Source organism: Manis pentadactyla, chromosome 1, assembly GCF_030020395.1.
Source record: "Manis pentadactyla isolate mManPen7 chromosome 1, mManPen7.hap1, whole genome shotgun sequence".
Lineage (NCBI taxonomy): Eukaryota > Metazoa > Chordata > Mammalia > Pholidota > Manidae > Manis > Manis pentadactyla.
The window spans coordinates 181,446,353-181,562,676 of NC_080019.1; the positions used below are offsets into that span (position 1 = coordinate 181,446,353).

At 37.9% G+C, this 116,324-nt stretch overlaps 3 protein-coding genes across 4 annotated transcripts in view; all 3 read right to left on the minus strand.

Moving 5' to 3' along the window:
* Positions 1-2,682, minus strand: part of DYNLT2B (dynein light chain Tctex-type 2B) — an 11,891-nt gene extending 9,209 nt beyond the window's left edge. The window contains exons 1-3 of one of the 2 annotated variants that reach the window (XM_036926290.2): positions 2,403-2,682; positions 1,626-1,759; positions 762-831 (exon numbers count right to left, since the gene is read on the minus strand). In XM_036926290.2, the coding sequence (XP_036782185.1) occupies positions 762-831; positions 1,626-1,759; positions 2,403-2,515 (317 nt within the window). In that variant the 5' untranslated portion in view covers positions 2,516-2,682. The remainder of the gene's footprint in view (positions 1-761; positions 832-1,625; positions 1,760-2,402) is intronic. The other variant, XM_036926291.2, reaches the window with a different exon arrangement.
* Positions 2,683-6,249: 3,567 nt separating this feature from the next.
* On the minus strand, positions 6,250-19,338 carry TM4SF19 (transmembrane 4 L six family member 19). The gene is made up of 5 exons (XM_036926331.2): positions 15,367-19,338; positions 9,843-10,050; positions 9,367-9,444; positions 7,450-7,619; positions 6,250-7,167 (listed from the first exon to the last, which is right to left on the minus strand). The coding sequence occupies exons 2-5, from the start codon at positions 10,020-10,022 to the stop codon at positions 6,987-6,989; spliced, it is 609 nt and encodes a 202-aa protein (XP_036782226.2). The 5' UTR covers positions 10,023-10,050; positions 15,367-19,338; the 3' UTR covers positions 6,250-6,986.
* Positions 19,339-20,611: 1,273 nt separating this feature from the next.
* On the minus strand, positions 20,612-99,109 carry UBXN7 (UBX domain protein 7). Its single transcript, XM_036926317.2, has 11 exons — positions 98,956-99,109; positions 84,425-84,572; positions 81,584-81,651; positions 70,868-70,933; positions 69,545-69,657; positions 43,569-43,715; positions 42,252-42,342; positions 41,491-41,618; positions 31,049-31,439; positions 30,844-30,923; positions 20,612-29,529 (listed from the first exon to the last, which is right to left on the minus strand). Exons 1-11 carry the CDS (start codon positions 99,026-99,028, stop codon positions 29,368-29,370), a joined length of 1,467 nt encoding a protein of 488 aa, XP_036782212.2. The 5' UTR covers positions 99,029-99,109; the 3' UTR covers positions 20,612-29,367.
* Positions 99,110-116,324: the final 17,215 nt, after the last annotated feature.

Sequence of the window (116,324 nt, forward strand, 5' to 3'; positions counted from 1 at the left end):
CATATATTTTAGTACTTTCTTACAAAATACTGGTTTCTTACTAAGCACTGTTTATAAAAGGAAGCAGGAGATTAACACTTGGGCATGGGAAAAAACAGGAAATACAGATTGTAAACTCAACAATACATGAGTGAGTTTGAGGTCATGAGAATGAATGAGTTCATCATTGACAAAGCACTAAGAAGAGCAGGACAAGAACTAAGCCTTGAAGAAAACTCACAAGTGGGGATGTAGGGGAGAAAGAGGAACCAGTAAAGAGAACAGAATGATCAGTTAGCAAAACAGGACAGAAACAAGTTAGGTAAGTAACATTAAGGTAAAATAAAAAAAGAGTGAATTTAAGAAAAGAAGCTCAGGCCAAGAACAAGAGTGAAGGACTATTAGATATGCTAATAAGGAGGTCTCAGACAATCTTAAAGAAATTAATTTATGAGAATAAGACCAAAAACTGGGCAGCAAGGAATGTGGGAGTAAACATACATACATGATCCCACTCTCTCTTTGGGAGCATATATACATAAACCCTAAAAGACTTATTAGCCCACAGATACTTTGAAAAGTGAGTTACCTCATAGAGACACTCAGACTGTCAACCTTACTGATGAGAATCAAGATCTTTTTGGTTCACAGCTGCATTTGTTATACTGTCCTTTCTTCTTGTTTAAGCAAAGACACAATCTTAATGAATTGTCAAGAGGACAAATGAATACCAATAAGAAACATGTAAGAATAAAAACAAGAAGGAAAAACCAACCACTCACAGTACTCCTTCACCTCTTTGCTCTCCAATCACTACTTGCACCACCATTTTATATCGGTCAAAGCCCATTTCTAGGAAGAAAAAATAAGAAAGTTATCTATAAGCTAACATGTAGTAAAATTGCTTACTAAAGGCAAATTTGCCTAGATATTGAAACAAGCACTTACTGAGTATGATGATCAGCTTGGGGTCAGAGACACCTGAAGACAAATCCTAGCAATTAAGCTTATTAAGTGTGTAAGCTCAGACAAGTTATTTAACTTTGCAGTGTTAGTTCCCTCTTGTCTGTTATATGGGAGTATCATTACCTACCTCCTGCGGGGTTGGGGGTTGGTGAGGTTAGATGAGGAAAGACGTAGTAATATATAAAGTCTCTCAGCAGATCTTAGCTCCCTTTCTCCCCTCCTCTAAGTCAGGTGTTGAAATAGGCCCTCAAGAAAGATAAATAAGACACTCTTCTTGACCTAAAAGTATTCATAGTAGTTGGGAAGGCTAACATGAAAAGTAAAATGAAAATGCAATATACTAATAATTCAAAAAGTGGGTGTATAAGTAGAGCGCAGAGCTGGCAGCTCTTCCCTTTTGGCAGTGAGGAAGGGATTACCAGAGAAGACTTCTTGGAGGATGTGATATATATGAGCCTAGTGGTTACATACAATGTTTTATTTCACATCTTTACACTTCTCCACCATCTGCAAAAACTTAAATGAGTGAGAATTACCAAATAATTGAAAAGACTAGACATTGACAAAAAATTTGTCTTTAATGGAATCCACAGCTTATGGCTCTTGTTTAAGGATGGGGAAGGAGGCAAATGGGTAAAAGTGAATGAAGGGAACATGTTTCTAGTTATCACCACGGTTACCTTTTAATTTATCTTTAATGTTTTCTGATAAACGTTTTGTGAGCTGGGGTATTTCTTCTGGAGAGTATTCAGCATTTGCCAGCTCCTCCTTGAGCACAGCATGGATGCAGTCTTTGACCACAGAGGGTCTGAACCTAAATGAAGCAGTTTGAAACATCTAATTGGTAAATCCAAAACCCCAGCTTACCTTCACACATCAACCTCCCTCTGCTTTTGGTCATTAAAACCACTTAATTCTTCTTTTTCATATTTTTATTATAAAAGCAATATAAACAATTAAAAAAACAAGTCATACTCCAAATTTATATCTCCAGATAAGAGGTGACTGGATGTCTCCCCTGAACTTTATATCACATATTCAACATATATATTCCGTCTGGATGTCTAGTAAGCAACTCAAGTTTCATTCAGCACTGACATTCTGCTCGCCTCATCTCCCCAAAACGAAGTCCTCCGGTAGCTGTCCCCATTTCAGTCAATGGCAACTGCATCCTCCCATTTGCTCAAGCCAGAGGACGCCCGTCACGTCATCTTAGTTCTGCCTTCCAGATAATCCGCCTCCAGGCCCGGCCCTCTCTCCCAGCTCTTCCCTCGAACTTTAGCATGGCCCCGCCCCTTCCCCGGGCCCTCCCAGCCTCACCTCTCCCCCCGCCGGTGCCCCATCCCACCCCCTCCACCCCGGGCGCTCCTTCCCGACGCCCCAGCTTCTAGGTGAGTTCTGCCTGCCAGATCCAGCATCTCCCGAGTCGGCCCGGCACAAACCCGTCCGCTACTCGCCTTTGCTGAAAAATGGGCCGCAGAATGTAAGTATTCTCGGTCTCCCCTGAATTCTTCTCGGTCTCAGCCAACCCGTCGGCCGCAGAGAAGGACGCACGGGTCGACGAGGCCATGGCTAGGGCTTCTCTGCCCGACGTACCTTGCGATGAAGGCCTGGACGGTGACTGCCCAGAGCTGGGAACGGTCGCCAGGGCAACAGGGCCGCCCTGAATCCTGACGTCAGGCGGCCGCGCGCTCCGCAGAGCGCTCGCCCTCCTCTGCGGGTTCTCCCGGGCTTCCCGCGCGTGCGCACCCGCGGTTGGGCGGGACCTGGCTTTGCGGGGAGATAATATAGTTTTCTGTGGTGTACAGAGCACCCCCACGCGCGTCCACACTTAATTAACCGCGCTACAATCTTAAGAAATTAACCGGGACCTGGGCCTATAAAGGTCTAAGGACGCATAGCTATTGAGCGGCAGGGCCCTGACGCTAAGGGGTCTTCCACCTGTGGCCTACACCTAATCCAGCTTTCATTATGTTTTATACGACTTGTAAACAGGTTTTATTTTTTTTAATTGAAAAAAATCACCCACACCACTGCTTTAGTGCAAAAGTCAGAAAGGAACAGACTTTGGGGGCATTCCGTGCTTATAAACACCAGTCTCTGGTCCTGTTTTAGAAGGCTACAGTATCCTGGCCTCTGCCAGCTTCAAGAACTAAGAAAAGAGATTTCCACATCAGCCCAGGCTTCCTTTGGTAACCTTCAATCTATTGGTTGGATTAACAAGTTCCCAAACTTGCTTCTGTAAGATGCAAAGTAGGTAGTTCTCTAAAAGCATACCTTTGCAAATTCCACTTGCTAGTGGAATTTTCCAGGTTTTGGTTTACAAAGTGTTTCCTTGATATTAGACCTAGACTGGTCTCCTTGACTTCAGTAACTACCCTCAATGTCACCTTCCCAGTCCACCCTTCACACTGTCCCCAGAATGGCTTGCCTTTTGTCACTGATCTGTTTGAAATCTTTTGATGGCGCTTTATGGCTGTGCCCCTACCAGTCATACTTCTTTGCTTGCAAATAAGAGCCTTCATGTTCTGGCTGGGTTGCTGAACCTTCCTCCTGGTATTGGCCAGCAGATTTGGCTCTGTGCAAGGGCTGCAGGGCCAGGTGTGCACCCAGTACTGCTCAAAGCTGCCTCACTGGTGCCCTCTTGAACTGCCCCTTGGCTAAGCAGCACCAGCCAGTCCCATCTTTGGAGGGGGTAGGGGTCATGCATCCACAGCATACTGTTCCCTGATGGCACAGAAGTTCAGTGTCTCCTAGGGACAGACTGTGTGTTTTCTCTCTGTTGTTTCACCACCCTTGAGAAATCATACCCCTAGGGTGCAGACTTTCCCTAAACTTTTCTGATTTCTTCACCTATGTTCCTCTCACCCTATCTACTGCAGTCCAATTAAAAAAAAAAACAGGAACATTCAGCATATGATTAAATTCAATAAACATTTTATTGGGTCATCTGTGCTAGGGACTGGAGAAGTAAAAACAAGTAAAAGCCGGGCCTTGTGCTAAAAAGCGAACAGATTTGGCTGGGGAGCAGTGGGCTAAACTACTTATCACTAAATAGAGTGCCACTTGCTATTTAAAAAAGTCTGAAGGACAGCCCATTCCAAAGATGGGCCTCCTGTTCTCTGAGTGGGATTAGAAACAAGGCAGCATCCTCTTCATTCCAGAAAGATAGTCAATAAGGCACACAGGAAGAAAGGGACAACTTTTTTCTTAATAATGTTTATTTAATACTATCCTGATGAACAGATTAACATCCGTCCCTCTGCCCAAACCCTGAATGAAAGCTAAGCCAAGAGCCAGGTGTAGCTTTGGTTTGGGGAGCAAAAAACCAGGGTGAAAGCCTGCCTATTCTGGGTGTGAGTGTCCTGGGAGGCAGGGAGAAGGAAGGGGTGCAGGTGCCCTCTGGAATCCCACAGAGGCAGCCAGAAGCCAAGTGTGGAGGACGATGAGGCTCATGGTAGAATGAACTCAGAACTCCTTGCCCCTTCCTTCTCTCCCCTCCTGTCTTCTCTTCTCTCCTTCTCTTTCCCCATTGCCTCTTCAAGGTCCTTCTCCTTTTCCCCCACTTCTATGGCCCTAAATTGAATTGTGAAGAGAGAAGGTAAGTGTCACCTAGTTTATCTGTGGAATAAGGTACATTACACCTTCACCTGATGGGACGGACTGCACTTCATACTTGGAGAAGGGGCTGTGTTTGATTCCCAAACTTCTGTTTTTGACCTTGAGTACCTTGAGATCTACAAATGTCAGCAGGCAGCTGTAGGAGGTGCCACCCTAAATGCGCAGAATTTGAAGAGACGATTGGCCTAGCTGAGGCAGAGGTTGGAGATGTTGTCCTCTGAAGGCCTGTCAAGTTCTACAGTAATTTCAGTCTAAAGAACCTGAAGGATGGAGGAGTTGCAGGCAAGAAAGCCAGCTCTCCATTGTGAATTGTCTTGGTGCCAAAGACTCACCTGTCTCACCTGCAGAGCCATCAAGGTAGGGCTTATCCAGGATGGGGACTGTGAGGGAGTGTGCATGCAGGCATATGAGTGTGTGCCTGACATGTCCAACAGTAGACAAAATGTATCTTTTAATTCACCATTAATTATGTGGAGGTATCAGTGCTCTTGCTGGAGAAGCTTCTAGAGATGAGGTACATCCTAGCCATGACCCTAGTATTAGATCAGCAACGGGGAAGTGTGAGACAGACACGGCTGATGCTTCTCAGGTGCTGTATGTGGGTGTATGATGTGGTGTCTGCACCTCACGTCTCTCTGTCTGCTTCAGAGGCTGTGCCTCTTTCTGTCCCTGGCAGTTCTGTCTGTCCACCTGCTCTACCCTGGGCAGGCCTGTTGGGCTACAGCTCCCCAGAGGAAAGGGTGAGGTGGGGTTTGAAGAGGTCTGACTCCCATGAGCTCTGCTCGTTTGGCTGCTGGCAGACAGAACCACGCGCCGAGTGCTGCTCATTAGCCTGGGAACCAAGGCATCGCTGTGCTCTGGAGGCTCCAGAGCATCAGCAGCTCCTCCCTGGCCTGAGACAGTGCTGGGAAAGGGCTGGGGCCCAGGGACAGTGCAAGGGATTCAGTAATCTTGGACCCCCAAATTCCCTTCCTGCCTTTGTCCAATCTGTGGCCCCAGAGTTCTCCAACTTGTTTCCTGGACCTGCGCACGACCCCATCTCTCGCCTGTACCCATCTTCCCGGTGCTTCCCAGGCTGCTTCTGCCTGCTTCGTCCTCCTTCCTGCTCATCAGACTCTCCCACCAGGATCTCCTTTATCCCACTCCTGATTCTTCTCCCCGCCCAGCACTGCCCCTGGCCGAAGATGCAATGGCAACAGACAGGGAGGTGCTCTGCTTCCATGCTCCACGTTCGAAGCAGCTGGGGCATCACTATTCTCCGGGCACACCACCCCAGGTCTCCCTCCATGCCTTTGGGTGTGTTGTTTCCTCTCCTGGGAAAGCCCTTCCTTTCCTCTTTGCTGGGCTATTACAAGAATCAGCTCAGATACAACCGCAGCCTTCCTTGGTCTCTCAAGACCCTCTCCTTGGAGGTTCATTGTTCCTCTGAGCTCTCCTTGCACCCAGATTCGGTCTCTAACATGGCTCTTACTGTATGATTCTGAAATTAGTGGTAGATGTGTTTGTTTCCCTGATCTGACCATGAGCTCTTCAGGGACAGGGCAGGTCCAAGATCATCTTTGGCTCTTTGGCATGCACAGCGGTGCCAGGTACACAGTAGGTACCCAGCATATAACACTTATTGAGCTGCACTAAAAACTGGTGGATTCACCCACTCAGGATGCCGTAACAAAACAATAATAGATAGGACAGCAACAAATTTATTTTCTGGAGGCTGAAAGTCCAAGACAAGATGCCAATAAGATTGCTTTCTACTGAGGCCTCTCTCAAACGTGGCCGGCCACCTTCTGCCATGTCCTCACATGCACTTGTCCTTTGTGCTCGTGTAGAGAGAGAAATCTGTTGTCTCATCCTCTTCTTATAAGAGTCCTACCCATGTGACCTCATTTAACCTTGATTAGCTTCTTAAAGACTCTATCTCCAAATAAAGTCACATTGGGAGTCAGGGCTTTATCCTATGAGTTCTGGAGGCATGTGATTAGTCTGTAACAATTGATGAACTTTGATTTAGGAGACAGGGGCTCATGAACTAATTTTAACCTAGCTGAGCGCCTTTGGGCAGCAAGCCCTTATCCTGCAGGAGCCTCAGCTTCTCCATCTGTAACATGTGGCCAAGTTCATGGGGTGTTGAGAAGCTGAAATGAGACCATGGCTGGAGGGCATTTTATGGACTGTAAGTTCCTACATGATAATAATGCCTTAATTATTCCTTTATCTTACAAGTATATCATCTTGCAGTTCACAATGTGATTTTAAATGTATATCATTCAACATATGTGCAAGAAATCATTATTGTTATTATTGCTGAAGGAATACCTAAAGGGGAAGTTGGTTTATAATCCATACCCACTGCACTGCTTGCAGAAAGGATTTGAAGCAGCTGCTGATGCAAACTCCTGTGCATGAAAGGGCATTATCTCTCACTTCTCACAGAGGCTGCAGAAAAGGCCCAGGAAGCTGTTGATGAAAGAGATGACCACCAGGAGAATCTGGAGGAGGCTGATGCACAGAAGGCCAGTGAAGAAGGACACGTGCCAAACAACAGCTTTAGAAGGCTCCAGGCAGACAGAGTTCCAGAGTGAAGGATCATGCAAATAATTCCTATCCCAAAAGATAAAGAGACCAGGAGTTGAGGAATAAGTAAGAAAAACCAAATAAGCAACCTCAGTAGAAAGCTGGGGCCTTCCCCAGCTCGGCTCATAGGCCCGACTCCTGAGGGTGATCACTGTTGCTGCATTTGCAATTTTTTTTTTTCTGAGCATCTAAGGAGTGAGATTCTAGAATGCATGACCAAAAGGAGTTTGTAGTCCACCCATGCTTCTTTCTGTCTCTCCCTCTTTTGCTCTCTGAAAAGATTGCACATCCAAGTCTCCATCCATTTACCTGTTAGGCAGGTCTTTGAATGGGTACCCGTGTTTCCAAGCTTGAGTCTGATTGAAGGATGCAACATCGAACATGCAAAAAGGACCATCTTTCAGGGCTACTCCAGAAGTGATAAAGCAAATCAAGGCTCCAAGCAAAGCCAGGCCACTTGACAACAGAGCAGTAAGCATCTGCAGAGGGAGAGAGGAAACAACCTGAGATGGGGTCATGATGGGGTGACTTGTGAGGCAATCTGGACGAGTCTAACTTCCCTGGTGCTCAGCCTTTGCCCATCGCATCACATGGGAATAATCCTACCCGTGGCACCTCTTTTAAAGCACAGCCTGCTGGGTGGCTGATGTGGGGTCATTGGCTAAAACCAGGAAGAGGTGGGAGAGAGAGAACTGAGTAGGGGAAACACTGGCACTTTACCCAGATCTCCCCGACTTGGCAGGCCCTTCGGAGTGTCTCAGCAGGTGGGCATCAAAACTGTTAGGCTCAGACTGCAGTCACCCAGCTCTGGGTTAAAGAGTCAGACTGGTTATTGCATGCCCAAATCTAAGTCTTTTAAGGGAAAGTTGTACTTTCAAAAGTTCCAAGCTCCCATCCTTGCTTCTCTTTCTCAAATCAAGCTTGGAAGGATGGAAGGGAGGAAGGATGGAAGAAGGTAGGGACGGAGGGAGGGAGACGGAGACAGAGATTACAGTCAGCTCTGAAATGTAATGCTTTTCTAGTTTGCGCACCACTCACTTCCCTCCCAAAAGGTAATGAGTGTGTTTCCTTGGCGGGATTCTAGCTTGCCTCCCAATTGGCTTCTTTCTCAGGATACTAGATTTCCCCCTACGTCACAGAAGAATACATATTTTTAAAATTTAAATATAACGTGCATAAAGTTTTTATACAGAATCATAGAGTCATTTTCCCAGTGATGTCAAGCCTGTTTGGAGCTTGGAAGGGGCCAGAGAAAGGTGACTAGGAAGTCTTGACTCTAACCTGAAAGATTCAAGATGAGTAAGTCTGACGGAACAGTGGTTCCCAAATGGTTCTCAAAATGAGGTTCCAGTCCCGGAGCATCAAATCACCTGGAAACTTGTTAGCAATGCCAATTTTCCTGCTCTATCCCAGACTGACTGAATCAGAAACTCTGAGGGTGGGAGCCCAGCAATCTGCATTTTTAACAAACCCTTCAGGGAATCTGACACACACTCAGGTCTGAGAAGCACTTGCCTAGGGGAAAACCAGACTGTGACTAAGAACAGACAGTGAATGAAATGTGTGGGCGTCCAGATTTAATTTTTTAACATAATTCTGAATCAGTGGGGTTCTCAATACAGGGGCTGCAGATATCAAAACAGGCTGCTGAGTTACTGTAAGGAGGCCACAATTCATGTGTCTGAGGCTGAATAAGCAGTATATCTGATACATATAGGTACTCAGATTTTTTTCAAATATATATAGATGCTGCTATAATTAAATATAAATTTATTCTGGGCCTCAGTTTCATTATCTGTAAAATGGGGCAGTTGCACTAGAATCTAGTCATTAGATGATCTCTGGAAAAATCTTCCAGCTGTAAGGAAATTACGCAAAACAGCCAGGAAATTTTCCGTCAATGACACCTGATTACAACGTAGATAACTCATGTTCATATTGTTCAATAGGGTAAAAAAATAAAAACAATTCTTCACATTTGTATAGACATTTCTGGTTCAATAAGGACTTATTCCCTTGACTGATCCTGTTAACTCCCATTTTACAGATGAGGACCTGAGGCTTAGAAAGGTTAAGCAACTTGCCCAAGAGTTTAGGGTCATTAAGGGATATGATCAGAACCTGACTTCAAACCTGAGGACTGAAATTGCCTCTTTACCACTTTGCCTCTAAAGTAATAGAATGTGGGTACATTGTAGGATTAGAAGAGTGGAATCTCTTGCTTACGCTTCGGCAGGGCCCACTCTTACTGAAGCAGCCATATCTCCAGCCCATCAAGGAGATGAGGAGACCTGCAGTGAGTACCTGGGAGAGGAGAGAAGAATGTTAAGAAGACGAATGGGCCAGTTACATTTCTAGCTTCCACCTGTGGCTGCTGAAATAGAGTGGTTGGCACCTCACACAGAGTTGATTATCCTGTCTTTCTCAGAGGGTTTGGTTTTGACTGCCAGGATCCAATTGTACATGACTAGCTGATCTCTGTGGACGGCAATGTTCACACCCTAGTCCCAAACCAAATTCCAGCAACCCTTGGCAAGTCTTCTTAGAGTCTCCTATCCCTTCAAATTGCTATAGACCCAAGACCAACTTATTAGATCAAACTTTTTTGCAAGGAATCAAAACCCTCCTCTCCCCACACATCCCTGCTCCATCTCTGGGGGGTATTTTGGGAGTTCATATCCAGGGAACCCCCAGACACTTACCATGAGGCCTCCTCCCCAGAGCCCAGAGCCCAGCATGGCATGCCTGCCAATGAGGCCCCTCAATAGGTAGGTCACATCCCAGTTAGGAAAGAGGAGCATCATGTTGGTCCCAGCAGCACACAGGGCTGTAGTCCCCAGGCTTAGCCCCAGAATGCGGGAGCAGGTACGCGAGCATGCCATCACACAGGGAGGGACAGTGGGCAGCGTCCTGGAACCAATGGAAGGAGGGTCATGGCAGGACCTGCTGGGACAATGGGGTGGGGAACCCCCATAGCATCACACAGGTGATACTGCCTCCCAGGGTCAGATCAAGAAGAGCCAAGGAATTTGCTTAGAAACTCTACCTCTTGTAAATATTCCACAATGGATAGGATCTAATTGCTCCATTTTCTGCCATTCCCCATTCACATACACACACATACTTCCCAACCCATCATATTTTGCTTGTACCTCTATTACAGCCAGTGATTATTTCTATCTGGTACAGAAAAACACAATTTTTAAAGGCATTATCCTTTCCCTTTAAAATATATATTTTAAAGATGTCCATTGTTACCACTCCCATTCAACATTGTACAGGAGTCCAATCCAGTGCAAAAAGAAAACAAAAGAGGCAAAAGCCATACATGCAGGAAAGAAAGAGGTAAGAATTGTCATTCTTCACAGGTAACGTGATTATTTTTGTAGAAAATACTAAGGAATCTATGAAAAAGTTACTAGAACTAATAGATAAGTTTTAAAAGGTAATTAAAAATTTAATATACAAAAATTCTATTGTATTTCTATATACAGGCAGTGGTAAATTATAAAAGTTAAAAACAATACATTTGCAATATAATAAAAACAGAAAACACTTTTGATAAATTTAGCAAAGTGTATGCAAGATATGTACACTCATAATTATAAAACATTACTGAGAAAAACTGAAGAAGACCTAAATAAATGTTGAGATATGCCACATTGTTCATGGATCGAAAGACTCAATATCATTAACACATCATTGTCTTAAATTGGTGCATGGATTCAATGCAATCTCAGTCAAAACCTTACCAGGGTTTTGTGGTAGAAATTGACCAGCTGAGTCTAAATTTAAATGGAAATGCAAATAACCTAGATTAGCCAAAACAATTTTGAAAAAGAACAACAAAGTTGGAGGATTTACACCGTGTGATTTCAAGACATTATAGTTACAGTAATACAGAAAGTGGAAGTAATGACATATAAAGTCATATAGACCACTGGAACAGACTAGAGAGTTCTGAAATAGACACATATATATGATCAGATGATTTTTGAAAAAGGTGTTCAGTGAGAAAAGGATAATCTCTTTAACAAATGGTGCTGAAACAATCCATATGCAAAATGAAAAATACATACTTTGACTATTACTGAAAACCATATTCAATTAATTTGAAATGGACCATAGGTCTAAACTTAATTAAAATGTCTAAAAGAAAGCAAAGAAAATCATTGGGATCTTGGGTTAGAAAAATATTTATTAACTGAAATACAAAAAGTACAACCCATAAAAATGGTAAATTAAGCTATTTCAAAATTGAAAATTTGCTCTTCAAAAGACACTATTAAGGAAAGAGGCAAACAACAGAGTGGGAGAAAGTATTCACAGTATATATTTTGTGAATGTGAATACACAAACATCTGACAAAGACTTGGATCTAGAATATATAAAGAACTCTTAAATTAACTCTATAATAAGAAGACAACTTGATGAAAAAATGGAAAAAAGATTTGAACAGACACCTCATTTCATCTAGCAAAAGAAGGTTTGTGGATGATATCTAAGAACATGAAACACCACTGATATAAGGAAGTGCAAATTAAAACCAAAATAAGAGCCTACTATACACCCACTGGAATTGTTACAATGAAAAAATTGGACTATACCAAATGTCGGTGAGGATGTGGAGCAACTGAAACTCTCATAGATAGCTGGTGAGAATGCAAACAGCACAACTTTGAAATCAGTTTTGCAGGTTCTTGTAAAATTACACATTCATTTATTAAATAATCAAGTAATTCCACTTCTAGATATTTATTGAAGAGAAATGAAAACACATGGTCACAGAAAGACTAGTACTTGAATCCACAACAGCTTTGTTCATAATAACTGAAAATTAGAAATATGGAACCAACCTAAGAGTCCACTAAGAGATGAATGGATAAATAAGTTGTCGTAAATACATGTAATGGAATATTATTCAGCCATAAAAAGGAATGTACATACATACATAATATGTGCTAAAACATGGATGAAACTTGAAAACATACTATATGAAATAAACCAGACACTAAAAGAACAAATATTGTGATTCTACTTATATGAAATATCCAGGCTGGGAAAATTCATAGAGAAAGAAAGTAGATTAGAGGTTCAGAGGCAGGGGATGGGGAAATGGGGAATTACTATTAATGGTTACAGAGTTTCTATTTGGGGTGCTGAAAAAGTTTTAGAAATAGATTGTGACAATGGTTATGCACATTGTAAATTTAATTAATGCCTCTGTATTATACACATTAGAAGTTAAAAATAATAAATTTTGTTATACATATTTTACCAAAATAAGAAAATCAATTAAAAAATGAGAAAATGTTCATCAAAAGGTGAATAAATTGTGGTATATCCATACCATTGAGTACTCCTACTACTAAGTAATACAAAAGGATAAACAACTGAGACATGCAGCAACATGGATGAATCTCAAAAGCACTATGCTATGTGAAATAAGCCAGAAACAAAAACAACTCATTGTATGATTTTGTTCATATGAAATTCTAGAAAAACCAAAACTAGTGACAGAAAGCTGATCAGTGGTTACCAGGGGCTCGGAATGTGAGGGGATTAATATAAGGAGCATTAGGAAACTTCCTGAGGTGATGGGAATGTTCTATATCTAGATTCTAGTGGTGAATACACAACTGTATGTATTGACAAAATGCATTAAACTGTACTCTTAAAACTGGTGATTTTTACTGTATCTTAATTGCATATAAATGAAATCATTAAAAAATTAAATATCATGTCTAGATAAGTTATAAAATGCCTCCTCCACTCCTTTACTTAGTCATTTCTCTTTTTTGCATTTTAACTGATATGTGAACTTATTATTTTTAAAAATATGAATTAGAACAGGATTAGTGAAATTTGGATAGATCATGTCAATATAAATCTGAAAAAAAATATATCAGTGCCCTGACATCCTCAAGAAGTTGTTTCTTGCCACTTTGCAATTCAGTTACATATCTGTCTCACCTTAAGGCTCTTGACACCCCTGCTATACATTGCTTTCCACACAATCAGAAAATATGTATGAATCAGAGCCACCCCCATTACATCTAAGCATACACATACATACATAATGAAATATTTCAGAGTTTAAAGAATTAAACAATGTGCAAAATAGATTTGTACTTGTAAGTTGTATGGAATAATTAAACAACACCCATGTAAATACAACCAGTTTACAAAATCCTCCTAACATTACTGAAACCCTAGATATGCCCTCTCTAATCCTACCACCTTCCTGGATTCCTTCTGAGAAATGACTATCCAAAAGTTTTATCTCATCATACCTTTTTAAAAAGCTTTATAACTTATAAACTCAATTAAAAAAAAAACTTGATTAACTTCGCATTTTACATGTCCAGACTGGAGCTTATGGTAGAGACTGCTGCCAGACACACCACTGAGTAGGCCATTTGATTGGGGGTACTTTCCTGCCCCCCTCTCTCATTCCCCAGTCCCTGAAGACCTTGGTGACCTTCGCTTCCCCCAGTCTCAGAGCCCATGTTCATCTCCTGCTCCTTCCAAAGATCCTGCTGCAATTGCTAATATTTTAGTGCGACGAGCTGCCTTCACTGTGCGTACTCTGCACACAGGGTATTGGCTCTCTAAGCAGTGTATCTCACAGTGAATAAAATTTGTGCCTTGGTGAAAGGAAGTTCAAGTCTTGGGGGGGGTGTACATGTTGGGGAGTTGGGGGGTAGGATATGAAGGAACAGCAGCCCTTCCCCCCGGGGTACAAGTGGCCTGGGGTAAGGGTGGGGATGGGGGATTAGGAGGGATGGTGTGTTCCCACCCCTCCTCTCCGCTCCCCAGGCTGACCCACCACAGGAGGCCTCTTTTTCTGAAGTAGGGTCCCTAGCAGGGCAGCTTCCTCCTCAGGTCCTCAGGGCAGGGAGCCTACCCTGCTGTTGGGAGGCAGGACATCTCTAGGAAAACAGCCCTCCCCCTACCTCCCCAGCTGGTTGGTAGTACTGACCTACCGTTGTGATGTCCTGATGCCAAGTGTGTGTCTGGGCAGCCTCCCTCCCAAGACCAACCAACCACAAACACGTGCGCCTCTGTCTTGGAGCAAATTAACCAATTCAGGGTGTGAGCAACTAAATGACTTTCATCTGCACCCCTCCCAATGACTGACATTTTGTAAGGACTGGTGTGTGGTTGGACTTTGAAGCACATGCTCTAGACCACAGGTTAGTTTTTGTTCAGAAATGCTTTCAGCCACTTTTGAATCATTCCACCCATGAGTAAGGCCTGTCTAGACACAGATCACCAAAATAATAATCTTTTCTATGGAAATTTTTCCTCTCAGGAAAGTTTAGAAGGGAAACTAAAAAATATGGACAGAGGGAAAACAGAAGTTGAGCATGGCTGTTGGATGAGTGGAATCAGAGAATCCTGGCTGTCCCACTCATCTACTAAAGGCACTTGCTGTGCTGCTCCATCTGGGAGAGCTGGGGCTTAACATGAATTTCACTTCCTCTCCCTGACTTTGTTCCCTAGAAATCACAGCATTCTGACCAATGTTTCCACAAATGTGAGCCGGGATATTAGCAAATATCTAATTTGCTAATTGACATCTGAAAAGACAAGCAGGGTCATAAGGCAAAACCATAAAACCAAGCTTCAGGGGAAGCCGTGTTCTCACCGGAGATCCTGGGTAGGTAAACATATCATTGGCTAGAAGTCTGGACAATAATCAGTGATCTGCTAAGTCATATGGAAGAGATTGTGTCTACTTCACACCTCACCTAGTCAGGCTTTTCTTTCATTCCTTCTTCAAATATTTATTAAGTGATCACTTTCTGCCAGTCACTACGCTAGGGGCTGGGGATGCAATTGGTGAATCAGAGACAGTCTCTTCTCTTGAGGGATTTAAAGTTTAGTGGACAGGACAGGCAATAAGCAAGTGCCCTGTGGAGGTGTCCGACATGAGGTGTCATGGAAGCACACAGAGGGGTCACTTGATTGTGCTGTGTGGGAGAAGGCAAAATGACCCTGGTGCTGTCCATGCTAAGAATTGACAAGAAGGCATTAGGCAAGTTGGGAAGACTGGAAGTTGACAGACTGAAGCAATGATTAGTTAAATGAATCTTCTGAAGTCAACACAGCTGCTCAGTGGCAGAGCCAGGGCTCAGTTTGAATTGGAACTTTGTGCTCTTAATTGTTAGACTAAACTCTTCCCTGGCCATCACCTCACTGGGCCCCTTCGCCTCTGCTTACCTGAATCCAGTGTAAGAGTCAGGATGGGAGAGAAAGGAGCTGGGGAAGGGCTCGTCTTCAGTGGGCCTGTGCTCCTGCAGCCTCAGCTGAGACTCCAGCAGGGCTGGACCTGAGGCTCCCCGCTCAGGACTCTCAGAGAGCCCAGGGAGGGTCTGTATATACGTAGAGGTCACCCAGGCAAGGCTGCGCGTGCCCCCACCCACTGCCCACGAGCCTCCATTGAAGGAGCTTTCCTCTTCCTGGAGAGCCCTCTCTTGATGACCCAACCTCTGCTCATTTTCATGTGACCCTAAGGAAGGAACTAGGAGGCAAGGCCTCGTGAGCTAAAATGTCTTCATGAGTCAGAGGACTGCCCATGAGAAATACCTTCTCCCCTCTTCTTTCCTGAGCAGCCACACTTTTTCCCTTTTTCTAAGCTGCCCATATCTGTTTCACTCACTGCAGAATTTGGGCCTTTTAGCTTTTGGCTGTTCTTTTTATGTAATTTGTATAAATGGATCATATAGTGTAAATGGAATTTCATGTAATTAGATCATATAGTGTGCACATTTTTATGTCTTGCTTTCTTCACTCAATATTATACTTGCAAGATTCATCCACCATGTAATGCGTTTTTTAAGGCTGTTATGCCCTTGTTTGACTATATTACAACTTATTCTACTATTGATAGACATTCAGATTATTTTCAATTTTTTGCCCATTATAAATGCTGCTGCTATGAACATCCTTACACAATGTCTTTTGGGGGACCTATGCACTGATTTTTCTAGGGAATATAAGGAGTGGGACTGCTGCTTATTGTCACATAGTCACTCAAAGTGGTCCTATCAATTTATACTCCCACCAACAGTATGTGGGTCTCAGTTGCTTCACATTATCACCAACATTTTTATTTTAGGCATTCCAGTCGGTGTTGAGTAGGATCTCATTGTCGTGATTTGTATTTTCTTGGTGAGTAAACACCTTTTCATACACTTATTGGCCATTTGGAAATCCTTTCTGGAGAAGTGCCTGCTCAAGTCGTTTGCTCAGTTTTTACTGGTTCTGTCTTTTTCTTACTGGTGTGTAGGTTTCTTTATAATTTCAGGTATGAGACTTTTGTCAGATACATGTTTTGAATGAAAATCTGTGGTTTGCCTTTTTACTCTGTTAATGACATCTTTTGCAAAATGAAGACAAATTCTTGATTTTAATTAAATCCCATTTATCAGTTTTTTCCTTTATGGTCACTGCTTTTTGTGTCCTATTTAAAATATCTTTGCCCACTTCCAACTGCATTTTGATTTACTCCTATATTTATATGCCTCTTCCCCCACAACTGTGAGATCCTTGAGGGCAGAGGCTGTGTCTTATTCTGCTCTGTATACCCAAAACCTAGCACAGAGTCTGGAACATGATAGGAGTCCAGGAATCATTTGATTAATGAATTAATTCAGGCACTGGATGAAGTTAACACACATAGTAGCAATCTCTGCACATTTTACTTCTAATGATGAAAACAACACTGAGAAAACCCTTGATGCATATATATGAGAAGGGATAATTATAACTGGCTATTACAATCTTTTAAACTGTATATGAGCTGCTTTCAATGGATGAAATTTCTATGTATGCAGATGTGTACGTGCCTGAAGCAAAAGCTGGGAAACAGCTATTGGGAAGTTCATTAAGTAGGTTCCAGTTTTCATTGTCATTGTAAAAGGGAATCATTTAGAGCCTAAATGAATTTTTGTGTCTTCCCAGAGAATTGGATTTTGATAGATGATTCTAGGCTAAGGATTCACAAAGCTTTATAATAAGAAAAAACATTGATTCACCTTATAAAACACACTTGCCAACTATCTCATTAGATCCTTTTACAACAGACGTAATGCAAGTAAAATAAATGTTAGGCTAGCTTTGTTCAGCAGAGATTATTGCCCAGAGGACAAACAGTAAGGTGGGGGTATGATCCCTTGTCATCTGACTCCACACTGTACATACTCTCACACACTGATGCTGCAAATTTTTTTTCCTACCCAGATTTCACATAACTTAAGATATTTCTTCTTGGAGGTAGTACTGTGGTGCTTTGGCTGCTTAGAGACCTAGGTCTCAATTTCTGCTGTGAAAACCTATTAGCTGCTACGTGAGCTTAGGTAGTTCACAGAGCCTCAGTAATGATCTGGGTCTCAGTTCTTCATTTATAAAATAATGCCTATCTCACAAGCATATTTTGAGAATTAAATAAGATGCAAGATGCCTGCAGTGGGTTAGTCCTCTCCTTCTGGTTTTGGATCTCAGCTTAGTAAAACGGAGTTTATATGTGGTGTGTTAAAACATCTTGTAATTAGGCAATTAGAATGACCTGATGGCTGACTGCCAGATTATCACTCAGATTTTTAGGTTATCTCCGTTCCCAACCCATTGGTTTATGTAACACCAGACACTGTCATATGGATATCATTAAAATGGTGCTTGTGTAGCAGAGAAAAGTGCTGGAATTTGCTTTAATGCCTTGAAGTGCCAAACTTAGTTGGAGCTGGTGATGGCAGCTGTCAGTCATTGTTCCTTAAGGTAGATGTGTGACAATTCAGTGATTAATCTTACGAACACTTCTTTTAGGAACTATACGTTTGTAATAAAGTTTTACTAAGTAAGGCCAGCTTTAGGTCAAGTTCATCACTTGCCTGTGGTAAGTAAGCTGTTTATGGTAAGAGGCCTGGTCACTGCCATGAAAGGACTGAAGCATTACCTTTTTACATATGTGTTAGAAATCTTAGAATTTCTCTCTATTGGAGGCACAGCTACTAGCTTATCACTACGTTGGTGATTATTTTTATGGAGAAGCAAAGGGAAGTCTAGGGAGGGCACAAATTAAGAATGGGGCCTGGGTGGAAAAATAATTTGTCTAATGCCATACAAGGCTTCCTGAGGCTGAAAGGCTTGGGAGAACAGGATAGACACATGTTCCATTCTCGGGGATATTGTGGGGTCAGGATGTGAGATTTGAGCAAGGGATAGAGGAAGTTGAGAAAATGGAATTCACTTGAGGAAGGGAAAGGGAAAAGATGATGACAATCACGCAAGTCTTCCCTCAAAAGAGACAGACTAATCAGCTTCCTTGTGGGAGGTTCTAACCTCAACCAGTAGCTGACTAAATAAGAGAGAACATTCCCTTAATTGGAGGGTGATAAAAAAAGGAAGACAGGAGATGTTGAAAGAGTTGCTATTTATACCAGTCCACTGGGAACTTTTTTTTTCTTCATTAGTATAAAAACATTAGACTTCAACCCACTCCAATTAGCCTTCCATCTTCAACATCACACTGAAACTTTCCATCTCCCAAATACTTCTTGTATCTATTGAACCCTTTGCTGTCCTTTTAACCTGGTCCCTAGGTAGAAATAGATGTAGCTAGCCACTAGATCCTTCTTGAACATTCTCCTCTTGGTTCCCGTGACACCTCACTCTTGTGTTTCTCCTCCCTCCCTGCCTGCACCTCCTTGACTGGCCTCAGTATGTTGGTGAGTTCTGGGCCTCTCTTAACTTGCTCTCTAGGTGATCTCAATTCTTCCCATGGGACCAAACTCCATCTATAATGCTGATGATTTCTCCAATCTCCTAGTCCAGTCCATGTCTCCTCTAAGCTCCAGACTCCTATGTCCAGCTTCCTATACTATACCTGCCCTTAAGTATCACAAAACATCCCAAATTATTTCTTCCCCACCAAGCTTGCTTGTTCCACCAGTCTTCCCACCTCAGTAATGACACGGTTACCTACCCACTTCCAGAAACTTTAGTCATTCTTTATTTCTCTTTCCTTTGTTCCCCCACATCTAATCCAATAGTCTTTGAATTTCTACCTTAAAAATGTATCTCTATCTCTGGCAACTTGCTGCACTGATGGACAGTGACTGCATTGGGGTATGGGTGGGGACTTGATAATGTGGGTGAATGTAGTAACCACATTGTTTTTCCATGTGAAACCTTCATAAGTCTATTATCAATCATACCTTAATAAAAAATATTAAAAAATGTATCTCTAATCTATCACTACTTCCCAGTTCCATTGCCAGTATTCTGGTCAGGCAAACCACCATTTAATACCTCAATCATTGCAATAGTCTCTACTCTTGCTCTTTTAATACAGTCTATGTAATAATGACTTCTCATACACTTGGAACACTATTTGAGCTCCTTATCAGGGCTTCATGAGGCTTTCCATGATCTGACTTACTCATTTTATGCCACTCCTTTTGTTCACTACATGCCAGACACACTGGATTTGTGTCAATTCTCAAATACATCAAAAACTTTCCTGCACCAGTCTCTGCATTTGTTGTTCTGCTTGGAAGTTTCTTCCTAGTCTTAGTGTGGGCCTTCTTTTGATCCTTCAGATCTCGGCCTAAATGTTAACTCCTCATCATCTTATGTAAAGCAGAATTCTCTACCTGTTCCTTTTCTAGCTTTTTCCCACAGTATTTGAATCAAATCTGTGTTTCTTCATGGTTATTGTCTGTATTCCCAATGAAATAGAAAGTTTCTTGAGGGCAGGGGCTGTGTCTGTTTTGCTCATCACTGTATCTCTACTATTTGGAACACGGGCTAATTACAGCTAAGGATAGGTTGCCTGTGGCTGGAGGAATGGGAAAGTAACCCTATTGTCCCAGATTAAGTAGGATGCCCACTCTTTGGCGAGTCCACAGGCCAGCGAGACAAGATCTTTAAAGATGGCAGGTCCCATCAGTATATGTTGCTAAAGCATGGGGGATGAAATAGTTCCACAAGAGAAAGAGAAGCACAAACTGGTCTCTGGGGTTACTGTGACCTAGGCAGTGGTCCCAATTTCTACTATCCAATATAATAATATCTCCTGGCTTTTCTCCCATTAATTGAGTAATGTTTTCCTCCTTCACTTGTTTAAGCTGAGTCATTAGTCATTATTGCTGGTCTGAAAGACTAGATGCTTGAATTGCCCAAATATGTCAAATACAGAATCCTACTTTCCTAACAACGGTAGCTAACCAAATGATTTCATGACAATTCAGTATTTATAGAGTGCTTACCTTAAATGTTCAACATACTACTAGAAGCAGAGAAGCTAAGAGACATTACTCTTAACAATGGGACTATGAACTAACTTTTGTCAATAAATACAAGCACCCTAAACGTGAGGTATGAGAGCAAACTTCTGAAACCTGAACTGTATTAATAAAAGTAGTATCCAGAGAGTCTCACCTCACAAAAACAGTAACAAAAGAACTATACTGAAAAGTTTTTGCTTTTATTTCCAAGATCAAATATTACAACAGGACATTTACATGTATTTATAAAAAAATGCAGCAGTTGAATTTATAGATCAGAGGTTTCCTTGAGTTTGGTCCCTCTCTCAGCACAGTGAGCTGATGTCTTCAAAAGACTTATCGTCCCACTCCCCTTCCCTCCCCTCCCCCACCCCAATTACCCCTCCCCCCCTACCCAATTCAAGTTGCAGTATCAATATAAAGCAACTGGGTACAACACAGCAAGAATATTCACAATTTGGTACAGCCAAAACCAGAGGATCACCAACTGAAAGACCCTCATTTTAGAAATTATTTACCTATAGACTATGTGTATCTATAGATATATCACACCCAGTTATCTAAGATTTCCCCGGTTTTAGAGCAAGTGGAAGTTCCATTGAGTCTTAGCTAGCAGTTACAGCTCTGCTTTGTCTAATGGCATGTTTTTCTCCTCTTACAAGCTTAGATTTTCTACGGCCTCCATGTGTCTTCAAATTTATGGCTTTCCCTAGCACCTTTATCATCACTTACTAGATATACAGGAGGGTCTCTAGTGTGTCTTGAACAAAAAAATTTAGTGGATGATCCAGTTGCCTCTTGCTCACTGGTCCCAAAGCCTTCGTCCTATTTTTGAGAAGAGCTGCAGAAACAAGTATCTCCTAGCACCATGGGATTAAAAGCCCAGAAAACTGAGAACTACATGTGCATTCTAGGGAGCACTTGCCAGAAACACTAAACAGGGGCACTGTCTCTGTCCATTATCTTCCTGGATTCAATAACAGTTACACTACAGATTCAAATTAGAGCCTGTCCTGCACTAAGAATGCAAATTTCACTAAGACCACCACTTTGTCCAGAATATGTTGAGTACAAAAACACCCCCAGGGAATCTCTAAATACTGTTAGGAACTGCTTGAGAAACACTTTAAAGCAATACCCCAAGTTGACTTCACTCAAGTCCCCAACCCACCCCCATCCCTATCCCCAAACAAATTTCATTCCTTCATTAACCTCTCTGAATAGATGGGAAGTGAGGTTTGGAAAATGACACGAAAAATGTTTAAAAAATACAATTATTGAAGACATGCCAGAATCGGACATCTCAGATGATTCAAAATGCATAGTTCATACTGAACTCATACAAAGCATGCACAGAGCCTACAGACACTCCTGAGAATTTCCATGGAACAATCAATATCTACTTGAAAAGGACTTTGTTTCTTAAAGGGTTAAACAAACAAAAAAGACAACAGATGTTTAGAAGGTAACAATCAAAAGGAAAACCATTCTAGAAAGATTTTTAAAGAACTGAATAAAATTGTGTCTAACAGATTCATTCCAAAGCTTGGATGGAAGCCCCTCAAAGTCTAAGTATCATGTTAGCATCAACTGGTACTCATTTCTCTATATCTAAGACTAGAGGATTATCTCATAGCTTAACTGTCTGTTTCCCAACAAGTGTTTTAAATAGCCTTTGCAAACTGAAAGGACACTCCTAGTTAAGTAACATGGCCCAAGTCCCCAAATGGGTAAGATAAATAGCCCCTACTACAAACTTGCTACTCATTAACTGAAAAGTGAAGGTTACATGCTACTTTAATTCTAATTAGCAGGTAAAGGGGGATTTTCTGGTAGCAACTGTACCTCCATGTGATGCTTAACTTACAGGGCAATAAATTATCTAAAAGTTATATGATTAGTGTAAAAAACCTATTTATATTTTGAATCACACCATTTATTGATATTTTCCACTATTAAGAACACAGAAGCTTTGAGAAAAGCGTACTATAAAATCACTTTGTTGAAAACAGCAAGATACCCAACTGAGAGTGAAATTCCAATGTCATAAGCTTGAAATAGATCCTGGTGACATGTACTCTAAAGCAAGTGACCTAAAAGCATTCTAAAAGCAGAATGGTAGGGAATGGTTCCAGAACAAGAATCTCTCCCTTATTAGTGAAGATGCCCATATTGAACTTCTGAAAAGAGCAAATAAAAAAGATTTTAAGGAAGTGAGAATTCAATCCCAGTTCAGAACTTCCCTAAGAATTTGAAATGTTTCCCATTGTATTTATTTACCATGTGTAGTAAGTGAAAGATTGATGGTAGCCCAGTTAGGTTAGTAACTTCTTTTGATGGAAATAAAAGTTTTCCTATGTTTAGTACAATTTAACTTTAGTATTCTTCCTATTTGAAAACTCAAGCGACCTTGCAAGAGATATAAAATCTTAGGGCCTTTGATCTCTACAGCAGAAACACCATTAAGCTCAATAAAACCTGCTGCTTGTTGCCACAGAATTAAGTACAACAAGGCAACTTACCACACTTATAAAATTAATCTGTGATTGTTCTTAGGCAAAATACTACTATTGGTACTTTTATCTCTAACCCTACAAGTAAAGTAAATCTGGTTATCTTTTGAAAATACTTTACAGAAATGTTAAATTAAGTTTCATTATAGTAGTTCACATTGGATTGCCCAACCCTACTTTGAGATCATATAGCAAAGAAAGGCCAGTACCAAAAATTATGATATATATGAGAATGACTGAGAATCTAAGCAGTCCAATAGCATTTTATAAGCCAAAGGGGGGTGGGGAGGAGGACTCTCATGGAGCTAGCTGTTTTCATTGAAATAAGAGAATTCTTAAGCAAGAGAAAATGAGCTCTAAGAACAATGTTTGCCTCAAATTCTTCCCTCACATATTAATTTATAAAAAAATGAAAAATGTTAACATATTACAACTTAGAAATGGAATTTCTTAAACATAGCCAATTTCATTAAACATGACATTTTCAGAGAATGGATGTCAAAAATCAAGAATAGAGAATGGAAAAGTTAGTTTTAGCAACCTAAGTGTCCATCAGTAGATGAACGGATAAAAAAGATGTGGTACATATACACAATGGAATATTATTCAGCCATAAGAAGAAAACAAATCCTAACATTTGCAACAACATGGATGGAGCTAGAGGGTATTATGCTCAGTGAAATAAGCCAGGTGGAGAAAGACAAGTATCAAATGATTTCACTCATATGTGGAGTATAAGAACAAGAAAAAAAAACTCAAGGAACAAAACAGCAGTAGACTCACAGAACCCAAGAATGGACTAACAGTTACCAAAGGGAAAGGGACTGCAGAGGATGGGTGGGAAGAGAGGGACAAGGGGGGAAAAGAGGCATTACAATTAGCAGACATAATGTAGGGGGTGGGGGGCACGGGGAGGGCTGTACAACACAGAGAAGACAAGTAGTGATTCTACAGCATCTTACTACACTGATGGACAGTGACTGTAATGGGCTATGTGGTGGGGACTTGATGATGGGGGGAGTCTAGTAACCATAATGTCACTCATGTAACTGTAGATTAATGATACAAAAAAAAGAAAAGAAAAAGAAAAGTTAGTTTTAGAAGATTTCTAATTAAGGGGTCTCATCACCACATCTAATAACTTAACCATGAGTTCACTTCATGGGAGAACTATCAAAGTCATCATATCTCTATTAAAAAAAAACCTCTTGATTCTAAGTTGTCTGTCCAGTAGGATTGAGCCAAAGATCAAAATAACCATTACTGAAATAATCAAATTTCTACATAACTGGAGAAATCAACATTTGATTTGGTATTCTCTACTGGTTATTTTCAGTACTACAGTGCATTCTTCTTACTACTGTTCTAAAATGTGTATATTGCAATAGTAAGTTTAATGGCAAGACAACAAACTGAAATGCTGTGTGAGTCAAATCAATGAAGCTGAATATTCAGAGTACATAGCTCTCTTTAGACAGCCTTTTCATCAAAGTTTATAGTTATTAGAAAACTGCCATTCTTCTTACTCTCATTTGGTTTTGCATGAACATTACTTATTCATCAACCTCCAACCCATGACTTACTATTGAGTAGTGAAATGAAAGAGGGCCAAAGAAAGGGAGAGGGTAGAGGAGGGGACATGGTTAATACAAATGGAGATACACTCTATAGGATAATAAATACTTCTAAAAGTCAGCCTAATTTAATCTTGAAAAGTTGTTTCTGCCAAAACCAATTGTGAATTCTACAACTTAAGTCAATTTCCTAACAACTGCTCAGACAGTAATGTGCTTTGTTTAAGCACACAGGTAAAATAAAATTTAACTCTGGTGTTAGTGAAATATTGGCTATTAGTTACATTTTAGTCATGCTCAACACTAGGAACACAGCACTAAGTTTTTTAAATTAATGAATTGTATTTAAAAGATCATTACTAGATCTGCAACTATTATACTCCCCTTTTTTGGAGATTTCAGTCATCACAGGTTAGATCAAGTTACAGGGCAAATGAAACCTCTACACAGAAAGAGCCAAGAAACTGATTAACAAGTATACTTTAAATTAGCCCAGAGATAATATGTAGTGAAGGGGAGAGACCAGAAGCATTAAGTTTTGAAGAAAGGACTTCAGCGATAATCTAATTCAGTGTCTGCAATCTGTGGGTTCCTAGAGTTTTTATAGGGGCTCCAATTCCATATGCACACTTAGATTTTTCCTATCTATGGAATTAATGACATTAACATTTAAACCCCAAATTCCACACTCCTGTCAAATTTTGAAATTATGAGTCCTTTCACTTGAAAAGACTGAGAATGACTGATCTAGTCCAATTCTTTGTTAATTAGCAGCAGAGCTGTTATACAAGTCCACATATACCTACATATAGTGCCCTTCTGCATATCATATATAATGTGCTATACATTTTCTTTGTACCTGGGTAGAAAAATTTAAGTTTTTCTTCTACTTTTCAGTTGCTGGTGACTCCCTCTGGTAGTTTCCTAAGTGTCCACGAGAGATCCCTACTGGCTAAAATCTTTAGTCCTGGGATCAATATTCCTTCCCTGGTTGGGCACTAGGGATGCCTTACTGATAAATGACATGCTCCAAGTTTAGTAGTTACAAAAGGCGGAACTAAAGAGTACAGGTGAGTCAAAAGAAAATTTGAGCTACAGAGTTTGACACTTTTCAGTTTTATTCTTTTGTGAAGACTTTCCTAATTAAAGCCTACACTATTCTTTCCCTTTTCTAAAACTCTCTTGTAATTATAGTTCAGGCCCAGAAAGGCAAGCATTTACATGTTCTCCAATTATATCATGTGTAGTATATCTCTCCAACTGGATAAAAAAGGCAGAGGACTAGATATCAGACTTCAAGATATTTCCTATTTTGATTAAAGGATTCAACAAATAATTGTTGACTTACAGAGTCAATGAAGTAGAATTTTATAGAAGATTTAAAAACATACAGAGGGTTCAATAATCTGGTATGCATGGGACACTGAAAAGATAACCTTTATCTTTTCTGAAAAATGGTTTTTTAAAAATTATTTTTTATCCTTCCATTTATGCTTGATAATGTCACATAGTTATTTTCCTTTCACATTTTTCATCACTGCATCATTTTTAAAAAGCAATAATCAGCCCCTCAAAAAAATGGCATAAATAAGAATTTTCAGGCATAGTGCAAATCCTACAAGCTTTAAGGAAACAAAACCAAATGATAATTCACAGAGCCAAACAGGAAGATAACCTTCTGAGTAAACTGATTCCCTTTTTGTAGGAGACTACAGGATAGCATGGGAGTAAAAAAATACATGGACCCTGAATGCCAATTTTGATTTGCCACTTAACTAGCTTTGACATCCTGAATAAGTTATCTGAACTTAAACCTCTTTCTTACCTATAAAATGGGGAAAAGAGGCATTTTGTAGAGTTCTTAAGAAAATTAAAGGAGAAAATGCACATAAAAGTACCTAGTACATGCTAGTTACTCAAAATTAGTTCCCCATTCTTCTCATTTGGCTGTTCTTCCTTTCCTCTGGCTCATTCCTAAATCAAGTTCAAAAGAGGTTCCTATCACTTTTTCCTCCAACTGTTTTTCATTTCATCTCCCTATATTTGTCTCTTGTCACTTACTCTCAAGGTCTATGTTCTTTTCCTCCCTACCTTTTAAAATCTCTTTCAAGCTGTTTCCAATACCCTCACGGAATGACTATTTTTAACTAATCTTACTAATCTCACTTAATCTATTCAATAAAACCTCTCCTCCAAAGACAAAAGGAATGTGCAGAGGAAATGAGACAAACTAGAGGAAGCATATTCCCTAAATGGATTAAGTTCATAAGCAAAGTAATACTCCTTAAATACTCTTCCCATGTACAATCCATAATCTCTTCCCCATAGGTTTATCAAGCCCACGATAATCACACTCCTGCCCCAAAACAAAATAAAATCCTTTGCACATCTTGTACTCTAATCACCTTAGCTGTATCTAAGTTGGATCAGTATTTCATGCCCTTTCTCTTTGATATAATTACTTAAATCACTTTATATGTACTTGGTCATCTCACAGTAATCCAAGTTGAAAAAGTCACTTTGGTTTCTCATAAATGGATATGCAAGGGCTGAGCTTGTCAAGAACTACATCCTATCATTACCATGTTGCCTCAGGTTCTGTAGATATGTTTTGTAGAGAAGCTAACAGGTAGAAGAACCAAACAGCCCTAAAGGGAAAATTCTTTAACTTCACATTTTTGACAGATTTGGGCTTTAGCTGTGGCTTTGCTGAGAGTGGAGACAGGTGCCTTCACACCACCAAAGCTGGCATACCCTTAGTTCCTACCCTGTGCCTCCCTGAATTTTTAGATTTCTGACCTTACCTACTACCAACAATATTTTTACTTATACTGCACCTTTGATAGTATATAGCTCTATTCCTCAGATAGCAAGTAGATTTTCCAAGTTTAGAGATACAACTGAGGAATTAGCATTAAAACCACCTTTCCTCAATAAATCAGAAGCTGCTAGTTGCCTTGAGAGCCTATGAAGAAAATGCCAAAGTGGTATTCTCAGTCACCAATCTAAAGAGAGAACTTTGACTCAAGGTATAAATGAAATTGTAATTATATAAATATATTTATAAATATTTATACAATTATATACTTATACATAAGCACTTACACAGACTTAGAAAAAAATGTAAGAACATTAATTCAAAGGGACTCACTGAAGAATAAACAGAGTTTCCATGATGTCCTTGAGGAGATACATAACTCATTCCATAGGGAGGGCACCTCAAAATCCAACCATCAGAAACCATATTCTCTCACTGTGTACAAGCAACACATGACCATGTTTTTAAAAGTCCCCCAGTCGCCAAGAGAGGGATCTTAAAGTAGATGGGAACCTAAAGGTCTGTGAGCAATAGCAATTTATGTTCCTCAGGTAGAAGAATCATCTAAATCCCAAATTCTATGGTACAGCTTTATAACAAGTTAAAGTTCTGATTTTGCCACCAGAATCACTACTAAACCCCTGCAGAGATCTCTACTTAAAGCTCAAAATAAGAACTGAGCATATAGTGAAACTGGTAAGTCAAACAGTATTATATAGATTCAAGGTGGCCTTTTCTAAATAATACTGAAAAAAGCTGTCACCAACTACGATTTGAATGTTGCTTTTGTTGGCAGAAAAAACCCACATCACCTGAAGATTACTGGTAATCTTCCCCACCTGCCTTATTAAATGTTGTCTTATGAATTGAATTTAAAGGTCTTCCCTTGGAGAGGCTTTCAGTTTTGATGCCTTTTGCAAGAAAACAGTATGAGGAATTAAGCTCATTCAGTCACCAGAGCCTTTTAGAGACTGTTCCAACAAGGGGTAAAAAATGAATCAGTATTTCTCACCAAAGGAATATGGTTAGCAATTCTCAGCTGCACCTTCTTCTTTCTCCCCTGGGACATATGTAAGTATGCCTTAAAGCACATAGGACAATCAATAACCATAGTGGTTACAACTACAAGCCATTGTACTGCATTATTATTGAACAGCTGCCTTCCTATAGATCATTTGTGGACCCAACAATGGAAAGGCCAAAGGAACTAATATGCTGTACTGGCCGGAACAGCAAGCACCTTTCTATCCCGATCACCACAATATGCTGACTAACTGTCCGTTTCAGGACTAGCAGGATCACTACAGGTTACAGAGGACAAATGGACTAATGAAGAAAGCTGCCTCAGGCTAGGATACTGAAAGCCACCCCATGTTACGCTCCCTACATTTAACACTCATTCTACCAATAATGCATTTCATGGAAATAATTCTAGCTGAGAAGATGGGAATCCTTTGGAAAAAAATTTAAATATGATGAGTAATTTTAAGGTATGCTTTTTCCATGTAAACAAAAGCTTGGATATTTTTGTACGTGATCTTTCTTACATGAATGACAATACAAAATGTTTTAGAGAACTTCTCCCTACTAAAAATGGGACCTACAAAAAAGGGAGGTTGTTCTTATTCTGATTCTAGCCATTCCTTTACCAAAGGAGTCTGAGGAGTTAACAGCATTTGATCCTGAAAAAATGCCATGCAAGAGACCACTTATTGGAACATACATTTCTTGCTGCCAGTACAGGAGGTCTTGTCCTTATACTTCCATTTGGTCACCAGATTAGGTAAGAAAAGAAAGAATAGTAGAAAAAAGAAGGAAACAGGAGAGGAGAGAAAAATAGGGGGAAAGATGGTATGGGGGGGGGAATAAGACTGATTATAGGACAGAGCAAGAAATAAAAGAGAAGGCAGGTGACTTGCTTGCCCAACTTTGGCTCTATGGTCCTATGAGCCAAAATGCATACTCAATGACATGGTATCTCACAGGAAAAGGGTAAAAAGGGGTAAGCTGAGAGAGGTCAGACCATGATGTTAATTTCTTTCCTGTACGAAGACAGTCTCTTGAGGACAAAGGCCTGCCTCTTGTAATGTAATGTCATAGTCCAGATGAGAGAGTTTCCTTCGAGGGAAGTTGGTGAGAAGTTCAAAACGTTCATTTGGATATCCTTTGGACTGAACATGCTTCACCAAAGCCTATGAAAAATAAGTGAAAGACAAAGCTGTTAGATGGAAATAAAAAGAAAGTGCATATTGAAGAATTAAGCATCTAACAATCACTTTTATCACTATCAGATGAGATATAAAGTTATTTTTTCACATAACTGAAGCCTACTCTTAAGGAAAGGCCAATATAACTAACTCTTTGGATAATAAACCTGTATCCAATAATTTAGGGCCATTAAATGATACTGAAATATACAGGGTTATTGTTATCTCCCCAGGAAACAAATCCAGTTTCTATTTATAAAATAATTATCCTTGTTTTAAAACATTTTATCAGTTTGTCTTCCTTCTATCAGGGAAGATAGGTCCTTCATTCTACTTACAGTGAATCCTGACACCTGTGCATGAATCCCTTCTTGCCTCCTAGGAAACAATGCCACTACACAATGTTCCCTCTTTTCTAGGTATCTTCAACAACTCCCTCTCTACAGATGCTTCCTTCCCATCAGACTTAAGACACTCCATCTCTCCTTCAATCATTCTAACTTCACCGATTCCTGTCCACTCCCCTCTCTAGCTTCACAATCAAGTTTCTCAAAAGAGTGATCTATACTTGTTCTAGCCGTTGTCTCATTTCCCATTTCCTTCTAAATTCTAGAACCAGAAACAGTCTGGGTAGCAGTATCAGCAGCCAGACTCTACTTGCATTACTGTCAGTCTTCAATAATCAGATTAACAATCTCTAGCTCCCGCAAATGGCCTGGTATGGACACCCGACCCAGAGGGAATTCATTCATAGGCTCAGCTAAGCTAATAAGACATATCCTCTCTTCCAGGAGCTGAAAAACACAAAAGAAAAGGCCCTCAGCTTCACTACAATGTACCATGCCATGTATAAACTGAAAGGTAAATAAAAGCCACCAGTATAAAGAGAAAAGAATGGTATAAGGCAGAGAATCACAAGAAGAGATCAAGCAGTCCCCATGAGAGAAACATGCAGAAAAAAATACCCTTGGTTTTTAACAACTTTGTAGCTCTAGCTACTAGGAACCCCAGGAGCCACACTATAATCTTCAAATAACCTTATTCCCCTTTTCCAGATAATTTCATTGGGTTTCTATTCCATACAGTCATGGACTAGAAGAGCCTTGACTAGGTATGTGACTTTTCTAAGATAACTTGGGAAGGAAGTAAATTAATTAAAATTAAGATTCACCACAGCTAAGTTTCCAGTTAGAGGTCAGACTAAATACCTAACACCTACTTCAAACAATCATTAAGCCAATTCCACGTATTATTTAGTTTTTCTGCTTCAAGCAAATGCTTCCAATTAGATATACTTACCAGCAGCTTAGCTTGCTCTGGAAGAGTGATCTGTTCCCTTTTCCCATCTGGATACCGCAACATCAGCTGTGCTTTTGGTCCTAAAGGAAAAGTTAAAAAAAAAAAAAGAAAAAGATTTAAGAGCTTAAAACAGAAATTTAAACAAATAAATAAATCCCTTCAGTAATACATAAAAGTTTTAAATAAAGTCTAGAATATAACTCACCATTTACATCTATGCCCTCCACTATTCCATCTGATTTTTCAGGTGACATCTCCAATATTTCTGAATCCACGGCTGGCAATCCTTGGTGATTTGTGGCTGTTCCAGGCTCAGTTCTGGCTGGAGGCTCACTCAGTGCCCTTCTATTCTCCTCTTTCCTATGCCCCAAATCTTTGTGGGGAGACTTTCTGGACTTGGCAAGATCCATCTCCTCTTCTTCATCAGAGCCACACACAGATATGAACTCTTCACTGCCAGAAAAAAGTTCAGATTCAGATTCTTCATCTGAGCGGCTATCCTGTTTTGTCTGTGTTGAATCAAAATGTGTCTCTTGCAAGGAGGCTCTGATGGCAGCTTCTAGCTGGCTGTCTTCGCTTGCATCTATAAGGCTCTCCTGTGAGATGCAGTCATAAAACATGGGTGGAAAGAAAAAGAAAACAGTTAAACCAAAAAATATAGTCAAGTCAAACGGGACATAAGAAATTTAACAGCTTGCCATTATTATTTTCTGCTGAAAATAACTCTTCTATTAAATTTTACATTATTTGAGGGCAACAACTTTGTCTTACACAGCCAAGGTGGGATGGATATTTTAAAAACAAAAATAAAAACTGTCCTTCACCTGGCATAATGATGTTGCAAGCACAGGGTTTTTTTTGCATCAAAATGAATAAAATCAAGAAAACAGCTTATTCCCTGCCCAGAAAAAGACAAGAATTAAGGTTTTAAATATAAAGCCAAAACATTAGTCTTTAAAATGACTAAACACAGAGAAGGATATCTACCTTGCTCACCACTGTATTTTTCAACTAGCACTGGTTTGGCACATAAAGATAGCAATAAATAACCGAGTAGTTATTATTTTGAAAAACGAAACAAAAAACAGTACTATCTGACCCAATTTAATAGATCACTTACATTCAAAACAAAACAGAATACGACAAATAGGGAAAAACAACAACTACACTTCCCCAAGCGAAATTACAATGAAGATTTTCATTGTGATCATAAGAAATGCAAATTTAAATAGCTTTCCCTTTGGTTAAGTTCTAATGTCAAATTTCACTAGACTGAGTCACAAAATATGGGTTATCTGAGTGGAACTTACTGAGATCCTGACTCAAACAAATTATATTTAAAAAATTCATAAGGTAACCAAAAATTAAACAGTGGTTATCTAATGATATTGAAGAATTATTATTAAATTTTTAAAGATGTATTATGATTGTGTTTTAAAAAAGCAAAAAGTCTTCACCTTTTAAAGATGCATGCCAAAGTATTAACAAATGAAATAATGAATTCTGAGATTTCCTTCAAAATAATGCAAACGGGATTAGGGTACAAAGAAAACAAGACTGGTTGCATGTTGATAATCACTGAAATTAGTTAATGAGTACATAGAAGCTCAATAAATTCCTTTGATATTTGAATATGCTTAAAATTTTCCACAATAAGAAGGTAAAAAAATGTATGCTAACAAAAAACTAAAGGAACCCCATTTTGGTTTTCACAATCTGCCAATCATATCGCAAAAAGTAAGTATCAACTTAAGGCTCATTTACCACCAAAAACCACCAAGTATATGTGCCTATGTGACCAGCAACGGCTTTAGGTGGATTGTAGGTTTACACCAATGGCACTGTATAGCATGTAGCTTGGTTTTAAAGATGCGCCATAGCAGACATTGCTGGCTTCCTATCTAATATCCATTCTCCTCTAATTCCTTAATTACAGAATTATAATCATGTCTACAAAAGAAAACAGATTCTGCTAAAAAATTCCATTTACCAGTTTCCCTTGCAATTAGAAAAAATTTGAGATATGGAGCTAAAGCAGCACTTACAGAGACATTACAGAACTAAATGCATATCTTACAAAAGAAAGGTCTCAAATTAATGCCTGTTTCCATCTTAAACACCCACAAGAAAAGTAAAATAAAATTAAACCCAAAGTAAAGAATTTACTCCAAAACTACAATACCTGAATTCAGCAAAGTTACGCAGAAATCTGTTGCATTCCTATACACTAATGATGACAAGCAGAAAGAGAGATCAGGAAAACAATTACATTCATAATTGTGTCAAGAAGAATACAATGCCTAGGAATAAATCTAACCAAGGAAGTGAAAGACCTATACCCTGAAAACTACAAGACACTCTTAAGAGAAATTAAAGAGGACGCTAATAAATGGAAATTCATCCCATGCTCTTGGGTAGGAAGAATTAATATTGTCAAAATGGCCATACTGCCTAAAGCAATCTACAGATTCAATGCAATACATATCAAAGTACCAACAGCATTATTCAATGAATTGGAACAAACAGTTCTAAAATTCATATGGAACCACAAAAGAACCCGAATAGCCAAAGCAATCCTGAGAAGGAATAAAGCAGGAGAAATCTCACTTTCCAACTTCAAGCTCTACTACAAAGCCACAGTAATCAAGACAATTTGGTACTGGCACAAGAACAGACCCACAGACCAGTGGAACAGACTGGAGAGTGCAGATATTAACCCAAGCATATATGGCACATATGGTCAATTAACATATGATAAAGGAGCCATGGATATACAATGGGGAAATGACAGCCTCTTCAACAGCTGGTGTTGTCAAAACTGGACAGCCACATGTAAGAGAATGAAACTGATTACTAAATCCATACACAAAAGTAAACTCGAAATAGATCAAAGACCTGAATGTAAGTCATGAAACCTTAAAACTCTTAGAAGAAAACATAAGGCAAAACTCTCTTGAATATAAACATGAACAACTTCTTCATGAACATAGCAAAAATGAACAAGTGGGGCTATATCAAACTAAAAAGCTTCTGTACAGCAAAGGATATCATCAGAACAAAAAGGCATCCTACAGTATGGGAGAATATATTCATAAATGACATATCCAATAAGGGGTTGACATCCAAAATATACAAAGAGCTCATGCACCTCAAGAAACAAAAAGCAAATAATCCAATTAAAAAATGGGCAGAGGATCTGAACAGATACTTCCCCAAAAAAGAAATTCAGATGGCCAAAAGGCACATGAAAAGATGCTCCATATCGCTAATCATCAGAGAAATGTAAATTAAAGCCACAATGAGATATCACCTCACACCAGTTAGGATGGCCAAAATCCAAAAGACAAACAACAACAAATGTTGGCAAGGATGTGGAGAAAGGGGAACCCTCCTACACTGCTGGTGGGAATGTAAATTAGTTCAACCATTGTGGAAAGCAATATGGAGATTCCTCAAAAAACTAAAAATAGAAATACCATTTGACCCAGGAATTCCTTTCCTAGGAATTTACCCTAAGAATGCAGCAACCCAGTTTGAAAAAGACATATGCACCCCTATGTTTATCGCAGCACTATTTAAAATAGCAAAGATATGGAAGTAATCTAAGTGTCCATCATAGATGAATGGATAAAGAAGATGTACATAAACACAATGCAATATTATTCAGCCATAAGAAGAAAACAAATCCTACCATTTGCAACAACATGGATGGAGCTAGAGGGTATTGTGCTTAGTGAAATAAGCCAGGCAGAGAACAACAAGTATCAGATGACTTCACTCATCTGTAGAGTATAAGAACAAAGCAAAAACTGAAGGAACAAAACAGCAGCAGACTCACAGAACCCAAGAATGGACTAACAGTTACCAAAGGGAAAGAAACTGGGGAGGATGGGTGGGAAGGGAGGGATAAGGGGAAAAGGTGGCATTACGATTAGTACACACAAAGTGGGGAGGGGAGCATGGGGAAGGCAATATAGCACAGAGAAGACAAGTAGTGATTCTATAGCATCTTACTACACTGATAGACAGTGACTGCAATGGGGTATGTGATGGGGACTTGATAATGGGGGGAATCTAGTAACCACAGTGTTGCTCATGTAATTGTATATTAATGATTCCAAAAAAAAAACCCACCACCCATAGTACACAGAAAGAAGAGGAGAAAGGACAGACATCAATCAATGATCTAGAAAACAGAAGAAAACTCAATGAAACCAAAAGCTGATTTTTAAAAACTCAGTAAAACTAGTGAACTTCTAGAGATTGTCAGGGGAAAAAAAGCCACCAATTAATTACCAATAACAAGATGGAGAGATGGAACCTGACCACAGACACTACAGTCATTAAAGGAATAAGAAATACAGTGAATAACTTACATGTCAATTCAGTCAACAAGAGAAAGAAATACTTCCTAATTCATTGTGAAACCAGCATTAACCTGGTATCAAAACCAGACAAAACCATTACAAGATACTATAAGGAAAACAAAACATAAGATAGAAAACTAAAAACCAATTATTCCCCATGAACACAGACACAAAAATTCTTGACAAAAGTTTAGCAAACCAAACCCAATGACATATAAAAATGTAATGTATCATAAGCAAGTAGGTTTTAGCCTAGGAATGAAAGATTGGTTTAACATTTAAAAAACCAATCAATGGAATTTACTAAAAAAGAAAACCATGGTTCTTTGAGAAAATAAACAAAATAGATAACCCCCTGGCCAGACTTACCAAGAAAACGAGTGTACACACATAAACAAAATCAGAAATGAAGAAGGAATAATCACAATGGGTATTACAGAAATACAAAGATTAGAGAATACTATGAAAAATTATGGCAATAAATTGGATAACTTAGGAAAAATGGACAACTTCCTAGAAAATTACAATCTTCTAAGACTGACCCAAGAAGAAACAGAAAATCTGAATAGACCAATTACTGGCAATGAAATCGAACTGATAATTAAAAAACTCCCCCAAAACAAAACTCCCCCAAAACAAAACTCCAAGTCCAGACACCATCACAGCCTAATTCTACCAAACATTTAAAGAAGAGCTAATACTCATCCTTGTTAGAGCATTCCAAAAAGTAGAAAAGGAGGGAATACTTCCAAACTCATTCTGTGAGGCCAGCATCACTCTAATACCAAAACCAGACAGACATCACAAAAATAGAAAATTACAAACCAATATCCCTGATGGACACAGATGCAAAAATCCTCAAAAAAATATTAGCAAACTAAATCCAAAAACACATCAAAAAGATCATCCATCCAAAGATGCAAGGATGGTACAATATTCATAAATCAATCAATATCACACACCACATTAACAAAAAGGATAAAAAAACACATGATCATCTCAATAGATGCTGAAAAAGCATTTGACAAAATTCAACATCCATTCATAAAACTCTCAACAAAATGGGTATAGAGGGTACCTCAACATAATAAAGGCTATATATGACAAACCTACAGCCAATATCATACTTAATAGTGAAAAGTTGAAAACTTTTCCTCTATGATAGGAAAGAAGACAAGGATGCCCACTCTCAGTCTTTGTATTCAACATAGTACTTACCAGAGGTCCTAGCCGTGGTAATCAAACACAGAGACATAAAAGGCATTCAAATTGGTAAGAAAGAAGTTAGACTCTCACTCTTTGCAGATAACATGCTTTTATACATATAAAACCTTAAGGAATCCACCAAAAACTACTAGAATAATTGAATTCATCAAATTGGCAAGATATAAAATTAATACATAGAAATTTGTTGCATTCCTATATACCACTAACAATGAACTAGCAGAAAGAGAAATCAGGAAAACAACTCCATTTACAATTGCATAAAAAATTAAATACCTAGGAATAAACCTCACCAAGGAGGTGAAAGAACTATATTCTGAAAACTACAAGACACTCAAGAGAAATTAAAGAAGACAACAAAAAATGGAAATCTATCCCATGCTCATGATAGGAAGAATTATCAAAATGGCCATGCTGCCCAAAGCAATTTATAGATTCAGTACAATCCCTATCAAAATACCTACAGCATTCTTCAATGAACTAGAATAAATAGTTCTAAAATTCACATGCAACCACAAAAGACCCCGAATAGCCAAAGCAATCCTGAGAAAGAACAAAGCTGGGGGGATTATGCTCCCTGACTTCAAGTTATAGTACAAAACTACAGTAATGAATACAACTTGGTACTGGCCCAAGAATAGACCCAGAGATCTGGAATAGAGAGCCCAGATTTAAACCCATGCATATATGGTCAACTAATACAGGAAAGAGGAGCCATGAATATAGAATGGGGAAGACAGCCTCTTCAACAACTGGTATTGACAAAATTGGACAGCTACATGTAAGAGAATGAAACTGAATTATTGTCTTACCTCCATATACAAAAGTAAACTTGAAATGGATCAAGACCTGAAAGTTATCAAACCATAAAACTCTTAGAAGAAAACAGGCAAAAATCTCTTGAATATAAATATAAGCAACTTTTTCCTGGATATATCTCCTCAGGCAAGGGAAACAAAATCAGAGATGAACAAGTGGGACTACATCAAAAACCTGTACAGCAAAGGACACCATCAGCAGAACAAAAAGGCATCCTACAGTATGGGAAAATATATTCATAAATGACTCATCTGATCAGGGTTTACTATCCAAAATATATAAAGAACTCATATGCCTCAAAACCAAAAAACAAACAACCCAATCAAAAAATGGGCAGAGGACCTGAATGGACACTTCTCCAAAGAAGAAATACAAATGGCCAACAAGCACATGAAAAGATGCTCCATATCACTCATCATCAGGGAAATGCAAATTAAAACCACAATGAGATATCACCTCACACTAGTTAGAATGGCCACTATCCAAAAGACAAGAAACAACATATGCTGGCAAGGATACATAGAAATAGAAACCTTCCTACACTGTTGGCTGGACTGCAAATTGGTGCAATTGCTGTAGAAAGCAAGGTTCCTCAAAAAACTAAAAATATAAATACCATTTGACCCAGTAATTCCACTCCTAGAAATTCACCCAATGAAAACAAAATTCCTGTTTCAAAAAGATAAATACACCTTTATGTTTACTGCCACACTGTCTGCAATAGCCAAGCTATGGAAGCAACCTAAATGTCCATCGATAGATGAATGGATAAAGAAGATGTGGTACATATACATAATGGAATATTACTCAGCCATAAAAAGAAAAGAAACCCTGCCATTTGCAAGAACATGGATGGATCTAGAGGGTATTATACTCAGTGAAATAAACCAGGTGGTAAAAGACAAATACCAGATGATCTCAGTTATTTGTGGAAAATAAAAACAAAGCAAAGCAGAAGGAACAAAACAGCATTAGGCTCATAGACACTGAGAAGTGACTAGTGGTTACCAAGGGGGAGGACAGTAGGTGGGGGCAGGGGGGATGGAGGGGGACTGTTCAACTACTGTGATGTACATTTGATAATACAAAATAATTATTAAAAAAAGAAAAAAGTAAACCATATAATCACTTCAACAAATATAAAATAATCATGATAAAATCCCCTCATGATAAAAAACTCAGCAAACTAGAAACAGAACTTCAACCTGATAAATTATAAGAAACATACAGCTAACATCAAACTTAACGGTGAAAGACTACTTTCACCTCAACACCAGTAACAAGTTAAGGATGTCCAATTTCCCTTCTATTTAACTTTGTACTAGAGGTCCTTGCTAAGAAAAAGAAATAAAAGACACAGAGACTGGAAAGGAAGAAGTGAAATAAGTCTTTATTTTCTGATAACATGACCATCTATAAAGAAAATTCTAAGAAACCTACAAATAATCCTCTAGAACAAGTAAGTGAATTTAGCAAGGCTGCAGCCTAAAAGATCAATTTATAAAAACTACAAAACACTGCTGAGAGAAATTCAAGACTTAAATAAATAGAAAGATACATGCCATACTCATAGGTCTGAAGACTCAATATTGTTAAGATGTCATTCTCTCCAAAATGATCCATAGAGCCAATGCAACTCCAATGAAAGCCCCAGCAATTTTTTTTGTAGATAGTGACAAGCTGATTCTAACACATATGGAAATACTAAACACCCAAAATAACCAAAGCAACTGTAGAGAATAAAAAACCTAGAGGACTTACACTAAGTGTTTCAAGACTTACAAAGCTACAGTAATCATTAAGACAGTGAAATACTGGTGTAAAGAAAGACATCAATCACTGGAAAGAACAGAGTCTGCAAATCCACTCATACGTGATCAATTTCCCACAAAGGTGTAAAAAGGCAATTCAATCAGGAAAGGATAATCTTTACAACTGGTGCAAACAGTAGCTAGAAACAAGTATAAAGCCAGCCATATGCAAACAAAAAACCCCAACTTGACCCTACCCTAACAGCATATACAAAAATTAATTTCAAGTGGATCACTGACTTAAGAGTTAAAATTATAAAAAACATGGGATAAAACCTTGGGGTAGGCTAGGATTTCTTAGATAAGACAAAAAGCACAAAGTATAAAAGAAGATGATAAATTGGATTTCATCAAAGTTTTGAAATATGCTCTTCAGAAGAAATGCATAAGCAAGCAACAAACTGGGAGAAAATTTCTGCAAACCACATATACAACAAAGGACTTATATCTAGAATATAAAAAGAACCTTTACAATCCAATAAAAAATGAGCCAGAGATCTGAAAAGACTTTCACCAAGAGATAACAAAAAAAAACACATGAAAAGATGCCCTTAACAAAACTTGCAAAATTGCAAATTTAAGTAGGTTGTTTGCTGCACATTACTTAACTTCAATACAGCTGTAAAATTTTTAAGATGAAAATAAACTTAAGCCTAATTTATCACACACACACAAAAGCAAACAGATGTACCCCATGACATGCAATGGCTTGGGTTGACTGCAGATAATAACAGTGTGTACCGTAAGCTCATTTTAAATAACACTATGAAGGACACATTGCTCATTTCCTATTTCACACCCAATCTTCATTGCTTCCTTATCAATAGAACCTTAATTAATAGAACATCAAATCTCGTAAAAACTTCTGCAAGAAAATGTGCCTAGGTAAAGTAAGCAGAACTCTTATCTGGAGCTATTTACCTTTGTAACAGAAGCACACCCCCTTCTTCTTTGTCCTTGCTTGGATATGATACCTGGGAGCGCAGCACCTATACTGAGACTGTGAGGACATAAGCCAATACTCAGGATGGAAGGGGGGAAAAGAGGAAGAACCTGGTCTCCTTGACAATATCCTACACTGTTTGCCTCTGATCTTCTTGTTGAGAAAAGAAGATATCCTGTTTACGCCATTACTTGCTGGTGTTTCTTTTACACACATTTGATCAAAATTTATAACATTCAAAGAACTTAGTATCAGAAGTGGGGATCTGAGGTACATTACCCAAATCATCCCTATGCATTTGTCCCGTTTTATAGTCTCACTCTTTTCCACCAAGTGCCTTAACTTTTACTGTAAGAGATCTGGCAAGATTGTAAACACACTATATGTTATAATTCATCAACTCAAACTCAGGTTCTAGTTTTTGACAGTATCAGCCTTATGTCTACAAGAGATAAGGAACTATCTTCCAGCAATTACAGAAATTCTCTGGCTTTTTTCATGCATTAAAAAAGAATTCTACGCAATTAAAACTTCTTTGAGTAATGGAAAAAAAACAAAACAAAGCAAAAAAACAATTGTGTCTATTGATAAAGATAAAACAATGTTTTAGTTCTGCACTGTGTCCACCTAAATAAAACTCTGAGTAATGGGAAAAAAAAAAGAATTCTGTACCACAGCTTGGCAAGTACCCATAGCCTTTAGTGTCCATGGGCACTTTATTCTAGGTGATAACTTAAGGAATAGTTTTATCACTGCATGATATGAGTTGCCAATGCCACATCTTCTAACTAAAACTAATTCTATTCTCATTGCCATCAAAACCAAACAGGTCCTACAACCAGTGTTGACATTCCTGTATCTTTGAAAGTCTCTCACATGCAACTAATCTTGATACCAATTATCAAATAGGTCTGCCTAGTAATAGCATATTACAGAAATTAAGTATAGAAATAATCTCTGGGTGGGCCAGAGAGCCAGGCCCCAAAAACATATAACCAGCAATAATGCCCAACTATGCCATGAAAGATGTCTATCAAAATCAACATTTCCATTGCTGCTTAAACCTGGATCCAAGTCCTAGCAATGCTGACTCTGAGAAGTGGATTCCTCTGTCACCAGGTTTGTCAGATCAGTCCTCCTCTTCACTGATATATATTCATATTGTTTACTACTAAACACAGGTCTTAGAGGTCACATGCCTGTAACCTAGCTTCAAGGAAGATTGGAAAAATGAAGCTTACGATTTTACTGAGAAGATAGAACCATAGAACCATATTGAGAAGACAGCCACCTCTTTTCATTGAGAAGATACAAACAATATCAAATTATCAAAACATGAGGGTATCCAAGATGTATGGCCACAAATTATAACTGTCCACTACTTGCAGTGTTATCTTTACCATCTTAACCTCAAATATTTTACAAAAGACACTTATATACAATCACACTTAACTGCCTATCACCACTTCTTAGTCATACTTACTGAACGGGCACATTTTTTCGGGGGACTGCTAGAAAGTCCATCCAGTTGCCCATGTTCACCCAGAAATCCTGTCACTTGGTCCAAGAAAGAAGATACGTCTAACTGGTGCCACTCTACTAGCTTCTGACCTGAAGATTAAAAACCAGCATATATAACAAAATCAACACCCTTTCTGAACATTCTTGTTTCTTTTCATATATGAATAATTAAAATTTACTAGAAACACATATCCCCGCCCCTCGTTACATAGTGTCTTTTAACCTAAATGATACATTAATTATAACCAACCTAAGAGATTCCCAGCTGTCATGATAAGGCAACTATTTTATCTGCTAATATCACTTAATGCCATTTAGGAAGAAGAGATTCAGGTAAAGCAATACCTATGTAAAACTCAATTAATAATAAAACCAGCTCTACCCTCTGCTTCTCTGGTAAGACTACAACCAGTACCTGAACAATCTTAATATATTAATAATAGACAACCTAAAGGGGTTCCTTACAAAATGAAAAGAATGGTAAACAATTATTCTTTGAAAGAACAGAACTGCACAAATAAACTGCCATTTCTCAAAGTTTTCAGAAACAGACTCCCTAAACACACACTTCAATAGATGTTTAATCTATGGGGCATGAACAAGAAACCTTCATCTAAATTATAAACAATTCTGAAACTAGATTCAGTCAAATGTTAGACAGCAATCATTTGGGTAACTGAAAGAAATGATAGGTTAAAGGCTGTAAGCTGGTATAAATCTTACCTGTCCGTGGATCCAAGATGGAAACATAGGGGAAATCCCCTAGCTTATAAAACTGTATGTATCTCTGACCTTCCTCACTGTCATGGTACACCTATAAACCATTGATACATTAAGAAAAAACAAAAACAAAAACAAGAGAGTCAGCCTGTGAAAAAGTACCAATGATATCTTTGTTACATCAATAGCAATCAATTCTCCAAATATACCTTTTGTGTATATTAGGATATCACTCACATGTTAAAGAGAAATTGAAAGTCATCTGATGTGAACTCCCTCAACTTCCTAGCCTCAGTCCCTTCTGGAAACTTATATATGTCATTCCTGACTCTCAACGATACACATGTTAATAAATCACAATCTATTAGACTATTAAGCTTGAGTGCTTAGCACAGTGCTAAGCAAAGAAATGTTCAATCAATAGTTGCTGAATAAAATAGTTGCTGAAAAAATTTTTCAGAAAAAAATCAAAATCAACTTAGGGACCTGTAAAACATGAACAGGCAAATTAATAACATTAATAGTTTATCTTATACAGTGAGAAAAGAATTAAGTTCATTCAGAAGTTTTCATTTTCTATAATTTTTCATTAAATAAAAAATTGGAGCAAGTTCATCTGAATGAGCTCAATAATTTATATAAAAAGAAACTACAGCCAGCAAGACTAAGTGACAAGTCTAAGGTCATATAGTCAAAGAGTATCAAACTCAAGCTAAAATTCAAGTAGTCAAACATTTTTCCTTACTCTAGGAACTTCCACATCTGTACTGTAAATTACAGTAGCCACTAGAACATGTGCTTCTGAAGCACTTGAATTATGGCTAGTCCAAACTGAGCTGTAATACAAGTGTAAAATATACAACAGATCTTTGAAGACTTAGCACCAAAACATGTCATTAATATTTTAATATTAGTTTTATATTAGATATGCTGGTTTTTAAAATATACTAAAATTAATTCCACATACTTCTTTTGACCTTTTTAAATGTGGCTACTAGAAAATTTTAAATTACATATGTGGCTCACATTATATTTCTATTGAACAGTACAGCCATATATTATATTAAGACATTTAAACTCTTTTATATGGTTTACATGGCTTGGTTCTTTTTTCCTCCTTCCCTTGGGAGTTCTTTATTGCTGCCCTTACCATCACTTGTCCTCACTATTTCAGCCACTATGGGTGATTTAATTTTTTTATATGTCATAATTTAACTCAGTCATTAATGTTTTCCAGTTTATACCTTAATTCCTCCTTCCCAACAACCCACACTACAAAAGAAAATACTACAAAAATTTTGACTAACATCTCCTTCGCACCTGCCAGAAAATGAAATGTTCCCGTATTATATTCTTCACAGCTTCATTGCTCCATACATCACGGTTGAGGCACTGGCATGCAAAGTCTTGTACATTTTGAATGTTTATCATCAGCCACTTATTCTGCATCTGGCCACACTCTTTCGCCTATGAGAGTAAAGTTACACAATATTTGTTAGAAACATGCTTTACTTGGCAACTGGTATGCTTCAGAATTCAGACTGTCCTCTTCTCCTAATTACTAAGTTTTTTCCCTCAAGTATGACATCTAGAATTTTCAGTATCTATGTTATTTTATTAATTTGCATGTATGTATGTATTTATACTGTCCATTTTCAAGTATTTTTCAAATTTAAATAAACTTTTTTATTTACTGTTATTTTTTCTAATGGTTGGATTTTTATTTTATAGTTGGCCCTTGAACAATGCAGGGGGTTAGGGGTGTTGACCCCCACATAGTTGAGAAACTGCTTATAACTTCTGACCCCCTAAAAACTTAGGCACTAATAGCCTACTGCTGACTGGAAGCCATACCAATAACATATATAGTCAATTAACACATAGTTTGTATGTTCTATGTATTATATACTATAGTCTTAAAATAAGGTAAGCTAGAGAAAAGAAAACGGTTTTTCAAATTGTTGCAAATCTCCAAAAAATTTCCAATGTAGTTATTGAAAAAAATCCATGTATAAGTGAACCTGCACAGCTCAAACCCATGTTGTTTAAAGGTCAACTGTACATTTAAACATCTTTACCTGAAAAAGATTCCACAAACTTAAGGTAAGTCACATAATTCTTTTGCATTGTCTCTTCCAATCCCTATCCACAAACATACCTCCCCTTTTTAACAGAGGTAACACGTGTGTATGTATTAATTTATGTTGTTCATTTTTTTCAGTACTGTTTTCTATACACAGTTCCAAATGTCATATTCATGATTTTTTATAGAATCACTCTAAACATTTCAGTAAAAGCTGCTGAAGGTTTCTTTTCCTAGGGTTGTTTTCCTAGAAGTAGATTTCAAAAAATGATATTACAAGATCAAAGAATGTTTCTGAATGATCTCCAAGAGACTCCCTGATTTGTGGCACAATAGCAGTCATGAGTGTGTAACTCTTCACCTCACTAACATAAAAACCTAAGAAGTGCTGTTAAATTGGAAAAGAATGGTAGAAGAGCAAATGAGCAAATGCTACCTCAAACCTTTGCATAGGAGCAATGATACAAAAGTCATAGTTTTGAATAATTTTGGACTGGAGTAATATCCTTTTCCAAATCAGCTTGATATGGGAAAACCTTAAGAATCAATTAACTCAGCTTACTAACAACTGAAGAACATACATCACTTTGCAGGTATTAGAAACTGTAAGACTAAGAATATCTTGATTTAAGATTTACACAGTCTTACAAACACTGTAATCCTATTTTTTGGTAGGAACTCCCAGAGAAAATGATTTTCTATATTCACTACTGATTCCACAGATGAGAACCTAAGTTCTAAATGGAAATCGCCATGTGTTAAGCCAGGAAGTTGTATTTAAGTAGTCAAAGGCTTATTTTAATGTATACAAATAAAATAACTTCTTGCTCCTAGGAAGTATACCATGGATACAGATTTAATAAACAGGTGATCAATGAGTAATTATACTGCCTTAATTGAAGAAAAAGTGTTTGAGAATAAAGAAAAAAATTAACACATTCTAGAGAGGAAGATTAGAGAGTACATATCCCTATAAAAGTGTAAATATACATAAACTGGCCTCAACTACAACACTGACAAGAAAAAAATTTGTAACACTTAAAATAATAAAAGTCCAGAATTTTAAAATGATGGAATCATTTGCTTTTAACTTTAAAAATTCATTTATTCATTCATGTTTTCATTACTTCTGATTCCTTCATTCAACAAATACTGAGTATTTATCACATTTCAGGTACTGTTAGAGGTCGTTACAGTTATAGCAGTTACGAAAACACAAAAATCTCTACCTTCGTGAAGCTTACAGTGGGGAGAAACCTTATACCAGTGTAAGAAAGTGAAGATGCTGTTTAAAAATTGCTGCTAGAAAAAGGGCCCAAAGAAGATGTGAATTTCATGCACACCAACGTTTGGAAGGAATTTAAGAGAGTCTTACACAATCTAAGTATACTAATTACATAAGTCAAGTACTAGAGATAAGAGTGGGCCATGGGGCAAATGATGAACCTCCCCTGTTGTAATCTATTAGGCTGTTCTGAATTGACATTCAAAAGCCATTATAAGTAGACCCAAGGGCAAGTGTGGCTACACCAAATAGAGAGGTATGTGATTAGGATTTATCTGTGACAAAGGGGAAACAGAGGGAGGCTAACATCTCTCAGTCCCAATCAGTTTAGGGAAATATGAAAAAGACAGAGTAAAAAATAATTTGTTTCAGTAACATGTCTACATAAAGTCAAGATGGAAATATATTAAAATATGCATAATACTTTTAAATGGAAATTATGATTTTATTTTCCCTATTAGCTTTCTAATTTTTCTCTAATTTTTGCCTAATTTGAATAAAACTATATAAGCTATATATAAACTTTATTCAGAAAAAAATGTTAAATGATGGAGTTATTACATATTTTGTTCTTTATTACATATTTTGTTCTTTATTACGTATTTTTTTCTTTACATTTTTAGCTAAAATATTTCCACTTGCATTAGTAGCAAGTACTTTTGAAATTAAAAAGCACTCTTGGATAATTAGGACTAGGTGTGTACATAACTGAATGGCAACTTCAATAAGTAAATATGTATTTCTTAAGAAAATAAGGAATATTATGGAAATTGTCCTGATTGTTTGTGTACTGTATAATCCAGACTACGCCATTCAGTAATTTAACAAAGATTTAAAAGGGCCGATTATGTGCCAGAAGCTCTTCTAGGCACTGTGGATACACCCTAGTAAAAACAAAGTAACTACGTTCATGGAACTTACATGCTAGTGAGGAAAGAAGAAAGTATAAGAAATGTTCCCTTGTCTGTAGTCAGATCACTGATCCCAAGTGCCTTGCTCACTCTGCTCTGGCTACACTGGTTTTCTTGGCTATCCCAGAACGAAACTTCTTTCCACCCTCAGTACCTTACACTTACTGTTTTATCTGCTCTTACACTGGAACTTCCGATGGGTCATATTCCCTCACTTAATCCAGGTTTCCACTCAAATCTCATCCTTTCAGAATCTTCCCTGATATCCTATCTAAAATGGTCCTCTCTCCTCACAATTTACAAACATACGTGAAACCTATGAAATTAACCTTGCTTTCAATTTACCTATAAGAATTAAGCACCTTGGATTCAAGGTGGCAGCATGAGAGGTGAGACAGAGAATTCCTCCCAAAACCACAGATATATGAAAATGTAGTTAACTGATACAACTAACCCTAAAACAACAAGAAAGAAGGTTGAACCAGACTGCATACAGACCTCTCGAACAGGGCAGGCCTCACGAAACAGGGTAATGTACGAAAGCCATAATCAGGCGGGACCCAAGCCCTCCCCCACCCCAGCTCACTGGCATGAGGAAGAGAAATGGAGCAGAGGAGGGGGTGGAAGCCTAGAACTGCTAAGCACCCAGCCCTGGAGGTCTGCTTTGGGAGCAGAAACCTACACTGTGTGGTGATCCAACCTACAGGTGGAGTGATAAGAGAGACAGATTCTGGTCATTTGTTGAGGAAGGGATCCACATCCGGCCACTCTGGGCCAAAGGAAAGGCAGGCGGTCTGAGAGGCATCCTAGCAGCGAGAGGGCTGCTGAAGGAGCAGAGTCTGCACGGAGCTTGCTGTGCAGGGGATGGGAGAGCTGGACAAGGTTGTCTGGGTGTGCTCTGTCCAGCTGGTTGGGAACACTGAGGAGCTTCAGGCGCCCCATCCCCCTCGTGGCCTACTCAGCTCGGAGGCCCCCCACTGTGACACGCAGCCTGCTGCGCCTTCCTCCTGGCCTGCCAACACCAGTTCACAAACCTGCAGTCACTGTACTGGCATCAAGCCAGCCAGAGGGAGGCCCCGCCAACAACAGCAAGAGAGGCAAAGCACAGAGGCTTTCATCTGTGTGCTCCGCCCACTGGCTCTTGACACCAGAGACAGGCACCCCAGACGGGAATCAGGAAACAGATCGTTCCTCCCCACAGGCACTAGCTCTGCTCCCCTACGACCCCCACCCTCACTCTAGGGGCTGGGCAGCTCCAGAGACTGGAGCTTCTGGGCACTAGTGGGCACCACACAGAAATATGAAACGTCAAAAGAACATTGTTTAGACCAAAATCTTACAAACCCCAGAAAACGGGTCAAATGAAACTAAGCTCACCAATCTGCCTGAAAGAGAGTTCAAAATAAAAATCATAAACATGCTGATGGAAGTACAGAAAAATATTCAAGAACTCAGGAACGAATTTAAGTCAGAGATTCAATCATTAAGAAATTCCATATCTGAAATGAAACATACAATGGAGGGATTTAAAAGCAGACTAGATGCAGTAGAAGAGACGTAAATGGGATAGAAATTACAGAAGAGGAATACAAAGAAGCTGAGGTACAAAGAGAAAAAAAATCTCTAAGAATGAAAGAATATTGAGAGAACTGTGTGATGAATCCAAATGGAACAATATTCGTGCTATAGGGGTACAAGAAGAAGAAGAGAGAGAAAAAGGGATAGAAAGTGTCACTGAGGAGGTAATTGCTGAAAACTTCCCCAATCTGGGGAAGGAGATAGTCTCTCAAGTCATGGAGGTGCACAGATCTCCCAACACAAGGGACCCAAGGAAGACAACACCAAGACATATAATAATTAAAATGGCAAAGATCAAGGATAAAGACAGACTTTTAAAAGAACCTAGAGAGAGAAAAAAGATCACATATAAAGGAAAACCCATCAGGCTATCATCAGACTTTTCAACAGAAACCTTAAAGGCCGAAAGGTAGTGGCAAGATATATTTAATGCAATGAAGCAGAAGGGCCTTGAACCAAAAATACTATAGCCGGCAAGGTTATCATTTAAATTTGAAGGAGGGATTAAACAATTTTCAGATAAGAAAAAGTTGGGAGAATTTACCTCCCATAAACTACCTCTACAGGGCATTTTGGAGGGACTCCTATAGATGGAAGTATTCCTAAGGCTAAATAGATGGGATCCAAGGGACAGACAAAGAGAACACAATATGATTCATAACACAGAAAGAATGGATGAGGAAGAAAAAGGAGGAGAAAAAAAAAGAGAACCTTTAGGTTGTGTTTGTAATAGCACACAAAGTGAGTTAAATTAGACTGTTAGAGAGTAAGGGAATTACCCTTGAACCTTTGGTAACCATGAATCTAAACCTTGCAATGGCAATAACTACATACCTATTGATAATCACCATAAATGCAAATGGTCTGAATGCACCAATCAAAAGACATAGTCACTGAAGGATTGAAAAACAAGACCCATCTATATGCTGCCTACAAGACACTCACTTCAAACCCAAAGACATACACAGACTGAAAGTAAAGGGATGGAAAAACATATTTCATGCAACTAAAAGGGAGAAAAAAGCAGGAGTTGCAGTTCTTGTATCAGACAAAATAGACTTCAAAACAAAGAAAGTAACAGAGACAAAGAAGGACATTACATAATGATAAAGGGGTCAGTCCAACAAGAGGATATAACTGTTATAAATATGTATGCACCCAACACAGGAATCACCTACATATGTGAAACAAATACTAAGAGAATTAAAAGGGGAAATAGAATGCAAGGCATTCATTTTAAGAGACTTCAACACACCACTCACTCCAAAGGATAGATCCACCAGACAGAAAATAAGTACAGAGACAGAGGCACGGAACAACGTATTAGAACAGATAGAACTAACAGACATCTACAGAACACTCCATTCAAAAGCAACAGGATACACATTCTTCTCAAGTGCACATGGAACATTTTCAAGAATAGATCATATACTAGGCCACAAAAAGAACCTCAGTAAATTAAAAAACACTGAAATTGTACCATCCAGCCTCACAGATCACAAAGGTATGAAACTAAAAATGAATTACAAAAAGACACGAAAAAGCCCACAAACACATGGAGTCTTAATAACATGCTCCTAAATAATCAGTGGATCAATAACCAAATAAAAACAGAAATCAAGCAATATATGGAGACAAATGACAACAATGATTCAACAACACAAAAATCTGTGGGGCACAGTGAAGGCCATGCTAAGAAGGAAATATATTGCAATACAGGCCTACCTCAGTAAAGAAGAACAATCCTAAACGAACAGTCTAAATTCACAATTAATGAAACTAGAAAAGAAAGAGCAAATGAGGCTAAAAGTCAGTAGAAGGAGGGACAAAATAAAGATTAAAGAAGAAATAAATAAAATTGAGAAGACTAAACGAATAGAAAGAATTAATGAAAGCAGAAGCTGGTTATTTGAGAAAATCAACAAAATAGATAAACCCCTAGCCAGACTTATCAAGAAAAAAAGAGAGTCTACACACATAAACAGAATCAGAAATGAGAAATGAGACAAAAAAACACTACGGACAACACAGAAATACAAATAATTATGAGAGAATACTATGAAGAATTATATGGTAACAAACTGGATAACCTAGAAGAAATGAATAATTTCTAGAAAAATACAATCTTCCAAGGCTGACAAAGAAAGAAACAGAAAATCTAAATAGACCAATTACCAGCAAAGAAATTGAATTGGTAATCAAAAAACTACCTAAGAACAAAACGCCTGGACCAGATGGTTTGCTGAATATTCTTTTTGGTGTCATTAATCTACACTTACATGAGGAACACTACGTTTACTAGGCTGCCCCCTTCACCAAGTCCCCACCACAAGCCCCATTACAGTCACTGTCCATCAGCGTAAGATGCTGTAGAGTCACTACTTGTCTTCTCTTTGTTGCACAGCCCTCCCACCACATTATACATGCAAAACATAAAGTCCCCTTTTTTCCTCCACCCTTCTCTCTCCCTTCCCAACCAACCTCCTAGTCCCTTTCCCTTTGGTAACTGTTAGTCCATTCTTGGGTTCTGTGATTCTGCTGCTGTTTTGTTCCTTCAGTTTTTCTTTTGTTCTTATACTCCACAGATGAGTGAAATCATTTGGTACTTGTCTTTCTCCACCTAGCTTATTTCACTGAGCATAATACCCTCTAGCTCCATCCATGTTGTTGCAAATGGTAGAATTTGTTTTCTTCTTATGGCTGAAAAATATTCCATTGTGTATATGTACCATATCTTCTTTATCAATTCATCTACTGATGGACACTTAGGTTGCTTCCATTTCTTGGCTACTGTAAATAGCGCTTCAATAAACATAGGGGTGCATCTGTCTTTTTCAAACTGGACTGCTGTATTCGTAGGGTAAATTCCTAGAAGTGGAATTCCTGGGTCAAATGGTGTTTCTATTTTGAGCTTTTACAGGAACCTCCATATTGCTTTCCACAATGGTTGAACTAGTTTACATTCCCACCAGTAGTGTAGGAAGGTTACCCTTTCTCCACAAACTCGCCAAAATTTGTTGTTGTTTGTCTTTTGGATGGTGGCCATCCTTACTGGTGTGAAGTGATATCTCATTGTGGTTTTAATTTGCATTTCTCTGATGACTAGCGATGTGCAGCATCTTTTCATGTGTCTGCTGGTCATCTGAATTTCCTCTTTGGAGAACTGTCTGTTCAGATCCTCTGCCCATTTTTTAATTGGATTATTTGCTTTCTATTTGTTGAGGTGTGTGAGCTCTTTACATATTTTGGATGTCAACCCTTTATCGGATCTGTCATTAATGAATATATTCTCCCATACTGTAGGATACCTTTTTCTTCTATTGATGGTGTCATTTCCTGTACATAAGCTTTTCAGTTTGATATAGTTCCACTTGTTCATTTTTACTTTTGTTTCCCTTGCCCGGGGAGATATGTTCATGAAGAAGTCGCTCATTTGTATGTCCAAGAGATTTCTGCCAATGTTTTTTTCTAAGAGTTTTATGGTTTCATGACTTACATTCAGGTCTTTGATCCATTTCGAATTTACTTTTGTGTATGGGGTTAGACAATGATCCAGTTTCATTCTCTTACATGTAGCTGTCCAGTTTTGGCAACATCAGCTGTTGAAGAGGCTGTCATTTCCCCACTGTATATCCATGGCTCCTTTATCATATTAATTGACCATATATGCTTGAGTTTATATCTGGACTCTCTATTCTGTTCCACTGGTCTATGGATCTGTTCTTGTGCCAGTACCAAATTGTCTTGATTACTGTGGCTTTGTACTAGAACTTGACGACACGGAGCATAATTCCGCCTGCTTTCTTCTTCCTTCTCAGGATGGCTTTGGTTATTTGCGGTCTTTTGTTTTTCCATATGAATTTCAGAATTGTTTGCTCTAATTCATTGAAAAATGTTGTAGGTATTTTGATAGGGATTGCATTGAATCTGTAGATTGCTTTAGGCAGGATGGCCATTTTGACAATATTAATTCTTCGTATCCATGAGCACGTGATGAGTTTCCATTTGTTAGTGTCCTCTTTAATTTCTCTTAAGAGTGTATTGTAGTTTTCAGGGTATAGGTTTCTCACTTCCTTGATTAGGTTTATTCCAAGGTATTTTATTCTTTTTGATGCAATTGGGAATGGAATTTTTCCCTGAATTCTCTTTCTGTCAGTTCATTGTTAGTGTATAGGAAAGCCATAGGTTTCTGTGTATTAATTTTGTATCCTGCAACTTTGCTGAATTCAGATATTAGATCTAGTAGTTTTGGAGTGGATTCCTTAGGGTATTTTTACATACAATATCATGTCATCTGCAAATAGTGACAGTTTGACTTCTTCTTTACTAATCTGGATTCCTTGTATTTCTTTGTTTTGTCTAATTCCCATGGCTAGGACCTCCAGTACTATGTTGAATAACAGTGGGGAGAGTGGGCATCCCTGTCTTGTTCCCGTTCTTAGAGGGAAAGCTTTCAGCCTCTTGCTGTTCAGTATGATGTTGGCTGTGGGTTTATCATATATGGCCTTTATTATGTTGAGGTCTTGCTTTTATGCTCATTTTGTTGAGAGTTTTCATCATGAATGGTTGTTGAATTTTGTTGAATGCTTTTTCAGTGTCTATGGAGATCATCATGTGGTTTTTGTCCTTCTTTTTGTTGATGTGGTGGATGATGTTGATGGATTTTCTAATGTTGTACCATCCTTGCATCCCTGAGATGAATCCCACTTGGTCATGGTGTGTGATCCTCTTGATGTATTTTTTAATTTGGTTTGCTAATATTTTCTTGAGTATTTTTGCATCTATGTTCATCAGGGATATTGGTCTGTAATTTTCTTTTTTGGTGGGGTCTTTGACTGGTTTTGGTATTAGGGTGATGCTGGCTTCATAGAATGAGTTTGGGAGTATTCTCTCCTCTTCTATCTTTTAGAAAACTTAAAGGAGAATGGGTATTATGTCTTCTCTGTATGTCTGATACAATTCCGCAATAAATTCACCTGGCCTGGGGGTTTTGCTCTTGGGTAGTTTTTAAATTACCACTTCAATTTCATTGCTGGTAATTGGTCTGTTTAGATTTTCTGTTTCTTCCTTGGTCAGTCTTAGAAGGTTGTATTTTTGTAGGAAGTTGTCCATTTCTTCTACGTTTTCCAGCTTGTTAGCATATAGGTTTTCATAGTATTCTCTAATAATTCATTGTATTTCTGTGGGGTCTGTTGTGATTTCTCCTTTCTCGTTTCTGATTCTGTTGATGTGTGTTGATTCTCTTTTTCTCTTAATAAGTCTGGCTAGAGGCTTATCTCTTTTGTTTATTTTTTGTTAAAGAAGCAGCTCTTGGTTGCACTGATTTTTTTCTATTGCTTTATTCTTCTCAATTTTATTTATTTATTCTCTGATCTTTATTATGTCCCTCCTTCTACTGACTTTAAGCCTCTTTTGTTCTTCTTTTTCCAATTTCGGTAATTGTGACATTAGACTATTCATTTGGGATTGTTCTTTCTTCTTTAAATATGCCTGGATTGCTATATACTTTCCTCTTAAAACTGCTTTGGCTGCGTCCCACGGAAGTTGGAGCTTTGTGTTGTTGTTGTCATTTGTTTCCATATATTGCTTGATCTCTATTTTAATTTGGTCGTTGATCCATTGATTATTTAGGAGCATGTTGTTAAGCCTCCATGTATTCATGAGCCTTTTTGATTTCTTTGTACAATTTATTTCTACTTCTATACCTTTGTGGTCTGAGAAGTTGGTTGGAAGAATTTCAATCTTTTTGAATTTACTGAGGCTCTTTCTGTGGCCTAGTATGTGGTGTATTCTGGAGAATGTTCCATGTGCACTTGAGAAGAATGTGTATCCTGCTGCTTTTGGGTGTAGAGTTCTACAGATGTCTATTAGGTCCATCTGTCATAGTGTGTTGTTCAGTGCCTCTGTGTCCTTACTTATTTTCTGTCTGGTGGATCTGTCCTTTGGAGTGAGTGGTGTGTTGAAGTCTCCCAGAATGAATGCATTGCATTCTATTTCCTCCTTTAATTCTGTTAGTATTTGTTTTACATATGTTGGTGCTCCTGTATTGCGTGCATATATATTTATAATGGTTATATCCTCTTGTTGGACTGAGCCCTTTATCATTACGTAATGTCCTTTATCTCTTGTTACTTTCTTTGTTTTGAAGTCTATTTTGTCTGATACTAGTACTGCAACACCTGCTTTTTTCTCCCTGTTGTTTGCATGAAATATCTTTTTCCATCTCTTGACTTTTAGTCTGTGCATGTCCTTGGGTTTGAGGTGTGTCTCTTGTAAGCAGCATATATATGGGTCTTGCTTTTTTATCCATTCTATTACTCTGTGTCTTTTGATTGGTGCATTCAGTCCATTTACATTTAGGGTGATTATTGAAAGATATGTACTTATTGCCATTGCAGTCTTTAGATTCATGGTTACCAAAGGTTCAAAGTTAGCTTCTTTACTATCTTAATGTCTAACTTAACTTGCTTATTGAGCTATTATAAACACAGTCTCATGATTCTTTACTTCTCTCCCTTCTTATTCGTCCTCCTCCATTCTTTATATGTTAGGTTTTTTATTTGGTGCTCTTTTGTGTTTCCTTTGACTGCTTTTGTGGGTAGTTGATTTCATTTTTTGCCTTTAGTATTTGGTTGGTCTGCTTTCTTTGCTGTGATTTTATTTTCTCTGGTGACATCTATTTATTCTTAGGAGTGTTTCATCTAGATCAGTCCCTCTAAAATACCTTGTAGAGGTGGTTTGTGGGAGGCAAATTCCCTCAACTTTTGCTTGTCTGGGAATTGTTTAATCCCTCCTTCATATTTAAATGATAATTGTGCTGGATACAGTATCCTTGGTTCAAGGCCCTTCTGTGTTGTTGCACTGAATATATCATGCCATTCTCTTCTGGCCTGTAAGGTTTCTGTTGAGAAGTCTGATTATAGCCTGATGGGTTTTCCTTTGTAGGTGACCTTTTTTCTCTCTCTGGTTGCCTTTAATACTCTGTCCTTGTCCTTGATCTTTGCCATTTCAATTATTATGTGTCTTGGTGTTGTATTCCTTGGGTCTCTTCTGTTGGGAGTTCTGTGGGCTTCCATGGTCTGAGCGACTATTTCCTCCCCCAGTTTGGGGAAGTTTTCAGCAATTATTTCTTCAATTACACTTTCTGTCCCTTTTTCTCTTCTTCTTCTTCTCGTACCCCTATAATGCGGATATTGTTCTGTGTGGATTGGTCACACGGTTCTCTTAATATTCTTTCATTCCTGGAGATCCTTTTATCTCTCTCTGCCTCAGCTTCTCTGTGTTTCTGTTCTCTGGTTTCTATTCCATTAATGGCCTCTTGCACCTCATCAATTCTGCTTTTAAGTCCTTCCAGAGATTGTTTTATTTCTGTATTCTCCCTCCCAACTTTATCCGTTAGCTCTTGCATTTTTCTCTGCAGCTCCATCAGCATGGTTGTGACCTTTATTTTGAATTCTTTTTCAGGAAGATTGGTTAAATCTAACTCCCCAGGTTGCCTTTCAGGGGATGTCTAGGTTATTTTTGTCTGTATCAAATTCTTCTGCCTTTCCATGGCGATAGAGGTAGTTGCAGGCAGTTGGCACATGTGTCAGCTGGGAGAACAAAGTCCCTTCCTGCTTGCCTGTCACCTTCCCTTCCTGTTAGACCGGCGACCCCTAGGCAGCTTGTGCTGGGCAGTTGTGTGCTGACAGGGCTTCTGAGTCTGGCCTGTGCTGCTGTGGAGGATGTTCTCCGTGGCTGCTGTGGGCGTCGCCAGTCTCACGCTGCTACTCCACTATGGTGGGGCCATGCCGGAGGGGGAATGGGTGGGAGGCTGTTTATCGTCGTGAGGGGACTCAGAGCTGCACTGCCTCCCAGGGGGTTAGGGCGCCTGGAGTTCCCTGGGATTCCCAGCTGCTGGGCTGACTGTGCCGGGATGCTTCTGTCCAGCTGTGAGGCTCCTGTCTCTTTAAGACTTTCAGAGCACTCACTTTTCTTTTTTTCCAGGGGTGCCAGCTGCGGGGCTGCTCACAGGATTTACTGTTCTGTTTCCCTAATATCCAGCACACCACACACTGTGTGTCTCTGCTTTCGGTGTGGATGACTAGGGCTGGGTATTTAGTAGTCCTAGGCTCCCACTCCCACCGCACTCCGACTCCTCTCCTTCCGCCAGGGAGCTGGGGTTGGGGGCATGCTCGGGTCCCGCCGGGCTGTGGCTCATATCTTACCCCCTTCATGAGGTGCTGGGTTCTCGCAGGTGTAGATGTAGCCTGGCTGTTGTACTGTTATCTCCTGGTCTCTCTTTTAGGAATAGCTGTATTTGTTGTATTTTCAAAAAGATATATGGGGAGGCGGAGCCAACATGGCGGCGTGAGTAGGACAGTGGGAATCTCCTCCCAAAAACATATATACTTTTGAAAATACAACAAACACAACTAGCCCTAAAAGAGAGACCAGAAGAAGCAGGACAATGGCCAGACTGCAGCTACACCAGCGAGAACCCAGCGACTGGTGAAAGGGGTAAGATACAAGCCCCGGCCCGGCGGGACCCGAGCGCCCCTCCCCCCAGCTCCCAGCGGGAGAACAATAGGCAGAGCGGGAGGGAGACGGAGCCCAGGACTGCCGAACACCCAGCCCCAGCCATCCGGGCCAGAGCGCAGACACAGTACATGCCCAGGGGGCCCTGGATACTGGGGGAACAGGGAGTAAGACCTCTGAGCGGGTGCTGAAGCTGATGCCCCTGTGACAAAGAAAAGCGGGGGCTTTTTGAAAGTCTTAAAGGGACAGGGACTTAACAGCTTGACGGAAACAACCCAGGTCACAGTACAGCAGCTGGAAATTACAGGGAAAACCGGGTGCACTAACCCCCTGGGCAACAGCTCTGAGACCCCTCACGGAGGCAAACAGTCAAGCAGGCCCCCCATCCATTACCCCACCGGGCGCTGCGAAAGCAGAGAAGCAGCCTGAGACAAATTCCGCCCACAGAAAGGGAAATTTCTCCCTTCCGGCCAGGCAAGACACAAAGACCCACTCTACACGCAATTACCCAACACAAGCCACTAGGGGTCGCAGTTGCCCCAGTAAAGAAAGGCCAGTAGCAAGTGAAAATTTTGGCCCTCCCAGCTGACAGTCAATAGCACCTGTCAACATGAAAAGGCAAAAAAATATGATCCAGACAAGACTAACCCAGACAGCTTCAGCATCTGCTACATCTTCCCCTGAGAAGGAATCTGGGGAGATAGATTTAGCCAGTCTACCTGAAAAAGAATTCAAAACAAAAGTCATAACCATGCTGATGGACTTGCAGAGAAATATGCAAGAACTAAGGAAGGAGAATTCAGAAATAAAACAAGCTCTGGAAGGACTTCAAAACAGAATGGACGAGATGCAAGAGACCATTAATGGACTAGAAAACAGAGAACAGGAACGCAGAGAAGCTGATGCAGAGAGAGATAAAAGGATCTCCAGGAATGAAAGAATTTTAAGAGAGCTGAGTGATCAATCTAAAAGGAATAATATAAGAATCATAGGCATTCCAGAAGAAGTAGAGAGAGAAAAGGGGATAGAAAATGTCTTTGAAGAAATAATTGCTGAAAATTTCCCCAAACTAGGGGAAGAAATGGCCTCTCAGACGACAGAGGTACACAGAACTCCCATGACAAGGGATCCAAGGAGGGCAACACCAAGACACATAATAATTAAAATGGCAAAGATCAAAGACAAGGACAAAGTATTACAAGCAGCCAGAGAGAAAAAAAAGGTTACCTACAAAGGAAAACCCATCAGGCTATCATCAGACTTCTCAACAGAAACCCTACAGGCCAGAAGAGAATGGCATGATATACTTAATGCAATGAAACAGAAGGGCCTTGAACCAAGGATACTGTATCCAGCACGACTATCATTCAAATGTGACGGTGGGATTAAACAATTCCCAGACAAGCAAAAGTTGAGGGAATTTGCCTCCCACAAACCACCTCTACAGGGCATCCTACAGGGACTGCTCTAGATGGGAGCACTCCTAAAAAGAGCACACAACAAAACACCCAACATATGAAGAAGGGAGGAGGAGGAATAAGAAGGGAGAGAAATAAAGAATCATCAGATTGTGTTTATAATAGCTCAACAAGCGAGTTAAGTTAGACAGTAAGACAGTAAAGAAGCTAACCCTAAACCTTTGGTAACCACAAACTTAAAGCCTGCAATGGCAATAAATTCATACCTTTCAATAATCACCCTAAATGTAAATGGACTGAATGCACCAATCAAAAGACACAGAGTAATAGAATGGATAAAAAAGCAAGATCCATCCATATGCTGCTTACAAGAGACTCACCTCAAACCCAAAGACGCGCACAGACTTAAAGTCAAGGGATGGAAAAAGATATTTCAAGCAAACAACAGAGAGAAGAAAGCAGGTGTTGCAATTCTGGTATCAGACAAAACAGACTTCAAAATAAAGAAAGTAACAAAAGACAAAGAAGGACATTACATAATGATAAAGGGCTCAGTCCATCAAGAGGATATAACCATTATAAATATATATGCACCCAATACAGGAGCACCACATACCTGAAACAAATATTAACAGAACTAAAGGAGGAAATAGAATGCAATGCATTCATTCTAGGAGACTTCAACACACCACTCACTCCAAAGGACAGATCCACCAGACAGAAAATAAGTAAGGACACAGAGGCACTGAACAACACACTAGAACAGATGGACCTAATAGACATCTACAGAACTCTACATCCAAAAGCAACAGGATACACGTTCTTCTCAAGTGCACATGGAACATTCTCCAGAATAGACCACATACTAGGACACAAAAAGAGCCTCAGTAAATTCCAAAAGATTGAAATCCTACCAACCAACTTTTCAGACCACAAAGGCATTAAACTAGAAATAAACTGTTCAAAGAAAGCAAAAAGGCTCACAAACACATGGAGGCTAAACAACACGCTCCTAAATAATCAATGGATCAATGACCAAATCAAAATGGAGATCCAGCAATATATGGAAACAAATGACAACAACAACACTAAGACTCAACTTCTGTGGGACGCAGCAAAAGCAGTCTTAAGAGGAAAGTATATAGCACTCCAAGCATATTTAAAAAAGGAAGAGCAATCCCAAATGAACGGTCTAATGTCACAACTATCAAAATTGGAAAAAGAAGAACAAATGAGGCCTAAGGTCAGCAGAAGGAGGGACATAATAAAGATCAGAGAAGAAATAAATAAAATTGAGAAGAATAAAACAATAGCAAAAATCAATGAAACCAAGAGCTGGTTCTTCGAGAAAATAAACAAAATAGATAAGCCTCTAGCCAGACTTATTAAGAGGAAAAGAGAGTCAACACAAATCAACAGTATCAGAAATGAGAAAGGAAAAATCACAACAGATCCCGCAGAAATACAAAGAATTATTAGAGACTACTATGAAAACCTATATGCTAACAAGCTGGGAAACCTAGGAGAAATGGACAACTTCCTAGAAAAATACAACCTTCCAAGACTGACCCAAAAAGAAACAGAAAATCTAAACAGACCAATTACGAGCAACGAAATTGAAGCGGTAATCAAAAAACTACCAAAGAACAAAACCCCCGGGCCAGATGGATTTACCTCGGAATTTTATCAGACATACAGGGAAGACATAATACCCATTCTCCTTAAAGTTTTCCAAGAAACAGAAGAGGAGGGGATACTCCCAAACTCATTCTATGAAGCTAACATCACCCTAATACCAAAACCAGGCAAAGACCCCACCAAAAAAGAAAACTACAGACCAATATCCCTGATGAACGTAGACGCAAAAATTTAGCAAACCGAATTCAAAAATACATCAAAACCATCGTACACCATGACCAAGTGGGATTCATCCCAGGGATGCAAGGATGGCACAACATTCGAAAGTCCATCAATATCATCCACCACATCAACAAAAAGAAAGACAAAAAACCACATGATCATCTCCATAGATGCTGAAAAAGCATTTGACAAAGTTCAACATCCATTCATGATAAAAACTCTCAGCAAAATGGGAATAGAGGGCAAGTACCTCAACATAATAAAGGCCATCTATGAAAAACCCACAGCCAACATTATATTGAATAGCGAGAAGCTGAAAGCATTTCCGCTGAGATCGGGAACTAGACAGGGATGCCCACTCTCCCCACTGTTATTTAACATTGTACTAGAGGTCCTAGCCACGGCAATCAGACAAAACAAAAAAATACAAGGAATCCAGATTGGCAAAGAAGAAGTCAAACTGTCACTATTTGCAGATGACATGATACTGTACATAAAAAACCCTAAAGACTCCACCCCAGAACTATTAGAACTGATATCGGAATACAGCAAAGTTGCAGGATACAAAATCAACACACAGAAATCTGTGGCTTTCCTATATACCAACAATGAACCAACAGAAAGAGAAATCAGGAAAACAACTCCATTCACAATTGCATCAAAAAAAATAAAATACCTAGGAATAAACCTAACCAAAGAAGTGAAACACTTATATTCTGAAAACTACAAGTCACTCTTAAAAGAAATTAAAGGGGACACTAACAGATGGAAACGCATCCCATGCTCATGGCTAGGAAGAATTAATATCGTCAAAATGGCCATCCTGCCCAAAGCAATATACAGATTTGATGCAATCCCTATGAAACTACCAGCAACATTCTTCAATGAACTGGAACAAATAATTCAAAAATTCATATGGAACCACCAAAGACCCCGAATAGCCAAAGCAATCCTGAGAAAGAAGAATAAAGTAGGGGGGATCTCACTCCCCAACTTCAAGCTCTATTATAAAGCCACAGTAATCAAGACAATTTGGTACTGGCACAAGAACAGAGCCACAGACCAATGGAACAGACTAGACAATCCAGACATTAACTCAGACATATATGGTCAATTAATATTTGATAAAGGAGCCATGGACATACAATGGTGAAATGACAGTCTCTTCAACAGATGGTGCTGGCAAAACTGGACAGCTACATGTAGGAGAATGAAACTGGACCATCGTCTAACCCCATATACAAAAGTAAACTCAAAATGGATCAAAGACCTGAATGTAAGTCATGAAACCATTAAACTCTTGGAAGAAAACATAGGCACAAACCTCTTAGACATAAACATGAGTGACCTCTTCTTGAACATATCTCCCCGGGCAAGGAAAACAACAGCAAAAATGAACAAGTGGGACTATATTAAGCTGAAAAGCTTCTGTACAGCAAAAGACACCATCAATAGAACAAAAAGGAACCCTACAGTATGGGAGAATATCTTTGAAAATGACACATCCGATAAAGGCTTGACGTCCAGAATATATAAAGAGCTCACACGCCTCAACAAACAAAAAACAAATAACCCAATTAAAAAATGGGCAAAGGAACTGAACAGACGGTTCTCCAAAAAAGAAATACAGATGGCCAACAGACACATGAAAAGATGCTCCACATTGCTAATTATCAGAGAAATGCAAATTAAAACTACAATGAGGTATCACCTCACACCAGTAAGGATGGCTGCCATCCAAAAGACAAACAACAACAAATGTTGGCGAGGCTGTGGAGAAAGGGGAACCCTCCTACACTGCTGGTGGGAATGTAAACTTGTTCAACCATTGTGGAAAGCAGTATGGAGGTACATCAAAATGCTCAAAACAGACTTACCATTTGACCCAGGAATTGCACTCCTAGGAATTTACCCTAAGAATGCAGCAATCAAGTATGAGAAAGATCAGTGCACCCCTATGTTTATCGCAGCACTATTTACAATAGCCAAGAATTGGAAGCAACCTAAATGTCCATCGATAGATGAATGGATAAAGAAGATGTGGTACATATACACAATGGAATACTACTCAGCCATAAGAAAAGGGCAAATCCAACCATTTGCAGCAACATGGATGGAGCTGGAGGGTATTTTGCTCAGTGAAACAAGCCAAGCAGAGAAAGAGAAATACCAAATGATTTCACTCATCTGTGGAATATAAGAACAAAGGAAAAACTGAAGGAACAAAACAGCAGCAGAATCACAGAACTCAAGAATGGACTAACAGGTACCAAAGGGAAAGGGACTGGGGAGGATGGGTGGGTAGGGAGGGATAAGGGGGGGAGAAGTAGGGGGGGTATTAAGATTAGCATCCATAGCGGGGTGGGAGAAAGGGGAGGGCTGTACAACACAGAGAAGACAAGTAGTGATTCTACAACAGGTTGCTACGCTGATGGACAGTGACTGTAAAGGAGTATATAGGGGGGACCTGGTATAGGGGAGAGCCTAGTAAACAAAGTATTCGTCATGTAAGTGTAGATTAATGATTAAAAAAAAAAAATGCAGTTCCTATGTGGTGACCTCTAATGAGTTCTACACAATGATATAAAGGACATATAAAAGTGTAGGCAAAGGGTCTGTTTGTGTTTATACAGAGGATCAAAGCCTAATTTGGCTACCCCGAAAATGAACTAAGATACGATATGAAAAAGAACTTCCAACATCAGCACTCTCGGGAAGACTCATGACAGAAGATGATCAGAAAAAAAAAACAAAAAAAACAAAAAAAACAAAACAAAAAAAAACTTCAACAAAGATCCACACACTGTCACAGGTGTAGATGCACTCATCCCACCAGTTCCTGGACTTGCCATGGGAAAGATGAAGGAGATATCTAAGCCGGCCTGTGCATACAGTAAAACAAAAATTGGACTGGATCTATACTGTTGGAACTCAACCAAGAATTAGGAGAAGTGCAAATTGTAGCACTCCAAAATCTTACAACCACAGACTATTTATCGTTAAAAGAACATATGGGATATGAACAGTCCCCAGGAATGGGGTGTTCTAGTTTATCTGAATTCTCTCAGACTGTTTAAGTTCAGTCGGACAATATCCACCATATCATAGATAAGTTTTCACAAATGCCTAAGGTGCCTAACTGGTTTTCTTGGTTTCACTGGAGATGGCTGGTAATTACAGGTATGCTTTGGTTAGGTAACTATATTCCTATTATGTTAATGTGTGTGTGCAATTTAATTAGTCGTTTAAAACCTATCCATGCTGAAGTTACTCTACAAGAAGATATGTCAAAGAAATAATCAATCTTCCCAGGTTTTCTTCTGCCTGCTACTTCTGTAGCTTTTCTTCTTCCTACCTAATCACAACCTTTAAATAGAACTCGTGCCACATGTCGAATTTACCGAGTATCATAATTCTTCCAAGTGGTAAAGACACCTCAAGACAAATGCTGGGCATAGAAGCCACAGGGCATAAATATGCAAAGAAGTAAAAAGCTAACCTTTTCAAACGATAAGGCTTCTCTCTCACTTACCAACTTAACATTTCCCTGTATGGCCCCGGAAGATGACTGGTTAGCCAGAGACGGGTAAGATTCCTCAAGGGAGGAACAACCTAAGACAGGCACAGTCGCAGGGGGCCATCTGGTGAGAAAATGGGGAGCAGCAGAGGTGAGGCTTAGAACCTCCCCCCTCATGTTCTGAGAGAAATCTTCTGCATACATGGATGTTTATTGCCCTCGTCTAGCGCGGATTAACACATAGTCTACAGGCACACACCTGATCATCTACATTTGCTCTCTTACAACACTAAACTCTGTTTTCTACCTTTATCTCGTATCTACCTACCACTTCAGCATTTTATTAAAAATAATAATAATAGAGAAATGTGGTATCCACATATAAATCAGGTTTAAAAATCAAATGAATATTCATATTTGAACTGACTGTGTATAGTTCATAATGCATTAACAAAACCGAAAGCTTCTGTGATGACTGCCCTTGCACTGTTCACCATGTAACTTATTCACTATGTAAGAATTTGTACTCCATGTAAGAATTTGTTCGTTATGCATCAGAAGATTGGAGACTGATGAAAATTGGGCTTGGGGTGGATTAATGATTGTGCATTGAGTATTGACCCCCCTATACAGAGATTTGTTGTGGTTAACAACTATTTGATCAATAAATATGAGAGATGCCCTCACTATATATATATATATATATATATATATATATAAACACACTTCCAATTGTAAAATAAATAAGTAACCGGGATGTAATGTATAGCATAAGGAATATAGTCAAAATATTGTAACAACTTGGTATGGTGATACCTGGTACCTAGAAATATCATGTATATAAATGTTGAGTCGCTGTGTTGTACACCTGAAACTAATGTAATGCAATGCTGTTGTCAACTACCCTTCAATAAAAAAAAAAAAAAAAGATATATGGTTTTGGGAGGAGACTTCCGCAGCCCTACTCATGCCACCATCTTGGCTCCTCTCCACTGCTGAATTTTATCAAACATTTAGGGAAGACGTAATACCCATCCTCTTTAAAGTTTTCCAAAAAGTAGAAGAGGAGGGAATACTCCCAAAGTCATTCTACAAGGCCAACATCACTCTAATACCAAAGCCAGGCAACGAGACCACAAAAAAACAAAATTACAGACCAATATCCCTGATGAACATAGATGCAAAAATACTCAACAAAATACTAGCAAACTGAATTCAAAAATATATCAAAAAGATCACCCATCATGATCAAGTGGGATTCATCCCAGGGATGCAAGGACGGAACAACATTCGAAAATCTATCAACATCATCCACTACATCAACAAAAAAAAGGACAAAAACCATATGATCATCTCCACAAATGCTGAAAAAGCATTTGACAAAATAGAACACCAATTCATGATAAAAACTCTCAACAAAATGGGTATAGATGGCAAGTACCTCAACATAATACAGGCCATATATGACAAACCCACAGCCAACATCATACTTAACAGCAAGAACCTGAAGCTTTTCACCTAAGATCGGGAACAAGACAGGGATGCCCACTCTCCCCACTGTTATTCAACATAGTACTGGAGGTCCTAGCCATGGGAATTAGACAAAACAAAGAAATAAAAGGCATCCAGATTGGTAAAGAAGAAGTCAAACTGTCCCTGTTTGCAGATGACATGATATTGTACATAAAAAACCCTAAGGAATCTACTCCAAAACTACTAGATGTAATATCTGAATTCAGCAAAGTTGCAGGATACAAAATTAATACAAAGAAATCTGTTGCATTCCTATACAGTAACGATCAACTAGCAGAAAGAGAAATCAGGGAAACAATTCCATTCACAATTGCATCAAAAAGAACAAAATACTTAGGAATAAACCTAACAAAGGAAGTGAAAGACCTATACCCTGAAAACTATGGGACACTCTTAAAAGAAATTAAAGAGGACACTGATAAATGGAAATTCATCCCATGCTCTTGACTAAGAAGAATTAATATTGTCAAAATGGCCATCCTGACTAAAGTAATCTACAGATTCAATGCAATCTCTACAGCATTTTTCAATGAATTAGAGTATACAATCCAAAAATTCATATGGAAAAACAAAAGACCCCAAACAGCCAAAGGCATCCTGAGAAGGAAGAAGAAAGCAGATGGAATTACGCTCCATGACTTCAAGTTCTAGTACAAAGCCACAGTAATCAAGACAATTTGGTACTGGCACAAAGACCAGTGGAACAGAATAGAGAGTCCAGATAATAAACTCAAGCATATATGGTCAATTAATATATGATAAAGGAGCCATGGTTATACAATGGGGAAATGACAGCCTCTTCAACAGCTGGTGTTGCCAAAACTGGACAGCTACATGTAAGAGAAATGCAAATTAAAACCACAATGAGATATCACTTCACACCAGTAAGGATGACCACCATCCAAAAGACAAACAACAACAAATGTTGGCGAGGTTGTGGAGAAAGGGTAACCTTCCTACACTGCTGGTGGGAATGTAAACTAGTTCAACCATTGTGGAAAGCAGTATGGAGGTTCCTCAAAAAACTAAAAATAGAAATACCATTTGACCCAGGGATTGCACTGCTAGAAATTTACCCTAAGAATGCAGCATCCCAGTTTGAAAAAGATATATGCACTCCTATGTTTATCACAGCACTGTTTACAATAGCCAAGAAATGGAAGCAACCTAAGTGTCCATCAGTAGATGAATGGATAAAGAAGATGTGGTACATATACAAAATGGAATATTATTCAGCCATAAGAAGAAAACAAATCCTACCATTTGCAACAACATGGATGGAGCTAGAGGGTATTATGCTCAGTGAAGTAATCCAGGCAGAGAAAGACAAGTATCTAATGATTTCACTTATCTGTGGAGTATAACAACAAAGAAAAAACTGAAGGAAGAAAACAGCAGCAAACTCACAGAACTCAAGAATGGACTATGGACTAACAGTTACCAAAGGGAAAGGGGCTGGGGAGGGTGGGTGGGAAGGAAGGGATAAGGGGAAAAATGAGGCATTACAATAGCACACATAATGTAGTGGGGGAACATGGGAAAGGCAGTATATTTAGAGAAGAGAAGTAGTGATTCTATAGCATCTTACTATGCTGATGGACAGTGACTATAATGGGGTATGTTGGGGTGACTTGGTAATGGGGGAGTCTAGTAACCATAATGTTGTTGAAGTAATTGTACATTAATGATATCAAAATAAAAAAAGAAAAAGCATGTAAGAACCTTGGTGGCCCTCCCAAAAAACAGAAAAAATGCCTTTCCCTTATTTTATTCTTTCTCCCAGCAACTAGTATAACCTGAAATTTCTCTCTCTCTCTCTCTCTCTCTATATATATATATATATATACACATATACACACACACACACATACACATAAATGTATATAAAAAATATATACACTAATGCATGTTATGTATATATATTGTTTTTGTTTTTTGTTTATAGCCTATATCCCTCTAGATTATAAACTCTGTGATGGCAAGAACTTCTATAGTTTGTTTACCACTATCTCCCTGTGGCACAAACTGTTTACAGGTACCAAACACCCATTTTCCCCTTCTTCCTCTTAGTTACAGAACCTTCAAATTCTGTCAATCTATGAAGCTAACTATCTGGATTTCCTAGTGTCTCTTGCAGCTTGGTGTGGCCACATTGCCAAAAACTGTGGTCATAGGATGTGAGCAGAAGCGATTTGTACAACTTCTAGTTGTGCTTTTTAAAGGGAAAAGGGAGTTTTCTTCTCAGCTTCTTCCTTCCTTAATGGTGACTGAAAAGCAAACCCTATGTAAGCCATCTTAAATAGAATAGACAAGGGCAAGCAAGACCCAGGGAACAGCAGAACAAGACATAAAATACTGCACTCCCATTAACTTCATATGGCAGAACCACTCTAATAGCCTGGACTTCTATCTTTTTTAAGCTACTGTTTATTTCCTTCCTGGTCTCTCTCACATGGAAGTCAAACATTTATCCAACAAATAACAGCCCTCATCACCTAGAGCAAGGCCTTGCAAGAGAAGGCCTTGATACATTATTTACTGAAGAACAAGTGAATTAATCAGTCTCTTGATTAGCATGAGCCAGAACCCTCAAACATGGTCTACATCTAATTACACTAACAAAGTCTAGTTTCTGAATCTGTAAAACTATAGCTAAGCTCTACATCTAATATGGTGCCCAAACCTATGGCCCTGTCTGAACAGCCAAAGAGTGTCCCTCTGATTTTTAATGTTCACCTCTCTAAGCTTCAATGACTTAATTTCAATGACAACTTTGCATATGACCTCCCCAGTTTTGATAACAGATATATCTTTAGTCATATTGAAATGCCTAGTTTTTCTGGATGTGTATGTTATATAAAGACTTGCAAATGATAAACTTTAGTATTATCAGTGAAAAAATGATATTGTTGCAAACAAGTCATGAAATATAAAGAAAACAAGGTGATATAACTTAACAAAATGAATCAAGTCAGATGACAGTATCAAAAAATATTTAGATTTTCCCTCAATAGACGAGCAGCAGAGTAACTGCTTTTTACAAGCCCACAGTGACCAAATTAAACGAGCTCAGAGTTTATTTCATTACACCTTAGAGCAACTTAGAAGCTAATAAAAACAGACAACACAGATATTTTTTGTCAAAACAGACTCAGATTCTTTTTGTCTTTCATATTGCTATTCTCGCTCATTGGCTGTATTATCACCAGGACAATAGAAAAGACAGTTATATAACTGCCTGGACACCAGAAAAAATAGGCAGTTGCCATAGTAAGATCATGAGGGAAAGATGAAAACTGAGGAAACATCTAACCTGACATCTTTAATCTGAGGAATGAACACCACAGACTACTTCAACTCTAGACTTACCTACATGACAAAAAGAAACCTTTTTTGGATCAAATTACCATTGTTTGGATTTTTCATTACATGCAGCCAAATATTTTCAGGTATTATAATTCAGAAAATTATTATTTTCTGAAAAAGATTACAGATACATTTCTTATCCTAAATATTTCATGTAGCCTAGGATAAGGATATGTCAAGGGATAAAATTTTTTGACAGTCATAATTCACTTTCAAATATGTAACTACTAATATCATTTTGGGTCTACTTTATCCCAACAGATAAGACTTACCTGAAATTTAAGTCATTTACATCTGTGTAAATACATGGAAATTTATGCAAAGATCATTAACGTGCTAATCAACACACAAAAGCAAACTGTTTTGAGCACTCAAGAAAAGAATTTTTAAAATCCTAACTCAATTCATTTATTGAACAAATACTATGTTCTTATTAAATTCCACAGACTGTGTCCCAAGGATTACCAAAATAAAATGAAACATGTTTCCCCTACCCTCATTAAGCTTGCAGTTTAGCAGACTATCAAATAAATCTGCTCCGGAGAGTTTTTCTTTGGCTTTAGCAAAGTTAAACCAAGAACAGAGGGAGAAGGTATTCTGTAACTACAGAAACATATTTTTTAAAACACACTAGGATCCCCATAGAAATATGGGCAAAAGATACCTAACAAACAATCCACAAATGGCTAAACACACGTACACACTATTCGCAGTAGTAATCAAAGATACATGAACTAAAAAAAGATAAATAAATATATATTGAAATGGCAAAGATTCTAAAGCAATACCACACAAGGCTAATAAAAGGATTTTATCAAGCAATTTCATATACTGCTGGTAGAAATATAAATCAGTGCAACCTTTTAAGTATCTCATACTTATATCATACTTACTGAAATGCCAATTCTCTGTATGTTGAAAACCCATTTTATTTTTATTAAAGTGCCCTTAATATACAATCTCATGTTGGTTTCAAATGTGTATCACAGTGGTTCAACAGTACTCATGATCAACATATTGTGATTTCAAATGCCCCTTTATCCCCTTCCCCCCACTGTACCCACCCCAAGTCTTCCCCCTTTGTAACCACTAGTCACTTCTCAGTGTCTATAAGTCTACTGATGTTCTGTTCCTTCTGAAAACTTTTTTTTTTTTTGCTCTTAGAAAAAACTGGCATTAAAAATGCAAAAGAATTCATAGCTAAGGCTTAGAATCTCCAACAACTTACTGTTTCAAAGCTGCCTTTATGCATTAAATCAATGGGTGGCCGGAATAGATCTGCAAGGGTAGTTAGTTTCTTATCTATTGCTCCTCCATTTCTTAATTCCTGTTCTTGTCGAACTGCAACACAGGAGGATGAGAAAATTTAAATTAGCCATAAAATAAAAGTCGTGAATCTGACAACATAAAAAACATATATCATCAGCAAGAATTCCTGAAAGACATGCTGACTTCAAATGCAAACATAAATATATAATGCTGACTCTGCAAAAAAAAAAACCCCCACAAAACACAACAAAACAAAAAAAGCAGGGCGGAGAGGAAGTCTTAAGATGGTGGTGCTCTCTATCCAGCAGAAAATTGTATTAGAGTCACCCACCAAAATATTTCCTTCACATATTCAGAACTAACTTCATTATAGGAGGAAGCTTTTATTTCCATTTATCTAGTTCTGAAAGTGATCCTTATTTATCTGTTCTTTCTAGCTACATTCCCAATCTTTAAAGATTCTGGCAATGACCACAATTGTCACTTTCTCCTGGAAGGGCACAGGCTTCCCTGATGACCCTTCAACTCTCTCCAAAGTTACAAGATCTCTCTGTGTTTCAATGAGCTCGTTACAAATCAATACAAAATCAAGCATGGTCCAAGAGTGTCTCATATATTCTCTAAACATAATTGTCCTTTACTTTATGATTCCACTGCTAATCGGTACTAAATCCTCTAAAAATATAAGGCCAAGATTCTTGTTCTAATAGATTCTCATTTCATAAAGAGAAAAACCAATTCCAAACAACTGTAGCCAAAATATTAATAGTGACTGTTTTTGGTAGTGTTGCTTTTTCTTGTCTATTTTTTTAAATCTCCTATAATACCCATTTTCATTGTGGTCATTTCTTTGAAAGATTTTACAATCTTGAGGGAAATCAGTTTCTTATTTTATTATATAGCCAGCATTTAAGTAATCATTCAAAAGCTGCTTAAGTTCATAAATTACCAGATTTCTTATATTATCTCCATCTCTTATTATTCTTCTAGCACTAAATACGTTACAATTTGGAATAATTCAGCTCAAGGAGAAATCAGTAATAATCATAGACTGAATCATAATTTCACGTTTTAAGTGATTCTCAAAGTAATTAGGCCTAATATTAACTGCCTTTTTCTTTAAAAAAAAGTACATTTAACAAATTAAGATCTTGACCTATAGGGTGCTTGTGTAGGGTACTCTTCCAATTTGTGGTTTATATGTGGGACAGGGAGAGGAGGGGAGGGAGAAAGACAAGGAGGAAGAGAGAGAGAGATGATAAACTGGTTCATAGATACCTACTAGTTTCAGTTTGAAAGTCCCGGAAACCATCAAATATTGAGCGTGCAGGCCGTCGTCTTTTAGGAGCTTTAGGGGTAAAAAAAAAAAAAAAAAAGAATTGATACAAAAATTTAAGCCTAAGTTTTTAAACAATTCTGTAAACTTCCTTATCTGTATGTATTTCTCATTTTTAAACACTCAGATTCATAACGGTGCCCTCCTTCAAAAAATAAAATATTTTAAAAGCCTTCAAGTCATTCATATACAATTAACTCAACCATCTTCATCCAAACCATTCTGTTTTGCAAAAAAAAAAACTAAGGCCCAGTTAAGAAACTTTGTTAAAATACCGAAAGAAAAGATTTTGAGGATGACTTCCCATGGAAATAAAGCTATTAGATGCTGCACATGTCTAATTCCGAGTAGGCTAGGGGATCTGACTACCCTTGGTACAACACTTGAGTAATCACAATTAACCAAGTTCTAAATCATAATATTTAAGAACTACTTCTTAGTGGTTGGATAAATGGAAGAATGAAGAGAACCATGTCTTCTGATATCCCTGAATAGTTTCTATTATGCAATCCTTAAGTGTTTTTATAGATGAAGTCTAAAAAGAAATAATCAAAATATTTTCCTATATGTATGTGTTCTTAAATCTAAAAAACAATTAGATCATTTATATACATTACAATAATTAAGAACATGTAAGACTCAGGGCAAGATGGCAAAATAGGAAAATCCTGAGAGCTTGCCTCCTCCCATGGACACGGCCAGGTTGCAATTGCATATAAAGTAACTCACTGAGAGAGACCTGAAGACTGGCAGAACAGCTCTTCCAGAGCTAAATATATGTTAAAAAAAAAAAAAAAAGCCACATCAAGAAGGATATGCAGGGCACCATGTGGTTGGTAACCAACCCCACAGTGTGGCAACCTATAAGTGGGGGAGGGATATCACAGGTGTAGAGACCCTCTCTTAAAGCAAGGAATCCAAGACCCATATCAGGTACTCCTCCACCCCCATCCTGGTAATCTACATTGAGAAGTACAGCTGCTAAATGTCTGGCTCTGAAAACAACCAGCAGGGCTTCACTCCAGGAGAGCCAGAGGGCTAAAGGAAACCAAGACACCGCTCTTAAAGGGCCTTCGCACGGTATCACTCAATGAAAGATTTAACACCTTACTTACATTAGTAAGCATTTACACAGAATGCGTTCACACAGAGCATTCACACAGAAAATGGGTAAGGAAATACTGACTTACATTAGACCAACAGACTTAACAGGTAGATACAGAACAGTTCATCCAAAACCAGCAAAATACAAATTCTTTTCAAATGAACATGGAGCATTCTCCAAGACAGATCATGTTAAGCCACAAAACAAGCCTCAATAAATTTAAGAACAATAAAAGCATATTAAGCATCTTTTCAACCATGACAGTAGGAAACTAGAAATCACAAGAAAAAAACTGGAAAAACCCACAAACACCAGGAGGCTAAACAACGTGCTAGTAAACAACCAGTGGGTCAACAAAGACATCAAAGAAGAAATAAAAATATATACCTTGAGACAAAATGAAAATGGAAATACATTTCAAAATCTTCAGGGTGCAGCAAAAGCAGTTCTAAGAGGGAAGTTTATAGTGATCACGCTTATCTCAAGAAATAAGAAAAATCTTAAATAATCTAGAAAAAGAACACCTCAAAACACTAGAAAAAGAACAAAGAGGAAGGAAGGAGGGAGGGAGGGAGGGAGGGAGGGAGGAAGGAAGGAAGGAAGGAAGGAAGGAAGGAAGGAAGGAAAGAAGGAAGGATATTCTGCAGGTATCACAATCCTGGATTTCAAACTATACTACAAAGCTATAGTAATCAAAACAGTATATAGTAATCAAAACAGTAGCTATAGTGGCACAAAAGCAGACACATAGGTCAATCGAACAGGATAGAAGGCCCAGAAATAAACCCACATTTATACAGTCAAGTAATCTATGATAAAGGAGACATGAATATACAAAGAGGAAGACAGTTTCTTCAATAAATGGTGTTAGGAAAACAGGACAGCTACATGCAAAAGAATGAAACTGGAACACTTTCTTATACCATTCACAAAAATAAACTGGAAATGGATTAGAGACACCTGACCATCAAACTCCTGAACAAAAACATAGATAGTAAACTGGATATCAGTTGTAGCAATATTTTTTTTTGGATCCGTCTCTTCAGACTAGTGCAATAAAAGCAAAAATAAACAATTGGGATTACATCAAATTAAAAAGTTTTGCACAGTAAAGGAAACCACTGATAAAATGAAAAGTCAACCTACTATATGGAAGAATGTTATTTGCAAATGATACCAACCAACAAGGGGTTAATATCCAAAATATATTAAACCAACAAGGAGTTAATATCCAAAATATATTTTAAAAACTCATACAATTCAACAAAAAAGGCAAATAATCTGATTAAAAAATGGGCAGAGGATCTGAATAGACATTTTCCTAAAGAAGACATACTGATGGCCAACAGACACACGAAAAGATGCTCAACATCACTAATCATCAGGGAAATGCAAATCAAAACCACAGTGAGATTATCACCTCACAGTTATCAGAATGGCTACTATCAAAAAGAAAAGTAACAAGTGTTAGTGAGAATGTGGAGAACAACACTTTCATGACTGTTCATGGGAATGTAAACTGGTGCAGCCACTACACAAAACTGCATGAAGTTTCCTCAAAAAATTAAAAATAGAAATATATGACCCAGTAATTCCACTTCTGGGTATTTACCCAAAGGGAAAAAAAAGCATTTATTTGAAAAGATACATGCACCCCTTTGTTTATCGCAGAACTATTTACAACAAAGATATGGAGGAACCTAAGTGTCTACTGACAGATGAACAGATAAAGATACGGCACGTATATACAATGAATATTAAATTACTCAGACATAAAAAAGAATGAAATCTTGCAATCTGTAACATGGATAGACCTAAAGGGTGTCATGCTAAGTGAAATAAGATATACAGAGAAAGAGAAATACCATATGATTTCACATATGTGGAATGTAAAAAATAAACAAAACAAAACAAAACAAACAGAAACAGAAATAGACTCATAAATACACAAATCGTAGTTGTCAGGGCTGAGATACAAAATAATGAAGGAGATAAGAGGTAAAAAGTTTCAGTTAGAAAATAACTCATGGGAAGTTAATGTACAGAACAAGGAATATGGTCAATAACACTGTAATAATTTGTATGGTGACATGGTAACTACAGTTATTGTGGTGACCATTTCAAAATGTATATAAATGACAAACCACTATGTTGTACACCTGAAACTAATACAATATTGTATGTCAACTACACTTCAATTAGAAACAAATAAATAAAATGTTAGTCCTAAAAAAAAAAAAAGATATTTAATAATTCTTTCAATATGGGTAACAGTTATTAAGATGGTTGATAGCACACCTGGTCAGAATGTAACCAGAACAATATGCCATGCTAATAAATGAAGATTAGCAGTAAGAGTAAACAGTAAGTATAAAAGTCTCCCATCCTGTATCTCGTCCAAACAGTCTATTTTCCATTAGGTAGGATAATTCTTTCTACCCAAGAACTATTGAGTAAAGACCCAAAAAACCCCCAAAATAAACAACATAAAATGAAGGACTACATGTAAAAAATCTCATTTATAAAGCATTATCTTTCTGTATATTATTTATGTACTTATGTATATCACTATTTTCAAGAATCATATTATCTCTAGGCAAAGGGATCTGTTTTAAAAAAAATCCACATTTTAGTTTTGTGTTGAACTTTTAAATTTAATTTGTACTGAATTTAGCTAAATTAAAATGTAAATATTACATTACTTTTTCCTCCTTTATAAGGAAACAAGAAATGTTATTTAATATTTAAACTATTTTTCATCAAGAGTTCCTATTTCAAATGTGTATGTTCTAGGAGAAATAATATAGCCTCTCAAAATAATGCCTTCTTAAAACTTGTTATCACATACTTTTTAACCATAACAATTAAGAAAGTAAGAGTATCTTAGGATGAAATGGAATAGCTGTCTAAGAAAGCCATGTTATTATTGAGGAGGTAGTATATGAAAGTTAGTTTCCTTTTACTTTGAAATTTCAAGAGGCAAGCCAGTCAATATTCTACATTATTTCACACACACACACACACTCTCTCTCTCTCTCTCTCTCACACTCCCTTTCTCTCTCTCTTTTTTCCAAATTTAGTCTTTCTCTTTTGAGCAGTTGGTCTCCTGGGGATTCTTACTCATTTGTTTCTCTTACTGATAGCTTTCTACCCAACCTCTTTTATTTCTAGGGCCCATAGCCTGCTCATTGCCTGATCCTAAGTCTAACCAAGAACCTCTCCATGGGACTCAACACTCTAGCTCTAGGACCATTATTATTCCTGCCTGCTTCTTCAATATGTCATTTCCTGACTCTTCCTAGCCATCTTCTATCCTCTGTACTTTCACTCTACTACTCGCATAATAGGAATGCTGGTCACTGAGGTCAAAGAAGTTAAGCTACAACAAGCTAAAAGAGATTCAAAAGGAGTTACACAGTCAGAATAGGGGAGTGGGACAGGTCAAGAAAGAAATGTAATGAAAAGAGTGACACTGTTTCACATTCCCACATATCTTTGTTAATAGCTGGCAAGAGAAGACACCAGGATTTTCAGATCTGCTTCTGCACTCAACTTGCTACTATTCCTTTAAGTACATGGAGAAAATTAAAATCCAACCTCAGGGGAACCCTCCTACACTGTTGGTGGGAATTTAAATTAGTTTAACCATTGTGGAAAGAAATATGGAGGTTCCTCAAAAAACTAAAAATAGAAATACCATTTGACCCAGGAATTCCACTGAAGAAAAGAAAATCCCAGATTCAAAAAGACATATGCACCCCTATGTTCATGCGCAGCACTATTTACAATAGCCAAGATATGGAAGCAACCTAAGTGTCCATCAGTAGATGATGGATAAGGAAGATGTGGTACATATACACAAAGGAATATTATTCGGCCAGAAGAAGAAAACAAATCCTACCTTTTGCAACAGCATGGATGGAGCTAGAGGGTATTATGCTCAGTGAAATAAGCCAGGCAGAGAAAGACAAGTACCAAATGATTTCACTCATTTGTGGAGTACAGCAACAAAGCAAAACTGAAGGAACAAAAGAGCAGCAGACTCACAGACTCCCAGAAGGAACTAGCGGTTACCAAAGGGAAGAGGCTGGGGAAGGTGGGTGGGGAGGGAGGGAGACGGGGATTAAGGGGCGTTATGATTAGCACACAGGGAAGGCAGTATAGCACAGAAAAGACAAGTAGTGACTCTATAGCATCTTACTATGCTGATGGACAGTGATTGCAATGGGGTGTGGGGGGGGGACTTGATAATATGGGTGAATGTAGTAACCACAATGTTGATCATGTGAAACTTTCATAAGATTGTGTATCAGTGAACCTTAATAAAAAAAAAATTCAATCTCAGACATGTAGCTGTAAAAGGGAGGATTACTTTAATAGTTTTTAAAGATAACTGTGAATATTGTCCTTTGATACTACACCAAAACTCAACAACTAGTAGTTCATTAAGAGTTAGTTGTAACATGGAATCTGAAATCTTTTATCAATAAACTTTTCATACTCTGCTCCATTAAAATCCATTGGTTTCTGTGGTAGGCAGGCTCTAAGACGGTCTCAGTTATGCCTATCAAGATCTTGGTATTCATAACCTGTGTGTGATCATCTTGAATATGGGCAGGATCAAAAAGAATGTGGCACGCACTGCTACAGCTGTAGATGCACTCACCCCACCAGTTCCTGGACTTGCCATGGGAATGAGGAAGGAGATATCTAAGCTGGCCTGTGCATACAGTAAAACAACAAATTTGACTGGATCTATACTGTTGGAACTCAAATCAAGAATTAGGAGAAGTGCAAATTGTAGTGCTCCAAAATCTTACAACTACAGACTATTTACTGTTAAAAGAACATAAGGGATGTGAACATTCCCCAGGAATGGATTGTTTTAATTTGTCTGATTTCTCTCAGACTGTTCAAGTTCAGTTGGACAACATCCACCATATCATAGATAAGTTTTCACAAATGCCTAAGGTGCCTAACTGGTTTTCTTGTTTTCACTGGAGATGGCTGGTAATTACAGGTATGCTTTGGTTATGTAACTATACTCCTATTATGTTAATGTGTGTGCACAATTTAAGTAGTAGCTTAAAACCTATACATGCTGAAGTTACTCTACAAGAAGATATGTCAAAGAAATAATCAATCTTCCCATGTTTTCTGCCGCCTGCTACTTCTATAGCTTTTCTTCTTCCTTCCTAATTACAACCCTTAAATAGAATTCGTGCTTCATATCAAATTTACCGAGTATCATAATTCTTCCAAGTGGTAAAGATACCTCAAGACAAATGCTGAGCATAGAAGCTACAGGGCATAAATATGCAAAGAAATAAAAAGCTAACCATTTCAAACAATAAGGCTTCTCTCTCACTTACCAACTTTACATTTCCCTGTATGGCCCCGGAAGATGACTGGTTAGCCAGAGACGGGTAAGATTCCTCAAGGGAGGAACAACCTAAGACAGGCACAGTCGCAGGGGGGTCATCAGGTGAGAAATTGGGGATCAACAGAGGTGAGGCTTAGAACCTCACCCCCCCTGTTCTGAGAGAAATCTTCTGCATATGTGGATGTTTTATTGCCCTTGTCTAGCTTGGATTAACACATAGTCTACAGGCACACACCTGATCATCTACATTTGCTCTCTTACAACACTAAACTATGTTTTCTACCTTTATCTTGTATCTACCTACCACTTCAGCATTTTATTAAAAATAATAATAATAAAGAGAGAAATGTGGTATCCACATATAAATCAAGTATAAAAATCAAATGAGTATTCATATTTGAACTGACTGTTTATAGTTCATAATGCATGAGCAAAACCGAAGGTTTCTGTGATGGCTGCCCTTGTACTATTCACCATGTAAGAACTTATTCACTATGTAAGAATTTGTTCTCCATGTAAGAACTTGTTTGTTATGCCTCAGAAGATTGGAGACTGACAAAAATTAGGCTTGGGGTGGATTAATGATTGTGCATTGAGCATTGACTCCCCTATACAGAATTTTATTGTTAACAACCATTTGATCAATAAATATGAGAGATGCCCTCACAAAAAAAAAAAAAAAAAAAAAAAAGTATACACCTCCAATGGTAAAATAATAAGTAACCGGGATGTAATGAATATAGTCAAGATATTGTAACAGCTTGGTATGGTGATAGCTGGTACCTAGAACTGTCATGTATATAAATGTTGAATCACTATGTTGTACACCTGAAACTAATGTAATACTGTGTGTCAACTACCCTTCAATAAAAAATAATTATCTACAAAAAAAAAAAAAAAAAAAAAAAAGAATGTGGCAGAGGTGATGGGCTGGGTTGTCACTTCAAGATTAGATACAAGAAGATGGTAGCTTCCATCTTAGGCTGCCTGCTCAAGCTCTCTCATTTGCTCTGTGGTAAGGAACTAATGTCTCCAGTTAACCAACAGTCACGTGAGTGAGCCTGAAAGGAGATCCTCCTCTCTTCGAGCTTTGAGATGATTGTAGCCCTAGCTGACACTTTGATTATAACCTTGTGGGACACCCTAAGAAAAAGTACTCAGCTAGGCTACATCCTAAGCCACATAAACTGTGAGATAACAAATGTTTGTTTGAGGAAACTAAATTTTGGAACAACTTGTTACACAGCAATAGATATCTAATCTACATTTATATGAATCCATCTGTCTTTAACTTATGCACAATTTTGTAATATTGTGCACTGGTCATTGAAAATATTTCAGTTTTGCAAACATTTCAAGTATTGCCCATTCATTATACAATATATATTTTTTAATCACCATCTGTTAATGTTACCACTAATCTCACCAGAAACCCTTTAAGTATTAGAAGCTATCCAGCTCAGAACTGTGGATAAAAACTTTCTAAAATTCTAATTTCTTCCTGAAAGCTCTTTCTCTTTTTTGTTACTCACTGGTAACAAATAACATCAGTTGTTTCTTTTGAAGCAGTAAAGACTTTTGTTCATATTAAAAACCATCTGCCAAATGTGTAAGTCAAAATAACTATAATTTGTTAGCAATCTCTCAAGTAAAAAAATTGTTCCCTGAAAAAAGCAGCTAGTTTAGTTCACAACTCAAACTCTACAAGTGCTCTTCCTTCAAGTAACCACAGAATGCATTATGCAGAAGTGTTTTGTACACACATATTTCATCAGTTTAAAAATTTATACCCAAGGTTTAAGATTTAATGAAATTAATTTTATTGCTTTATCAAGAACATTAAATAAAATTGGCTTTTAAAAAAAAACTGTATTAGTGTGAAGCAGTGAAGAATTCAGTAGGTAGTAGTAGTCTGGTACCATTGCCCTGATTCAATTAAGATGTACCAGCTTGACCCAGCTTTGCTTCTGAACCATCAGCCCAAATGTCAACACAGTGAAAAAGGAAAATAACTTCTTAGCATTATTTTGAAAATAATTTTTTTTAATGTAATTTATTTAATTTATTTTTTTAGATAATTATTTTTTATTGAAGGGTAGTTGACGCACAGTATTACATTACATTAGTTTCAAGTGTACAACACAGTGATAAAACATTTATATACATAATTCTAGGTTCCAGCTATCACCCTACCAAGCTGTTACAATATCTTGACTATATTCCTTATGCTATACATTACATCCCGGTTACTTATTTATTTTACCATTGGAAGTCTGTCCTTTTTTTTTTTTTGTGAGGGCATCTCTCATATTTATTGATCAAATGGTTGTTAACGACAATAAAATTCTGTATAGGGGAGTCAATGCTCAATACACAATCATTAATCCACCCCAAGCCTAATTTTCGTCAGTCTCCAATCTTCTGAGGTGTAACAAACAAGTTCTTACATGGAGAACAAATTCTTACATAATGAGTAAGTTACATAGTGAACAGTACAAGGGCAGTCATCACAGAAACTTTCGGTTTTGCTCATGCATTATGAACTATAAACAGTCAGTTCAAATATGAATACTCATTTGGTTTTTATACTTGATTTATATGTGGATACTACATTTCTCTCTTTATTATTATTTTTAATAAAATGCTGAAGTGGTAGGTAGATACAAGATAAAGGTAGAAAACATAGTTTAGTGTTGTAAGAGAGCAAATGTAGATGATCAGGTGTGTGCCTGTAGACTATGTGTTAATCCAAGCTAGACAAGGGCAATAAAACATCCACGTATGCAGAAGATTTCTCTCAGAACGGGGGGGTGAGGTTCTAAGCCTCACCTCTGTTGATCCCGAAAATAATTTTGACCTTACAGAACTCCTGAAAGGCTATCCAAGACCACACTTTGAGAATCACACTTCAAATCAATACTGTCCTAAGAAGAAAAGAGTTCTCCAAAGACTTTTCTCAAGCTATAACAAGGTCTAATGATGAAAGCCAGACTGACTTTCTAACTGTATAAAGTCATTCTCATCCCCCTCTACATCAAATCAGAGGTAAAAGGAGGAACGTGGGGTTTCAAATGTGAACTCTTTGCCTCTGTTTAACAGTAAAACAACACAAAATCTACTTCCTGTAGTCTTCCTCACTCAAAGATCTTGTCTTGTTTCTTATAATAAAGAAAAGATAAAGCTTCTGAGGGCACTGCTGCTCAGCTCCAAAATCTATCTATTCATGATATTTATATGAAAAAAAAGTATGAACAATGCTTTATTATTTCTGGTATAACAACAGCATAGTGACTGGCTGAATCAAACAGTCCAGAAAGTGCCTATTATACTTCAGTATTCAGATCTTGTAGTTTTCCTCCTCCCATCTTTATTCTTTAATCTAGACAGTATATTCTTCTATTTCTTGTTACAGTAAACTCCAAAGCTGCCAAGTTAAAGATTGATCTTTAAAAAACTCAATTAAGGTGCTCTTTCAAATCAAAAGATATGGTTTGTATAATTTTCTTAAACATATTTCTGCTCTTTTATTCTAGTTTACCTACAAGACTTTTTATAGGCCTATGTCTCTGCATTAGTGTTCTCAAGATGTATAATATACACTTCTATGTCTTTGGCCAACCAGATTATAACTTTATCTTCTAATTTTTAATATGCTTATTAATGCCTAAAATATTTGGCTCACAAAAGGTAAATAAGTGCTTATTAAACTAAAACTAAATTTCGTTTAGATCAATTAAATGTCTCATTTTCTACCATCTTCTCTATGCATCCAGATTGTATCACAATTTTTTGCATACCTTAGGTATTACTTTCACTTTTAGAAAATAAGACGAGTGAAGGTATCAAGACAGTAAGGATATGGCAGTAACTTAAGTATCTAGAAAACAAAAAATAATGGGGAGTCTTTTAACTAATGATAGATTGGTTTCCATTATAAGGCAGATTTTCTTTTTGTTAATTTTCCTCCTTTTGGTCTTCTGCAACATATTTCAACTTTTTGTTTCACTTCTTGGAAGAACCAACTGCGCAATTCTCCTAAGAAGAGTACAGAATTACATGATAAGAGCTGACTATATTTGAAATAACAATCTCTGAGCAAGCCTCACTTTTGTTAGCTTCATTAAAATCCTAAATAATTAAGTAAAATAAAGCGAAGGAAAAAGGGTGAACTTACCACCAAACAAAGGTTCTGGTTCCACCAATATTTCTTGCTTTTGAGGAATTGGGGCACGAACTTCTTCTCTATTAAAAAATAAAGTGGGAAAATATCAAAAGGAAACTGTTTTCTTCTACCTGTTCTCTCTGTAATTTGTGAATGCATTCAAATTAACAAGTAAAATAAACACCAGTCTTAGTGGCTTTTAGGAGTCACAGTGCTAAATGACTGTTAAGTGGTTTCCATACTGGAATAAAGCACCTGGCATAGATAGCTCAAACAGTTTATAAAGAAAGAGAAAAAGCAAAAAAAAAATATTCCCCTTTCCTCTAAAGTTCCCTACCCTAAATTCTTTCAGGAAAAAAAAAAATGACAATAGGAGTAAAACCAACCAACAAAACAAAGAGGCAAAAATTAATGGAAAAATATAGGCTCAATTAAAGCAATATTACATTACCACTGTATCAAGTAATAGATAATTAAATCACAGACATACTAAAATAAGCTAAACAAACATGCAGTGAATTTTATGCTAGTTACAAAGATGGCTAACGTAACTATTACCTTGGATTATTTATGAACTAGACCCTAATATATACAGAATAGAAAAAACAATTACCCATCTTTTAAAAGCCTATAAACTCTTCAAAGTTCACTTCCAGAGGGTTTACTAATAATCTGTATTTTCCAGTAAAAAATATTCATTTGGATATATTGTAAAAATGGTGTAAAAATGGAAGTATCAGTTTTACTGTTTTGTAGTTGTAACTCAAATATTAAACTCTGCTGATTAATGTTCGTAGCAAGGAACAGTAAATTCCAAATTTATTGCCTCCCTGCTTATAATAAATGTTAATCTAAGTTAGGCCTAATGTTTTCCAGTCAGGTGTTTCTAACAGTAATATCTAAGCTTAAAGCCCTGTTTTTGGTATCTAAAAGTTGGAACTACAAAACATACTTACAAAATTAAGTATGAATACTCATTTGTCAACAAGAGCTAACAACCTGTAACCAAAGAGCTAGCTGGACAGGGGAGCCTTGTAAACACAATGTTCTTCAACAAAAAATTTAAAAAAAAAGAACTAGCTGGACAAAGAAATCTACAATAAGCCAAGTGACTAAAGGATAAAGGACAATTCACAATTATATTAAGTATTCTTTCCTACTAGATATCAGTCACTGCTCAGACACAGAATTTCAATAACCTTAAGAATAAGATGATATATATCTGTAAGGGGAAGCTCTATTAGTCATCTTTCATCAAAAAGAAATAGGCCATTATCTTAAGAAAACTAAGACTTTAAAAAGGCATGTTTTACCTAAATCTTTCCATTACCAGTATATATATATATGTATATATATATATATAGCATATTACATTTTACAGCATATGTGTATATTACCCCAAGACAATATAATTACTCAAAAAACAAGTCTTACAAATATGAATCAATAAAAACTTCTGAATATAAAAACAAACAAATAAGTCTTAATCTGATGAAATACCTCAGTTAGGGAGATAGATTGAAAGTAGCTCCTATACACAAAGACTTAATTATTCAATATTTGAGGTTATCTGTTTCAAGAGTATTAGCTACTTAACAAAATGGAAGAATGGAACAGAAAAAGGTGAATTGTAAAGTGAAAATTATAGTTTAGGAATTAGAAGGCACTATCAAATCAATCAATTAGCAATACAATCTAAGTCAAATTAGAATGTAATTCAGTAGGAAAAGGCATTCGTTTATCAAAATAATTTTTTAACAGAATTAAGAAAACATGTTTTGTACAGTGAGAGCCAATGGGTTCCCCCAAATGAGTTGTGAATACTTGTTATTCAAGTTTCTGCAAACTAAATCATGTTTTTATACTGATTCCCATGAAAACTTTGCACTATGTTGTAGGGGATTCGGATATCAACACCCAAAATACACAGCAAACACTGACAGGAAAAACTTCATAAAATATTAATTCATACAATATAAATATAAATATTTGTTATACACACATACATAAAATTTATGTTACTGGAAAGTTCATTCTTCATGCAGAAACAATATTACTCTAGAATCTGGAACTAAATCAACAAAAGAGGCAATTACGTCCTGAATGTTATTTGGCTTTTTAAATCTATCTCTAATTAGTTAAAAAAAAATCAATTTTTTCTTGCCTATTCTATTCCCTTCAACAGGAAATTCCTCTTGTTCAGAGAGTTATAAAGGGCTATGAGTATTAAAGTCTTACTTAAGGATATTTTTTAATTTTTCAATGGTTTTCCTTTGAGTAGCATTCATCTCTAACATTTTCCAAAGGCTGCTGGAATTCCACCCAAAAGGTTTTCATTTCAAACTCTCATTGGTATCAAGGGCTAAAAACACTGAATCTGTTCACCAATTTATTATTATTTTCTATCCAGTACAGTTCCATATGCTGAAGGTGCTTCTAGTGATTACATCTTAGTTATGTGTAAAAGACTAGAAGTATTTTTCAAACATTTTTCATGTCAGGTCAGACTTTCCTGGGACAATGTAGGAAAATCTGTAATTGGGAAATCTGAGCTTTTTAGGCTTCACTTTCCTATCTGTTACTTAATTGCTGTGTAACTTGGGAAAATGGCTATGCCTCTGCTTCCTCATCTGTAAAATATGGATAATAATGCCATTCTATAAGGGTTCTCTTGAGGATTAGATATGACAGTTCTCTAAAGAATTTGAAGTATGTAAGTATAAAAGTTTCCACTTGACACTTTCAGATGTTTTCAACTTTTTTCAAAAACAGAGAATTAATATAACTGATAAAAACGCAACTGCTCAAATTAGGCAGGGAGTAGCTCTTTAACAATAAATAATAAATTCATACTCTGTGTGTGGTCTGACAGTAGAGACACTTGCTGAACTGGTACTAGGCTCTTCAGCGATTCCTCCACCATCCAAAAACATAGTGACTGCCATCTCCAGGTTATTGTTGCAGGCTTCAAGCATATGTTTCCCAACACTTTCACTTGCCCCTGAAATAGCAAAAAGACAAGACAAAACTTTAAAAGAGACATCTTACATTCAGATTATATTAGAATACAGAATTCCCAGGCAAATTAACAGTATTTTTTCCCTCTGAGATGGAATTACTTTTTAAAGAAAACCTTTGCACTTACTTCTACAATGTTGGCTGATTAGTGTGAAATATACAGAGATAGAAAAGAAAGTAGCAACATTAAAATAGTCTTCCTCCATAATAAAATTAAACTAAATGAAGTATTTTTTTTGCCATTTCTTTAAATGGATTAACTATATATTTTTTAATAAACTGAAAAAAGATAAAAATGGAAGACTATATTCTAAAAAGTTACAAATACTGTTAGAAAGAATGCACTTCAGTTAGCATTCCTGTCTCTATTAAAAAGAAGATATTTTTAGTAACAATGGGAGAGAAGTGAGACGGGACATTTTTGTCAAAAATGTGATTAAGTCAAAATCTGGTAAGAAATGTCAATCTTCATCATTTAAAACTGGCCTTACCACACATTTAATTGTAAAGTAAAGCCAGTTAGATAGTCTGTTAGATGAATGTTAATTTTATAAGACCCTTTACCAAAACAAGTTTATGACATGCATCAAGAAATATAAAAATATTCCTTTTTGACCCAGTAATTTGGTATTCTAGTCAAAAACCTTGTTATTTTACTTATTCTGTGTAAAATACTACATGCATAAACATGTCCAGTATAGTTTCAGTTAATACTGAAAAACTGGAAACAACTATATTCAAGAGTAATCATCTAAATTGTAGAAATCTACTTGATGGAATATTTTGTGACCATTAAAAAGCATCTCAGTCTTTCCATTTGGGATGACTTTTCTCCTACCAAAATTATCAAAATTAGGTCCCTTAAAATCTCCTTGTAAGGGATCTGCTCTGTGTGTGTGTGTGTGTGTGTGTGTGTGTGTGTGTGTGTGTGTGTGTGTGTTTATTTTGCAGTCATGAAAGGCATTTTACTGGATATTCTATTTAAAGGCTGACTGCTATTTTTTCTTAGTAAACTGAAGACAGCATTCCAATGTCCTCTGGTTTCTGTTGTTCCTACTGGGAAATCAGTTGCCAGATTAAACAAAAACATTTTCATAGCAATCTGTTGTTTCTCTCTAGTTGCTTTTACACTCTTCTGCAGTTTCACTCTGATTTGTCTGGTCTGATTTTATTTATCCTCCTTGGTTTTCAAATGGACTTCCACCATGTAAGCGTTGTTACCTTTTACCAATTCAGAAAAAATTCTCAGCCATTTCTATTTAACAATCATTTGACTCCTCCTTTCACACTTACTTACGCCTGGAACACCAATCTGATGAATGTCACTACCTCACTCTATGCAGTACCAATCTGTTTTTTTTTTTTTAATATAAACCTGTTAGCTGAGCTTTTAATTTCAGTTAATTTTTGTAACCAGAAATTCTGTTTTTGTTTTTTTCCTAATTTTCCTGGTCATGTTTCAGAGACCCTTATGTCTTACTCCTGTTTTCAATCCTCTCATTTCTACAAACATGTTAATCAAACTTAATGGAATTAATAAAACAAAAATATAAACTTCCTGCAGTTTCTAGGGGTCACTGTCTCTTGTTTCTGCTGGCTTTTGCTTAACTGCATTTTGTGATTGTGTGTGTGTGTGTGTGTGTGTGTGTGCACCTTGGAATTTTAATCTGTAGGGTTTTGAAGCCTGCGTTGAAGGTACACTTTTCCTAAGAGGATTCGATCTGACAGATTTTGTAAGGCAACTGTGGACACTACCAAACAAGAACCACTTTACATACATTCTTGACTTGAAGTCGTACAAAACCACATGGACACTGCAACCCTGTAAAGACCCTTGTTATAAATTCTGAGTTAAGATTCTCCTCAACTGCCAAGGCTGAAAGCGAAGAAGTCTTATAGCTTCATAAAGGGGAGGAGGTCTCCTTTCAGACTCCTCTCCTTAGGAAGCCTGAAGGCTTTGTTTCCTATTTTCTGTGCCCTGAGAGACTATCAAAAGGTAAGTTCAAAGCCATCCAGTTTGGGCAGATTCCACCAGGGTGAAGGCTTGTTTTAAATCTAGCTAACATGCATTCCCAATTTCATTTCATTTCATTTTTAACCTCTGAGTATTCCTTAACTTCTTGCTAGCCCAATAATGAATTTTGAAAAAATTTCTTAAATGCACATTTTATTCAGAATTTTTTCTCAGTGTGTGTGTGGTGGGGTGGGGAGAGGGCAGAAGGGGTGATTTATAGACTTGCTAGTTTAGCCTTCCTGCCAGAAATGGAAGTTATGAATCTACTCATAATAGATTCATTTGTTTTCTCTACTACTACCTCTAAGGCTTTAAAATCAAGCCCTTAATAGTTCTTCCCTGGATTACTACAATAGACTCCTAACTGATCATCATTTTATCTTCTACCTTCGTGCTAACGGAATGTTTCAAAATATAATTCTGATTTTATCATCCCCTGGTTTAAGTCTTTCATGGCTCTTTGACACAGTATAAATCCCACACTCTTTATGATTTAGAAAGTCCTTTGAGATCACGCCCCAGCTTATCTCTCTGGCTTTGCCTCTCCTCTTCCCCATCCTACATAATTCAGTGTAGTCATATCAACTACAGGTTTGGAATATCCGTATCCTCCTCTTCTCCCCATTCATTTGGTTCATGCATGCTCAAAAATCACCCTAAGTGTAACTGTCAGTTTGTGTGCTAAGCATTCTCTACATTATGTCCCCACTCCCACCCTGTGATACTCTTCTGTTGTACACATGCATGTACTACTGAGCAGTAAATGTTGGTTACCTTCTGGCTCCTCTGAAAGAGCAGATGGTTTGTGAACACAGGCATTGATTTTTGTCTTATATCCCCTACCCCCAGCACTGTGTTTGCTTGCATGTGTCCAGTGTCTAATAAACTGACTTAGAACTGTCTCACAGTACTTCAGCTCACCAGTTAGTACAACAGGGAAAGAAGGGCCAAGCTTCAGCCAAAACAACCCTTCTATATCTTAGGAATTTTATACTGTGTGCATATATTTATGTTTTAATTTTTATTTATATAGCAATATGGTCACATTGTGGAAATCAGAAAGAGCAAATGGGTATTTAGGATAACTGAACTTAAAAGATAAAATTTCCAATGAGAGAATTATATACAAATTTTAAAAGCACTCTATCTCAAACAATGTAAAGTGAAATCACATGCTCCAAAAAACTGTGAGATGACAGAGTAGATATAGCTTTGTCACATAGCTGACAAAGACATATCTACAATGCTAATGAAAAAACTGAACAAAATTATTTCGTGAAACATGAGTGCAAAAAAGCATTAATGTAAAAAAAAAAGCATTAATATGCATTATGATTAATGTTCACTCAATTACCTTTTAATTGGGGTTTGCCTTATAAATAGGTATATCTAAGGTAATGTTAGTTACACAAGACCAGGGAGTTTTTTTCCTTTAAAAAGGCTTCATATATCACTCAAATTTGATAAATTTTCAACTCTTCTCTCCTTCAACTGCAAACATCCCGTCAACCAGCAAATCCTATAGTTTCCATCTAACTAATACCACTCCTATCCATCCTGTTCTGTGGCCACTGATATAATCTTAGTTCAAGCCTTCAAAATCTCTGACATGAACTACCCCACCTTTTTAGAGGTCATGCTCCATTTGATATACCTTTTACACTGCAAAATAATGCAAACTTGATTGTCTCCCTTGTTTCAACAGTTCTGCACTGCTGACTGGAAAAGTTTTCATCTCTCTTGAGCTGCATGTAAGATTTGATTCTTATTTTCTATTTCCATTTATACCCCTCTGCTCTTATCTCACCTCTATGTCATTCTCTCTAGCCACACAGGTCTGTGTAAAGACTAGGCATATCCTTGGTTGTATTTCATGATGCCATGCTTTGCATGACAGGCATGGTGATATCATCAGTCAAATCAGTCCCATTTTTCTTGACAACATACCAAATACCTATCTTTCTGTTAAGTTTTGGACCCTGCCTGTCCCTCCTTACCTTGAAGTAAATATACAGGAAAAGATAAGTACTTTCCCATGGGGTCTTAAATCTCTATTATTGTCTCTGCTAGCTTTTCTACCTTGCAAACTTTAAAAACTCACTAAATCAGCCCACGTCTCACTTTTCTCATACCAGTTACTGCTCCCTAAGTTCTTGGTCAAGCTGAACCAGAAGTTCTCAAGTTCTAGTCTGTGCAAATTTACATTTTCACCATTAGAAAACATGACTTCAAAAAAAATGAAATCTCAAAACAAAGCAAATTCAACTTTTTGTGGGAAGGAGGAATTCAAATAACCTCAATAGCCAACCTTAGGTTTTTAAATACAAACTCTTGGGGCAAAAACAGCAGAACTTTCATGAACAATTTTAAGACTTAGTTTCCATATTATTTCTCAAAACCTGATGATTTGTTTCCTAATATTCTTACATTGTGACCAGTAATGTTGTACTGTATTCTTCTTCTTAAATACTAGTCCAAAAGTTCATTGTCTATTGTACTCTACCATTTTAATTTACCTATCTACACAGAAGTCTCTGAAAGTTAAAAGGTTCTATAGATAGACTACTATGGCTGCTTATTCTAGTGGAAAGATGCCTGAACTGTTACATCTGCCGCATAAAGACCCCTAAAACCAGCTTTACAAGACAGCTACTGATCTGGTTCTTTTCAGGGAATTTAATGGCTGAGTTCCAACCATTTTGGCTCTTGTCTCTCTAGGTGCTCACATTGCACTAAAGCACCACAAAAAACACAAAGAATATGCTGACTGGAGAGTGAAACTCCCTTCTGCCATAATGACAGCTGATGCTGGCTGCTTTCACTCCTTCTGAATTTTATTTGTGCATAAGGAAATTCAACTTGAAAATGACCTCTGCATACAAATAACTTGTCATCCTTTCTACCAAACTCCAACTATTAGAGCACCGCTGCCCCTGACATGGGAACCATTTAGAGAATTTGTGAAAACTCGAGTAAAATACAAGATGCTATGAAAACAAGGAACTTGTTAAGTCAATCCTCAGGCAAGCTGACCTATCAACAATATGGACTGCCTATCTCAAACGTCTTTCCCTAATTGCCTAACTTTTTTTTTCACTTCACTTTATTATGCTGCCTAAAATGCTACCATTTAATAGATTAACTTGGGTAAACAAACATCCTTTTTAAAACTATAAACACCTATTGAAAAGTTGACATCGTATCAACTATTTCGCAATGTGAATTAATTAAATCCCATTGCTTCCCCTTAATGGCCAATAACCATAAATTCTGGGTTAAGATAAAAGATTACGGAGGTTGTTCAGAAACAAAGGGATACAGGTAACTTTAGCATCCCAAATGCCTTGGAGCAGAGGTAAGAAAGGCCCCTGTGAAGTGCCACATAGGGGCGGGAGTAACTTAGAGCACCAAAAAGACACTGGGAACCTAAATGTTAGAATGAAGGTATCAAATTTTTTCCTTTGGCCAGTCCTATACCCACCAAAGAAGAAAACATTCTTCATGTTTCCTTGTGTTCTCAGGCTAGGGAGAATTATTAAGAGCCTAGGTACTACTCAGATAAACTTAAGTCTAACTCCTAGTCCTATCGTTCACTAGCTGTGTGATTTTGAGCCAATTCCTCTAGTCCTCAGTTTCCTCAGTCACAAAATGGGGATATTAGCAACTTCATGAAGTACGTGTGTGGATTAAACAACCTGACACAGCATCTTATTGGAAAATACTTGGCTATTAATAAAAAGACTGTTCCCAGTTCTACAGTACTTAAGCTATACATCAATGACAAATGAAAAATACTGAAAGTATGAAGTGTGAATATTTATATATAGCTTATGGAGAACCACACTTTGCCAGATAGCAAATAGGAAGAGCAGGGCATCTCAGTTTTCTTTTGCTTACTCATCTGATGCTATGAACATGTGTTTCACTCATGTTAAGCCCTTTTAAAAAAAAAAAAAAGTGTAATAAAGGAAAAAAAATGAATGTTACAAAGAATAATATAAAGAATTTTATATAGAAGCAACCTAAGTGTCTGTCCACAGATGAATGGATAAAGAAGATGTGGTACACAGACACAATGCAGTATTATTATTATTATTCAGTCATAAAAAGAAATGACATGGATGAACCTAGAAGGTATTATTCTAAGTGAAATAAGCCAGGCAGGAAAAGACAAATATTATATGATTTCAGTTATTTGTGGACTATAAAAACAAAACAAAATGAACAAAATAGCAGTAGACTCATAGACACTGGTAAGTGGTGGTTACCATGGAAGTGAGGTTGGGGCAGGTGGGTGGGGAGGGGGATAAAAGGGCACAAAAATTTCAATCATAATATAAATTAGTCACTGGGATGGTAGTACAACATGGAGAATATAGTCAATGATTCTGTAACACCTTCCTATGTTGAAAGACAGTGGAGGTGAGGATTTAGGAATATGGGTAACTGTTGAACCACTGTGTTGAACACTTGAAACCAATATAAGATTGTGTATCAATGATACTTTAATTTTAAAAAAAAGAATATCATAAAGAATAAAACAACACATGGGTCTGCACCAAAGGAATCTGTAACAAACAAAGCAGCATTCCAGTGTGATTGAATAGTAGCATGGAGAGCTGATGAAGAGGCAGTAGAGAACTTAATATTAAGTATAGGCAAGTATTTATTTTCCAAGATTGATAGGTCTTATTTAACTATAAATTAAAAATAGTATTAAAAGGGATTCTACAGGAAATGACTTTAAGACATGAAAATAAAGCTATAAAAAAGGAAATAGTAACTATGATATTTTAGGGGCAGATGGCATCAACACTTGAGGCCCAGAATTGCCACCCCATCTTTAATCCCTGTTCAACCATTTAATGCTAGAATCTAATCTATAGGCAACATATCCCCCCAGAGGTGATCATATCTCTGCTGACGATCTGACAGGATAACTTCCATTATTGGAGCTTGTAAGAACAGTGACCTGTAAAAGCTTTCAAAAAAAGGGCCACTACCTATGAACTTTTTTTAAAAGGAAGCATATGCTAAATCTTGGCAAGACTGAAGAAGGTGGTAGTACAGTTGACCTTTGAAAAACATGGGTTTGAACTGAACAGGTCCACTTACATGCATATTTTTTCCAATAAATACATTAGAAAAGATTTTGGAGATGTAACAATCTGAAAAAACATTTTCTTTTCTCTAGCTTAGAGAAATTGTTAAGAATAGAGGATATAAAAATACAACATACAAAATATTTGTTAATTGTTTATGTTATCAGTGAGGCATTCTAGTCATCATTAGGCTATTAGTAAAGTTTTTGGAGAGTCAAAAGTTATACATGGATTTTTGACTGGACAGGAGGTCACCACCAACCCCCATGTTGTTCAAGGATCAACTGTATTAGAGGAGCCCAAGAAGCAAAGAATACCATTCACTTTCTTAAATAAAGTCAACTTACTTCAGTCATCTGTGCTTGTATCTTTCTTAGTGTATAACTTGTTGCATCACTTAGTGTATCATTTCAGAAACAGAAGATAACTTAAAGGTTTCAGTGGTTCTTGACATCAGGAAGTAGTAGAGACTTTGTAATATGAGAGACCGTTTTTGGTATTTCATGATGTGAGTAGAGGGCCCCATGGCATTCAGTAAAGAGAAGCAGGAGTGCTGTAATAGGTTGAAAAACACCCCTCCTCCCTCAAAAACTGCTCACATCTTTATTTCAGACTTCTGGCCTCCAGAACTGTGAAAGAGTAAATGTGCACCAAGCCATGCAGCTTGTAGTAATTTGTTACAGCAGCCACAGGAAACTAATACGTGCTAAATCTTCTGCAATGGGTAGGACAGTCCTACACAATAAAAAACTGTCCTAGTCAAAATGTCAATTAACATTCCCACTGAGCTAAACAGAGGAATATGAGAAAGTGAAGGTTAACTGAGAGGGCAGAGGAAAAGTAAGGAGGGCTAAATGGTACAGAGGAGAGGAATAGTAGTAACAAGTTTACCTTTATCTTCAGAGGTAATAACAATTTTTGATGGGTCAGCTGTAAAAAATTTGGACTATCTTATTTATATTAGAATAAAGAATATGTCTTTTTCTCAAAGAAGAGGAGCTAATAAAACAAGTTTGCAGATTTAAACTATCTGTAACTTGTTTAAATGAGTTTAATAGCTATTGAGGTCCCAGTATTACAGGTAGCAGCAGGATAGCTTAATCTAACCCAGTGTCTTTGTTCAGGCTGCTACCACAAAAATACCATAGACTGGCTGGCTTAAACAACAAACATTTATTTCTCACAGTTGTGGAAGCTGGTTTAACCTCCTCATCAGTCTCCCATCCTGGAATGTTTTAAAAATTAAAAATTAAAAAAAATTTATACACAGAAAACTAAATTCAGTAAGTATAACAGAAATGAAATGATACAGTCAGGGAACAGATAAACAAAGGTAATTTTTATTGGATCAACAAAAAGAAACTACCGTGAGGGAAGCAGTAAAGTGGTAGAAAATGCATGGGCCTAGGAGTTCCAGTTCCTCTTCTGCAGCTACCTAGAACAGTGTATCCAAAGTGTGACAAGATAAAAATAGAAATTCTAATGTAAGCATTTAGAAACTTTTATAGCACTTTGATATACAGTATGATTTTATGTCTTTTAAATCTAATAATTAAAAATTGGGACTTGAAATATTTATGGATGGCAAATTATCATATGAAAAAGTGCTTAATATCATTAGTCACTAGGACAATGCAAGTTGAAACCACAATACCATACCATTACACACCTATTAAAATGGCTACAAAAATTAAAAATAACAAATGGGCTACTGGAACTCTCTCTCATACACTGAGGATGGGAATGCAGAAGGGTATAGTGACTTTAGAAAGCTTTTAGCAATTTCTTAAAGTTACACATTTATGATCCAATAATCCTATTCCTAGGTACTTATCCAAGAGAAATGAAAACTTATATTCACACATTTGCACACTAATGTTTTTAGCAGTTTATAATTCTCCAAACTGCAAAAACAATTATCCATTCATTCAGTAAATGGACAAAATGTAGTATATCCATACAATGGTATTTTACTCATCAATAAAAAGGAAGGAACTACTCATATCACCACAACATGAGGGAATATCAAACACAGCGTACTCACTGCAAGAAGCTAGACTCAGAAAGCTACATACTGTTGAGTCCAATTATGACATTCTGGGAAAGGGAAAGGGAAGGAAAAGGAAAATAGACAAAAAGGTTACACTGTAAGCATGGGGAGGGGTTGACTACAAAGGGGCAGGAGGAAATTTCTGAGGCTAGCACTGTTTTGCATCTTGCTGTGGTTACACAGTTGTACACAACTATTCAAACTCTTTACTACTACACTAAAAAGGGTAGAGTTTGCTGTTTGCAAATTATACTTAGGTGTTTAAAAGAATTTGAGTTTATATTTTGTGTATGTTCTCATCTTTATTTTATTTTTCAAGCAATTAACTTTTATTTAATGAAAGTACTAGTCCATGAAGACTGGTAATTTTTTTTAGAAGGTCCCTTCCTTCAAGTAAGTTTGTGAAGCACTGACCTATACAACTCTAAGTCACTTTACTTCTCTGGGCCTTCAAATTCTCATTTAACTCAGAAATGGGTCAAGATGGTTTCTAAACTATCTTTCAGCCCTAAACAAGATGATCTATAAATATTCAATAATTTCTGTTTCCTGAAGTGCCCACATATCTGAGGTATTACAGTACTCCTGATTTTGGAAGTACCATTACACTCTCCTGGTTTTCCTCCTTCCTACATATTGGTTTCTCCTGAGTCTTCTCTGCAATCTGCTAGACGTTAGTGTTCCTTCAGCTCTGTGTCCTGGAGCCTACTATTTTCTCACTCTACATTCTCCTCTGCAAGATGCCATACACTTTAACAGCTTCAACTGCCATCAGTATGACTCCTCAGTTGTCACTCTTCTTGCCAGACCCAAATATTCATTTGCTTATTGAACAGCCCCACTTCAAAGTTCCACACACAGCAACTTATCTAAAATTGAACTGATCATCTATCTTCTCCCCAAACCTCTTCTAGTATCCCATACCTTCACAAAATAACATGATTATATATCTAGATGTCCAAAATAGAATCCTAAGCTTCATTCTGACTTTGTGACTTCTCTCTGTGTCTCTCAGAGTCTCCATCTCTGCCACTAACTTATTTCAGGACACCAGTGTTTTTCTTTGGTTAATGCGATGGTCTTCTACCGATCTTTACACCTACCTTTTCTCCCTGACAGACAAGTATCTATTTCTTTTACCCAAATCTGATTATGTCAATCCCCTAATCTAAAACTTTTCATTGACTCCCCACTATACTAACAATAAAGCCAAGATTTCTTAATATTGGTCACAAGCCCTTCCACTTCTCTCCTCAGCTCCATTTACTGAATCTCACACTAACATGCTCTACTAATTTGGAATTATCAATTGCCTAATGTATTGTCTATCTTTTCTTAACTCTGTATGTATTATCTGATCTGTCCCTTTCTCCTCCAGGCCTCTGCATATGTTCCTCCTGCCAGAAACATCTCTCCAATTTTAGCTAAGAAATTATTTCTTCTGAGAAGCCTTTCTTGATCTCCCTCTTTTGTGCTCCCAAAATAGCTGGCTACCATTCTCTCACTGTATTATAGTACCTAATGTGTCTGTGTTTCAGTTAACCTTTAAGTTTTTTAATGACACAAGGTCTTGTTCACAGTATATCCCCAAGATCCGAATCATGCTTGGTACTTACTTGATCGATCGATAGAGAGAATTTATAGGATTCCACTCAGAACTCAAAAAAAATTATTAGGCCCCTAAATTTCTGCTTAAATATCATTATCACTTTTTGGAATAGTTCCTAAAATTCAAAAGGGTTTTCTTTTGATATCTGGAATACCTGTGACCACCTTTCCTGATAGAGAAGACTTAAACACATTTTAATACTAACCCAAAAGAAATGTATTGTAGAAAAGAATGAGTGGAAGTTGCAATACACAGCACTTTCTAATTCCTATAACAAATATGCACTCATTCAACAACTTTAGGGAAAAATTAAAGTCTCTTCTATAATTGAGATTCTATAATTTCATTAAGTATGTGAATACCTGCTATGCATAAAGCTTTATGGAATGTTGCACTAGCAAACTCCTGTACTCTGAGCAGCTTCTACTTTCTATTCCTTCACATTTTGTTCTTACCTTCTGATGTCTGTTTTTTATTTATTTTTTATCACAGCATCATAATATAGAAATCCTACATTGTTTCAAATATACAACACAGTGGTTAAAGTTACCCATATTATTAAACCCTCATCCCCTCTAGTGCGGTTACTATCTGTCAACATAGTAGACATTACAGAATCATTGGATTGTCTGTTTATTTTTACCTATTTTAGAGCATCTATGGATCACTCAGCTCATGAATTATTATGATTACATCTATGCATTATGTTTTGGGTTGGATGTTAGCCTAAGCTGGTGTTAATGGAATATTGCCATGGTTCAAAATATTTTTAAAAACTGTTCTTTTGGAATTACCTTCAAGTCTAGCAGTACAATCTTACCTCACATTTAGAGAACTGATATGACTGTGAAAGCAGTCAGCCATCATTCAAAGCCATGTACGACGAGTATCAAGGGAGATCAAACTGAGTAATACTGCAAAATGTGGTAGACTATAAAATAACAGGACTGGTTTTCTATGTAGCTTCAAATGACCTAACATCAGTAATGGTAAAGATATATAACTATAACTTCTCAATGTGATTATTTCAAGACCATTATCTCCCTTGACTACTAGCTTGTCAAAGAGTTTGATCATGGAAAAAAATGTTTATGATATATTGTTAACTGAAAATTTCAGAATTCTAAACTATGTATACCATGACCACAAAGTAAAAATAAGAAAATAAGTATGTAAACAAGATTTGGAATATGTAAAATTACATTGTTGTTGTAAGCATGGATTCGTTCTTCTTTTTCAAAATTACTTCATGTTATCCTTTCAATTATTAAAAAATCAGTTATTACTTCATACTCCCATATCATAGATTTGTTCTATTCAGTGAGAAATAGTAGTTAAAATTCTTCAATTTTCCGTTCCATTTCTAAATGCCACAGTAAAGGCACCACTCACATATTTGAAAATGAATTGCTTTAACCAAAAATTCTGAGGTTCCAGGTAAGTAAAACCTTCTTGAATTAGGGCATAAGTTCTCAATGTAAGTTTAATTTATCCAGCAATTAATAAATATCAAATACCTTTTAATTATATATACTACAACTTAAAATATATGTGGACAGAACCCCCAAACTTCTTTTTAAGATACAGGAAAGACTAAAGGTGTCAATATGTTTCTGATAGCTAATCACTATCTTGTAAAAAAAGAAAAAAAAAGAATCCCAAAAATTATTAATAGAAATTTTTAATACTTTAAGAACAATCTAAGGTATTTTCCCTTTTGTAGACTTCCAAATACTATCATCTACTGAGGGTCTCCAACTTGATTCAGGAACAGAAAGGCCCATGACCAGGAAACAAGCATGTAGACTAGCAGACAGCAACAAAATTAAAGCAATTAAGAGGGTTACTTCATCTCACCACACTTTGGGTTTTGTTCATATCCAACAAAAATGTTGCATCAGAAGAAAAAACGTGGGGTTAAACAATCTGAGTTCCTGAGGAGGTGGTAGCAGCATAAAAAACTGTAATTAAATAGGTGGGTTCTTAAACCACCTCTAGGAAATCTAAAGAAAATATTAATAATGATAATCATTTCTATATCTGACTCATTGCAAATAATTCTTCTATATAAACACAATGCAGTAAGATTAACTTATTTACACAATTTTCTAAATTTCCCCAGTAACGATGATGTTTAGACATTGGGAAATGCATTACATTGTTAACATAATAATCCAATGCCAAACGTTTAAAAATATTAAGAGAAGTTATTACATTCCTCATCCCAATTTTTTATTACAAATTTACCAACTTGGACATGATATTTCATGGCCACAAGCTAGGTAATGCATCAAACATCTAGTTATCATTGCAGAGCAAAAGATAAAATAAAACTAGCTTTAATTATAAAACGGTAACTTGCACACAAGCCGTAGTGGTTAAAACAATATAAAATTTTACTTAACCAGATCTTGCACATCAAACTTTATAGATACATTAAGAGTGGAAACGACCCTCTGAATTTAACAAATTACCAGATAAAGTGTAGATCTGCTAAAGGAGGGAACTAACATTCTGACCTCCTTCCAAAATGACAATCTAGAACGGCAAAATTACACTCAGGCACATGGAGTACTCTTCTCTCAAATCACTCCACAGAGAACTTCATCATTTGCTCCGCCCTCTAATAACTCATGCAAAAAAAGTTCAGCACCATCAGAGAGAAACAAGACACACAGAATTCATAGAATGGCTTAGGGCCTTTCCTCCAGGTAGTAAGAGGATCTCCATGTGCCCTTTGCAGGGGTCTAAAGGAAAAGAAAAACCGAGGGTTTGGAGGATAATGACACCCAGAAACTGACTTTCTCTCGAAGAAGTTTCTGCCGCCATCCCTGTTTTATCAGCAGGAGGCTCCGGCGCCATCGCCTCAGTCTCTATGATTTTATTATGGGGAGGTGGGTAACGCTACCAAGCATTCTTTCAGGCCTTCTTTATTCAGGCTGAGGGGGGTTCCCCCCATTCTTCTCATAAAGCCTCAGTCTTGAGGGTACTCATCAGCACCCGCCTGTCAGACGGCCTATCTCCCGGGATCGGTAAAGAAGCTGGCGAGCCCACCATCCTTGCCGTTAAGGCGGGAGGGCCCGAGCACACCAGGGCCACGGCGGAGGCTCCGAGGGGCCCAGAAAGGGGAAGGGCAGGCCAGGGACAGGGGGGCAATGGCCCGGCCCAGGAAGAAAGGAAAAAGGGACGAGGGGATGCACTGCACCCCGAAGCTGCACAGAGAAGAGAGGATGAAGAAGGAGGAGGAGGGCGGTGGCCCGGGTGCGGCCCCCCACCTCTCCCGCCCCCAGGTCCCCGGGCCGGCGGGGGCGGATGGGCTCGGCTCGTTCTCGGGGTCTGGGCTGACGAGGGCTGGGGGAGTCTCCCGCCACACTGCGAGGAGACCGAGGACTAGGACATGGGGTGCGCGGGGGGGCTGACTCCCGCCTGAACCCGGAGACCCGACGCCGTCGTCGCCTCTCCTCAGGAGGGAGGACGGGAGCTGTGGGGAAAGCCCGAGGGAGGAATGCATGAAGGTGAGGCGAAGCCTGGGGCTGACCGGCTGCCCGCTCCAGACCCCACTCTCCACCTTCCGGTAACCGCGTCTCTTACCGGTGATGGCGGTGAACTGCTGAATTAACCCTTTCAGCGCCGAGGACGCCGCGGAGCCCCCGTGGGCAGCCATCTTGCCGCCGCCGCCGCCGCCGCCGCGGAACAACAACACAGACACACACGGACCGCCCTCCCCCACCTCGCCGCGCGGTTTGCGCAGGCCCATTGACCGCCCCCAAGCTCCGCCCCTCCCACCCGCCCCCGGAGGTGGCCGGCGCAGGCGCACTTCCAGACCGGTCGGGGCGCGCGCTCTGCTTTCCGGGTTGGCTTCTCCGTTGATGCGTGCCTGCCGCATCCTTCTTTGCAAAGCTGAGGTGCCTTCTTCTCCCAAGCTCCAAGGCCCGTCTCATAGACCTGGTATCGGTTCCTGGTTTCCGAAGGAAGCTTCGGGCTCGGAAGGTAGTAGGCGTTCCAGCTTCACAAACTTTGATAGACCCTATAAGAAAATAGTAATTTATCCTCCATTTGCCCCATGGTCCCAAGCACATAAGCCTGTGAGAATTATGCCTGGGCTTGCCTGGGACTTGACTGGGTTTACCCCGCCTTATCTCTAAACATCCCGACCCTCCCCCAAAGCAACAGGCCGGGCGGATCCGCCACAATAAAAGGCACCACGCTGCTGCCCTCCCTCTCTCCGTCTCTCTCTCTGTCTCTCTGCTGCCCTCTCTGTCTCTCTGTTGCCCTCTGTCTGTCTGTCTGTCTCTCTCTTTGTCTCTGTCTCTGTCCCCCTGCTCTCCCTGCTCTCTCTCTCTCTCTCCCCACCCCCGTCTGGGGCAGCCACTCTGTCCTTCAGAAATAAAGTCTCTTGCCTGGGCCCGTGTCTCCTGAGTCGTTCTGGGTAAGGAGGATCGCGGCGAGATACCCTTTCAGACCCAACTGCCGATGACACCTTTTTCTGTTTTTGCAGTTCCATAGCTCTCTGCTAGGTTGCCTGCAGCTCTCGTCAAAATACAAACCCTACATAATCGCATTGAGGCGACTTTTGCACCTGTCCCCAACCTCCAAATTAATTTCTTAGCTAACCTAGTGCGGCAACTCATCCAACAGAAGTAAAATACCAGACCCCTTCGCGCCAATGAAGAACTGGGCGTAGTCTGGCATAAAGTAGGTTTTAATAAACGGTTATTCAGTCTTCTTGCCTGCAATAAATTTGTCAACACTTTGTCTTCTCTCAAGGTCTCAGTTTCCACACCTATAAAACCAGAAAGTGTCATTTATGTAAAAAAGTGCGTATATGTATACATGGTAGAAGAGAGCAGTGTGTAGAAAGGGCCCTCAAAACGATAGGTGTCCTCAAAACCATACTGGTTACCCCTAGATAGGGCAGCAATAAAGGGGATGGTGAAAGGGAACTTTAAGTGTATTTTTAGCCTTTATTTTAAAACAAAGATAATATTGGTATGTTACCTATATAACTTGAGATACTTTAAAGAACAGTTATAACTGCACTCATATCTGATGATGTCCCCACCTTGAGAGTAAAGTTAAAAGGATTCAATTTAGGCTCTAACGTCCCACCTCCCACCCACATATTTTGCATCTACATAGGAAAATGGCCCAATAAAAGATGGATGATTCATCTGGAGAATTGACCTATCATCAGTCTGTAAATGTGCTCTTGGGATGACTTAAGAAATAACCAAGTCAAATCAAGGTAACTGTAGGGTTATAGTTTCCAGAAGATATGACTGGTGCATAAGAAAGCAGCCTCCTGATCAAGAGTATTGTCAATTGAATGACAAAGATTGGTCCTGGTACCACCTCCCAGGTTGCTGCAGTTCTCTGGGTAATTGAAGAAGCCCAGAGACTAGTCATGGATTTTAGAAGTGACTTAGTTCACATCAACACAGAGGTACCAAATAAAAGGAGAGAAAAACCAGAGAAACAGTGTGTCTTGCCAATGGGTTTCAGCCCAGGGGAAGTTGAGTATGGAGTCAATGTGACCAAAGAAATGACAGTAGAACGTTCTTGGGGGTGAAAGGATTATACCCAACTTTATTTCCATGGTGGCAGGTCAATTACTGGAAACCCATTCACTTAGAGCGAGTCTGCCTGCAGCAAGCCAGTCTCTGCCTCTGGGTTTCTCTACTGCACGGCTATCTCAGTATCTGTCCTAGGTACTGCCACCACTCCAGCCTCTGCTCTGCTCTCCTGCAGCCTTGCAGCTGTGCCACTGTGTCACACAGAGCACTAGGTAGGGCTCTTTATATAGAGTCAGTAACGACATATTGCCCACAGGTGTATAGTGAGCTGGCCGACCAGGGCCAAGTGAGAATCCTGGCCTCAGGAACTTTTACTATATCCACACAGTGTGACTTCTTCCTTCCTAAAGTCCTAATCGTACAGGTGGTGTCACTGTAGCCAATCATGGAAAACTGAGCTCCAAATAAAACAGTTTAACACCATTGACTACAAACACTTCATGCAGTTATTACTGCTCTTCAGTGGAGAGATCTGTAGATTTATTTCCAAGGTCTTAGAATTCAGATAATAGTGATGTGATTTTTTAACTAATCTTGTGAAAAAGTGGTAAATATTGTGATGTTCACAACTCTAGAAAAGATTTTGTAGAAATTAAAATATAACCTAAAAGAAAAGGAGGCAGGAAATTAATAATACAACCTTGAAAAGCTTTTTTGGATTATTAAAGAATATGATTGTGGATAAAGTGAAGGTTCCTGTGGCCAGGATTTTCACCTGGCCCTGGTCAGCTAGCTCACTACACATGTGTGGGCAATGCATTGTTATTGGCTCTATATAAAGAGCTCTGCCCAGTGCCACTCACGGTGGCATGGCTGCAAGCCTGCAGGAGAGCAGAGCAGAGGCTGGAGTGGTGACAGTGCCTAGGACAGAGACTAAGATGGCTTCTCAGGTAGAGAGGGGCCCAGAGGCAGAGACCAGCTTGCTGCATGCAGACTCGCTCTGAGTGGGTGGGTTTCCAGTGATTGTCCAGCCACCATGGAAATAAAGTTGGTTATAACCCTTTCACCCCAAGAACGTTCTACTGTCATTTCTTTGGTCACATTGAATCCATAGTCAACTTGCCCAGGGCTGAAACCCACTGGCAAGATGATGATCTTTATAATCACAACAAAATATATTTAAATACATCCCCCAAATCAGGAAATACATTTTTGAAAAATGTGGATTATCCTCAGAAAAGAAATTAGACTGCAAAAATATTATGTATTAAATAATGGAAGATAAAAGTTTTCAGTGACAGAGAGCAAATATCCCAAAGCTAAACATCAGTTACTATTTGAATTATTTTACCATATTACACTAGGATTTTGTTTTTAATTTTAGGTTTGGTTTTAAGACTCCCTGTCTCAAAACAGTTTGTAACATGTTACTGTAATTTACTGGAATGACAGGTAAATGAGCTAGAAGGGATATTCAAGATAATCTGATTCAATGCTTGCATTTTATCATGACTCTTCTGAGATTCACAGAGTTTCAGAGAGTTGTTCAAGATCACACAATGATAGGGTAGATCCTGGAATCCAAATCTTTTGAATCCTAGATAATGTACTTTTTGTTGTAAATTATACTTTGTAAATTTAAATGGCAACATTTATTTTGTTTAAAAAACAGATGATTAGATACCATTAAAAAAAATCCAACTATATATTCTACTGACACAAGATGTAACTAAAATACAAGGATAAAGAGAAGTTGAAGGGGAAAGTAAAAAAAGATATACAGTTTACCTGAAGAGAACAAAATCCCTGATCCAAAAAGATATATGCACCCCTATGTTTATGGCTGCACTGTATGCAATAGCCAAGATACAGAAGCAACGTGAGTGTCCAGCAATAGACGAATGGATAAAGAAGATGTACATATACACAATGGAATATTATTCAGCCATAAAAAGAACAAATCCTTCCATTTGCAACAACATGGATGGATCTAAAGGGCATTATGCTCAGTGAAATAAGCCAGGCAGAGAAAGACAGATATCATATCACTTCACTTATTTGTGGAATATAAAAACAAAGAGGCCATATTAAAGATGGTGGTGTGAGAGGTGAGAAAGAGGCTTCCTCCTAAAACTGCATGTAATATGAAAATATAATTAATACAACTAATCCTGAGAGAGCAACAGGAAAGAGGATGGTGTCAGACTGCATAAACCTGGAGAAAGGAGCAGACCTCATGGAACAGGGTAACGTACCAAAGCTGTGGCCCACCCCAATTCACTGGCAGGAGGAAGAGAAAGAGAGCAGGAAGGGAGTGAAGGCCTGGGACTGCTGAATACCTAACCCCGGAGATCTGTTCTGGGAGCACAAATCTACATTTCATGGTGCTTTCATGACACCCTCGTGGTTACGGGGCTGGAAAGCTAAGACAGGCAGAAGTCCTGGAGAGATGGAGATTCCAGCTGTTTGTGGAAAGCAGGGATCCATATACACTTCTCTGGGACAAAAGCTTGTGTCTGTGTGCTTGGCCCACTGGTTCAGGCAGTGGAGACAGGCATAGCAGCTGGGAAGCAGGAAACAGCTCTTTCCTCCCCCCAGGCACCAATACCACTCCCCTGCGACCCCCGACATTGCTTCAGGGGCTGAGCAGCTCCACAGAGTAGAGGTTCTGGACACTAGAGGGCGCCATACACAAATATGAAACGCCAAAGGAACCTGGCTCAGAGTAAAATTAATATAACCCCTGAGAAAGATGACACGGACCTCATAACAGTTCCTGAAAGGGAGTTCAAAATAAAAATCATTAACATGCTAATGGAGGTACAGAAAGATATTCAAGAACTCAGGAATGAATTGCGGTCAGAGATTCAATTGTGGAAGAGCACAATGGAGGGTATTACAAGCAGATTGGATATGGTGGAGGAGACGATAAATGAAATAGAAACTAGAGAAGAGGAATACAAAGAAGCTGAGGCACAGAGAGAAAAAAGGATCTCTAAGAATGAAAAAATATTGAGAGAACTGTGTGACCAATCCAAACAGAACAATATTCGCATTATAGGAGTGCAAGAAGAGGAAGAGAGATAGGGATAGAAAGTGTCTTTGAGGAGGTAATTGCTGAAAACTTCCCCAACCTGGGGAAGGAGATAGTCTCTCAGGCCATGGAGACCCACAGATCTCCCAACACAAGGGACCCAAGGAGGACAACACCAAGACATATAGTAATTAAAATGGCAAAGATCAAGGATAAGGACAGATTTTAAAAGCAGCCAGAGAGAGAAATAAGATCACATACAAAGGAAAGCCCATCAGGCTAACATCAGACTTCTCAGCAGAAACCTTACAAACCAGAAGGGAGTGCTATGATGTATTTAATACAATGAAGCAGAAGGGCCTGGAACCAAGATTACTTTATCTGGCAAATTTTAAATTTGAAGGAGGGATTAAACAATTTCCAGATAAGTAAAAGCTGAGAGAATTTACCTCCCACAAACCATCTCTACAGTCTATTTTGGAGGGACTACTATAGATGGAAGTGTTCCTAAGGTTTAACAGCTGTCACCAGAGATAATAAAACCACAGTAAAGAAAGTAGAACAGCTAATTACTAAGCAAATGCAAAATTAATTTAACTATCCCCAAAGTCAATCAAGGGATTGAAAAAGAGTACAGAATATGATACCTCATATATAAAGAATGGAGGAGGAAGAAAAAGGAGGAGAAAAAGAAAAGAACCCTTAGATTGTGTTCATAATAGCAATATTAAGTGAGTTAAGTTAGACTCTTGGATAGTAAGGAAGTTAACCTTGAACCTTTGGTAACCACGAATCTAAAGTCTGCAATGGCAATAAGTACATACCTATCGATAATCACCCTAAATGTACATGGACTGAATGAACCAATCAAAACACATAGAATCACTGAATGGATAAAAAATCAAGACCCATGTATATGCTGCCTACAAGAGACTCACTTTAAACCCAAAGACCTACACAGACTAAAAGTAAAGGGTTGCAAAAAGATATTTCATGCAACTAATAGAGAGAAAAAAGCAGGAGTTGCAGTACTTGTATCAGACAAAATAGACTTCAAAACAAAGAAAGTCACAAGAGACAAAGAAGAACATTACATAATGATAAAGGGGTCAATCCAACAAGAAGATATAACCATTATAAATATCTATGCACCCAACCAACAGGAGCACCTACATATGTGAAACAAATACTAACTGAATTAAAAGGGGAAATAGAATGCAGTGCATTCATTCTAGGAGACTTCAACAATCCACTCACTCTGAAGGACACATCAACCAGACAGAAAATAAGTAAGGACACAGAGGCACTGAACAACACATTAGAATAGATGGAGCTAACAGATATCTACAGAACTCTACACCCAAAAGCAGCAGAATACACATTCTTCTCAAGTGCATTTGAGAATGGAACATTTTCAAGAACAGATCATAAGCTAGGCCACAAAAAGAGCCTCAGTAAATTCAAAAAGATGGAAATTGTACCAACCAGTTTCTCAGACCACAAAGGTATGAAACTAGAAATAAATTATGCAAAGAAAATGAAAAATCCCACAAACACATGGAGGCTTCACAACATGCTCCTAAATAGCCAATGGATCAATGACCACATAAAACAGAGATTAAGCAATATATGGAGACAAATGACAACAATAATTCAACACTGCAAAATCTGTGGGATGCATCCAAGGCCGTGCTAAGAGGAAAGTATATTGCAATACAGGCCTACCTCAGGAAAGAACAATCCCATATAAGCAGTCTAAACTCACAATTAATGAAACTAGAAAAAGAAGAACAGATGAGGCCCAAAGTCAGTAGAAGGAGGGACATGCTAAAGATTAAAGTGGAAATAAATAAAATTGAGAAGAATAAAACAATAGAAAAAATCAATGCAAGCAAGAGCTCATTCTTTGAGAAAATTGACAAAATAGATAAACCCCTAGACAGACTTATCAAGAAAAAAAGAGAGTCTACACACATAAACAGAATCAGAAATGAGAAAGGAAAAATCACTATGGACACCACAGAAATACAAAGAATTATTAGAGAATACAATGAAAAATTATATGCCAACAAATTGGGTAACATAGAAGAAATGGATAACTTTCTCAAAAAATAAAACCTGACACAGAAAGAAACATAAAATCTGAAGAGACCAATTACCAGCAAGGAAATCGAACTGGTAATCAAAAAACTACCTAAGAACAAAACATCTGGAACAGATGGCTTCACCACTGAATTTTATCAAACATTTAGTGAACACCTAATACCCATCCTCCTTAAAGTTTTCCAAAGAGTAGAAGAGGAGGGAATACTCCCAAACTCATTCGACAAAGCCAACATCACTCTAATACCCAAACCAGGCAAAGACCCCACCAAAAAAGAAAATTTCAGACCAGTATCCCTGATGAACTTAGATGCAAAAATATTCAACAAAATATTAGCAAACCGAATTCAAAAATACATCAAGACCATGAACATACAATGGGGAAATGACAGCCTCTTCAACAGTTGGTGTTGGCAAAACAGGACAGCTACATGTAAGAGAATGAAACTGGATCATTGTCTAACCCCATACACAAAAGTAAATTCGAAATGGATCAAAGACCTGAATGTAAGTCATGAAACCATAAAACTCTTAGAAAAAAACAGATAGTATTAAGGAAATGAAAGCTGGAGTACTTATATTAATTTCAGAGAAAATAGACTTTAAAGCAAAATATATTATTAGAGATAGGGAGTATATGTACAATGGCATATTATTCATTCATAAGAAAAGAAAGTTATCTTGCCATTTGCAACAACATGAATGGACCTAGAGTGTATTATGGACTTCGAGTGAAATAAGCCAGGAGGAGAAAGACAAATACCATATGATTTCACTTATATGTGGAATCTTAAACAACAGAATGAGACAAAACAAACAAACAAAACAGAAATAGATTCATGGACACTGAGGAGAAACAGGTGGTCATCATGGAGTAGAGGTTGGGGGTAGGTGGGTGAAACAGGTGATGGGGATAAAGAGGCACAAAATCTCCGTTATAATAGAAATTAATCATGGGGATGAAAGTACAGCATAGAAAACACAGTCAATAATACTGTATTATCTTTCTATGATGACAGATAGTAACTATATTAAATAGGGTGAGGATTTAATAATGTAGATAACTGTTGAGTCACTGTGTTGTGTACTTGAAACTAATATTGTATATCAACTAACTATACTTCACTTTTAAAAAGAGATAAAGAGGGTCACTATATAATGACAAAAAGAACAAATCACTAGGAAGATAAAATAATTCTATGCCTGTATGCATCTAATAACATAGTTTCAAGTGTTTATAAAAAAATTAATGTTTAAAGAAGAAATTTAACAAATATACAATTATACAACCCCTTCATCTCTGGCAAAAGTAGTAAAGATATAAAAAATACTCATTCTATTCAAATACATGTGGAACAAAATAAAAATTGTCCACAAAGCTAGTCTCAACAAATGTCAAAGGATCATTTATTTCTAGTTATTATGTGTACAATCTATTATACATTTATTACACTGTCTCTAATTATAGATGAGTTAAATTAGAAATTGGTTTAAAAAGAATAACTTAAAAAAGAAACTTGTATACTTGGAAAGTTAAAAATGAACTTCTAAATAACTCATGGACCAAATACAAAATAAAAACAGTGTATCATACAGGGTCCTAACAGGTAACATTTGGTCACTCAAATAATTTATAAAGGAACAAATTTTAAAGGTGTGAGCAGGATATATGGGAATCAAGGGACAGTGGAGGATCTGGGACTAGCAGCAGCATTTCACAACCTCTAGATCTAAAGGGACAAGAAGAGAGAGGAGTTATTAGAATCCCAAAGGAGAAAGAATATTATTTGTAGAGCAGGCCACCTCTTAAGCAGCAGGGAACTTCTGTCAAGGGATATAATCAGCTTGAGGCAACCTCACAGAGAAGAGACCAAGGAAATTAGTACCCTCACCTGACTCTCCTCTTCCATCTCCTGCCAGGAATTCCCACTGGTTGAACCCAACCAAACCAGAGAGCCCAGCAGAACACTGATATAGTCTGTACGGCAGCTAGTGGGGCAGAGAGCAGAGTAGAAGAAGGAGGAGGTTCTGGAGAGGCAAAAGGAAATTGATAGGCACAACTGGAAAGTGGAAAATACTGAAATATTGAAATACATATCAAAATCTGTGGAATGCAGTTTTAATAATACCTAAAGGAAAAATATGTAACCTTAAATGCTGATAGTACAGAACACTGGAAAATGAGTAGCTCAACATCTAATCAAGGAGTTAATAAAGGAACAGCAGAGTAAACCTGGAGAAATTTGAAGGGGAAAATGCAAACATAGATACAAGAAAACAAAGTACAAAAGAGAGTATCCACAGAACCAAAAGTTGGTTTTCTGAAATAATAAGTAAAATGTAAATCCTTTGATAAATTAGATTAAGAAAAAACCAAACAATATTAAGAATGAAAATAAGGGTCATAGAAGATACAGCAGGGATTTTAAAAATAAGAGAATATTATGAACAATTTTATGCCTATGAATTAGGAAATAGATATATGGCAGTTTCCTGGAAAAATAGAATTTACAAAAACTGACTCAACTATGAGAAGACTTATGACGATGAATGAAATTGAATCCACCACACAAATAACCAGACCCAGACAATTTTATATGTGATTTCTAGCAAAAAAGTTAAGAAACAGTTAATCCCAAACTTACATAAATTATTACAGAGAAAGAAACAAAGGACACAAATAGCTCTTCCTATGAAGCTAGAATAACCTTAATATCAAAATCAAACAAAACAGTAAATAAAAGCTCAGTCTCATGAAAAGTTACTGAAACAAAAATATTAAACTAAACCAAAATTTAAAGATCCACCCCCCCCCCACACACACAGTCATACATGTATAGATTTACTTTTTAAATTGAATTTATCTCAGGAATGCAAGAATAATTTTACAATAAAAAGATCTTCCAATGTAACTCACAGTAGTAGACCAAATTAAATAAGAGAAACTGTCTGATCTATTTGATCAAATACAGAAAAATCATCACTGTAAGTCAATATCCCTTAACAAAACAAAGAAATCCTTAATGATCTAGGTAGAGAAATTTTCTTAATGTAAGTATATTTACCCAAAACACAAAGCAAACAGCATTATACTTAATAATAAAACATTTAAAGCCAAGAACAAGATAGGTATGCACTTTATCACAATTTCTATACAGTAATATATGAGAAGTCCCAGCCTTAGCAGTAAGACAAGAATATATAAAAGAATTTTAGAAGAAGGAAAAATTTATTGTAGAGTATATAGTAATTTCATAGAAGATCTAAGAGAACCAACAGGCAAATTTTAGAAACAACAAAAGAGTTCAGGTACATTTCTAGATATAAAACCAATATAAATATTTTAAAAATGTATTCCTAAACATGAACAGTTTGAAACTGCAATTGAAAAATGTCCCATTCACAATAGCAACTAAAAATGTAAAGTACTAAAGCACAGATTTAACAAAAATGTACAAGGTCTTGTGATGAAAATGATAAAACTTTATTGATAGGCATTAAATGAAGAAATCTATATTCTTGTATGGGTAAACTCAGTATTATAAAGATGCCAATTTTCTATATATTAATGAATTCAGTGTAATTCTAATCAAAATCTCACAGACTTTGTGGAATCTGCAAAATCCCTCCTTTACTCTGATTCTACCTTCACCTAGAATCCTTTTAGCAATACCTAACCTTTCCAGGTTCCTTGATATCAGTAAACACTTGAATTTCTCAAGAATTTTAATAAGATGATTTTAAAATTCAAGAACAAAGGATCAACAATAATCAGGACACTTTTGAAGTAGAAGAACAAGGTGGAAGTTTTGTCCTACTAGAAGAATTATTATAAAGGTATAGTAACTAAGTCCGGGTGGCATTGGTGGACAATAAACAAATAGAGTACAGAATAGAGTCCAGAAACAGACACAAGCATGTGGACACTGACAGATACGACATTACAAAGCAGTGGAGGAAAGGATGGGCTAACCAATCCATGACCCTGGAACCAAATAAAATTGGATCCCAATCCCATATCAAGTACAAAAATAAATTGTAAATTTATTAAAGGTTGAAATAAGAACAGCAAAACTTCACAACTTTCAGAAGAGAGAAAGTATAGGAGTGTATCCTGCTGACTTCAAGAAGAGCTGTTTTGCAGGACTTAATGGGAATGCTGTGCAATTTGTGCTCTAGGGGGCGCCATTTCACATGGACCTCAAGGCGAGTGGCAAGCCCTTGAAGTTGTGGATCACTAAAGTCCTGATGAAGGAAGGAAAAGATATCCTAAAGAAGACACAAAATCACAAACCGTCAAGGCAAAAAGTAATGAATTTGACTACATTAAAATTAAAGACGTGTGAAAGGTAAGGGGTGAGCTGGGATTTGAACCAAAACAAAAATGAACTCACAAAAAGGTTGAGGAGTGGTGTACACAGCAACTATAAAAAGAAAATCCAAAGAATTAAAAACATCTTGTTATTATTTCAGCATCTTTCAGGTGGGCTCAATATTACTGCCATTAAAAAGGTATATTATTTTGTGGAACAGGCATCGAGTGGCTTAAGGTGTCATGTATTATATTGGGAAACCCCAATAACTGGCTTTGGTAATAAATAAAGTTAGGGAAGACCTATGCCCAGTACCACAGGGCTCCAACCCTGCCTCTCTCTTGACTTTCCCTTATCTGTCTAAGTTTTAGTCCTAAGCCACTAGCAGGCTCACTAACGCAGTTCCAAGCATCACTTTCAGGTACAATAACATCCAGAGGAAGAGCCAATGTATCTCTTCTGCCTATTTTTTTTTTAAAGGAAACATTTTTAGAAGTCCCTTCAAAATTCATCTGTTCTAGAAGATGAACATGAAAAAACTTCAACAGATCCTGGCGCTGTTGCAGTTGTAGCTGCATTCATCCTACCGGTTCCTGGACTTGCCATTGGAATGAAGAAGGAGATATCTAAGCTGGCCTGTGCATACATTAAAACAACAAATTTGACTGGATCTATACTGTCGGAACTCAACCAAGAATTAGGAGAAGTGCAAGTTGCAGCGCTCCAAAATCTTGCGACTACAGACTATCTACTGTTAAAAGAACATATGGGATGTGAACAGTTCCCAGGAATGTGTTGTTTTAATTTGTCTGATTTTTCTCAAAATATTCAAATTCAGTTAGACAATATCCATTCATATCATTGATAAGTTTTCACAAATGCCTAGGGTGCCTAACGGGCTTTTTTGGTTTCACTGGAGATGGCTGGTAATTGTAGGTCTGCTTTGGTTATGTAGCTGTATTCCTATTATGTTAATGTGTGTGCGCAATTTAATTAGTAGTTTAAAACCTATACATGCTTATGTTACTCTACAAGAAGATATGTCAAAGAAATAATCAATCTTCCCATGTTTTCTTCCGCCTGCTACTTCTATAGCTTTTCTTCTTCCTTCCTAATTATAACCCTTAAGTAGAATTTGTGTCTCATAATGAATTTACCGAGTATCATAATTCTTCCAAGTGGTAAAGATACCTCAAGACAAATGCTGGGCATAGGAGCCACAGGGCATAAATCTACAAAGAAGTAAAAAGCTAACCTTTTCAAACAATATTGCTTCTCTCTCACTTACCAACTTTACATTTCCCTGTATGGCCCCAGAAGATGACTGGTTAGCCAGAGATGGGTAAGATTCCTCAAGGGAGGAACAACCTAAGACAGGCACAGTCGCAGGGGGGCCATCAGGTGAGAAATTGGGGATCAACAGAGGTGAGGCTTAGAACCCCAACCCCCTGTTTTGAGAGGAATCTTCTGCATCCGTGGATGTTTTGTTGCCCTTGTCTAGCTTGGATTAATACTTAGTCTATAGGCACACACCTGATCATCTACATTTGCCCTCTTACAACACTAAACTATGTTTTCTACCTTTATCTTGCATCTACCTACCACTTCAGCATTTTATTAAAAATAAAAATAATAATAATAACAATAATAATAAGGGAGAAATGTGGGATTCACATATAAATCAAGTATAAAAATCAAACGAATATTCATATTTGACCTGATTGTTTATAGTTCATAATGCATGATCAAAACCGAAAGTTTCTGTGATGACTGCCCTTGCACTATTCACCATGTAAGAACTTATTCACTACGTAAGAATTTGTTCACCATGTAAGAACTTGCTCATTATGCTTCAGAAGATTGGAGGCTGTTGAGAACTAGGCTTGGGGTTGATTAATGATTGTGCATTGAGTCCCCTATACAGAATTTTATTGTTGTTAACAGCCATTTGATGAATAAATATGAGAGCTGCCCTCTGGAAAAAAAAAAATTCATCTGTTCTGTTCCTAAAGTTGTCTCTCCCAAGGAATGTGAGATAAACATAACTGGTTTAGTAAAGCATATGGCTTTGTGGAGGAAGGTGGATACCTCCCTGAAGTCAAAGGAAGGGAGTGAGTGTTAATGAGGCAGTCACCAGAATCTAATCTGCTCCATTCATAAAGCTTCATTCTGAGCATGATGAAATATCCCTCCATTTCTCTTTGCTCTGATTCTACCTTCACCTAGAATCCTTCTGAGTTATACTTAACCTTTCCAGGTTCCTTGATACAAGGAAAGTGGTTAAGAGTATGTTGGTAACTGGAAATGTCTATCTCTGAATATGAGATTTAAAAATTGGTATTTTGGTTTAGGGTTAGAATTTTCTGTTCCTGTGGTTTTTGCTCTTTCCAGGATGTCATATAAATAGAATTATACAGAATGTACCCTTTCGAGTCTGACTTCTTGCACTTAGCATAATGCAATTAAGATTCATCCATGTCATGAACTGTATCAGTATTTTCTTCCTTTTTACTGCTGAGTAGGATTCTATTGTAAGGATGTACCAAAGTTTGTATTTATCCATTCACCAGTTGAGGGACATTTGAGCTGTTTCTGTTTAGGGGTAATTATGAATAAAGCTGCTATAAACTCATGTACTGTTTTTGTGTGAACCTAAGTTTTCACTTATCTTGGGAAAATACGTAGGTGTAGAAATACCCTTGGGTTGTATAGTGAATGCATGTTTGACTTTATAAGAAGGTGATAAACTGTGCAGGGACTTTTACATTTCAATTTTGGGAAGATGTCTGGCAATCATCACCATAACCAAGTACTCAAACTTAATATTACTAAGAATGGGACAACTGATATTTTGAATTCCTGTTATGATGTGTTAGGAGATACACAGTATCATTTATGACATATTCTTGGCAAAATTGTTACCCTAAACTGAATCTAATCAAGCTTCTAGGCCTAATTTCCTGACTGCCAAAAAGAAACTATGAGGAAGCACTCAGCAAATCCAGAATATGGGCATTTCCAAGAAAACCATCCTGGTCTCTTCAAAAAGTCAATGTCACGGGCAGGGCAAGCCTTTGGTGGGGGGGAGGGGAGGCAGGGGGACTGTTTGAGATAAAAATAGAATAAAAAGACATTACAACCAAATGCAATACTTTGATTGGATCCTAGATGTAAAAACAGAAAGAAAAACCAGCTATAAAAAATATTTTTGGGCAAACTGAAAATTTTAATGTGGACTCAGTATAAGATGACATTAGGAAATTATTAATTTTCTTAGATGCGATTATGATATTGTAGTTGTGAAGAGTGTCCTTATTTCTCAGAACTGCATTCTAACCTATTTAGGGATAAATTATCATGTCTTCTATTTACTTTTATGTGGTTCAGCAAATTAAAAATATATAAAATAGCTATGATAAAATGTTAACAATGTTTGAATCTAGGTAGTACCATATGGGTGTTCATTATACTGTTTCAGCTTTTCTGTATGTCTGAAGTTTGTTTTTATTTCTATAAATTCTATTTCCAATCTGGTTATTTTTTAAAAAACAATTTCTTGTTCCTTGCAGATGCTTTCAAGCTCATAGTTTACTTTGTTAAACATGGTAATCATAGTTATTTTTAATCCGTGTCTGATAATTCCAATATCTTGAAGTCTTTGCACATCCTTTCATTCTGTCTGTTGTTTATATTGCTTCTCGTACATGGGGCCCGGGTTTCTGTGTGTGTGCTTAGTTTATTTTTTTACTATGAGGGGCTTATTTTTTGCCAAATTATTTATGGGCATTCTTTGAGGTCTAAGATGAAGGCATATTTCTCTAGAGGGGATTTACTTTTGTTCCTGCCAACCGTTTAGGGGCACTACCATGCTGGGACCAATTTAAACTAAACTCACAACCTGAAGCTTTCTGAACCACACAGGTGATATGAATTTGGGCTGCAAATCAACATGTGGGAATTGGCCTGGGGCTACAGCTTCACAGAGCCAGCTCCCCACTCCCCTTTACCATCATCAAGGCAATTTTTCATGAAGCCCCATCGTGACAGGGGGTAGAAGGATTATTTACTTCTGGTTCCGTCTCCCTTACCAGAGGGGTCCTAGTGTTATGGGGAATGTTTCATATTATACTTCTTTTATGGGCTGATTTATGTCCTCCTGGCTGCCAAATTCATATGTTGAAGTTCTAACCCTTAGTACCTCAGAATGTGACTGTATTTGGAGAAAGGGCCTCTAAAGAGGTAATGTCTTGCTAATGGGTTTCAGCCCCAGGCAAGTTCACTATGGATTCAATGAGACCAAGGAATGACAATAGAGCATTCTTGGGTTGAAAGGGTTTATACTCAACTTTATCCCCACCGTGGCAAGTCAATCACTAGAATCCCATCCACTCAGAGCGAATCTGCATGCAGCAAGCCAGTCTCTGCCTCTGGGCCTCTCTGCCCCACAGCCGTCTTAGTCTCTGTCCTTGGCGCTGCCACCACTCCAGTCTCTGCTGTCCTGCAGCCTTGCAGCCGTGCCACCATATTGCCCAGGGCACTGGGCAGAGCTCTTTATATAGAGTCAATAACAATGTATTGCCCACATGTGTGTGGTGAGCTAGCCAACCAGGGCCAGGTGAGAATCCTGGCCACAGGAACCTTCACTTTCTCCACAGGTGAGTGAGGTGAATTGAGGCCCTTAGAGGGGGCTGGAATCTGATCTGACCGGTGGAAGAAACTGTAGACACAAAGGGGGCCACATGCACAGAGTAAAGGCCATATGAGGACACAGCGAAGGGGCAGCCATCTACAAGTCCAGGAGAGAGGTCTCCAAAGAAACCATCCACACCAACATCTTGACCTTTGCCTTCTAGCCTTCAGAATGCGAGACAATACATTTCTGCTTTTGAATTCTGCTGGGTCTGTGGTATTTTGTTACGGCAGGCGGAGCAAACTAGTAGAGCTCCCCACCTTGCACAGCCTGCCTTTGGCTTCCTTACTCCACGCCCTAAGGGACTCTGAAAATGGTAGCTCAAGTCCGCCACATCTGGCATTATGTCCTCAAAGGAGACTTCAGCACTTCCTCTTTGTTTCTGAGATTCCACATTCTCTTTGACCTTGGCCCAGCAATTCCCTACTATCTTCCGTCAGCTCTTCCATGGTTTTAAGAAGTCTTGGTGGTTTTAAAATAGAATCCAGCATTAGTAGTTGTTTTCTGTGGGGCTATCTATCCAGACACCTCCCTCCACAGGTCAGCTGCAGTTCCAGCGTGGGGAGGAGTTTATGTACTAAAAGGCATCCACAGTCCCAGTAATGGAAGGAATTCAAGAAGGAAAGGAGGAAGGAGGGGAGAGAGAGAGGGAGAGAGGGAGAAAGAGAAGGAGAGGGAGGTGGGGGAGAAAGAGCAAGAAGAAAGAAAAGCCAAGACATTACAGATCAGATACAGGAGATGAAGAAGGAAAAGTGAAGGACAGCCTCAAGTCTTCAAGCCTTGGGGGAGAAAGAGTGATAGCTTCAATCACGAAGTCTAGAGGAAAGAGAATTTTCAGAGAATGACCATGAGTGCTGTTCAGAGTGACAGTGAGACAACAAAGGGTTAAGACAAGAACAGCACTTTGAGCTAAAGGAGAGCTACCACATCGTAAGTATAAGTCTTAGCGCACAAACTCATGTAACAAGAAATACAATTTTCCTTTTACATAACCTAATTTAACTTCTCTTATTTCCAGGTAACCTGGTTATTAGTCATCAGTTAATCTCCCAAATCCACAATCCTTACCCTGAGATTTTTTGTTTTTGTTTACTGCCTTGAAGCCGAGTTTTTAAAAATCAGAAGTTAAGAATTGACTCCTTTTCTTTTTCTTGCTTTCTGCTGTGTCATTGGCATTAATTAGAAATGGTTTTGGCTGTCAATAACAGAAAGCTTGAATACCAGTGGCTTAAATAACAGGGAGTTGTTTCCTTACATAACAAGATGTCCACAGGTGGGAGGCTAATACTGGTTCAGTGAAGTCTGGG

Excerpts from the sequence above, each read along its gene's own strand:
- TM4SF19 (XM_036926331.2), bottom strand. The coding sequence starts at position 10,022 with ATGGCATGCTCGCGTACCTGCTCCCGCATTCTGGGGCTAAGCCTGGGG. Across the intron at positions 9,445-9,842 it reads TCTGGGGAGGAGGCCTCATG|GTACTCACTGCAGGTCTCCT; the intron begins GTAAGTGTCTGG and ends CTCCTCTCCCAG. Across the intron at positions 7,620-9,366 it reads AGAGTGGGCCCTGCCGAAGC|ATGCTTACTGCTCTGTTGTC; the intron begins GTAAGCAAGAGA and ends CTCCCTCTGCAG.
- UBXN7 (XM_036926317.2), bottom strand. The coding sequence starts at position 99,028 with ATGGCTGCCCACGGGGGCTCCGCGGCGTCCTCGGCGCTGAAAGGGTTA. Across the intron at positions 81,652-84,424 it reads ACTGTCAGACCACACACAGA|AGAAGAAGTTCGTGCCCCAA; the intron begins GTATGAATTTAT and ends ATTTTTTAATAG. Across the intron at positions 31,440-41,490 it reads CGAAAAAATGTGCCCGTTCA|GAGAGCCTTATAGATGCAAG; the intron begins GTAAGTATGACT and ends TGCATCTCACAG.